At 41.2% G+C, this 121,896-nt stretch overlaps 1 protein-coding gene across 1 annotated transcript; it reads left to right on the plus strand.

The window, feature by feature from the left end:
• Window positions 1–70,178: 70,178 nt before the first annotated feature.
• On the plus strand, window positions 70,179–117,535 carry hrob (homologous recombination factor with OB-fold). The gene is made up of 10 exons (XM_073071568.1): window positions 70,179–70,358; window positions 79,509–79,568; window positions 80,764–82,047; window positions 84,335–84,418; window positions 86,674–86,814; window positions 88,687–88,795; window positions 101,944–102,029; window positions 102,358–102,480; window positions 109,668–109,848; window positions 117,107–117,535. The coding sequence occupies exons 1-10, from the start codon at window positions 70,179–70,181 to the stop codon at window positions 117,160–117,162; spliced, it is 2,304 nt and encodes a 767-aa protein (XP_072927669.1). The 3' UTR covers window positions 117,163–117,535.
• The last annotated feature ends 4,361 nt before the right edge of the window (window positions 117,536–121,896 follow it).

The raw sequence follows: 121,896 nt of genomic DNA on the forward strand, positions 1-121,896 counted from the left end.
AGGCCTTCTGAAAATCCAAGTACACAACATCAACAGATTTTCCTTTGTCTATCCTACTTGTCATTTCGTCAAAGAATTCCAACAGATTTTGTTAGGCAAGATTTTCCCTTAAAGAAACCATGATGACTATGGCCTACTTTATCATGTGCCTCCAAGTATCCTGAGGCCTCATCCTTAATAATCAATTCCAACATCTTCCCAACCACTGTCAGATTAACTGACCTGTAATTTCCTTTCTTCTACTACTCTCCCTTCTTGAAGAATGGAGTGATATTTGCAACTTTACAGTCTTCCAGAACCATTCCAGAATCTAATGTTTCTTGAAAGATTATTGCTAGTGCCTCCACGATCTCTTCAGCCACCTCTTTCAGAACCCTGGGGTGTGCACCATCTGGTCCAGGTGACATATCAAGACTGAAGTTGTGGTGCAAATCAGGTCAGATTTAGTCAGCAGAAATTCCCTGCCTCAGATTTCCCCCCAATTACCTTAGATGCATATGGACAAAACTGCATTTTTAAAGACTGTTTAAATTTCAGGATGCCTGTTGCCTCCTTCCCTGCTGGTCGATTGCAGTTTAATCACATTCTTTACCTTCACCCTTCCATTTTCTGATAGCTAAAATCCCTCTTTCCAGGGCACCAGCAAGGTAAGTGCATCAGGCTCACAGGCCCTCTCATCAATGTACAGGAAGGGGTTGAGGTGATCTCTATTTAAATGACAGCAAAGACCTCTCCCCAGTGGCACCCCCTTCCAAACTGTTCAGTTGATCACTGGCCTGACTGCTGAAATGGCCCAGCTCATTAGTATTCAATCCCCATTCAGGCTGGGGGAGGCTGCCTTCAGATGCCATTGTGCAATTTCTTCTCTTTCTTTGTCTACCATGCCATTGAAATTGTGGAACTTGATGTTTCTGCTGTAACTTGGATCCCTCCCCATCCATTTTCCCCAAAATCTTTTCTATTTAAAAATGTAGCTTCATTTGTATGCCTGTTGCCGCATTCCCTGCTGGCCGATTGCAGTTTAATCACATTCTTTATCTTCACCCCTTCATTTTCTGATAGCTAAAATCTCTCTTTCCAGGGGCACCAGCAAGGTAAGTGTATGATTGAAAGGGCCCAGTTCATTAGTATTCAATCCCCATTGAGCTGGGGGTGACTGCCTTCAGATGTAATGTGCAATTTCTTCTCTTTCTCAGTCTGCCATGCCAAAGTTGTAGAACCTGATATCCCTGCTGCAAGTTGGATCCATTCCCATCTATCTTTTCTATTCTGTGCTATACAACTAATTATCCACCTTCAGCAACCAGCCTCCATTACATGGTTCCATTACCATTGCACCTTAGCATGCTAGTCACGGCTTTCTGTCACGCTCTTTCAGTGTTCTCTGCCTTTGTATTTCCTGTGGGTCTGCTTCCATCATCTGTGGTCAGGTCTGGTGCAGCCGGCTGGTGTTCATCTCTTGGGTTCTCTGTAATTACACTGTTATTGGGTACTCTTGGTCTTCCACTCTGTCTGTGAGGGCAACAAGAAGGTGATTCATGCAATTTAACTGACTGCCTCGCTGAGTCTGCACCCAGACACAAGTGTCATTTGTTAAAAGTACCATCTGTACTCCTGTCCATCTGGGAGCAAACCCTGCCCTTTCAGGGAGCTCCCTCACCATGACTTGGTCACCAGGCTGTGGGAGGACCATCTCCTTTCCCTCTGGCTCTCTCTGATCAGCGATTTGCTGCTGTTATTTTGTTCAGTCCTTCAACACTTTACCCTGGTTACAGTGGTCCTTCATGTCTTCATGTAATCTTACTAAATTGGCAGAAATTATACTTGTAATTTCTGTTGCTTCTTGTTCTTTCACTGCCCTCCTCACACTGATGTCTGCCCACTCATTCCCTTTCTGGTGAGCCTTTACTGTAATCACCTCAGGCCACTGCACTATAAGACCATAAGACATAGGAGCAGAAGTAGGCCATTCAGTCCATCGAGTCTGCCCTGCCATTCAATCATGGGCTGATCCAATTCTTCCATTCATCCCCACTCCCCTGCTTTCACCCCATACCCTTTGATGCCCTGGCTAATCAAGAACCTATCTATCTCTGCCTTAAATACACCCAATGACTTGGCCTCCACAGCCGCTCGTGGCATCAAATTCCACAGATTTACCACCCTCTGAGTAAAATCATTTCTCCACATCTCTAAATGGATGTCCTTCAATCCTGAAGTCATGCCCTCTTGTCCTAGACTTCCTTACCATGGTAAATAACTTTGCCATATCTCATCTGTTCAGGCCTTTTAACATTCGGAATGTTTCTATGAGATCCCCCCTCATTCTCCTGAACTCCAGGGAATACAGCCCAAGAGCTGCCAGACGTTCCTCATACAGTAAGCCTTTCATTCCTGGAATCATTGCCGTGAATCTTCTCTGAACCCTCTCCAATGTCAGTATATCCTTTTTAAAATAAGGAGTCCAAAACTTCACACAGTACTCCAAAAGTGCCTTATAGAGCCTCAACATCATATCCCTGCAATCTTATATTCTCCCTCTAGAAATGAATTGCATTCACCTTCTTCACAACCGACTCAACCTGAAGGTTAACCTTTAGGGTATCCTGCACAAGGACTCCCAAGTCCCTTTGTATCTCTGCATTTTGAATTCTCTCCCCATCTAAATAATAGTCTGCCCGTTTATTTCTTCCACCAAAGTGCATGACCATACACTTTCCAACATTGTATTTCATTTACCACGTCTTTGCCCATTCCCCTAAACTATCTAAGTCTCTCTGCAGGCTCTCTGTCTCCTCAACACTACCCGCTCCTCCACTTACCTTTATATCATCGGCTAATTTAGCCAAAAATCCATTAATACCGTAGTCCAAATCATTGACATACATCGTAAAAAGCAGCGGTCCCAACACCAACCCCTGTGGAACTCCATTGGTAACCGGCAGCCAGTCAGAATAGGTTCTCTTTATTCCCACTCTCTGTTTTCTGCCAACCAACTAATGCTCCAACCATGCTGGTAACTCCCCTGTAATTCCATGGGCTCTTAACTTGCTAAGCCGCCTCATGTGCGGCACCTTGTGAAAATCCTTCTGAAAATCCAAGTACACCACGCCTACTGCATCGCCTTTGTCTACCCTGCTTGTAATTTCCACAAAAAAATTGAAGTAGGTTAGTCAGGCAGGATTTTCCTTTCAGGAAACCATGCTGGCTTTGGTCTATCTTGTCATGTGCCTCCAGGTACACCATAATCTCATCCCTAACAATCGATTCCAACAACTTCCCAAACACTAATGTCAGGCTAACAGGTCTATAGTTTCCTTTCTGCTGCCTCTCACCCTTCTTAAACAGCAGAATAACATTTGCAATTTTCCAGTCATCCAGTACAATGCCAGAATCTATTGATTCTTGGGAGATCATTGTTAATGCCTCTGCAATCTCTCCAGCTTCTTCCTTCAGAACCAGAGGGTACATTCCAACAGGTCCAGGAGATTTATCCACCCTCAGACCATTAAACTTCCTGACATGATTCTCACACCTGTCTCTCCTTTCTGCTTGGGGCTGCTGTCTCTCTATGGGTTATGCTAGTTGCTTTGTGGGTCACCTGAGACCTATGACAACTCTAGTGGAGTTACAGTGACTGAACGGGGAGAGCCTACGCTACAACAACTGTTGTCCGGGTGCTTCACCAGTCACAGCTTTATGGCAGAGTAGTAAAGAGAAAGCCACTGTTGAAAAAAACTCACATGAACTCTTGAGTAGAATTTGCCAGAAGACATGTGGGAGACTCTGGTCAGCTGGAAGAAGGTTCTGAGGTCTGATGAAACCAAAGTTGAGCTTTTTGGCCATCAGATTAAACACTATGTTTGGCATAAGCCAAACACCATTCATTATCATAAGCGCATCATCCCTACCGTGAAGCCTGGTGATGATTCCATCGTGCTGTGGGGATGCTTCACTGCAGCAGGCCCTGGAAGTCTTGTGAAGGTAGAGGGTAAAATGAATGCAGCAAAATACAGAGAAATCCTGGAGGAAAACCTGATGCAGTCTGCACGAGAACCGTGACTTGGGAGAAGATTTGTTTTCCAGCAAGACATAAAGACAAGACAAGACCCCAAGCATAAAGCCAAAGCTACTCGGGAATGGCTTCAAAGCAGCAAAGCTAATGTCCTGGAGTGGCCAAGTCAGAGCCCAGACTCCAATCTGATTGAAAATTTATGGCTGGACTTGAAAAGGGCTATTCACTCATGATCCCCATGCAATCTGACAGAGTTTGAATAGTTTTGTAAAGAAGAATGGGGAAAAATTGCAGTGTCCAGATGTGCAAAGCTGATAGAGACCTGTCCACACAGACTCAATTCTGTAATTGCTGCCAAAGGCGCATCTACTAAATACTGACTTGAAGGGGGTGAATACTTATGCGATCGATTATTGTGTGTTTTATATTTGTAATCAATTTAAATCATTTTGTAGAGATCTGTTTTCAGATCAACACAAAGGAGTCTTTTTTTGTTGATCAGTGTCAAAAAAGCCAAATTAAATCCACTGTGATTCAATGTTGTAAAACAATAAAACATGAAAACTTCTAAGGGGTGAATACTTTTTATAGGCACTGTACATACCAACCTCCATCACATCAAAAACAATGCAATAATCAGCCAAAATATACAACACAACAACATTGTTTCAGCAAGAAAGGGCATATAAAAGCATGAACAACACACACAAAATGCTGGTAGAACACAGCAGGCCAAGCAGCATCTATAGGGAGAAGTGCTGTCGATGTTTTGGGCCGAGACCCTTCATCAGGACTAACCGAAAGGAAAGATAGTAAGAGATTTGAAAGCATGAGATGTTTTGATAAAATGAATTCAGATGAGCTGACTGCAAACAACAGAAAGTGAATCTATTTTATTCTGTGTAAAACGGACCATAGAACCATTTTGATGAAAGCTTCACTGCCTTGGATTTGAACACAGAAAAAGTCCTAGTATTCCTGCCAAAGCAGTGCTTTTGTACTTTAACTTGTTTGACAATGTGAAAAGTTAGCATATCTTTATAAGAGATGATTCACCAGTCGATAATATAGCTGACAAAGAAAAAGATCCTTCTTTTTCTCATTGATAATAACATGCTATGTGCACTTCCTAATTTGAATACGCTTTATCAAATTTATATGTCAACACTAAAAGACATGCTCAAATTGAATGAAGTTTCAGCTGTTTTAAACTAATTAAGAATTACTTGTAATCATCAATGCATGAAGGAAGACTTTCTGGTTTAGCAATTATACATATTAAAAGAAAATTGTCAAAAAGTTTGACTTTGAAAATTTTGTTACCAAATTTGGACACATGAAAAAATGAAAGATGGAATGGTAGCTTATAAAAAGGTTTACTAACACATCAGTTTGCCTGAGGGGGTGGTAGTTTAAAAACATTTTAGAAACATTTAGATGAACACTTGAAGCACGAAGATATGGAAAGCTAAGAGCTAAACTAAGGCAAATGAGGTTAGCATAAATGGATTAATGATGGTCTGTATGGATATGGCTTGCCAAAGGCCTGTTTCAAAAATAATCGCTGTGCACCAAAGTTTACCCCATACTTATGGCATAAGATTTACATTTCCTTTTAGGTTTTCAATTGAGTTTACACTCCAATAGAAAATGTATTATCACGTCATTATTTTAGCAATATCATTGTTTTAGTTTTACAAGTTTCTGCACATTGTAAATTCACAATTCAGTAACTGAGCATTTCACACCCCATCTACAGCTTGAGAAGTTTATTCCTCCATTTGCTGGTTGGACAAAACCAAATGCCTGTTGAAATTAATTTTATCTTCACTCAATCTCCTTTTAGTGCACACTTGTTTGATTTCAAAATCTTTTCAAAACTCCACAAACACTTTCACTGACCTCGTACCATACTCACAATGCTCCACAATCTGTCTGAAAACTGTAAAAGTTTCATTTGGATCTTATTTCTGGCTGTAAGATTTATTCCACTGCAGTTTTAGGGCTGGGAGTTCAACCAAAATGTTTGGTTGGTCCCAGGAAAGTTTTTTTTATCAACTTGCATATTTTAACGCCTGAAGAAGCCAGCAAAATGAACTTCTTTACTCCTGCAACTTCATTTGAAGCAAAGATGTCCTTCATCCTTTCCACATATTCAATCATATGCCATGATGCAAATTAGTTATGAAATCTAATTTGGTTTCAGTGAGCCATGCTGCTCCATAGTTCTGAACAGAAAGAAAATCACACAGAACTCAAGCCACACTTTACTCCTGGAATCACCCTGGTCAATTTCCTTGCAACTTCATCATCAGTTATCATTATGGCACCATCTATTGGCAAACATAAAAACAACACCCAAGGTTCAGCAGCATCTCAATGAAACTATTTTCAAAGTTCAAAATAAATTTATTATCAAAGTACATATATGTAACCATCTACCACCATGCGATTCATTTTCTTGTGGATATACTTAATAAATGTATAGAATAACAACCATAACAGAATCAATGAAAGACCACCCAACTAGGGTATTCAACCAGAGTGCAGAAGGCAAAAACTGTCCAAATACAAAAGGAAGAAACAATAATAGTGAGTTAGTCTCACAAGACCATGGATCTGTGCCTGGAATGGTTTCCAGGGTGCAGGCCTGGGCAAGGTTGTATGGAAGACCGGCAGTTTGAAGCCCATGCAGCAACTCTCCCCTCTCCATGCCACTGATGTTGTCCCAGGGAAGGGCAAGTGCCGATACAGCTTGGCACCAGTGTCGTCGCAGGAGTTGCCAGTGAGAGGTTGAAGGCAAGGTTGGACTGCCTTAGGGACTCCAGCTCCGGATTTGTCCTCAGGGTTTACTCCCGAAGCCTTTCCCATGAGTGGATATGGCCGCAAGGCAGCAGAGGTTTGAAATCAGAGTTTTCCCTCTCTTAGATGGACTGCCTTCCCTAGCTGACGAGCTCCATCTACCCGAAGCACTGGTTTTAAGGTGCCAGGACTCGCCCTCGTCCCTTCTCCTGTCAGTAGGAACAGTTCCGCCGGGCTTAGAGGCCAAGTCACACGAGAAGGCCAGGAGTTGGACTTGATTGTCAGAGGCTATTTGAGGCGCATGCCGTGAGGAGCACTTTTAGGTAATGGGAGCTTGACCCCACTACCACTCCTTGGCTTGACAACCTTGGAACCAAGAAATAATAATAATTATAATAAATAAATAAGCAATAAATATCAAAAACATGAAATGAAGCATTCTTGAATATGAGTCCATTGGATGTGCGAATATTTCAATGATGGGGCAAGTGAAGTTGAGTGAAATAAACCCCTATGGTTCAAGAGCCTGATGGTTGAGGGGCAGTAACTGTTTCTGAACCTGGTGGTGTGAGTTCTGAGGTTTCTTACCTCCTTCCTGATGGCAGCAATAAGAAGAGATCATGTCCTGAGTGGTGGCGATCTCTGATGATAGGTGCTGCTTTCCTGCAACAACGTTTCATGTAGATGTGTTCAATAGTTGGGAGGGCTTTACCTGTGATGGACTGGGGTGTATCCATTTCTTTTTGTAGGATTTTCCATTCAAGGGCATTAGTTTCCATACCAGGTTGTGATGCAGCCAGTCAATATACTCTCCAACACACATCTATAGAAGTTTGTTAAAGTTTTAGATGCCATGATAAATCTCCACAAACTCCTCAGGAAGTAGAGACACTGCCGTGATTTCTTCACAATTGCATTTATGTGCTGGACACAGGACAGATCCTCTGAAATAATAACACCGAGGAATTTAAATTTGCTGACTCTCTCCACCTCTGATATGCCAATGAGGACTGACTCATGGACCTCTGGTTTCCTTCTCTTAAAGTCAATAATCAGCTCCTTTATTATGTGTCATCAACCATAAGAGTGAGTTGCTAACAATAGTGTAATAACATCTCCAAAAATATCCTTTCCCAACAAGGGCTACCACCACAATGGAAAGAAGGGGTCAAAAGTCCTATGTGGAGTGGAGGGGCAGTGTAAGTTCAACCATCAAAACCTCAGCCAGGGGCTTGAGGGTGGGGTCAAGAAGCAGAGCTGGCTAAAAGGGTGCCTTAGCCAGGGATCTAGAGCTAAGTGGGGGGAGGTTCAGCTACAGGATCAGATCCTGCAGATAGTTTTATCCAACTGAGGAACAGATCCTGGGGTATGGTTGGGGACTCAACCAACAAAGTCCTGAGTGAGGAAAGATCAGGGTTTGAAAGACCAAACGGTGACAGTTTTTGAAGGAGAAGGCTGGTTGAGGGGAGATCAAAAAGTCAGGACTAGTAGCATTTTAAGGATCACAGCAGGAGGCAAATGGAAAGTATGGGCCAGAGATGATCAGATTACAGCTAATCAGAGGGTCAGGGCAAGCATAATCTGGACAAACAGAGCATCCACTTCGTGACTGAAGGGTCAGGGCCAAGGACAATTTCAGAGGTCTTTTGCAATGGGGCTGCAGTTGAGAGAAAATTGTTCCCACAGGTTAGCTATGAGTGTCAGGTAAAGAGACTGCAAGGTTGAGGGAGTTCAGAGAAATTCAGACATTGCAGAGTATTTCCCTAATGACTCAAAGTAAGCACTGGAATTTAGTTTAGTGGGGCCCTACCCAGCACAGTGCTTTGAAACAGTCCTTCTGGATATGTCTCCCAATTGCTACTCATCACAATGATGTAGTCTAATTGCCCTCACTTAGGGCATTGCTTGATGCAAGTGCGAGGCCTTAGCATGGGAGCTATTTCAAAACATGAGGTTTCATAAGGGAGTTAATGTTTTGACGCACCATCAATAACTCTCGGAGACGGGAGGCGAACGATAGGCTTTTATTAGCTGAAAGAGACCACGATTAGCTGCAAGAGACGACCACACAACATCCTGGAGACTGAGGGAGGAGCAGTGCCTCCAATCGCCTTTATACAGGGGTCTGTGGGAGGGGCCACAGGAGCAGTCAGCAGAGGGGCGTGTCCAGACAGGTATTTGTAGTTCACCACATGTTTGGAGGCCAAAATTAGTCAGTATTTAAAGGACAGAATCAGTCATGTTAAAGATTAATGATACAAGAAGTTGTGGCTTGCATGGCCTATTCAGAATCAGGTTTATTATCACTGGCATGTGACGTGAAATTTATTAACTTAGCAGCAGCAGTTCAATGAAATACATAATCTAGCAGAGAGAGGAAAATATTAATAATAATAAATAAAATAAAACAATAATAATAAATAAACAAGTACATCAATTACGTATATTGAATAGATTTTTTTTAAACGTGCAAAAACAGAAATACTGTATATTAAAAAGTGAGGTAGTGTTCACAGGAACAATGTCCATTTTGGAATCTGATGGCAGAGGGGAGGAAGCTGTTCCTGAATCGCTGAGTGTGCGCCTTCAGGCTTCTGTACCTCCTTCCTGACGGTAACAGTGAGAAGGGGTATTCCCTGGGTGCTGGAAGTCCTTAATAATGGACGTATACGTTCCAAAATATAACCTTGAAACAGAGTCAGCTGGAATACTTACAGACCTAAGAAACCAAAACAAACACAAACTGCAGTAATTTCTCCAGCTTTCCTTAACCCTCGCTGTTTTAGCCTTAATTTTTCCTTACTTGTTCCAAGTAAAGCTCCTTGTATTTTATATTATCTAATGCAGTACACACAAGTTCTATTATAGTTCATAGCATATTTTAAAACTTTTGGCAAATTGTGAGGAGGTAGTATTATTTAAATTTTGGTTTGGACAAAGTATTCACCATTGAAGATAATACAAAATGCACTGATCAATAGTTCAGAGTAAATAATTTTTTTTAAATCGCATACCCATATGAGTGCCATCTTCATTGCAAGCAGGATTAGTCTTCCCTGAAGTACCTTTCATGTTTGTTGATCACTATCCACCTCCCCCAACCCTCTTAGGAAGAGATGAATCAGTTGCAAGTAAAAGCTTGTGAATCCTTTGCAGTAACCTGGTTTCTGCATAAATTACTGCATTCAACACCATCTGCCCTGCTCTGCTGGGTGAGAAGCTGACAGTGATGCAGGTGGATGCTTCCCTGGTGTCATGGATTATTGATTACCTGACTGGCAGACCACAGTACGTGCGCTTGCAACATTGTGTGTCAGACAGAGTGGTCAGCAGCACTGGGGCTCCACAGGGGACTGTCCTGTCTCCCTTTCTCTTCAACAGCTACACCTCGGACTTCAACTACAACACAGAGTCTTGCCATCTTCAGAAGTTTTCTGATGACTCTGCCATAGTTGGATGCATCAGCAAGGGAGATGAGGCGGAGTACAGGGCTACAGTGGGAAACTTTGTCACATGGTGCGAGCAGAATCATCTACAGCTTAATGGGAAAAAGACTAAGGAGCTGGTGGTGGACCTGAGGAGGGCTAAGGCACTGGTGACCCCTGTTTCCATCCAAGGGGTCAGTGTGGACATGGAGGAGGATTACAAATACCCAGGGATACGAATTGACAACAAACTGGACTGGTCAAAGAACACTGAGGCTGTCTACAAGAAGGGTCAGAGCCATCTCTACTTCCTGAGGAGACTGAGGTCTTTTTACATCTGCCGGACGATGCTGAGGATGTTCTACGAGGCTGTGGTGGCTAGTGTTATCGTATTTGTTGTTGTGTGCTGGGGCAGCAGGCTGAGGGTAGCAGACACCAACAGAATCAACAAACTCATTTGTAAGGCCAGTGATGTTGTTGGGGTGGAACTGGACTCTCTGACGGTGGTGTCTGAAAAGAGGATGCTGTCCAAGTTGCATGCCATCTTGGACAATGTCTCCCATCCACTCCATAATGTACTGGTTGGGCACAGGAGTACATTCAGCCAGAGACTCATTCCACCGAGATGTAACACTGAGCGTCATAGGAAGTCATTCCTGCCAGTGGCCATCAAACTTTACAACTCCTCCCTCAGAGTGTCAGACACCCTGAGCCAATAGGCTGGTCCTGGACTTATTTCCATTTGGCATAATTTACTTATTATTATTTAATTATTTATGGTTTACATTGCTATATTTCTATATTATTCTGGTTGGTGCAACTGTAACGAAACCCAATTTCCCTCGGGATCAATAAAGTATGTCTGTCTGTCTGTCTGTTACTCATACAATGTGGTCTGATTTTCATCTAAGTCACAATAGCAGACAAACACAATCTATCTGAACACACAAACAATTGTACTTTTCCTGTCTTTATTGAACACATTGTTTATTCAATCACAGTCTAGGCTGGAAAAAGTATGTGAATCCTTGTATGTAATAACTGGTAGAACCTCCTTTAGCACCAATAACCACCAGTTTCTATTAGCTGCTGATCAGACTTGCACAAAGGTGAGGAGGTATTTTTGACCATTCCTCCATATAAAACTCTTTCAGTTCATCAATATTTCTGGAATACCTTGCATGAACAGCCCTCCACATACCATGAACAGCCATACCACAGCATCTCAATTGGATTAAGGTCTGGACTTTGACCATCAATCCAAAACACGATTTTCCTTCTTTTTAAACCATACTGTTGCTGATTTACTCTTGTGTTTTGAATTATTGTCTTGTTGCATCATCCAACTTCTATTAAGTTTCAGGTGACAGGATGCTACCCTGACATTCTCTTGTAAAATGTGTTGATATAATTTTGAACTCTTTGTTCCCTCAATGATCGCAAGCTGTCCAGGCCCTGAGGCAGCAAAGCAGCCCCAAACCATGATGTTCCTTACACCATGCTTCACAGTTGCAATGAGGTTTTGGTGTTGGTATGTAGTACCTTTTTACCTCCAAATATAGCAATGTGCATTTCTGCCAAAAAGTTCAACTTTTGTCTCATCTGTCCATAGAATGTTGTCCCAGAACCATTATGGAACATCCAGGTGGTCTCTTGCAAACTTGAGACAATTTTATTTTTGGAGAGTATTGGTTTCCTCTGTGGTGTCCTTCCATGAACATCATTCTTGTTCAGTGTTTTTCTTATAGTGAACACATGAACAGAGACTTTAGCAAGTTCTAGAGATTTCTGCAGGTCTTTTGCTGTTACCACTGGGTTCTTTTTCACCTCCTTCAGCATTGCATGTTGTGCTCTTGGTGTGATCTTCGCAGGATGCCCACTCCTAGGGAGAGTAGCAACAGTACTGTAAATTTATCCATTTATAGACAATTTCTCTTACTGTGGGCTGATGAACACTCAGGTCTTTAGAAATGCTTCTGCAGACTTTTCCAGCTTGAACCATCTCTACAATTCTTCTTCTAAGGTCCTCTGAAATTTTTTTTGATCAAGGCATGGTGCACATAAACAGATCTTTCTTGACAAGAGCAGGCTCTGTCAGTAACCTGGCTTTGTGTGTCTTTTTTTCATAGGGTAGAGCACCACTACAATGCACACCTCCAATCTCTTTCTTTTTCAATCTTTTTATTATTATTATTAATATCAACAAAATTAAATTGATACATAGATAATGGGATTACAAACATACACATTTCAACTGAACATGAAAGAATACATAAGCAATGGTTACAGTATAAATGAGTATTCCCAAATCATGGACGATACAATTTACAAATAAACAAGGCAAACCTAGGTATATCATAATATATTAAAAAACAGGGAAAAAATATGCAAAAAACTAATCTAATAATCTAATAACTAATAAGGAAAAAAAAACCAAAAAAAGAGAAAAAGAAAAAATGGAAAAAAAAGGGCTGTTTATAATCTCACAAAAATACAAAATCATCAGTGTCGTCAACTCCGATCCTCTCAACATATATAAAAACAAAACTGGAAAAACAAATAGGCTTGGAACAGGGTCATATTACATCATATGAAAATATTGAATAAATGGTCTCCATATCCTTTCAAATTTAGTAGAAGTGTCGAATACAACACTTCTAATTTTTTCTAAATTTAGACATAACATAGTTTGAGAAAACCAATGAAATACGGTAGGAGGATTAATTTCTTTCCAATTCAACAAAATAGATCTTCTAGCCATTAATGTAAGAAATGCAATCATTCGACAAGTGGAAGAGGATAAATGAAGTGAGTCCATCATTGGTAAACCAAAAATTGCAGTAATAGGATGAGGTTGTAAATCAATGTTCAATACCGTAGAAATAATATCAAAAATGTCTTTCCAATATTTTTCCAAAAGCGGACACAACCAGAACATATGAGTTAAAGATGCTATCTCAGAATGACATCTGTCACAAATAGGATTTAAATAGAAATAAAAATGAGCCAATTTATCCTTGGACATATGAGCCCTATGCACAACCTTAAACTGTATTAATGAATGTTTAGCACATATAGATGATGTATTAACTAATTGAAGAATTTTATCCCAATTCTCAATAGGGATAGTAAGGTTAAGTTCTCTTTCCCAATCATTTTTAATCTTATAGAAGGGCTCTGAACATATCTTCATAATTATATTGTAAAGTTTTGATATCAGCCCTTTCTGAGAAGGATTTAGTTCAAACAAATTCTCCAAAATACCTGAAGACACAAAATTTGGAAAAGTAGGAAGTACAGTATTTAAGAAATTCCTAATCTGTAAATATCTAAAAAAAGAAATCTAGGCAAATTATATTTATTAGATAATTGTTCAAAAGACATAAAACAATTATCCAAAAATAAATCGGAAAATCGTAGTAATCCTTTAGTCTTCCAAGCTGAATAAGCTTGGTCTATAATAGAAGGATAAAAAAAGCAATTGGATACAATAGGAATATTTAAAACAAACTGAGTCAACCCAAAAAATTTCCGAAATTGAAACCATATACATAAAGTATGTTTAACTATCGGGTTGTCAATTCGTTTCGGCAATTTAGAAAGAGCAAAGGGAAGAGAAGTCCCTAAAATAGAACCCAATGCAAATCCTTGTACAGATTTAATTTCCAGGTTCACCCAATGAGGGCTAAAAGATATATCCCAATCCTTTAACCAACATATCAAATATCGGATATTAACTGCCCAATAATAAAATCTAAAATTAGGCAATGCCAATCCACCTTCCTTCCTTGCCTTCTGTAAATATTTTTTACCTAATCTAGGATTTTTATTCTGCCATATATATGAGGAAATTTTTGAATCAACATTAGCAAAAAAAGATTTCGGAATAAAGATTGGTACCGCTTGAAATATATATAAAAACTTGGGTAAAATAACCATCTTAATAGCATTAATCCAACCTATCAGAGATAAAGATATTGGTGGCCACTTAGTAAACAAACATTTAATCTGATCGATTAAGGGTAAAAAATTAACCTTAAATAAATCCTTATAGTTTTTGTAATTTTAATCCCTAAGTAAATAAAAGAGTCATTAACTAATTTAAAAGGTAAATTTCCATAAATTGGAACCTGTCTATTTAAAGGAAACAATTCACTCTTATTAAGATTTAATTTATACCTGGAAAAAACACTAAATTGAGCCAACAATGATATAACTGCAGGAATGGATTTCTCAGGATCAGAAATAAATAATAATAAATCATCTGCATATGTATGTATGTCTGTAGCTTATGTATATCTGTCCCACGATTAATGCCAAAAATGTTCTGTGATTCTCTGATAGCAATTGCCAAGGGTTCTAAAGCAATATCAAATAATAATGGACTAAGAGGACAGCCTTGTCTAGTACCCCGAAATAAACGAAAAAAGGGAGATCTTTGATTGTTAGTAAAGACCGAGGCTACTGGAGTATGATATATCAGTTTAATCCAGGAAATGAATGTCGGACTAAAATTAAACTTCTCCAGCACATTAAATAAGTATGGCCATTCAACTCTATCAAATGCTTTCTCCGCATCTAATGAAATGACACATTCTGAAGTGCTATGTGAAGGAGTATAAACAATATTCAATAATCTCCTAACATTGAAAAAAGAATAGCAATTTTTAATAAAACCAGTTTGATCTTCCAAAATAATTTGGGGTAATACCTTCTCCAGCCTGGATGCCAGTAACTTGGAAAAGATCTTGGAATCTACATTCAATAAAGATATTGGTCTATAGGATGCACAGTCAGTAGGGTCTTTATCTTTCTTCAATATTAAAGAAATGGAAGCTCTATAAAAAGATTGTGGCAGATTGCCCAATCTAATTGCTTCTTCAAAAACCCTGCATAACCAAGGAGAAAGAGTAGCGGAAAAACATTTTAAAAATTCTACTGTATACCCATCTGGACCTGGTGCTTTCCCAGAATTCATAGAGGAAATAACCCCTTTAATTTCTGCATCCGTAATAGGAGTTTCTAATATTGAAAGATCATCTGATGATAATTTTGGAAAATTCAATTTCCCAAGAAAATCACACATGGTATTATGATCATGAGGGAATTCGGAATGATACAGGGAGGTATAAAAATCTTGAAATGATTTGTTTATCTCATCATGGTTACCTGTCAGATCCCCATTCTGCTGACGGATCTTAGTAATTTGACATTTTACCAAAGCATTCTTCAATTGACTAGCTAACATTTTACCCGATTTATCACTATGTATATAAAAATCAGATCTGGTTTTCATTAATTGATTTTCAATCAAAGATGTAAGTAATAAACTATGTTCCGTTTGAAGTTCAACCCTTTGTTTGTAAAGCTCCTTACTAGGAGTAATCGAATATTTCTTGTCAATCTCTTTAATTTTATCAACCAATAAAAGAGTTTCCTTCTTAATGTGTTTTCTCAGACCAACAGAGTAGGAGATAATCTGTCCACGTATATATGCTTTAAAAGTGTCCCAAAGTGTTCCGCAAGAAATATCATCCGTGGAATTAGTTGAAAAGAAGAAATCGATCTGTTCCTTCATAAATTTAATAAAATCCGGATCTTGCAGTAAGGGAGAATCAAATCACCATTGTCTAGCACTAAAAGCTGTATCCATAAATTTAATAGAAAGTTTTAATGGAGCATGGTCAGAGATGGCTATAATATCATAATTACAACCAATTACCGATGGAATAAAACAAGACTCAACAAAAAAATAACCAATTCTCGAGTAGGAATGATAAACATGTGAGAAAAATGAAAACTCTTTGTCCTTAGAATGCCGAAATCTCCAAATATCAAAAATTCCATTATCAGTCAAAAAAGAGTTAATACAAGTGGCCGACTTATTAGGTAAAGTCTGAGTAGATATAGATTTGTCCAACAAAGGATTTAAACAACAATTAAAGTCACCACCCATTATTAACTTATATTCATTTAGATTAGGTAGAGAAGTAAATAAGGACTTTTAAAAAATCGGGACAATCCACATTTGGAGCATAAACATTAACCATAGCAACCTTTTTGTTAAAAAGTAAGCCAGTAATTAACAAAAATCTACCATTCGGATCCGAAAAGATATCGTGTTGGACAAATGCAATAGAGGAGTCAATAAAAATTGAAACTCCCTTTACTTTAGCATTCGAATTCAAATGGTACTGTTGATCCCTCCAAAACCTAAAAAGCGACAATTATCCTCTTTCCTCACATGAGTTTCTTGTACAAAAATAATATGAGCATTAAGTCTTTGGAATACTTTGAAAATCTTTTTCCATTTAATCGGATGGTTTAAGCCATTAGTATTCCAAGAGACAAAATTAATGGTCTGAGCCATATTTCTGAAATCAACCCTTTGGTATATAAAGGGTTAACCAAATTATGAACTCATGCACCCGGAAGAGGAACAAAAATAAGGGGCGGACCCGGAAGTGACGACATCGCGGACATTTTAGTAGTTTAAAATCAGCCCAAATGAAGAAACTAAAACAAACTGAAGTAAAGAACATAAGATTTAGAAAAAAAAACCACCCCCCACCCAAAAAGAAAAAGAAAAAGGATCATCCCAGCCAGGAAACGGCTGGGAAAAAGGACAGATGAAACTAAATCTACCCCCATATCAGCAGAAGACAACTGGGGATCCTTTATCCCCATATAAAGGATAAAAAAAAAGATCCACCCAAACTCTAAGAAAATAATCATCACTATACTAAAACTAAACTTCTTAATATAATTGATAGTAAAAAAAACAAAAAGAATATGATCACTAGTAACTTATAAATCCGGTTAAAACCCAAACAAACCAAAAAAAAATTTAAACTGTGATAAGAAATGCATTATAGGAAGAAGATGAGAGAAAAAAAATGGTGAAATCAAAAAAAAAGCCAAAAATATTTTATAGAAGAAGCCGCCATCTTAGTAAAAAAAAATTCACCTTCGAAGGATTAATAATAATGACCAAAGATAAAGTACAGTAGTTGAAGTAAGTAAAATAAAAAGATTAGTATGTCGAAAAAAAACTTTAATTAGAGTATAAAATATAGAGTAAACCTACACCAATAGCCAGAAACAAAATCTGGTTATGGAAACAAAAACCATCTTACACGATCAAAATCACTCATTTATTAGAGATAAGAATCCGTAGCAGTAGGGAAGTTCTCATTCAGAAAGCTTCTCGCTTCAGATGTAGAAAGGAAAACACGCCGTGGTGCGTTCGGAGGCGAGATTCTGAGCTTCGCAGGATATAAGAGCGCAGGTTTTAGATTTTTCTCATAACATTCGGACATCAGAGGTTTAAAAAGAAGCCTTGCCTTCATTACTTCTGGACTAAAATCTTCCACTAATCGAAAGTTGTGATCTTGAAATTTGACCATCCCAACACGCCGAGCCACACGATTAAGTTGCTCTTTAACATGCACATAGTGAAATCGGACAATTACAACTGGTGGTTTAGCTGAAGTACTTGGTGAACGACACATAATTCTGTGAGTGTGATCGAGTAACGGAGGACTGTCTGGGAATACAGAAGGGAACGTTTAAAAGTTGAGCGAAGTACTTCGAGGGCTCCCCTTGTTCAATACCTTCCGGGAGACCAAGTATGCGTAAGTTCTGTCTTCTGGACCGATTCTCAAAGTCGACACTCTTGGTTTTAAGTGTTTCCACCTGTTTAATCATCGAAAGTAATTTCTGTTCCAGTTTTTCAATTATCAAATCTCGCTTCCGAGTGTCCTCTTGCAAAGTTGCGATTAGAACTTGCTGCTGGTTAACTACTGAATCCGTCTTATCCATATAATCTTGAAAAGCCTTTATATCTTGTTTAAAAATTTGTCGTTGTTCTTCAAATTTTTCATTTAAAACCTCCAATAATATTTCATAAGTAAATTCAGTGCGCTTAGGATCAGTCTTTTTCTTCTTCCCGTTCCCATTAGGATCCTTCCCAGGTTCTCGCCTTTTAGATCTAAGAGCCATTTCTGTACTCATTTCTTCAAAAATTCACAATAAACTCTTAAAGATAAGTCCAAAAAAGTAGCAAGAATCTTTTGGTGTAGGTAAAAGTAAGTTAAATAAGGGTGATCATTGGTTAAGAAAAGTAAAGGTTATGGAGCGAATCTGAAACAGTGCTCACTCCATGAGTGTCTCCTGCTGACCTCCGCACACCTCCAATCTCATCTCATTGATTGGAACACCGGACTCCAAATAACTTTTGTAGCAGGTATTACTCTGGAGGTATTTGTGTTTGTCTATTGTTGTGACTGAGATGAAGATCAGACCAATGTTAATACAATATTTTGCAGAATATACATTCTGCCTAGCTTTACTATATTTATTTATTTTTTCTGATGCCTAGGAATGATCCTCCGGGCTCCACCAGAATAATGCAGGCTCTGCTGCTTCAATGATACATTAGACAGGGAAAGAGTTTATATCATCTTGTGCAGAGAATTATGATTTAAAATGGTATTTAGAAATGGTGAGAATAAACTCATTGCTAAAAAGCATTTCAAGGTAAGGAAGTGCTTAGGAAGGGAATTGTAGGTGGAGGCTGTTTTAATGCAATCAAGGTAGAAACACTCCAGTCTGCACATCCACATTCAAATAATACCCACATGAAATAAAGGTAGAACGAGGCTGTTTAGCCCTTTATGCCTTCTTTACCATTCAAAAAGACAGTGCCCGATTCCTCATTTCAGTGCTTCTTTCCTGCACTAACTCCCTATCCATTGATTTGATTAATATATGGAATTCTAGTCATCTTTGGCCTGAACAGGTTCCTTAAGGACGTTATAGCTGGGAGTGGCAGTGGGGATAAGCTCCCACTACCTATTAAATGCTCCCAATGGTGTGCTACTCAAATAATCTCTGACAACCAAGTCCAGCTCCTGGCCTTCCTGGCTTAGCTACTAAGCCCTGCGGAACCATTTCCACTGACAGCAGAAGGGACAAAAGTGGGCTACTGGCATCTTAAAACCAATCGCTTCAGGCAGATGGGGCTCATCAGCCGTGGTTGGCAGCTCATCTATGAGAAAGAAAACTCTGATCTCAAACTTCCGCTTCCTTGTGGCTATTCCCACTCATGGGGAAGGATTCGGGAGTAAACCCCAAGGAAATATCTGGAGCTGGAGACCCTAATATGTTGAATTCAATGTTGACTGGCAACTCTTGCTATGCTGCTGGTGCCAGACTGTATCAGTCTCTGCCATTCCTTTGGGTTCATCACATGCATGGAGACGGGGATCTCGCTATATGGGCAAGAGCCCACTCTCCATATCATACTATCTGGGCTTGCATATCTAGACAGCTAGGAGACAACATCCATAGTTGACCCTGACTGACGGAGGCCTCATCATGTCCTGAATATCAGTGACTGAGCCTCCAGTGTAGTTGGGTAGTGAATGTCAAAGGATATAAAAATATGAGAAATAGAAACAGAAGTAAGCCCTTCAGTGATACTGGATGTGTAATCATATGATAAGTGTGCCTTCTTCATTATTGTCTTCCTTTTATTCCTGCATTGCCTGACCAGGAGGCCCTTCTTGAGAATCTAAAATGAAAAAGGAGTAAATAGACCATATATGCCAAACTCAAGGCCCGCGGGCCAAATCCGGCCTGCGGTGGAATTATCTTTGGCCCGCGAGATAATATCTAATTACTATTAAAGCTGGCCCCAGTAATCGAAGGGCCTATGGCGTATGATATGGCTAATGCTGAGTTTATTCAGGTACCAGGTTTTCAGGGTTTTTAGTGTTTATTCGGCAGTCTTGCTCGGCAGTCTTCTTCATAAGAAACGGAATTTGTAAAGTGAAACACTTTGTAGTTATAGCAGAGACTGAGACACATGAGAGCAGGCTGAAAAAACGGAGGCAACGAAAGCTGCGTTCGCACGCGTCCGACTGATCCGACCCGCATGAAGCTGCATTTTGCTCAATCCGGCCCGTGACCTAAAATGAGTTTGACACCCCTGAAATAGACCATTGTGCAGAGACCAGGGGAAAGAAAGAGATGTACATTTATATTACTTGCATTTTTTTATTATAAGTGTGATGTGGTTGAGCAGATGACAAGATGTGGAGGATTAATATAAAAGTGGCATACTCTTAATTGGACTCAGCCCCTCCATAATGTACCAATATTACCTCTTAAATGGGGATTAGGATATGCTGGTTCACCTTTTCTCCTCCAGTTTTTGATTCTAATTAGCTCCAGTCAGCATGCAGTGAAGTGCCACTTTTTTCCCCATGATCAAAAGTGTCTGCAATGTACTTGGATGGGGTGTTTGCCATTTTGATTTCAGTTTCTGTTGAGTGATTATGATCAGTGTGGCTCTCACCAATGCTGTAGCAACACAAACTCCTTCTATTGAATAACCAATGGCTCAGATTTTGCTGAGTGAGCTTAGTTGCCCACTTACACCATTCCATTCCTTTAGAATTGGCTACTTGCGTAGTTTTTACCCAAGCAATCTTTCTTTGAAATGTGTCTGAGTGACTATTCATAAACTTACATAGAAAATCAAAAACCTGTGGATGCTGGAAACCTGAAATAGAATCAGAAAATACTGGAAACTCTTAGCAGATTAGGGACCAATTGTAGAAAGAACAATATATAGATCAACCAAAGAATTTACATCAAAGCCAATAAGTGCAATTGCCCAACTTTTCTGCTGGTATAGTGGAGTCCATAGACCTGATTGCATTGAATTCTCCCTGGCCAACAAATGCCTCGTGTTTTTGAACTCACCAGGCATTCATTATGCAGGGCTCCTCACTCACTACTTTCTCATTTTTTTTCCATACTGTCATACTTGATCATTTCCACATTTCCCTCTTTCCAGTTGACTATTGATGAGAATGAATATTAAACTTACAACTGTCTTATCTTCCAGAAAGCTTTAGCCAAATGTTTGCGGGTGAAATGACTGTGGTATTAACAACTGGAGCGCTAAACATCTCCTCAGCAGCAACAGATCTTCACACCAGTAAGCAGCCTCCTTCAAGCTTTATTCAGAGTAATCTATCACTACACTTCATGCTCTCCCTTTAGTTTCGCAGCAGCAGCTCTGGAACCTTTGGGTATTCTTTTAAAGTGCAGTCACTTTTGTACTGCAAATATGCTTGTAGAAAAATAATAATTCAATCAGCAACTTCATATCAACAACAAAGTGAAAATGGTCAAATGTTCAGTTTTGATGAAGCTCAAAGGGGAAATAAATATTAATCGGGACTTTCCATTATCTTCTTTGATATAATACGATAACGTCTATTAAAATCACATGAGACTAACTCTTCCTGATAACTTCCACTTAACGGTGCTAATCACAACAGTTCTGCTATTTATGAGACTCTAAACAACACAGCACCAAGGAAATAACAGGAGTACTGCCCCAGAGAGTTAGCAATGAAAGGCACAGTTAGGATAGCAACAGTAATTAAAATGATAACAACATCTGTTTGACTCCAAGCCCAAGGAGAGATACCTTTGGCATTCACATACTCTGTAGCCACTTCACCAGTGCCCTTAACCATCATAATCATTACAGGAATCCTGTAAGGCGGTGGGGGCCAGGGAACTTAAAATCATTGAAAAAATTCAAAGCGTGAGAAGTGTCACGAACAGAGGTGGGAAGGGATTGAACAAGAGGGGATAAAACAGTGTCAAGGTATGCAGAAGTTAGTTCGGTGGGGCAGGAGCAAGCTGAGACAATGGGTCTACCTGGACAGGCAGGTTTGTGGATCTTGGGTAGGAGGTAGAAACAGGAAGTGCGGGGTGTGGGAACTATGAGGTTGGTGGCAGTGGATGAAAGATCCCCAGAGCTGATAAGGTTGGTGATGGTATAGGAGACAGTGGCCTGGTGCTCCTTAGTGGGGTCATGATCAAGGGGTAAATAAGAGGAGGTATCAGAGAGTTGTCGCTGTGCCTCGGCCAGGTAGAGGTCAGTACGCCAGACTACAACAGCTCCCCCCTTATCAGCAGGTTTTATAGTGAGATTGGGATTGGTGTAGAGGGAGTGGAGAGCAGAGCGTTCGGAAGGAGTGAGGTTGGAATTGGAACACGGAGTGGTGAAGTCGAGACAGTTGATGTCCCATCGGCAATTAGCAATAAAGAGATCCAGAGTAGGCAGAAGACCAGAGCGGGGTGTCCATGAAGAGGAGGAGGGTTGAAGATGGGAGAAGGGGTCATTGGTGGGGGTAGGAGAGTCCTTGCCAAAGAATCTGCAGATGCTGGAAATTCAAGCAACACATACAAAATGCTGGTTCTGCAGATGCTGGATTTCTAAAAGATTTCCAAGGTTTATTCAATGTTCTCCCTCTTTCAAAGTTCCCAAGTCTCTCTCGGATTCCCCATGTCTCTTTAGAGCTTCCCAGGTCTCTCGTGGCTGAAGTGTGTGGACCACAAGTACTGTAATGAGCTCTTCGGACTTGTGTGGGGAGCCAGAGAGTGTTGGGCTCCAAGGTTGTTAGTGCACCTGAAATGGTTGATTGTTTAATAAGAGTCATTAATCGTTTAGAGTTCCTTGTGTTTTTCTTGAGCAACTTGCTCTTTGTAATATGGTCTCCTGGTGCTTTAGGTTTAAACTTGTTAAGTTTATTTTGATAGGCTTGGGGATTCCACGTTATTTGTAATATTTAACCAAATGCCTGATTAGTGCCCATCACGGGGTCCTAGTCTTGAGAATGATACATCTCGTGGTGTCACTCAAACCAAGCCACAAATGTTCTGTTGGAATTCTTATGAATAAACTCTGGTCACTGTCTCTATATTGGAGTCTGTCTTCCCTCCACACTTGGGTTCTGACATTGCCAGTACACATTGTGACAGCTCTCTTCTGCACACCTGTAGAACAAAGTGAGTATAGATGTGCATAGTTCAGCTTTCTTTAGCCTCCTCAGAAAGCAGTGGTATTAGTGAGCTTTTACAATTGTGTAGAATGTGTTCTGGGACCATGAGAGGTTGTTCACAATGTGTAGTCCCAGGAGTTTGAAACTACTCGCAGTTTCCATTGCTGTGCATTGCATCTTTTAGAACCTCAGCTGCAAGAGTAGTGGAAGTAGTGGCTCTAGAAATCGTGGACGCATTGGTAATCATTTTCCAATGTTCTATAGATTCAGGAACAGTTCCTGCTGATTGGAGGGTGGCTAATATTGTCCCACTTTTCAAGAAAGGAGGGAGAGAGAAAACAGGGAATTATAGACCGGTTAGCCTGACGTCAGTGGTGGGAAAGATGCTAGAGTCAATTATAAAAGAGGAAATTACAACACATTTGGATAGCAATAGAAGGATCAGTCCGAGTCAGCATGGATTTATGAAGGGAAAATCATGCTTGACTAATCTTCTGGAGTTTTTTGAGGATGTAACTATGAAAATGGACAAGGGAGAGCCAGTGGATGTAGTGTACCTGGACTTCCAGAAAGCTTTTGATAAAGTCCCACATAGGAGATTAGTGGGCAAAATTAGGGCACATGGTATTGGGGGCAGAGTACTGACATGGATTGAAAATTGGCTGGCTGACAGGAAACAAAGAGTAGTGATTAACGGGTCCCTATCGGAATGGCAGGCTGTGACCAGTGGGGTACCGCAAGGTTCGGTGCTGGGACCGCAGCTGTTTACAATATACATTAATGATTTAGATGAAGGGATTAAAAGTAACATTAGCAAATTTGCCGATGACACAAACCTGGGTGGCAGTGTGAAATGTCAGGAGGATGTTATGAGAATGCAGGGTGACTTGGACAGGTTGGGTGAGTGGGCAAATGTATGGCAGATGCAGTTTAATGTGGATAAATGTGAGGTTGTCCACTTTGGTGGCAAGAACAGGAAGGCAGATTACTATCTAAATGGAGTCAAGTTAGGAAAAAGGGAAGTACAACGAGATCTAGGTGTTCTTGTACATCAGTCAATGAAAGCAAGCATGCAGGTACAGCAGGCAGTGAAGAAAGCTAATGGCATGCTGGCCTTTATAACAAGAGGAATTGAGTATAGGAGTAAAGAGGTCCTTCTGCAGCTGTACAGGGCCCTGGGGAGACCCCACCTGGAGTATTGTGTGCAGTTTTGGTCTCCAAATTTGAGGAAGGACATTCTTGCTATTGAGGGAGTGCAGCGTAGGTTCACAAGGTTAATTCCCAGAATGGCAGGACAGTCATATGTTGAAAGATTAGAGCGACTGGGCTTGTATACACTGGAATTTAGAAGGATGAGAGGGGATCTGATTGAAACATATAAGATTATTAAGGGATTGGACACACTGGAGGCAGGAAGCATGTTCCCGCTGATGGGTGAGTCCAGAACTAGAGGCCACAGTTTAAGAATAAGGGGTAGGCCATTTAGAACAGAGATGTGGAAAATCTTTTTCACCCAGAGAGTGGTGGATATGTGGAATGCTCTGCCCCAGAAGGTAGTGGAGGCCAAGTCTCTGGATGCATTCAAGAGAGAGTTAGATAGAGCTCTTATAGATAGCAGGGTCAAGGGATATGGGGAGAGGGCAGGAACGGGGTACTGATTGTGTATGATCAGCCATGATCACAGTGAATGGTGGTGCTGGCTAGAAGGGCCAAATGGCCTATTCCTGCACCTACTGTCTATTGTCTATAAGACATGGAAAATTAGTTTGGGACTGACAACTTTTTGACCTCTGACAATTTCTTGGTGCAGTTGACATGCAGCCTAAATCCAGGGTGACCATATATACACAATGGATTCTGGTTAACTTGGACAGATTGGGACCAATGCATTTTGGCCCAATTAAGCTGCTGCCCCAGTTAGCTGAAGTTTCATGGCAATAGATATAGGGTATAAAAAAAGACAAACTACTCTTTAACTGAGTAACAATTTATGCATTTAAATAAAATACAGAATAAATTAGAATACAGCCAATACCTTCAAATTTCATTATAATACCTTACCCGTTGAAGTCAGAAAATCATTTCATAATCACTCCTGGCAATTTCTGGCATCTCCAAGCCTGAATGCTTGAAACCACGGTGAGCAAAACAGTTCTGAATTGACTTACTGCTTATTTCTGGCCACCTATCAGTGACAAAAATCACTGCTTTTTGAACACAAACACACACAACTGATCCCACTTAAAAATAGATCACTCTAAGCATGGTGTAGTGTCTAACGGCCACACAAGTGACGCTAGTTAAAAACAGTGTTCGGCCCCAATTAAGCGGCATAGTATCCCAAATGAATAAAGGGAATTCTGCTTATTTTCTCCATTTGACTTTTCTCACTCATCTTATCCCAGCAAGGGTTGTGTTATCCAACTCCATTTCTGGAAACAACATCTATAATTTCTTGATGTCAACCTACATGTTTTTGAAGCTGGTGGATTTTTGCCAGGCATGTGATTTAGAATGTGATCTACAAAGGCTGATTGATAAGTCCATGGCCTAAGGTAGAAGGAGTCAATTTTAGAAAACCTAGCACATTTATTTTTCAACATAGTTCCCTCCAACATGTACACACTTAGTCCAGCGGTCGTGGAGCATATGGATTCCTTCTTTGTAGAAGTGGTCCACAGCAGGGGTGATTGATAAGTTCATGGCCTAAGGTAGAAGGAGATGAGTTATTAACCTCTTTCTTTTTTCAATATTTTTATTAATTTTTACATAGAAGAATATAGAGTACATGAGGATATATATTATGAATCAAAAAAGATAGAACAGTACTGAATACATTATATTTAAATCACACTTGCAATCGCAGTACCCTATATTCATAATCAAACACGTACATTAATTAAATTGTAATTTGAATTGTAATAATTTTATTATAAAAAAAGAATCTAAACCCACTACCAAGATCAAAGCAGTTTGGTAAAGAAAGAAAGATGGAAAATAATCCTTATCACATAGTGATTTACATTATTAGCCAACATCTGTACTAATAAAATGGTTTGAGTTATTAACTTCAAACTTTCTGCATTATCACTCAAAGAGTTGAACTGCACGTGCATGTAACGAGAGCATCTTGAACCTTCAGAAGTGGTCCACAGCAGAGGTGATTGTTAAGTTTGTGGCCTAAGGTAGAAGGAGATGAGTTGTACAGCTCTCCTTACATGCACATGCAGTTCAACTCTTTGAGTGAAAATGCAGAAAGTTTGAAGTTAATAACTCATCTCTTTCTACCTTAGGCCACAAACTTATCAATCACCCCTGCTGTGGACCACTTCTGGAGGTCCAAGACGCCAATTTCTACAAAGAAGGGATCCGTATGCTCCACGACCGCTGGACTAAGTGTGTAAACGTAGGAAAAATAAATGTGCTAGGTTTTCTAAAATTGACTCCTTCTACCTTAGGTCACGAACTTATCAATCACCCCTCGTAGTATAACCATATAACAATTACAGCACGGAAACAGGCCATCTCGGCCCTTCTAGTCTGTGCCGAAAGCTTACTCTCACCTAGTCTCACTGACCTGCACTCAGACCATAACCCTCCATTCCTTTCCTGTCCATATACCTATCCAATTTTTTTCTTAATGACAATATCGAACCTGCCTCTACCACTTCTACTGGAAGCTCGTTCCACAGCTACCACTCTCTGAGTAAAGAAGTTCCCCTCGTGTTACCCCTAAACTTTTGCCCCTTAACTCTCAACTCATGTCCTCTTGTTTGAATCTCCCCTACTCTCAATGGAAAAAGCCTATCCACATCAACTCTATCCATCCCCCTCATAATTTTAAATACCTCTATCAAGTCCCCTCTCAACTTTCTACACTCCAAAGAATAAAGACCTAACTTGTTCAACCTTTCCGTGTAACTTAGGTGCTGAAATTTAGACAGGGAATCGTTGATTGCCAGATCATTTCACTCAAGGCTCCTCTTACACCTTCAAACTGACTTCATAGCACAAAATTCTGTTTGTAACTCACTATTTTGATCATATCTGTTCATATTCAGACAATTTGCTGATAACTACCTGCTTCCAACAGAATTAGTCATATAAACTGTCTAGCTACTCCTGCCATTTGCACTTCCTTCCTAGAGTTCCTCTATTTGCTTTTGCATTTTTTAGCTTTACTATTTTGATATCTTTTGATAGAGACCAAAGGATCCATATGCTATTCCTCAAATCAATCTATTTTTCAAATTAAGTTTTAACTGTTGAAACTGTTCATAATACTTTTCCATATGCTCTCATAGCTCACATTTTACTGCAAGCTCAAACATGTCCATTGCCTTCATTTTTTCCCCAGGTGGCTATTTACTGCCATTATTCCAGTTTTCCCTCTTGCCGAACCCTCCCTCCCCATGAGAAATATTCTCCTCTCAGGAATCCTATACAACTAGAATGCATTCATCTTTGCTTGCAGGAGCTTTTCAGCAAAAACCATACCTCCCGTCTGAAGAAAATCAATTGTTATAATGGTTACACCAGCAGTATCAAAAACATTCGCTATGATTCCAGATAACTAAGGCATAGCTTCGAATCTAATTATTCTTACTTTTCCAGGGCATCAACTGACTGCATAATATTATGTAAGAAAAAGCAGAAGTACAAGTAAGCCATTCAACCCCTCTTGTCTGTTCCACCATTCAATAAAATCGTTGCTGATTTTTCACCTCAAGTACCACATTCATGCACAAATCCCATATCCTTTGATTTCCTTAATTTCTAAAAACACATTTGTCTCCTTTTGAAGCAACACACACAAAATGCTGGAGGAACTCAGCAGGCCAGGCAACATGTGTGGAAAAAAGTAAACAGTCGACATTTCGGGCCGAAACCCTTCATCAGGACCGATGAGTTTGAAACTATTCGCAGTTTCTTCTGCTGTGCTGCCAATCTAAATAGAGGTGTGAGTGGTGCAAGTTCTCCTGAAGTTAATAACCATCTCCTTTGTCTCCCTATAATCTCCCTATCTGCTACAAAACAGGAATGATTAGATGCTCAAACTGAACTAGAAATAGTTAGGGTTCGCACTTCAATGAAATAAGATCCTAACCAGTTTTTAAAAAAAGGGAAAATCTGTCTTCCAGGACAATATGAGAAATATAAAAAAGGATTAAAGAACTAAAACAATACAAAGATAATTATAACATTGCAAGGCAAATTCAAGAATAAATTTTGTTCTAAAGTGACACATAGCAAAAAAACAGACATTTGGTATTACTTGCACTACAAATATTGCATTGAGTAATATACTGTAAGGATAATTAAAGAATAAAAGAAAATAATGAGAAGACCTATCAAGAGGCAGCTCAAGCTGAATTATTTAGACAAGTGAATGAAGGTGCAAAAATATTCTATAATAATCAGAGGAAGTTCAAAAGTTCAAAATCATAAACCAGCAGATCTAAAACAAAATAGAAATAGTCTGCAATTACAAACTTACCTTAAGATATTAACATAAATTATAACAATTTCATGGTGTGAAAAATAGATGTTCAGGAATAATGGAAGAATTAAAGAAGCTGAGTCAAAATATCGTGTGCCAGAAACTGTAGGTCAAAGTTAGACTACAGGCTGAGGGCAGCAAAGCCATAAAAGTGAAAGGGAAAGTGTAACTTCAAAGCATTATCTTAATTCAAAGAAAGCCTGAAAATATATATACAAGATTACTCAACATTACTTAAATATTGAATACACAACAGAAGGAAGGTATGCGTTTTAGATTTGCATTAAGGGACAGAGTGGACATTGGCAACAGAGACCAAATACATGATGATCTGCGTTTAAGCTGCGTCTAGCAATTAATGATTGCTATTTAACATACCACCTGCATGGGATCTCAATCTCAATGGGAGGTTATAATATGTAATAAAACAGTGCATTAGATGATTATTTAAAAATCCATTAATCTTGGGTGATAACATGAAAATAGGTTTGGAGTTCTATATAATTTGACATATTATGATAATCAAAAACCAAAGAGAATTATAGAAAAGGACATAAAAATTGAAAAAAGTGAAAATTAATTGTAGTTATTGTAAAACAATGTTTAATAATCCAATGGCCAAAAAGAAACTAAATTATGAACTTGAGAGGTTCAATAATGATATTTAAATGAAATAACAGGGCAATGTAAAAACTTCCTGAAAAAGGATGCAAATAATAGTTTTTCCACATCTGTGACAAAAAGGAATCATGGTTGTATTTTTTCAGGATTATCCACTGGTTTCTTCCTAGCTGATCATATCACACATTTAGGTTTAAATTTAATAATTTTAGTTCAATAATTCTATTAATTCCTGCTAGCAATTGCTGCCCATGCCCAGATGCCCTTGAGAAGGTGGTGATGAACTGATTGTCCGAATAGTTGTACTTCTTCTTGTAAGGTTACTCCAGTGTTGTTGGGTAATGTAGACAGTTTTAGGATTTTGACTTTATCCAAATCAGAATGACATTGGCATGGAGAAGAACCTGCAAGAGGAAATGATGTCATGCATCTATTTCCCTTGTTCCTCTTGATTATACCTGAGTGCTTGAAGTTGTGGATGGAGTGTCAATTAAGTGAGCTGCTTTATTCAGTCAGCTTTCTGAATGTTGTTGGAGAATATTCTGCCATGTTCATGACATGCCTCAAAGATGGTAAACAGCCTTCAGCTTGTCTGAGTCAGTCACAATAAGATACCCATCCTATGAGCTGCTCTTGTGCTCACTTATGGCTGGTTGAGTTGACAAAATTATGTGGTTAAGAGCACTGCATGCTGCAAATACAGAACCCTGAAGAGTCTGCCTGTTGTATTGCAGACATGTATGTTAAAAGATGTCCAAGACAAGCCAAATTATTGAATTAAGAGAAATGATACTGGCAATCTATGACAATGTGGGAGATTGCTTGATGTCCTATCCAAAAAAAACTAGTAAGTCTGGGGATTTGGAGAGTAAAAATAAGTAGCATCATTTTCTCCCAAATACAATCTTCAGATCTGAAATTTCACAAAGGCAAAAATATTTGTTCTTTTCTCCCTTGTATCATACCATTATATTTCCAGAGACTGATATTAGTTTTGAAATTCTATACTGCTTTTCCCATTTTCCTGCCCCACTGCCTGCCTTCTTCAAATGTTCAACCCAGCTTGTTCACCCATACTATCAAACATTTACTGTCTTCCAATGCCAGATTGAAAAAAGTGACCTGACAACATTATAATTCTGAAAAAAAAATCAATGAATACCTACTGTTATAACAGACAAAAGCTCCTGATATCAAGTCAAGTCAAGTCAAGTCAACTTTTATTGTCATTTCGACCATAACTGCTGGTACAGTGCATAGTAAAAATGAGACAACGTTTTTCAGGACCATGGTTTACATGACACAGTACAAAAAACTAGACCGAACTACGTAATAAAAAACAAACAGAGAAAGCTACACTAGACTACAGACCTACACTGGACTGCATAAAGTGCACAAAAACAGTACCAGCATTACAATAAATAATAAACAGGACAGTAGGGCAAGGTGTCAGTCCAGGCTTCGGGTATTGAGGAGTCTGATAGCTTGGGGGATGAAACTGTTATATAGTCTGGTTGTAAGAGCCCGAATGCTTTGGAGCCTTTTCCCAGACGGCAGGAGGGAGAAGAGATTGTATGAGGGGTGCGTGGGGTCCTTCATAATGCTGTTTCCTTTGCGGATGCAGCGTGTAGTGTAAATGTCTGTGATGGCAGGAAGAGAGAAGATGATCTTCTCAGCTGACCTCACTATCCGCTGCAGGGTCTTGCAATCCGAGATGGTGCAATTTCCGAACCAGGCAGTGATGCAGTTGCTCAGGATACTCTCAATACAACCCCTGTAGAATGTGATGAGGATGGGGGGTGGGAGATGGACTTTCCTCAGCCTTCGCAAAAAGTAGAGACGCTGTTGGGCTTTCTTTGCTATGGAGCTGGTGTTGAGGGACCAGGTGAGATTCTCCGTCAGGTGAACACCAAGAAATTTGGTGCTCTTTACTATCTCTACCGAGGAGCCGTCGATGTTCAGCAGGGAGTGGTCGCTCTGTGCCCTCCTGAAGTCAACAACCATCTCTTTTCTTTTGTTCACATTAAGAGACCGGTTGTTGACTCTGCGCCAGTCCGTTAGCCGCTGCACCTCCTCTCTGTAAGCTGACTCGTTGTTCTTGCTGATGAGACCCACCACAGTCGTGTCATCGGCAAACTTGATGATATGGTTCGAGCTGTGTGTTACAGCACAGTTGTGGGTCAGCAGAGTGAGCAGCAGTGGACTGAGCACACAGCCCTGGGGAGCCCCCGTGCTCAGTGTGATGGTGTTGGAGATGCTGCTCCCGATCCGGACTGACTGAGGTCTCCCAGTCAGGAAGTCTAGGATCCATTTGCAGAGGGAGGTGTTCAGGCCCAGTAGGCTCAGCTTTCCAATCAGTTTCTGAGGGGTGATTGTGTTGAATGCTGAACTGAAATCTATGAACAGCATCCGAACGTATGTGTCTTTTTTGTCCAGGTGGGTTAGGGCCAAGTGGAGGTTGGTGGCAATGGCGTCATCTGTTGAGCGGTTGGGATGGTACGCAAACTGCAGGGGATCCAGTGAGGGGGGCAGCAGGGTCTTGATATGCCTCATGACGAGCCCCTCGAAACACTTCATGATTATGGATGTAAGTGCAACGGGACAGTAGTCGTTGAGGCAGGACACTGAAGTCTTCTTCGGCACGGGGACAATGGTGGCGGCCTTGAAGCACGTTGGAATGGTGGCGCTGCTCAGGGAGATGTTGAAGATGTCAGTGAGAACATCTGCTAGCTGGTCTGCACATCCTCTGAGCACTCTACCAGGGAGCTTTAATAAATGCCCTGTGAATGTAGGATATGAATTTATATAAACATTCATGAAAGATGTGATACTGCAATACCCAGGAACTGATGTAAATACTATTATTCAGTATGTTTTAAACATTAAAGAATTAAAAATCATTTTCCCCAAAGGATATTAGCTTTCTTAAAAGGCAGATGTTACACCTAATTTGTTCATCAGTCACTTGACTGAAATAATTAACCAGAAACCAGAAAGTGTTTCTAAAAATTTACTGTTACCCAAGTATAGTTGGAGGTGAAGTGACCATAAGGAATAAATTGCTAATTATTTTATTTTTATTGATTCATTATGTAGGTATCACTAGCAAAAGCAGTGATTTTAGCCCATCCCAAAATGCCTTTCATATGATGGCAATACAGGGAATTCACCAAAGAAGCATGCAATGAAAACTTCATTCCAACAGTCAGACCACCAGCTACAAAAAGCATACAATCTTTTCACTAAAATGTGCCTCATGATTTGGACTGTTCATATTCATAGAAATAATGTGCTGTAAATTTCTATGTTCTATGTTCTTGCATATGTTCAATAAGATTACACTTGAAAATTATCCCATCTCAAACTCAGATTTGCATTCTTCTCTCTGGTAATATCTTGCAGCAAAAATTTCTCTGTGAAAGCCATGAAATTGCACAAAAGAACTTCCTACACAAAAATTCACATTCTCACTGCAGTTCCACGTAACAAACTATATTAGCACACCATACTGAGAATCCCTTGTATTGAAGTATTCTCTTAATTTAAACTCAAATCAACTGTGCATGCATACTGTTGGGAGAGCCTGGGCATTGTTTATAAGATGAGACTAAGTAGCAAATTAACATAGAACTAAGTCAAAATTCAAATTTCAAAGTAAATTTGTTATCAAAGTTCATATATGTCACCATATACAATCCTAAGCTTCATTTTCTTGCATACTCAAAAAATCCATAATAGAATCAATGAAAGACTGCTTTCAACCAGTGTGCAAAAGACAACAAACTGGGCAAATACAAAAAGAATGAAATAATAATAATAAATAAATAAGCAATAAATATCAAGAATAGGAGATGAAGAGTCCTTGAAAGTGAGTCCATAGGTTCAAGAGCCTAATGGTTGAGGGGTAATAACTGCATCTGGCGGTGTGAGTCCTGAGGCTCCTGTACCTTCTTCTTGAAGGTAGCAGTGAGAAGTGAGCATGGCCTGGGTGGTGGGGGTCCCTGATGATGGATGCTACTTCCCTGCAATAATATTTTGTGTAGATACTTCACCTGTGATGAACTGGGCCACGTTTTGTCGGATTTTCCATTCATGGGCATTGGTGTTTCCATACCAGGCCGTGATGCAGCCAGACAATATAGATGTTATGCCAAATCTTCGCAAACTCCTAAGGAAGTAAAGGCACTACCATGCCACTCAGACAGATTTTCAATCTCCCTCCTATATGTTGATTCATCACCACCTTTGATTCAGTCTATGACAGTGGTGTCATCAGCAAAAATGAATATGGCATTGGAGCGGTGCTTGACCACACAGTCATAAGTGTAAAGCAAGTAGAGCAGGAGGTTAAGCACACAGCCCTTGTGGTCTACCTGTGCTGATAGAAATCATGGAGGAAATGTTGTTGCCAATCTGAAATCAGTGGGGTCTGCAAGTGAGGAAATCCAGGATCCAACTGCACAAGGAGGTATTGAGGACAAGGTCTTGTAGCTTATTGATTAGTATTGAATTTTGATAAAGAGTATCCTGATGTGTGCATCTTTGCTGTCCAGATGTTCCAGGGTTGACTGAAAAGCCAATGAGATGGCTTCTGCTGTGGATCTGTTACTCCAGTAAGCAAATGAAGCAGATCCAAGGTGCTTCTCAGGCAAGAGTTGATATGGTTCATTACCAACCTCTCAAAATACTTCATCACTGTGGATGAAAGTGCTACTGGATGATAGTCATTGAGGCAGATTATCATGTTCTTCTTTGGCACAATTGAAGCCTGTTTGAAGCAGGTGGGCACCTCAGATTACCAAAGCAAGAGGTTAAAGATATTGGTGAACACTCCAGACAGTTGATCAGCACAGGCCTTTAGTACTTGGCCAGGTACCCCATCTGGGCCGGATACTTTTTGTGGGTTCACCCTCCTGAAGGCTGCTCTCACATTGGCCTCAGTGAATGAAATCACAGGATCATCAGGGGCTGTGGGAGTTCATCATGGTTCATCCATATTTTGATGGTCAAAGCGAGCATAGAAAGCATTGAGTTCATCTGGAAGTGAAACCCTGTTGGCACCATGCCACTTGATTTCACTTTATAAGAGGTGATAGTATTCAAGCCCAGCCACAACTGTCAAGCATCCTTCGTTGATTCAAGTTTAGTCTGGAATTGCCACTTTGCCTATGAGATGGCTTTCCGGAGATCATACCTGGACCTCTTGTAACTTTCTTGGTCACCAGACTTGATACCTCTGATTTGGCTCCCAGCAGATTGCAGATCTCATGGTTCATCCAGGGCTTCTGATTGGGGAAGATGCTGAATGACTTTGTGGGGACACACTCGTCTACAACTGTTCAATAAAGTCTGTGACAACCACGTTGTATTTATTCAGATCCACAGATGAGTGATTGAACATGGCCCAGTCAACCGACTTGAAGCAATCCTGCAGCCACTCCTCTGTCTCCAGCATTGACCTCTTTGTTGTCCTAATCTCTGGAGCTTTTCTCTTCAGTCTCTGCCTGTATGCAGGCAGGAGAAGGGCAGACAAATGATCAGATTTACTGAAATGTGGTCTGGGCATGGAATGGTAGGCTATCCTTATCTTAGTATAACAGAGGTCTCGTGTGCGGGTAATTCTGGTGCTACAAGTTATATGCAGATGGTAATTGGGCAGGGTTTTCTTCAAACAAGATTGGTTAAAGTCCCCGACTATAATTTGAAATGCATCGGAATGGACTGTTTCTTGTTTGGAGACAGTATCATATAGTATCTGAAACACTCGATTACAGTTGGCTACTGGTGATATGTAAATTGCGGTCTGTATTATGGAGGAGAACTCCGTAGGTAAATAGAATGAACAGTGTTTGACCATTAGGTGTTCACAATCAGGGGAACATAAGTTCGACAAAATCACCATATTGGAGCACCACTGAGAGATTATCAAGAAACACATACCTCCACCTTTTGCTTTTTTCGAATCAGCAGTTTGGTCCATCCTGTGAATCGAGAAGCCTTCGGGTCCGATCTGGTATATTGGGAGTAAGCCACACCTCATCTCTCATTTACCTTCAATATAGCAATCCTGCCCTCCGGTCCTCAATTTTGTTCAACAGCAACTGCACAATTACTAACATTGATACCATTCATAACACTGAGTAAGAATGTTAGTTGGGGGGGGGGGGGGCGGGGAGGAACAGAGAAGAATCAGAATGAATGGAAGAGGAAAATACAACTTCAACCAGGCATGAATTTAAAAAAAAATGTCTGTATCATACAATATCATGGGTGGTGGTGTGGTGTTAGGGTTTGTGGAAGGAACTGAAAATCAAAATGAAGTGTGAGAAGAAAGGAAGAACTAGTAGAAATATACAATTGACCTTGCATCATGAGAACAGTGTCAACTTTAAGGATAAAGAGTGGTTATACAAACTCATTTGAGGATGGGGGTGAAATTAATATAAGTAGTCTTAAAGCAATAGCATATTTTAATCTTCAAGAAATTAAATGCCCTTAATGTTTGTCACATCTTCCACAATTTTCAAATACTACTGATATGTACATATCAGTACGAAAAGAAAAGATGACTTATAATGACCACTAACCAAAATAAGTGAATAGAAATTTTCATAACTTGACCTGGACCAATGAGCAAGACCAGCTGAAGACGCTGGAGGAGAACTAATCATGGGTGTGATGATGAATTCAAACTTTTCCTCAAATTTTGAAGCATTGCATATCCACAGCTTAAATAAATAAGTAAATAAGGGATGGGGTAAGAAGGGGAGGAGGGGCATTAACAGAAGTTAGAGAAGTCAATGTTCATGCCATCAGGTTGGAGGCTACCCAGACGGAATATAAGGTGTTGTTCCTCCAACCTGAGTTTGGATTCATTTTGACAGTGGAGGAGGCCATGGATAGACATATCAGAATGGGAATGGGACATGGAATTAAAATGTGTGGCCACTGGGAGATCCTGCTTTCTCTGGTGGACCGAGCGTGGGTGTTCAGCGAAACGGTCTCCCAGTCTGCGTCGGGTCTCACCAATATATAAAAGGCCACATTGGGAGCACTGGACGCAGTATAACACACCAGCCGACTCACAGGTGAAGTGTGACCTCACCTGGAAGGACTGTCTGGGGCCCTGAATGGTGGTGAGGGAGGAAGTGTAAGGGCAGGTGTAGCACTTGTTCTGTTTACAAGGATAAGTGCCAGGAGGGAGATCGGTGGGAAGGGATGGGGGGGACGAGTGGACAAGGGAGTCACGTAGGGAGTGATCCCTGCGAAAAGCAGAAAGAGTGGGGAAGGGAAAAATGTGTTTGGTAGTGGGATCCCGTTGGAGGTGGCGGAAGTTACGGAGAATTATATGTTGGACCTGGAGGCTGGTGGGGTGGTAGGTAAGGACAAGGGGAACCCTATCCCGAGTGGAGTGGTGGGTGGATGGGGTGAGGGCAGATGTGCGGGAAATGGAAGAGATGCGTTTGAGAAAGAATTACAGGAAAGATACTGGCATGTATAGAGTATTGGCTGATTGGCAGGAGGCAAAGAGTGGGAATAAAGAGGGCCTTTTCTGGTTAGCTGCTAATGGCTAGTAGTGTTCCAAAGGGGTTGGTGTTGGGACAACTTCTTTTTATGTTGTATGTCAATGATTTGATGATGGAATTGATGGCTGTGTGGTCAAGTTTGCAAATGATACAAAGATAGGTGGAGGGACAGGTAGTGTTGAGGAAGCAGGGAGCCTGTAAAAGGACTTAGGTTAAGAGAATAGGCAAGTAAGTGGCAGATGGAATAATGTCAGGAAATGTATGGTTATGCACTTTGGTAGAAGGAATGAAAGCATAGACTATTTTCAAAATAGGGAGAAAATTCAAAAATCCAAGTTGCAAAGGGACTTAGGAATTCTCATGGAGGATTCCCTAAAGATTAACTTGCAAGCTGAGTTGGCGGTAAGGAAGACAAATGAAATGTTGACATTCATTTCAAGAGGACTAGAATATAAAAGCAAAGATGTAATGGTGAGGCCTCACTTTGAGTATTGTGAGCAGTTTTGGTCCCCTTATCTAAGAAAGGATGTGCTGATGTTAAAGAAGATTCAAAGGAGGTTCACAAACATAAAAACATGAAAGGTTTATCATCTGAGGAGCGTTTGATGGTTCTGGGCCTGTACTCACTGGAATTTAGAACCTTATCGAATGTTGAAAGGCCAAGATAAATTTAATGTGGAGAGGATGTTTCCTTTACTGTGGGACTCTATGACCAGAGGCACAGCCTCAGAATATAGGAACATCTATTTAGAACAGAGATAAGGCAGAATTTCTTTAGCCAGAGGGTGGTGAATCTGTGGAATTCATTGTCACAGGCGGATGTGGAAGCCAGGTCATTGAGTGTATTTAAGGCAGAGGTTGACAGATTCTTGATAAGCCAGGGTGTGAAAGACAGGGAGAAGGCAGGAGAATACAGTTTAGAGGGAAATAGAACAGCCATGATCAAATGACAGAGCAGATTCAATGGGCCGAATAGCCTAATTCTGCTCCTGTCTTATGGAAATCTCCATTGTCTCCATTGGTTTCCAAAATCATGAACAACTCCAAAAGCATATCAAGAATCAATGTAGATATTAGCCAATCTTCCTTCTGTCAACTTACAGACTTCAATCAAAGCTTCCAGTCCTGCTAGTTGTGCAGAGTATCAGAAGCCATGCTTCCTGGAGCCAGCACTTCAGTTCCAGAAACAACCATTCAAATTCCCCTCTCAATCATGGAGGAGCCATCAATGTAAATAATCAGATCTTGGCAGAATAATAACCAACAGGATGCTGTCGGTCTCCATGTTCTTGAGTTAAGACAGTTGTCATGTAGCCATGTTGACATACAAGGTAAATGGTCTACCTGTACTGGGGATTCCTCATGCAGCTGCAGTACACAATGCTCCCTTTAAAGTTTGAAATGCTTTCAGTCGTCCTCCATTAAAAGGAACACTCACTGCCCCTTCAACAGATTGTAGAGTAGTTCAGCAATTTCAGCATATTAATTGACCCATACTCTGTTGTAGTTGCAAAAACCCAGAAATGGCCAGATTTGCTGAAATGTTGTAGGGGGCTTTGCTACCTTAACAGCTTTTGCATGATCCTCAGCAATTTCCCATTTACCTTGGGAAATTTTTTGTCCTGAGTACTATAAATTACTTCTGCTTGTTGAAAGTGTGCCTTGTCTAGATTTGCTTTGTGACCTTTGTAGGATAGATAATTGAGCAAATAAAGCACATCATGTTTGCTGGTCTGCAGCTTCAGATTCAATCATGACATCATCCACATATTGTACAATAGTCGAATCAATGGCTGCTGAGTCTCTCAGGGCTTGTCTCAAAGTCATGTGATAAACAATGGAACTGTTGTGGAGCCTTTGTGATAGTGTCATCCACTGTTACTGTTGACCATCTACTGTAAAAACCAACCTTAATGGAGACTTCGGGGTTGAGCATGGAGTGAGTAGGTGCATGTGAGTGTGGCTCCCAATTTTTATTGAAAATCTACCTGTTTATTTTTGCCGTATGCTCGAGATAACTGAATATTTAACATTGTGAACAACCCGGGACATTGCTAGACACTGAAATGTCAAATAAAATGCACCTTCCAAGTAAAACTGGGGGAAAAGATAGCGAAGCCTCGAGCAAGAAAACTGATGTTACAGTAATGACGCCGTTGCACGGTGCTGGACCTGCGCCACCCAAAGACCCAGAGAGGCTTCGTTTAGTACTTCTGACTGACATGACGCAAGCGGTGCATTCTGCCCTGAAAAGAGAACTTGAAGATGCCTTGTCACCAGTGAATGCTGCCATGGAACAAATTATGTCTCATTACGAGTCGCACGACGAACCCATTCGTGAGGTTGAAGATGGCCTGAATGATTACAGTGACCGACTGGCGAGTGCTGAAGCCGCCATTGCAGCACTGCAGAGCGACAACGCATTTCTGAAGAGGAAGCTAGATGACCTCAAAAATTGGTCATGGAGATCCAATTTGAGAGTAGTCAGCATTCCTGAAAATTTGGAAGGTTTGGACCCTGTTAAATTTATGACCGAGTTTTTTGACGAAGTGCTGGGGACAAATTTCTTCCCAACGCCTCTTGTGCTTTCTTTTCATTGTGCATTATTGTGTATTATTCTTTCATTGTGCAGCTTGTGCCCTCGCACTGTTTTGGATTGTGGGTCCTGTGTGTCTTTTGATGTGGTTAACCTGAGTGCTGCTGATGGAGGCCACCCTGTAAAGTTTATTTCTTGGAATGTAAAGGGGCTCAATGGTCCTGTTAAAAGAGCTAAAGCTTTCTCTCATCTGAAACAATTAAAAGCAGATATACTATTTCTACAAGAGACACATTTAAGAGTGGAAGACCATAATAGACTCCGTAAAGCATGGATTAGTCAGGTTTTTCATTCCAGATTTAATGGTAGGTCCAGAGGGGTGGCAATATTAATCACCAAAAGAATGCAGTTTACACCATCTGATGTAATCAGTGACCCTAATGGTCGCTTTATTATAGTCTCTGGATCTCTTTTTCAGATACCTGTCATTTTGATAAATACTTATGCCCCTAATTGGGACGATGTCCACTTTGCAAATAAGGTGTTGTCATTAATACATAACCTGAATACACACCAGCTAATCTTTTCAGGAGATTTGAACTGTGCTATTGACCCACTGCTTGATAGGTCTAGCTCTAGGGGAACATCTTCTGGTATGGCAAAAGCCTTCTCGATGTTTATGCAACAAGATGGTTATATGGGCCTTGGAGATTTTTGAATCCATCAGTTAGGTAATTCTCTTTCTTTTCTCATGTTCACCACTCCTATTCCAGGCTAGACTATTTCTTTATAGATAGCTCCTTGATACCAATGATTAGACAAATTGAGTACACTGCTATAGTTATATCTGATCACTCACCCATGAAACTAGACCTATGTTTTCCTTTAAACATTAGAGAACGGCCTCTGTGGAGACTTAACCTCCTTTTGCTTTCCAGTGTGAAATTTTGTAGTTATATATCGGCTAACACTGACACATTCTTCGAGACTAACAAAACTGAGTCGGTATCATACTCTTTACTTTGGGAAACTTTAAAAGCTTACTTGAGGGGCCAAATAATATCTTACACTTCACATGCCAATAAAGAGCGTAGGAAGGAAATGCAAGTGTTATTGCGATCTATTTTGGACCTGGATAGGCAATATTCTGAGGTACCGGGCTGATTTGCAAGCGAAGTTTGATCTTCTATCTACAAACCTATCAGAACAATTAATCCTTAAGACACGTGACCTCTATTATGAATATGGTAACAAGGCAAGTCAGCTTAGGGCTCATCAGTTGAAGCATCACGACTTATTCCCCAGATAAGAGACACGCACTAAAACTTGACAAGCAATCCAAAAGAGAGTAATAACATCGTTGCAACTTTTTATTCCTCTCTGTACACCTCAGAGTTTCCCTCAGATATAACAAACATGGAATGTTTTTTAGATAATTTGCAAATACCGACTCTTGAACCAGAGGAGGTGGGGAATTTAGATCGGGCTCTTGGGCAGGAAGAGATTAATAATGCCATTATGGCTATGCAGAGTGGTAAGTCCCCAGGCCCTGATGGTTATCCGATAGAATTTTATCAGAAATTTAAGGATAAGCTCATACCAGTCCTTCTAGAAGTGTTTCAGGATTCTTTGGAGAATGGTTCCTTACTCCCTACTCTTTCACAGGCATCTATTTCACTTTTTCTTAAAAAGGACAAGAACCCGACTCAGTGTGGATCATATCGCCCCATCTCACTTTTGAATGTGGATGTAAAAATTTGGGCTAAAGTGTTTGTGTGCCATTTAGAACGCCCCCTTCCCAAGATAATCTCAGATGATCAAACAGGTTTTATTAAAAATCACCACTCTTTTTTTAATATCTGTCGACTGGATGATGTGGTTTATTCACCCAGTGATTTTCCAAGTCCAGAGGTTGTTATCTCCTTGGATGCGGAGAAGGCGCTTGATAGAGTGGAGTGGGTATACTTGTTTAGTGTTTTGGAGAAATTAGGATTTGGCAGAATGTTTGTAGCCTGGGTTAAGCTATTATATCACTCACCTTTAACGTGTATACAGATGAATTATTTTCAATCTGACTATTTCCCATTAATGCGTGGCACTCGCCAAGGCTGCCCATTGTCCCCACTTCTTTTTGCAATTGCAATTGAGCCTCTTTCTATTGCACTTAAGTCACTACATTATTTCAAGGCATTAGGAAAGGGGACATGGAACACTGTGTATCCCTGCAGATGCTATGGATCAAAGAATACATACACAACGCTGGAAGAACTCAGCAGGTCATGCTGCCTGACCTGCTGAGTTCTTCCAGCATTGTATACCGTGTATCCCTATATTGCTGATGACCTCTTACTTTATGTTAGCGACCCTATAGATAGCAGTCCTGCTATTGTGTCATTATTAGGTCAATTTGGAGCCTTCTCTGGCTATAAACTGAACCTTCAAAAAAACAAATGCTTTCCCATTAATAACTTGGCCCTACAGATCCGACAGGAATCTTTGCCTTTTCCTTTATCTCAAGATGGTTTTGTATACCTAGGAATACACATTACTCGCTCTTTTACATCTCTGTTTGAAGCTAACTACAGGCCTCGGGTTAGCCAAGTGAAGGCTGATTTTGAGAGATGGCGCAGTTTACCCCTTACTGTAGCTGGGAGAATTCAATCAGTGAAAATGACTGTACTTCCCAGATTTCTTTACTTGTTCCAGTGCTTGCCAGTTTTCTTACCCAAGTTATTTTTCAAGTCAGTCGACCAACCTATAACCTCCTTTTTTTGGGAAAATAAGGTCCCAAGGGTTAATAAGCGCATTCTCCAAAGAGGTCATGACGTAGGTGGAATGGGCCTTCCTAGCTTTATTCATTATTACTGGGCATCGAACATTCAGAAGGTATTATTTTGGCTTCACCGGCCAGATATAAACTGGTGCCTACTTGAGACACGATCTTGCCACTCCTCGTCTCTCCCAGCTTTAGTGTATTCTTCCTTGCCATTGAAATCCTCTCAATTCACACCTAACCCGGTCGTGCTCTCCACCTTCAAAATTTTTAATCAATTTCGCTGCCACTGTAAGTTCACATCAGCTTCAGTTTTGGGGTCCCATTCATAGAAAGCATCTATTTCTTCCCTCCACACTCAATTCAGTTTTTAGATAATGGGGTTTGAATGGTCTTATGTGCATTAAGAATTTGTACATTGATAATATATTAGATAGTTTTGATAACCTGTGCAGTAAATATAGCCTTCCACATAATAATTTTTTTAAATACCTGCAGATTCACCACTTAGTCAAGGAAAAATTTCCCTTTTTTCTGATCTACCACCTGCTATGTTGTGGGGAAAAACTCACTCTTAGCTTTAATGATAAAGGGCTGATCTTTGTACTGTACTCTCGGCTGATGTCTTTGGGAGTTCAAGATCTAAACAAAACTAAGACTAGGTGGGAGGATGACCTTGGTATGGATCTGGCTGAGGAATATTGGGCAAAAGCATTGAATAGGGTTCATTCCTCATCATCATGTGCTAGACTGGGGCTCATACAATTTAAAGTTTTACACAGGGTACATTTAAGTAAAGCCAGGCTTGCCGACATATATCTTGGGACAGACGCTGGCTGTGACAGGTGTTCCTTCTCTCCGGCTAGTTTAGTGCATGCATTTTGGTCTTGCCCTCGGCTTGATGACTATTGGGCACTGGTTTGTAAAATTATCAGTGAGGTTTTGGGGGTGACACTGAGACCTTGCCCGCTTATAGCTGTATTTGGCATGGCAGATGATGCTTTGGGTTTAAATGCAAACCAGTCGGATATCGTTGCATTTACATCGCTTTTGGCCCGTAGGAGAATCTCACTGGTCTGGAAATCTGCCACTCCCCCATCTGCTGCTGCTTGGTTAGAAGACATAATGTTTTTTCTGAAATTAGAAAAGATTAAATTCACTCTGAGGGGGTCTGTGAAAAAGTTCTATTCAAAATGGGGACCTTTCTTCTCATATTTTGGGAGTCTCAAGGAATTACCTAGTAGTTGAGGGCATTTGATTGTACTTGGGAAGTTGCTTCCCTTTTAACACGCATATGGTTTACCTCACAGGGTGGTTGATGAATTATAATATGAGTGTATTCTGGATCATCTGACATGTTGTGGATGTGTGTGGGCCTTCGTCTTGAAGGAGTGTGGGGGTATGGCTGTGAAATTTGTGAAGTGTTGTACTGTAAATAAATTAGCTGACTGGTATGTTCGGTGAGGGGAGTTTTGTTTAGGGGTAAGATATAAAAGCAAAATGGAGGAAAATGTAATGCATTATGTATTCTAAAGATAGATAGATAGATAGATAAATAAATAAATGACCAACCAACCGACCACAATGGACATTCAGGCGTTACTGGTACAGACCAGAATCCATTGGACACAACTGTAGACCACTTATGTGATAACTTCAGGGCATTGAAAATAGTTGATGCACCTACCACAAGCTTGTCGATACATTGACTGACAATGGTTTCATCTTAAGTCCTGTGTGTCTTCATTCCCTTGGTCTTTATTGGACAAAGCTGTGACAGAGGTGCAAAACCTCATTGTTCCATCACGGTCATCTTCACTTGAGTTGCTAGGGGTTGCTGTAGAGCAGGGTTCGCCAACCTTTTACATTCCATGCGTCAATTTTTTTACGCATGACTTCAGATGTGCCATACAACTCTTGTACTCCCATTCAATTCTTGTAAAAATATGTTAATATAGATATAATTAGCATTTTTACATGATATATTGATTTAATATAAAAACAAGATAAACATTACTTACCTTAATGAGACTTCTTTTAACAAATATATTTTGTCTTCTTTTGATTTCTTCCATTTTCTGAATCATGTATTCTTTCCGTAACTCAGACCCAAGCACTAGTAATCAGTTTTAATCAGTTTTCCTTCTATTTCAGTCTGATGTTGTGTTTTATAGTGTTTATTAAGATCATGTCTTCTATTACATGAGAAAGTGTTTTCACAAACAATGAACAACAGTTTTCCTGACGGATCCGCTATAAATAAGAACTCACTGTTCATTGAATTTACGCTTACTAGCACTTTCTGCTTTTCTTTTGCTCATTTTCTTTTGCCCTGTGATGGGTAATTGAATGTAAAAACAAGGCTTAATTTTTGAAAAAGTACAAAACTGCAAATGTTCACAAAGGACGAACAAAGCACAACTCAGTAGCACACGAGTGTCAGTTGTAAACTGACTGGCAAAAACCTGCGACGCACCGCTGGTGCAGACGCCTGGAGCCTCAGGATCAAACAAGTATCAAACGTGAATTGAACAGTCTCAGTAAAACCCATTTTTAGCTCTAAGCTACTTGAATTCTTGTTACAGATTTTTTTTCTACAAATCGGTTTTTTGGTTAATACTTTTTGCATGAGTAGGCTTACTTTTTTATTATTATCACTGGGGTGCAATGCACAACTTCTGGCGCATGTGCCATAGGTTGGCCATCTCTGCTGTAGAGTCTGTCACATCCATCCTGTAATTCCTCGGAGTTCAAATGATGTCACTGTTTTGGGAGACAACCTGTGTAGGCTGTAGTTCCTTGGAATTCAGATGGTGTCACTGTCTCATAGGGACTATTTGATGTGAGCTGAAATTCCTCATGCAGAGCTTCAGAAGAAGGAGATTCCCAGGGTGGAGCACCAATGTCACTAGCAGGACCACCCACCAAAGTTACAGCTGCACTTTTCCATTTTGTCTGAGCGATGCACAATGCACTTCAATTGAATCGCCGATTTGATCTTTTTCGCTCATTCGGTTAATGTAAAGATTTGCTCTTTAGACTTTTTACTGTCTCTATCATGCTGTTTTTGAAGTTTATCACAAGTTTCATGTTCCTTTCAATTAGTAAAAGACTTCACTTGTTCCATTAACTCTTTCAATCGCTCACATATTCAATCAAATGAACCACGTGCTCTTATTTCTAAATCAGTAGGTTTCTTATTCCATACTTTCAGAATATCATCTAGGTGACATGTTTCATTAGATTCAACATTGATGGTATATACAGTCCATATTCTAAAGGTTCAAAGGTACATTTATTATCAAAGTACGTATCCATATATAACTTTTGAAAAGTCTCCCATCCACTGCCACCAACCTCATAGTTCCCACACCCCACACTTCCCGTTTCTACCTCCTACCCAAGATCCACAAACCTGCCTGTCCAAGTAGACCTATTGTCTCAGCTTGCTCCTGCCCCACAGAACTCATTTCTGCATACCTTGACACTGTCTTATCCCCCCCCCCCCCTGTTCAATCTCTTCCCACCTATGTTCGTGACACTTCTCATGCTTTAAATTTTTTCAATGATTTTAAGTTCCCTGGCCCCCACTGCCTTATTTTCACCATGGACATCCAGTCCCTATATACCTCTATCCCCCACCCGGACAGTCTCGAAGCTCTCTGCTTCTTTTTGGATTCCAGACCTAACCAGTTCCCCTCTACCACCACTCTCCTCCGTCTAGCAGAATTAGTTCTTACTGTCAATAATTTCTCCTTTGGCTCCTCCCACTTCCTCCAAACCAAGGGTGTAGCCATGGGCACCCGTATGGGTCCCAGTTATGCCTGACTTTTTGTTGGCTTTGTGGAACAGTCCATGTTCCAAGTCTACACGGGTATCCGTCCCCCTTTTCCTTTGCTACATCGACGACTGCATTGGCGCTGCCTCCTGCACGTATGCTGAGCTCGTCGATTTCATTAACTTTGCCTCCAACTTTCACCCTGCCCTCAAATTTACCTGGTCCATTTCCAACACCTCCCTCCCCTTTCTTGATCTTTCTGTCTCCATCTCTGGAGACGACCTATCTACTGATATCTACTATAAGCCTACAGACTCTCACAGCTACCTGGACTATTCCTCTTCCCACCCTGTCTCTTGCAAAAATGCTATCCCCTTCTCACAATTCCTCAGTCTCCGCCGCATCTGCTCTCAGGATGAGGCTTTTCATTCCAGGACGAAGGAGATGTCTTCCTTTTTTAAACAAAGGGGCTTCCACCATCAACTCTGCTCTCAAACGCATCTTTCCCATTTCCCGCACATTTGCCCTCACCCCATCTGCCCGCCACCCCACTCGGGATAGGGTTCCCCTTGTCCTCACCTACCACCCCACCAGCCTCCAGGTCCAACATATAATTCTCCGTAACTTCTGCCACCTCCAACGGGATCCCACTACCAAGCACATCTTTCCCTCCCCCCTCTTTCTGCTTTCTGCAGGGATCGCTCCCTACGCGACTCCCTTGTCCACTCGTCCCCCCCATCCCTTCCCACCGATCTCCCTCCTGGCACTGATGCACCATCAATAACTCACGCTGAGACTTAGGAAACGAGATATCGGCTTTTATTGACTGGAAGAATAAACAGTACTACATCCTGGGGAAAATGAGGGAGAGCAGCAGCCCACAGTCGCCTTTATACAGGGATCTGTGGGAGGAGCCACAGGAGCAGTCAGCAGGGTCTGTGGGAGGAGCCACAGGAGCAGTCAGACAGGTATATCTAGTTCACCACAGGCACTTATCCTTGTAAGCGGAACAAGTGCTACACCTGCCCTTACACTTCCTCCCTCACCTCTATTCAGGGCCCCAGACAGTCCTTCCAGGTGAGGTCACACTTCACCTGTGAGTCGGCTGGTGTGTTATACTGCGTCCGGTGCTCCCAATGTGGCCTTTTATATATTGGTGAGACCCGACGCAGACTGGGAGACCGTTTCGCTGAACACCTACGCTCGGTCCACCAGAGAAAGCAGGATCTCCCAGTGGCCACACATTTTAATTCCACGTCCCATTCCCATTCTGATATGTCTATCCATGGCCTCCTCTACTGTCAAAATGAATCCAAACTCAGGTTGGAGGAGCAACACCTTATATACCAGCTGGGTAGCCTCCAACCTGATGGCACGAACATTGACTTCTCTAACTTCCGTTAATGCCCCTCCTCCCCTTCTTACCCCATCCCTGACATATTTAGTTATTTGCCTGTTCTCCATCTCCCTCTGATGCTTCCTCCCCTTTCTTTCTCCCGAGGCCTCCCGTCCCATGATCCTTTCCCTTCTCCAGCTCAGTATCACTTTCGCCAATCACCTTTCCAGCTCTAAGCTTCATCCCACCCCCTCCGGTCTTCTCCTATCATTTCGCATTTCCCCCTCCCCCCCACTACTTTCAAATCTCTTACTATCTTTCCTTTCGGTTAGTCCTGATGAAGGGTCTCGGCCCAAAACGTCGACATCGCTTCTCCCTATCGATGCTGCCTGGCCTGCTGTGTTCTACCAGCATTTTGTGTGTGTTGTTACAACTTTTGAAATTTGTCTTTCCAGAGAGCCACAAAACAAAGAAAGAACATGAAAGTCATTTTGAGAGAAACATCAAACCCACCCACCCCTGCACAAAAATGGCATCCCGATCATCAACCCCCCCCCCTCAAACCACTTTCCCCCCACACAAAGCGGAACATTGACTCCAAACCCCACTCTCCGCACACAAAACAGAACATCAACCCCAAAGCACCATCCCTCGCTCAACAAAACAGAAAGAAATGGTTGAAGAACACAATATAAAAACCTTAAGTCTGAGAAAGTCCACAGTCTATAAACGCAATAGTCCAATCCATAACGCCGAACCACGGTAACATCTTCCTTTCTCAATGAATGAGAGACATCACATGAGCGCAGAGGCCTACCCACCTGCCAAAGCAAGCCACACTGCAATAGTCCGCTCACAGACTCCTTCTCGGCAGCAATCAAGAGGAAGGCAGTCAGCACTAAATTCTCACTAGCTGATGGCATTCCACTCGATGTCTCAATCTTCCATGACACTTTAATCGGCGATTAATGGAAGTTTTAATCGGCAAAATGGAGTTGAACGTCAGCCTGCATCCCATCTCAAAACTTCTTCACCTCAAGGCTGTCCCGGAATTTTCTTGAAGATAATGAAATGATGAATCACTGAAACGATCTCCAGGTTATAAATCACAGGCTCTAACAGTTCCAGAGACACATTTAAAATGAAAAACAGATATAAAAGAAGTAAAATAGTATTCTCTCATTAACCTTATCAAACTGAATGTTTTATTTAAGTAGGAGCTCAAACCCTCAGTTATCTGTTCCCAACTAACTGGAGATTCTGTAGTTGGTTTCACAACTTTGGCCATTGTTTTGATTCAATCTTAATTCATCCGGAGTTTATATTACTTTGATTGTGAACTCAAAGTACTAATAGTTCACAGCCAAAATTTTAATAAGCTGTCATGCAACCTGAATTTAATTCTTCCCACAATCCTCTCCCGCCCCCCCCCCCCCCCCCACCGTGTTCTGCTAATTTTCAGGTATTTAAGTTTCCTCACACTGTACTGGCTTGCACAGATTTGTTATATTTTTTATCCGTGCTCTACTGGCTTGCATATTTAATCCGCACTCTACCGGTTTGTACATGGCTCTATAGCTTGTGTTTCTTTTTTATAGATCTATTTGTAAAACAAAGCCAGAACTAGTTTTATTTCAGACATATTGGAACATAAGAGGAAGTTCTTACCCCTTCTTATTGTGTGCTAAAAATAACACTTTCATCTGTGTGACTCTTCCAAATCCTAAATCTTTGTAATCATCCTGTAGACTATGCCAATTGTAGGATTCTGGTGTTTTAATCCAAGGTTCTTTCAAAAGTCAGGAAGTTAGTTAGTTACTGCCCATTACACCACTGCAATAGGGCAGCAATGAAGGTCCTCCATCTCTGTCTGTCCTTGGCCACTCAGACATAGAAGGATTCTTCATAGCTGTTTCTGTAACAATTTTGTTTTACCAGTCAGGGTTGTTAGCCCTGAGCTGAACCCCCAAACCTAGAGGACTGGAGGGCCACTCTTAGCCCAGCCTCTACACTTTGATCTGTTTGGCATGGGTGACCCTACCAAGAGACAAAGCATAAAGTCCTGACTCCAGGTAACATAGCTCTCCACACAATCCTCCAAACCATAACAAGGTTGTGGTCCTTTTGGAGGAGAAATCAGGAAAGAGGCATAAAACTTGTTTCAGTCATTTTATTAAGCATTGATAGAACAAAGGAAACAGGAGCAAAAGCTAGTAGCAGAAGGCTTAAAGACAAAGAGACTAAGGCTACGTCCACACTAGATTGGATAAATCTGTAACCGAAGCTTTTTCACTTCGTTTTGACCCTCCGTCCACACTGAAACGGTGTTTTCCTCCCCCAAAAATGAAGCTTTTCTAAAATACCCTCCAGAGTGTGTAAATTTGAAAACGCCGCTTGGGCAAGAGTAGTGTGAACGGGGTAACCGGAGATTTCTGGAAACGCTGTTATGACTTGCCGGAACAGATTGCAGCATTTCATTGCTTTCCTGAACACAAACCCCCACACAACCTAACAATTTCAGAACAGACGGCAACGAGACTGAAGCCAGAAGAGTTAGAAATGTACTCACCAAATACTGTACTTTGACCATTAACTTATTGAATAAATAAGTATACTCACTTTGCCCTGTTTTCTGTCCCTGCTTGTATGAAGGTGGTTTACCTATTTATGCAAGTACTTCTCTGACAATAGATGTGTAACAGCCTAATGTAACATTGTATGGAAATACAAGGTAACACTGATGCAGTCATGTTTGATACATTTAACAAGATGCTTTATTAATGCAACAGAGTTAGTCAGTTTTTCAATGTTAGTCATCAGCCAGGTCATACTGTCCGTAAACTCCCTGTTTGTTGCCTCCATACGCTCCAGTATTAGTTTTCTTTCAGTTTTAAGTCCTCCTGCGTGAGAGCCAACAGCTGTCTGTCGTTTGGCAATTTCCTTTTAAGTTTTTCTAGTCTGTAACTGCACAAACGCGGACTTTCACAGCGAGATTCGACACCAAACATGTCACTTGTTTTCTGTAGATGTGTCCTGCACTTGCCCAGTAGGAGGAGATTCACCCAAATGCCCGTTTTAATGTGGACGGAGGTATTTTCAAAAACGCTTGGTGTGGCTGCCTATCGTTCTTACGCGAAACCGGCATTTTCAAGATTATCCAGTCAAGTGTGGACATAGCCTAAGGTGCTAAGGAGATATCGCTGCTTTGTGGTTAGCTATTTTATACCCATAGATAAGGGAAAATTTCATTCAAATTTATAAATAAGAGTTAACCAATTAGAAGGTCCTTATTCATATAATGCAGTACAAAGAAGCTTCCAGGACTTTCCAGGATTATACTTTGAATAACCATTAGCAGTATATTAAACTGTTATGTACATAACAATACAGAGTTTAACATACAAGCAGATAATTGATTGTTAAACTGCAAAGAAAATAACAATTACAGTCGGCCCTCCTTATCCACGAGTTCCACATGCGCGAATTCAACCAACCGCGAATCGAGAAACCCGGAAGTGCTCTTCCAGCACTCGTTGCTCGAGCATTGTTCACCTCGCGTCTTGTTCGTTCACTACATTTTTCCTGTGAAAAAATGGCTCCTAAAAAGCAATTACGTGGTCAAAGCAATTCCTCAAAGGCTAAGAGACGTGAAAAAGCTCTTAGTCTCTATGAGCACTACTGTGACGGGGTTGATGAGAGCAGGAGAAAAGAGTTTAAGTCTAGTAAGGGATGGCTGGCTGGCTGGCTACGTAAGGTGCTACAGCCTCAAGAACGTAAAGATCACAGGAGAATCGGCGTCTTGTTCGTTCGCTGCTTGTGTTGTGAGCAAGAGGAACACATAGTTTTTTTTCTTGTCAATATTCACTAAACAAGACAGTGTAACAACTATTTACAAAGCATTTCCATTGTATTAGGTGTTATAAATTCTGTAATCTAGTGATGATTAAAAGTTTTACTCATTGTTTGATCATTGTTCGCCTCACGTCTCATTCATTCGCTGCTTGTGTTGTGAGTGAGAGGAAAATGTACAGTTTTTTTGCCTTGTCAATATTCCCTAAACATTACAGTATAACAACTATTTACTTAGCATTTACATTGTATTAGGTATTATAAGTAATCTGGAGATGATTTAAAGTATATGGGAGGATGTGTGTAGGTTATATGCAAATACTACGCCATTTTATATAAGGGACTTGAGCATCCGCATTTTTTGGTATCCACGGGAGGTCCCGGAAACAATCCCTCACGGATAAGGAGGGCCGACTGTAAACTGTCTAATCTAAGAATTATACAGCTGGATCCAACAACATCCATTGCTTTATTTAGTCATCATCTTTACATTCAGGAGACAAATGTGAAGGATTGAGCTACTTCTCTACGTTTGTCCCCAACCACAGATTTTTGCTCTGGCCTGTTTTTTTCCATGCTCCTCAGTCAAGCCACTACTTTGTATTAGTCTGTATTTATGATTTTGGCATACATATACCAACTATGTATCTTTAATTACTGGACTATCTTCCTTCCTAAAAATTGTAATACATAGGCAAAGTTCAATGTTCAAAGTAAATTTATTATCAAAGTACCTATATATCACCATATACAACCCTGAGATTCATTTTCTTGTGGACATTCACAGCAGATACAAAGAAACACAATAGAATCAATGAAAAACCACACACAACAGAGATAGACACAACCAGTATGCAAAAGACCACAAACAGTGCAAATAAAAAAAAGAAAAACAATTTAAAAATAAATAAATAATAAATATCAAGAACACATGTTGTAGAGTCCTTAAAAGTGAGTCCATAGGTTGTGGAATCAGTTCAGTGTTAGGGTGATTGAAGTTATCCCCTCTGGTTCAGAAGCCTGATGGTTGAAGGGTAAGAACTCTTCTGGAACCTGGTGCTGTGGGCTTGAAGTTCCTGTATGTCCTTCCTGATGGTACCAGTGAGAGGAGAGCACAGCCTGGACAATGGGGATCCTTGAAGATGGATACTGCTTTTCTGTGACAGCATTCCTTGTAAATATGCTCAATGGTGGGGAGGGTCTTACCTGTGATGGGCTGGGTGGTAGCCATTACTTTTTGTAGTCCTTTACTGCTCAAGTGCATTGGTGTTTCTATACCAGTCCATGATGCAACTAGTCAGTGTACTCTCCACTGTGCATCTATACAAGTTTTGTCAAAGTTTTAGATGACATGCTAAATCTGTGCCTTCTTTGCCATGCCTTCTTCAAAATACTAGTTACATGCTGGACCCAGGACAGATCATCTGAAGTGATAACACTTGAGTCATAACAATGGGTAACATTGCAGTTAGTACAACACTATTGCAGTTCTGGGCATTCCGGAGTTTGGAGTTCAATTCCGGTTCCATTTTGTAAGGAGTCTCTGTATTTCTTCCCCATGGACTGTGTGGGTTTTACCCGGGTGCTTCAGTTTTTCTCCCACAGTCCAAAGATGTACCAGTAGGTTAATTGCTCATTGCAAATTGTCCCATGATTAGGTTAGGATTAATTGGGACTGTGGGGTTGCTGGAGCAGTGTGACTCAAATGGCCAGAAGGGCCTACTCCACATTGTATCACCTAATAAACAAGGAAAGAAAGAAAGAAAGCTGATGAATTTAAAGTTGCTGACTCCCTCCACCTCTGAACCATTGATGGGAGCTGACTTATGGACCGCTGGTTTCCTCATCCTGTAGTCAATAATCAACTTCTTGGTCTTGCTGACATTCAGTAAAAGGTTGTTGATGCAGCACCATTCAGCCAGATTCTCAATCTGTCTCCAATATGCTGATTTGTCACCAACTTTGATTTGGCCAGCAACAGTAGTGGGAACGTAGAAACATAGATAATCCTACAGCACAATACAAGCCCTTCAGCCCACAAAGCTGTGCCGAACGTGTCCTTTCCATAGAAATTACCTAGGGTTACCCACAGTCCTCTATTTTCTCAGCTCCACATACCTATCCAGGAGTCTCTTAAAAGACCCTATTGTATCTACCTCCACCACCATCGCTGGCAGCCCATTCCACGCACTCACCACTCTCTGTGTGACATCTTACTCCTGACATCTCCTCTTTACCTACTTCTAAGCACCTTAAAACTGTGCCCTCTTGTGCTAGCCATTTCAGCCCTGGGAAAAAGCCTCTGACTATCCAAACGATCAATGCCTCTCATCAACTTGTACACCTCTATCAGGTCACCTCTCATTCTCTGTCGCTCCAGGGAGAAAAGGCCAAGTTCACTCAACCTATTCTCATAAGGCATGCTCCCCAATCCAGGCAACATCCTTGTAAATCTCTTCTGCACCCTTTCTATGGTTTCCACGTCCTTCCTGTTGTGAGGCGACCAGAACTGAGCACAGTACTCCAAGTGGGGTCCGACCAGAATCCTATATAGCTGCAACATTACCTCTCAGCTCCTAAACTCAATCCCACGATTAATGAAAGCCAATGCACCGTATGCCTTCTTAACCACAGAGTCAACCTGCGCAGCAGCTTTGAGTGTCCTATGCACTTGGACCCCAAGACCCTTCTGATCCTCCACACTGCCAAGAGTCTTACCATTAATACTATATTCTGCCATCACATTTGTCCTAACAAAATGTACCACTTCACACCTATCTGGGTTGAACTCCATCTGCCACTTCTCAGCCCAGTTTTGCATTCTATCAATGTCCCGCTGAAAACTCTGACAGCCCTCCACACTATCCACAACACCCCCAACCTTTGTGTCATCAGCAAATTTACAAACCCAACCCTCCACTTCCTCATCCAGGTCATTTATAAAAATCACAAAGAGTAGGGGTCCCAGAACAGATCCCTGAGGCACACCACTGGTCACTGACCTCCATGCAGAATATAACCTGTCTACAACCACTCTTTGCCTTCTGTGGGCAAGCCAGTTCTGGATCCACAAAGCAATGTCCCCTTGGATCTCATGCCTCTTTACTTTCTCAATAAGCCTTGCATGGGGTACCTTATCAAATGCCTTGCTGAAATCCATATACACTATATCTTCTGCTCTACCTTCATCAATGTGTTTAGTCATATTCTCAAAAATTCAATCAGGCTCATAAGGCACGACCTGCTTTTCACAAAACCATGCTGTCTATTCCTAATCATATTATGCCTCTCCAAATGTTCATAAATCCTGCCTCTCAGTATCTTCTCCATCAACTTACCAACCACTGAAGTAAGATTCACTGATCTATAATTTCCAGGCCTACCTCTACTCCCTTTCTTGAAAAAGGGTACAACATCCACAATCCTCCAATCCTCCAGAACCTCCCCCGTCCCCAGTGATGATGCAAAGATTGTTGCCAGAGGCTCAGCGATCTCCTCCCTCACCTCCCACATTTGCCTGGGGTACATCTCATCCAGTCCCAGAGACTTATCCAACTTGATGCTTTCCAAAAGCTCCAGCACATCCTCTTCTTTAATATTTACATGCTCAAGCTTTTCAGTCCACTGCAAGTCATCCCTACAATCGCCAAGATCCTTTTCCGTAGTGAATACTGAAGCAAAGTATTCATTTGGTACCTCTGCTATCTCTTCTGGTTCCATACACAATTTTCCACTGTCACACTTGATTGGTCCTATTCTCTCACATCTTATGTTCTTGCTCTTCACAAACTTGTAGAATACCTTGGGGTTTTCCTTAACCCTGTCCGCCAAGGCCTTCTCATGGCCCCTTCTGGCTCTCCTAACTTCATTTTTAAGCTCCTTCCTGCTAGTCTATTAATTTTATAAATCTCTGTCTTTACCTAGTTTTTTGAGACTTTTGTAAGCTCTTCTTTTCTTCTTGACTAGATTTACAACAGCCTTTGCACGCCATGGTTCCTGTACCATACCATCCTCTCCCTGTCTCATTGGAATGTACCTATGCAGATCTCATCACAAATATCCCCTGAACATTTGCCACACTTCTGCTGTACATTTCCCTGATAACATCTGTTTCCAATTTATGCTTCCAAGTTCCTGCCTGATAGCCTCATATTTCCCCTTACTCCAATTAAACACTTTCCTAACTTGTCTGTTCCCATCCCTCTCCAATGCTGTGGTAAAGGAGATAGAATTGTGATCACTATCTCCAAAATGCTCTCCCACTGAGAGATCTGACACCTTACCAGGTTCATTTCCCAATACCAGATCAAGTACAGCCTCTCCTCTTATCTACATAATGTGTCAAGAAACTTCCCTGAACACACCTAACAAACACCACCCCATCTAAACCCCTCGCTCTAAGGGGATGCCAATCGATATTTGGGAAATTAAAATCTCCCACCACAACAACCCTGTTTTTATTACACCTTTCCAGAATCTTGTCTCCCTACCTGCTCCTTGATGTCCTTGTTACTACTGGGTGGTCTATAAAAAACATCCAGTAGAGTTATTGACTCCTTCCCGTTCCTACCTTCCACCCACAGAGACTCCATACACACTCCCTCCATGTCTTCCTCCTTTTCTGCAGCCAGGACATTATCTCTCATAAACAGTGCCAAATCCCCACCTCTTTTGCCTCCCTCCCTGTCCCTTCTGAAACATCTAAAGCCTGGCACTCAAAGTAGCCATTCCTGCCCATGAGCCATCCAAGTCTCTGTAATGGCCACAACATCGTAGCTCCAAGTACTGATCCATGCTGTAAACTCATCTGCTTTGTTCATAATACTCCTTGCATTAAAATAAACACCTCTCAAACCATCGGTCTGAGCAAGTCCCTTTTCTATCACTTGCCTATCCTCCCTCTCATACGGCCTCCAAGCTTTCTCTATTTGTGAGCCAACTGCCTCTCCCTCCATCTCTTCATTTCGGTTCCCACCCCCCAGCAATTCTAGTTTAAACTCTCCCCAATAGCCTTTACAAACCTCCCCACTAGGATATCGCCTGGGATTTAAGTGCAACCCGTCCTTTTTGTAGAGGTCACGCCTGCCCCAAAAGAGGTCCCAATGATCCAGAAATCTGAATCCCTGCTCTCTGCTCCAATCTCTCAGCCACGCATTCATCCTCCACCTCATTCTATTCCTATACTCACTCCTGTGGCATAGCCAGTAATCCCAAGATTATACCTTTGTGGTCCTGCTTCTTAACTTCCTTCCTAACTCCCTGTAGTCTGTTTTCAGGACCTCCTCCCTTTTCCTACCTATGTCATTAGTACCAATATGTACCACGACCTCTGGCTGTTCTCCTTCCCACTTCAGGACTCGTGGACACGATCGAAAACATCCCGGACCCTAGCACCTGGGAGGCAAGCTACCACCCGTGTTTCTTTCCTGCATCCACAGAATCACCTGTCTGACCCCCTAACTATCAATGCTACCATCCTCTTCCTTTCCCTACTCTTCTGAGCCACAGGGCCAGACTCTGTGCCAGCGGCGTGGCCACTGCTACTTTCCCCCACCCCCAACAGTACTCAAACAGGAGTACTTATTCTTAAGGGGGACAGCCACAGGAGTGCTCTCTCACATCTGACTCTTGCCCTTCCCTCTCCTGACTGTTTTCCACTTATCTGTCTCCTGAGGCCCTGGTGTGACTACCTGCCTATAACTCCTCTCTATCACCTCCTCACTCTCCCCGACCAGACGAAGGTCATTAAGCTGCATCTCCAATTCCCTAACGCGGTCCCTAGGGAGCTGCAGCTCAACACACCTAGCGCAGATGTAGCCGTCCAAGAGGCTTGGAGTCTCTAGGACTTCCCACATCTGACACCGAGCACAGAGCACTGGCCTCACAGACATACTTCCTGTCTGTATTCTACACAGAAAACCTACCTGGCCTCCACCCATTAACACCAATGCCCCATTGAGCCAAAGCCTTCCTATTCTGTCTTCATCTGTTCCGTCGCCTGCTCCTTTGACACCCGCTCTATAAACCTGTCTCCTTTTACTCCTTTTAACCTCTTCACGCTGTTCTAACTGGCTGATGTCCACGCGCTTGCACAGTCATGTCCCGATCAAATGGCTGAAGAAATAACCATCTCCCTTTAAACTCTTCTCGCTGTTTTAACTGGCTGATGTCCACGCACTTGCGCAGTTGTGCCTCAATCAAACCGCTGAAGAAGTAGTTTTGTAGGTAAAATTAAATATGACATTGGAGCTGTACTTATCTTAACAGTGATAAGTATAAAGCAAGTAGAGCAGGGGTCTGAGCACACAGCCTTGTGGTGCACCTCTGCTGCTGGTGTTTGTGGAGGAGATGTTCTTGCCAATCCAAAATGATTAGGGTCTACAAGTGAGGAAATCAAGGATCTATTTGCATAAGGAGATATTGTGTCCAAGGTTTTGGAACTTACTGATAAGTTTTGAGGGGATGATAGAATTGAATGCAGAGTTGTAATCAATGAAGAGAATCCTGTTGTGTACATCTTCACTGCAGACATTTGGATGCTTATTCTGTCCTGGATCCAGCATATAAAATAAGGGATGGCAATGCCTCTAATTTAGTAGAAATTAGAGCCAGGTGCATCAAAATGGAAATATGGAAGCAATGTTTCTATCTGTTTCATAATTACCAAATCTGATTTTAATTATTTTTTCCTGTTTCCATGATTTTACCAAATGTTCCATGGAAACATTTTGATAAGGTACCCCATGCAAGGCTTATTGAGAAAGTAAGGAGGCATGGGATCCAAGGGGACATTGCTTTGTGGATCCAGAACTGGCTATCCCACAGAAGGCAAAGAGTGGTTGTAGACGGGTCATATTCTGTATGGAGGGGGATGACCAGTGGATCTGTTCTGGGACCCCTTCGCTTCATGATTTTTATAAATGACCTGGATGAGGAAGTGGAGGGATGGGTTTGTAAATTTGCTAATGACACAAAGGTTGGAGGTGTTGTGGATAGTGTGGAGGGCTGTCAGAGGTTACAGTGGGACATTGATAGGATGCAAAACTGGGCTGAGAAGTGGCAGATGGAGCTCAGTCCAGAGAAGTATGAGGTGTTTCATTTTGGTAGGTCAAATATGATGGTAGAATATAGTATTAATGGTAAGACTCTTGGCAGTGTGGAGGATCAGAGGGATCTTGGGGTCCGAGTCCATAGGACAATCAAAGCTGCTGAGCAGGTTGACTCCGTGGTTAAGAAAGCATACAGTACATTGGCCTTCATCAATCATGGGATTGATTTTAAGAGCCGAGAGGTAATGTTACAGCTATATAGGACCCTGGTCAGACCCCTCTTGGAGTACTGTGCTCAGTTCTGGTCACCTCACTACAGGAAGGATGTGGAAACTATAGAAAGGGTGCAGAAGAGCTTTACAAGGGTGTTGCCTGGATTGGGGAGCATGCCTTATGAGAATAGGTTGAGTGAACTCGGCCTTTTCTTCTTGGAGTGGCAGTGAATGAGAGGTGACCTGACAGAGGTGTATAAGATGATGAGAGGCATTGCTCAGAGGCTTTTACTCAGGGCTGAAATGGCTGCCACAAGAGGACACAGGTTTAAGGTGCTTGGAAGTAGGTACAGAGGAGATGTCAGGGGTGAGTTTTTTGCACAGAGAGTGGTGAGTGCGTGGAATGGGCTGCCAGCAATGGTGGTGGAGGCGGATACAATAGCGTCTTTTAAGAGACTCCTGGATAGGTACATGGAGCTTAGAGGACTATGGGTAAGCCTAGTAATGTCTAAGGTAAGGGCGTGTTCAGCACAGCTTTGTGGGCCAAAGGGCCTGTATTGTGCTGTAGGTTTTCTGTGTTTCTTGGAACACTCAACATTGCTAGTAATTTTAGGTCTTAAAATGGAAATCATATCAGTACATAGGTGGTAATTAATTGGAATAACTCAGTTTTTGCCTTAATAGCTTTCATTCATAGTCTAGCTAATCTTTAGCAGGTTTTAATTACTGGAGTATATCCAATACTGGTTCAAAACAGGTAAACACTTTGAAACAATAGAAAGCAATTATTAATAACTGTGTGGTTCTAAGTGGTTGTGAGAACCTAAGAGTCGTTTGAAGTGAGCAGAAGCAATTTACGATCACAACTCAAATGACCCTACAGTGTTTAATGCAGCTAAAGGCATGACGGGGAGAGGGGGAGTGCTATTCGATTAGGTAGTATACCAAGCTTTCAATAATGAATGAACTACATTATTTTATGAATCTACGAGGTTAATTATGCACAATAGAATCAGGGGGTGGGGGTGCAGAATTTATGTCACAGTGATAACCACATCCTAAATGTTATTGAAAGGAAAGCTAGTACTTTTTGACAAGAGTAAGATGAAGAGATGAATGAGCAGAATAAGCAGTAGGACTGCAGCCCAAGTTTTAAGAATTGATTAGTTCATTATGAAAAATAAAAGGAAACCTTAGTGAGATTAATAATTAATATCTCTCTATCAGAAGGTTAAGTTTGATGTTCTTGACCAGAGGAAAGAAAAAAACAGAAAGTTGAGCCATGGGTAAGGGAGGTTCAAATAAGAAATGTATGTCTACACAATGTATTTTGCAAATTATAAGAGATTGTGAGATTAGGGGAAATGGGGTGTAAAAATAATAGATTAAATATAATCACATCATTATCTTTGGTAATCTCTGCACTATAGCACACATGGAAGCTCTTCTCTTGATTGGTAAACAAAGTTAATCAGACACAGACATGATTCCCAATAGGCCAAAAGCAACTCTGCAACAGAGTTGAAAGAGGGAATATTTCTATTCGAATTCACTCCTGGAAAAGTGGTTATCACTGGTAGGACAACAGCATGATCAAAAGAGCTGAAATGAAGAATGCTGTTAAAAATATGAAGACTTCTTATTCAGAACCAGACACATCAAAATGGAAATCAAAAGACTGAAGTGTTGGAAATCTGAAATAAGAACAGAAACTGCTAAAAGCACTTGGCAATCAGGCAGCATCTGTGGAAAGAAAAGTAGAGTTGATGATTTACATAAAATGCTTAACATCAAAATAGGTTTTATAAAGTGTCAACTGATATGCAAATCCAGTGTCTTGAAGAAGTATTCACCCCCACAACTATTTTCATATTTTACTCTCACTTTCTAAATTTGAAGTATATGGTGATAGAATTTTGAGTTAATCTACAAAACATTGTGTACCATGTCAAACAAAAAAAATTCCAAAACTTGCCAACGATTTACCAAAAATTGAAAACCAAAATTGTGAGGCTGAATAAGTATTCATCCCTTAGCAATTACTACACTAACTTTCCTCGGGTTCAATACTGTACATTACCTTACCAACTCACCCAATTTGTTAATGTAGAAAATTGGAGGATCACCTGTTTTTAATGAATTCATAAGAATAAATACCCCCCTACACCCCCGCACTCAGTAAGGTCCAACGGTATGGTAGATTTTCAACAGACCAAACCAAAATAAATACAAAAGAACATTCAAGGCAAGTCAGGGAAATGATAATAGAGAAGCACAGATCTGGGGAAAGGTACAAGACCATCTCCAGGGTACCTAACATACCTCAGAGCTTAGTGTCACACTGTCTCGGTCAGGCCACCCTTCTAAACTTAGTCACCAGAGAAAAATGGCACTTGTAAGAGAGGCTACTGAGATGCCAACAGTCACTCTGACTGAGCTGCAGAAGACAGTGGCTCCACAATCTCTAAGGCCTTGCACAAAAAGGGTATTTATACAAAAGTGGCAAAGAAGAAGCCCTGGCTACAAAAAAGCATATCCTTGCCTGTAAAGACTTTGCAAAGCATCATTTAAAGGATACTGTAAAGATTTAGAAGAAGGTCTTGTGGTTGGATGAAACCTGAAGTGGAACATTTTGGCCTCAACACTAAGTGGTTTGTGTGACATAGATCTAATACCGCACATCACCCAGATAACATCATTCCTACTGTACAGTATAGTGGAGGTAGCAGCATGATATGGGAATGCTTTTCAGCAGCAGGGACTGGAAATCTGGTCAGGATTGATAGAAAGATGAATGCCGCTAAATACAGAGAGATCCTGGATGAAAACCCGCTGGCCTCTGCCAGAAAGCTTAAACTGGGTAGGAAGTTTGTCTTTCAGCAGGACAACAACCCAAAGTACACTGCCAGGGCAACCATGGAGTGGCATCAAATGAAGAAGCTTGATGTGCTTGAGTGGCCCAGTCAGAGTCTTGACCATAATCCAATTGAACGTCTCTGGCAAGACCTCAAGATGGCTGTCCACTGCCACTCCCCAACTAACCTGGCACAGTTTGAGCAATTACAAGAAGGAATGGGCAAATCTTGTTCCATCAATGGGCAAAGCTAATAGAGACTTATCCAAAAAGACTACTGGCTGTAATAAATGCAAGAGGTGTTTCAACTAAATACTGAGCAAAGGGAGATGAATACTTTTGAACAGCTGACACTTCCATATTTGAATTTTTAGCTTTTCATGCTTCACAATTTTCCTTGATCTGCACTATTATTTATACTACACAAACTAATAAGCAACTTATCTCATCAGTTCCCTGTATCCACATATCCTTATGCTTCCTCTGAAGTGCTTCAATGTCAATCTGCTTCTGGTGTTTTGTTGAAATGATCAATTCTGTTGTGTTTTCTCAAAGCCTTTAAAATTAAAGATTTCTCTTTCAGACATTACATAAGAAATTGAGCATGATAAGGCTGCTTGCAGTTTCCAACTCAAAACCATTTTTACCGAAGTCCTTCATTTCCAGAAAATCATCAATAACTATCTCGAATGAATGGGGATCAGAGTTGCAGCATCTGTTTTGCAGCAGCAGTGCAGTGTGAAAAGGGTAGTATGATAGTCATGGGAGATTTCAACATGCAGCTCGACTGGGAAAATCAGGTTGGAAAGGGATCTCAAGAGAGTGTGTTTGTTGAATGCCTACGAGATAGCTTTTTAGAGCAGTTTGTCGTTGAGCCTACTAGGGGATTAGCTGTACTGAATTGGGTGTTATGTAATGAATCGGAGGTGATTAGGGAGCTTAAGGTAAAAGAACCCTTAGGAGGCAGTGATCACAATATGATTGAGTTCAACTTGAAATTTGATAGGGAGAAAGTGAAGTCTGACATAGCAGTATTTCAGTGGAGTAAAGGAAATTACAGTGGTATGAGAGAGGAGTTGGCCAAAGTAAATTGGAAAGGGGTGCTGGCAGGGATGACAGCAGAACAGCAATGGTGTGAGTTTCTGGGAGAAATGAGGAAGGTGCAGGATAGATGTATTCCAAAAACAAAGAAATACTCAAATGGCAAAATAGTACAATCATGGCTGACAAGGGAAGTCAAAGCTAATGCAAAAGCAAAAGAGAGGGCATACAACAAAGCAAATTTAGTGGGAAGATAGAGGATTGGGAAGCTTTTAAAAGCTGATAGAGGGCAACTAAAAGAGTCATTAGGAGGGAAAAGATGAAATATGAAAGCAAGCTAACAAACAATACCAAAGATTATAGTAAAAGCTTTTTCCAAGTATGTAAAAAAAAGAGAGATCGTAGTAGATATAGGACCGGTAGAAAATGAGGCTGGAGAAATAATAATGAGGGATAAGGAGATGGCAGATGAACTAAATGAGTATTTTGCATCAATCTTCAATGTGGAACACAATAGCAGTGTGCCAGATGTTGAAGGGTGTGAGGCAAGAGAAGTGACTGTAGTTACTATTACAAGGGAGAAGGTGCTCAAAAAGCAGACAGACCTAAGTCACCAGACCAAATGAGCTGCACCTGAGGTATGTCATCAAAGACTGTAGCAAATTTCTACAGATGTTCACACATTCTGTTTGGTTCCATACCAGGCAGTGATGCAACCAAACAGAATGTGTGAACATCTGTAGAAATTTGCTACAGTCTTTGATGACATACCAATTCTCCTCAAACTGCTAATGAAGTAGAGCCACTGGCATGATTGCATCAATATGTTGGGCCCAGAATAGATCCTCTGAGATGTTGATGCCCAGGAACTTGAAACTACTCATCCCTTCCATTGCTGATTTTCCCTTCTTGAACTTGCACACCCTTTTCACAATTACATTTCTCCCAGGATTACCACATACTAAAAAGAAAGTGAAGAGAGTATAAGCAACCTGGTAAGAGAGGGAAGATGATAGATAGAAAACACTAATCAGCAAATTCTATCCACCAAGGCTTTTACAGAAACATTTCTCTTTGCTCACCTCAACAAGAATCAAGAAATAAAGTGATTCTACTTCAGTAAAGATAATATCTTCACTGAAACATTCCAACAGTCTCAACCACAAAGAAACAAGAAACAAATTGTGCCAGTGGCTATGAAATCATAAGCTTCTGTAGATTTTTTTCAAAACCTCCCAGTCTGCAGGACTGTATTCTATTGCAGATGATAAGACTTAATCTAAATTTATTTTGGTGGAGATCAGGAAATAGCAAGAGAAGTACTAGCTTCCCGATAGCATAGGCTGCCTTTAAATACAATGACAATACATCCCCTTCCTGAAGCTGCTCAACATTTTCACCATTGACTTCCCCTTCCTGAAGTCAACAATCAATCAAGTGGTCTTACTGATGTTCAGTGCAAAGTTGTTGTTGCTACATGACTCAACCAGCTGATCTACACTCAGTGGCCACTGAGTATATATTCATGATCTTCTGCTACTGTAGCCCATGCAGTTCAACATGTTGTGCATTCAGAGATGCTCTTCCTCACACACTGTTGTAATGTGTGGTTATTTGAGTTACTGTCATCTTCCTGTTAGCTTGAAACAGTCTGGCCATTCTCCTCTGACCCCTCTCATTACCAAGGCATTTTTGCCCACAGAACTGTTACTCACTGGGTGTGTTTTGTTTTTCTCACCATTCTCTGTAAACTCTAGACTGTTGTGCATTAAATCCCAGATCAGCAATTTTTGAGATACTCAAACTGCCCCGTCTGACACCAACAACCATTTCATGGTCAAAGTCACTTAGATCACATTTCTTCCTCATTCTGATGTTTGTTCTGAACAACATCTGAACCTCTTGACCATATTTACATGCTTTTATGCATTGAGTTGCTGTCACATGATTGGCTGATTAGATATTTGTATGTAACACTTACCCAACAGGCTGGTATATGTCTAGGGGAAAAAGAGATCCAGCCACACACCAACCCCGCCTCCCGTACACGCAGGTGCTGTGAGAATCGAGTTTATGCCGGCAGTATCAAACTCACAACAAATACCGTTATGAAATACACTTTAAAGAGTTTACTAAAATTAAAAGAGTATTAGGCAGTACAATATATATATATACAAGAAAAAAACAAAAGGCGCCAACTTATCAAAGTTCAGTCAGTTTAGTGCACATCGGTGGAGCTCATCCAGCGAACCATTCGACTCCTCGGTGGTCGTCCTCCCGAAACTCCCACTTCGGACTCCCCGGTGGTCTCCCGAGCGCACGTCCTCCTTCCTCGGCGTCTCCCTCCAGACTCCCCAAGCCCGCGCAACCCCTCCCCCAAGTTCCCAGCCTCACAAAACACAATAACATTCCCCATTGATTAACAAATGAATACAATTACCATATCAGCCATTCTAAAGCGAAACAACGGCAAGAGAAACTTTTAACAGACAAAGAAGCATTCCTACTCGTAACAAACCAAAGAAGCCCTTTTTAGTAACATACACAGGACATTGTACATGTATTAAAGGGCAATTGTACAGTGGTCACTGAGTGTATCTCACTCCTGTATGCCTCCCTGACACCATCTGAGATACTGTCAACAATAGTTGTTTCATCAGCAAGTTTGTAGGTGACATCTGAGCTCTGCCTATCCATACAGTTATAAACATGGAGAGAGTAGAGCAGTGAGCTAAGCATGCATTCTTGAGGTGTGCCAGTGTTGATTGTCAGTGCATCAGTGAGGACGAGATGTTACTTCCGATCCACACTGACTGTGGCTTTCTGATAAGGAAGTCAAGGATCCAGTTGCAGAGGGAGATACAGAGGCCCAGGTTTTGAAGCTTATTTATTATTACAGTACTGCAGGAATGATGGTGTTGAACATTGAGCTGTAATCAATAAACAGCAGCCTGGTATTGCTGTTATCCAGATGGTCCAAGGCTGAGCAGAGAGCCAGTGAGATTGCATCTGCTGTAGACCTGTATAATGAACTCAATGACTGAACCTCCACTGTCTTCCAGTGTAGAGAATTCTAAAGATTCATCACCCTTTCCATGAAGGAAATTCCTCATAAATAGCTTACTCCCTATTTTAAGACTGTGACTCCCTGTTCTAGACTCAGCCAGGGAGAGTATCATCTTTGCATCCAGGCTATTAATTCCATTGATATCTCTCATCATTCTAAATTTGACAGAATATCAGCCTGGTCCGCTCTAATTATTCCTGGTGGCAATTAAACATTCTTGGAACCAGTCAAGTGAATCTTTGCAGTGTTCCTTCGCTGGCAAGTGCATTTTTTCTTTATGCAAGTTAACCAAAACTATACACAGTCCTTCAGATGTAATCTCACCAAGGCCCTACGTAATTGCAAAAATAGATCTTTATGCTTGTATTTAAATTTTTCCAAAAAGCCATTTCCCTTTCTAATTGCTGCAACTGCAAGTTGGTTTTCCATGACTTGTGTACAAGGATGCTCAAGTCCCTTTGGCATCAACAGTATATATTTTTTCCACCAGTGAAAAAATAATTTTCTACTCTGCAAATGAAGAGTGCAGCAAAATAAATAAATCCACATTATATTGCATCTGCTCCTGCTCATTCACTAAGCCAATCAATTCGCTAATTGATTGCAACATTGAAAAAAAAGTTCTGAATTTTTTTCTCTCCACACTTCCATTCAAAGCTTAAAGTTCAAAGTAAATTTCTTATCAAATTATGAAAATGTCATATTGTGCAATGCCCCCAACTCTTCATTAATTCATTCATTAATTTACATTATTAGGAAAAATATTAGGAAAAAAGACAGCAAAGAATCAGTGAACCAGATTAAATAATGGGTTCACCCTCTAAATGGCATGGAAAGACAATGTGTTCCTAAAGTGAAGCATGTCCAATATCCAACTATGGATGCCCCGTGTCACGATAGTTGGACATCGGACATCAGGCCAGTGGATGAGGGCTCCCTGGGTTAGCGAGTTGGCAGCAAGTTCCAGAGTTGGAGTTCCATGCAGGCAGGTGGAACAAGTTCCTACGACCACTGGGTTCACAAATCAGTGAGACTGGAGTTTAAGGCCTGGTGTTTGGGGTCCTGTCATCAGCAAGCACTGAGTTCGAACCCAAGTGTTTGGTCATTAGCTGGCCTGGGATCGATGCCTAGGACTGAGACTCGAGAGTTGAATCGGAAGTCTGGAAGTCGAGGACCGTTGGCCGGAGTCTGGGAAGCTCTGCAACTCTTCTGCGGAAATTGAAACCCGATGTCTGCAAGCCTGAGCTGGAGGGTGGTGGCTGGAGGCTGAAGAAGATGGCCTGTCCTTGGGATAAAGGACTGTGCATGTGCATGGGTGAGAGGGAGGAAAGAGACCTGCTTTGCTGTTGTTGGTTCATTTCTTGTTGTGTTATGTGTTATTCTGCTGAGCACTGTGAGCATATGTTGGCAGCAGAATGTGTGGCAATACTTGCAAGCTGCCCTCTGCACACCCTTGGGTGTGGAAATTATTAACACAAATGATGTATTTCGCTGTATGTTTTGATGTACACATGATAAATAAATTTGAATCTTGAAGTGATTCTGCCGTATGACCCAAGGATAGGGTGAGATGTTTTGAAATTGATGGACATGTGATAATACCTCCTAGAGTTGGCAATTTTGCTTTAATTATGAATTAGTTCAACATTCTCATTATTCTCTACATAAAGACTCTGGAACCATAAGCCATATGATCTACCATCCTTCAGCAGAATGGATATACAGGTTCCACACCCCCCCCCTCCCCCAATCCGAAGGTAGAGCGTTCCTATGAAACCGTTTGTAAACCAAAATGTCGTAAAGCAAAGAAGCAATTACCATTAATTTATATGGGGAAAATTTTTGTGCATTCCCAGACCCAAAAAAATAACCTACCAAATCAAACCAAATAGCACATAAAACCTAAAATAACACTAACATATAGTAAAAGCAGGAATGATATGATAAATATGCACCCTATATAAAGTAGAAATATTGTATGTATGGTATAGTTTCACTTATCAAAATCGGGAAGACAGCGAACCAAATTCGATTTGGAGAAGAAAAATCGGCATGTACACGCTTATGCATGTACACACATACGTACGCACATACACACATGCGCAAACAACTGCCCGCATAAGGTTTCACTGTCATTGCAGTCTTTCTCGGGGTAAACACGTGTATAAAGCGGGCGTCTTTTTTTCGTAAAAGTGAAAATCCTCTTTGGTTAGTGAAAACAGGTACTAATGTAGGTCTTTCGTAACAGCGAGTTGTCGTAAAGCGAACGTTCAAAAAACGGGAGACACCTGTACAGCGGATTCCAGTTAATTGGGCCACATCAGAACCAGTTCAGAGACTCACTGTTCCATGAGATTTACTTGTCTCTGCGCTGAACTGAAGCTATAACCTGCAACTAACATGCACTGGATCGGCTACAGTGATGACTGGCTTTGTGGCTGTGGACTTAGTTCTGAATGTTATTTGCTGACTTTTATTGTTTGTACAATTTGATTTTTTCTGCACATTGGGTGTTTGATGTTTTTTTTAATAGGTTCTTTGGGATTCTTTGTTGTGTAAGGAGATGAATCTCAAGGTTTTATACAGTATACCTGTACATACTTTTACACATTTAACTGTGTTGGAGGCACAAAAATAAATGCAACTATTGTTAAGATGTTTTATCATAAAAAATCTTGAAAAGTCTTGATAAGGTCTGATGTGGATCAACAACTGTATTTTCATTAACTTTTCTAACTATAGTTATGTTTTAAAGGCGCTACAAAAATAATAATGAAGAATAATCCTGCAAAGGAAAATTTAAAAATATAAAGCTCAAGAAAATTTGGGACCACCCCTTGTGGATGACCCTCCAATATAAGAGAACAAATTCACTGAATAGAATTAGAAAATGCACCAGTTTGGCAAAGCTCACTCTAAGCCAGACTAAATGCAATAATAACTACCAAATCTATCTGCATAACACAGATTAGTTCAGTGTGCAATTTGATGTGCGCTTGCCATTACACCAGCTGGCACATTGTGAAGCACTACAATGTCCTCACATGGTACTCATAAGGAGAGTATTGAGATTATTGTGCAAACCTTATTTGATACCTGATGCACCATCAATAACTCTAGGAGACTGGAAGTGAACGATAGGCTTTTATCAACATCGAAAAGGGAGCACGACATGCCGAAAACTGAGGGAGGAGCAGTGCCCCAATCGCCTTTATACAGGGGTCTGTGGGAGGAGCCACAGGAGCAGTCAGCAGAGGGGCGTGTCCAGACAGGTATATGTAGTTCACCACAATACCAGTGCTATAAAAGTAGAACTCAACAGCTGTGTTTTACTGAACTCAGATGATCCAGCATTTAGATAATATCACTTGTTCTATTGGTAGAACAATTATCTGCATGTTAGTTGCTTATTGAATTTGTACCAAACGCTGGTATTTTCAGACCTTGTTGCTATTTGTGAAGTCAATAACATGCAACATAAAATAATTTTATCTTCATTCTAAAGCATAGACTAACAGCACAAATACTGTTAACACTTCTCTCAGAAGAACTACATACAAAAAAGAAAGTGAAGAGAGCATGAACAACCTGCAAATTCTATCCACCCAGGGCTTTACTACTATGGCATTTCTACTATGCTCACCTGAATAAGTATCAAGAATTGAAGTGATTCTACTTCCGTAAAGATAATGTCTTCACTGAAACATTCTAAAAGCCTCAACCACAAAGCAACAATTGCATACATTTTGCCAGTGGCTATTAAATTTTAAACTTCTGTAGATTTTTTCAACACCTCCTAGTTTGTGGGACTTTTTTTAACTACAGATTCTCTTCTGCACTAGAAAACAGAGCCCTGCAAACTGAGAGGTGTTGAAATAATCTAAATCTCTTTTGGCAGAGATCAGGAGGCACCAAGAGAAATACTGGCATCCCTATAGCTTTGGGTGCCTTTGAATAAAATGACAGTACATCTTGTGCAGCACATAAATTCCAAAATGCTCTATAATCAAAAGGGATACCACACTGAGAACACAACTGGTCTGGCAATACATAGTATTGTATTGTGGTCACATGACCAGAGGACACAGCCTCAGAATAGAGGGGCGACCTTTTAGAACAGAGATGAGGAGGAATTTCTTTAGCCAGAGAGCAGTGAATCTGTGGAATTTGTTGCCAAAGGCAGCTGAGGAGGTCAAGTCTTTATGTATATTTAAGGCAGGGGTTGATAGATTCTTGATTGATCAGGGTATGAAGGGATACGGGGAGCAGGATGGCAGGAGATTGGGTCTAAGAGGAAAAATGGATCAGCCATGATGAAATGGCAGAGCAGACTCAACGGGCCAATTAGCCTAATTCTGATCCTATAGCTTATGGTTTTATGATGGCCATTGCTTAGTACACTTATAGTGTCAGATCGTTACATTCTGCACCAGTCTCTTGTGCTAACCATGCTTAAGTCTTTAAAACATACCACAGGGTAACTATACATCAACAAGATCTATATTGCTTCTTTATTATGCAGCTCAAGTACATGAGATGTGGTCACAAATGCTAGGTTATCACTTGTACAGATATCACTAGCACAAACTTTGTAGAGCTACATGAGTTAATTGTGAAACATGATCCCAATATATATTTTCCAGTAGCCTCCAATTTAGTTCCTATAACTTCTGAGAGTTTAACTTAAATAACCAACAGATAATATGCAGTGAAAGGTGAAAAGAGCAAATAAAATATCTCAAAGGGCTTAAGATGCACTTCTATCTACGAAGCTGCCGTTTTGAATGAATGAGGAGTAAAGTCTGTCATTATCCCCGTTTACCATGAACTTGACTCTTTTCCCCGTTTGCTACAACTTGCAGGAAAGAAGGCGACCTTCACCCATCCTGCTGCTACGTAGTTAATGGTCGGTGAGCCTGGTTGCTATGAGGAGCTCCAATCGCGATGGGATTGTGGGTTTGGATGACGTCACCGCGGCGGCAACTTTCAACGGCAAGGTTGCCGGAAGGGGTTGTTTGGCGCATGGCCTGGGCCTGAGCCCGAGGATTTGTGTTACTCTTGTTGTAGTTGCTTCTGTGCGTCGTGAAGAACCAGAGACAAACATGGTAAGAAATAGTTTGCCTCGCGTAGGATGGGGCGGTGGTGGGAATGTAGGCGTGGGGTTCTTGGAACTCGGTCCCGCAAATCCCAAGTCGGGTGTTCCGGCGAGGGAAGTAAAAGGAATTGGAATTTGTTTATTATTGTCACATGTACTGAGAAACAGTGATTTCTCAGCAGTTCGTGCCCCTGGGCTGTGTTAATAGTAAATTAACCTCTAGTAAAGGAAAACAGTATTTCAGGAACTAAGGGAAGAGTTTTGAAACAAAATGTTCAACTTTGTTTCTGTGTAGAGGGGCTGGGTAGTGGCAAGGAAATAACTAGTCTCAAAGTTCTCTAGAATAAGAAGGACATCAGGAGACATAAAAAAAACTGCAGATGGTGAAATCCGGAACAACAATATCTGCTGGATCATGTAGCATCTGTAGGAGAGTAAAGATTTGTTGACATTTTATGAGAAACTGTGCATCAGTTCATTGGGTGTTGGTTGTTGAGCACAAACTTGCCAGTCATCGAATTATAGATGTGTAATTGAAAAGGTTGCAAGTGGCCAATGGAACCATATAACTAAGATTTGATCCTTGGGTTCATTGGTAGCTCCAAATCTGCTTTATTACTCACTGCACGTGTAGTTAACTGACTTAATGGAGTCACAGGTCTTTGTGAAACTCTATAAAATGATTGTAATTAATAATCTTACGTGCAATATGGCAAATTACATTGATCTAAGATGAACCAGCCTATCCAATTCCTTTCTACACTATATGGCATTTTGTCAAAAGAAACGTGGAAAGTTAAGATTTACAACTGAGCTACCTTTATACTGCAGTTCAAGAACTTAGTTCAGTGAGGTTATTGAAGTATGTTTTTATTTCTGGAAGTTGAGAGTATTTTAAAAGACATTAGTCGTTCTGATCAGTATGTTCTTATAACCCTTTCCTACAACTTGAAGTAAAAGCAATCAATAATTTAAAGTTTGCCACTATTTTGTGTAATTTCCTGAAATGTGCCATAGGGATTCTTTCAACCCTGTTAAATGGAGCTGAAAAAATGTTACAACTGTGTATTTTATTTCTTTATTCAGCCTAATTACTGTGTGCATTGTTGGACCAGGCATGGTTAATCAGAAGTACCGGAGATATCCAGGGTGTAGTTTTTCATATACTGTGTGATTGAGTATGCCAGATCAAAGGAGCAACAAATTTGCAATGTCAAATATGTCTACTTTTACAGAAATGTACCCAGAGACTCTTTTTCAAATAAAATGTCAGGAAGCTTGAGTAACAGATATCACAATGTTTGGTATATTGAATAGACTAACTGAATTATTATGGTGAGTTTCTCCATCCATCTGTGAAACAACTCTATTTATAATGCTTTGAATATCCCAAATTACTTCGCAGGACTGTATAATCAGACAAAATTAATATCAATTTCATTAAGGATATATTAGAACAAAGTAGAGGTGCCAAGAAATTGTGAATAGAAAATTTTTGAAAATTCCGAAGCTAAGTTCTAGATTGATAAATGTATGGTCACCATTGAGCTCAGGATAGTGAGAAGCAAAGCCAGTGTTGGGGTGTAAATATTTAAAAATTGAGGAGCCCCAAGGATGAGCAGCAGAATCAAGGGTTTTGTAAGGTTCCGAAATAAGGCCGTAGAACCCAAGATCTTTTTTTTCTCTCAGTAATAAGCACAAGGGGCTGAAAGTGAAAAGTTGTGTAAGAATTACATGAATTTGAAATGTTGCCTTCAGAATTGTACATTTGCACTTCACTGCTGAATACATATCTGTTTAAATGGACAGTGTGGCATAGCTTGGGCAGCAAATTGTAACACCAATGTAGCCAATGGGGATTAAATATACAGCATCAGTGACCCGAGTTCAATGTGCTAGGAGTTCAATCTGAGGCCACAAACCAGGCACGCCCAGGATCCTCTTCAGTTTGCGTATAAGGAGAAGGTGGGAGTGGAGGATGCTATCACGTATTTGCTGCACAAATCACTCTCTCACCTAGAGGGGGTCAGTTGTGCTGTGAGGATTACATTCCTTGACTTCTCTAGTGCCTTTAACACCATCCAGCCCAAGATCTTAAGGCACAAACTAACGGAGATGGGAGTAGACTCTCACATGGTGGATTGGATAGTGGACTACTTGACAGATAGACCTCAGTATGTGCGGTTGGGAGACTGTAGGTCTGACACGGTGGTCAGCAGCACAGGGAACGTGTGGGAACCGTACTCTCTCCGGTCCTGTTCACCCTGTACACATCAGACTTCCAATATAACTCGGAGTCCTGCCATGTGCAGAAGTTCGCTGATGACACGGCCATAGTGGGGTGTGTCAGGAATGGACAGGAGGAGGAGTATAGGAAACTGATACAGGACTTTGTGATATGGTGCAACTCAAACTACCTGCGTCTCAATATCACCAAGACCAAGGAGATGGTGGTGGACTTTAGGAGATCTAGGCCTCATATGGAGCCAGTGATCATTAATGGAGAATGTGTGGAGCAGGTTAAGACCTACAAGTATCTGGGAGTACAGTTAGACGAGAAGCTAGACTGGACTGCCAACACAGATGCCTTGTGCAGGAAGGCACAGAGTCGACTGTACTTCCTAAGAAGGTTGGCGTCATTCAATGTCTGTAGTGAGATGCTGAAGATGTTCTATAGGTCAGTTGTGGAGAGCGCCCTCTTCTTTGTGGTGGCGTGTTGGGGAGGAAGCATTAAGAAGAGGGACGCCTCACGTCTTAATAAGGTGGTAAGGAAGGCGGGCTCTGTCGTGGGCAAAGTACTGGAGAGTTTAACATCGGTAGCTGAGCGAAGGGCGCTGTGTAGGCTACGGTCAATTATGGATAACTCTGAACATCCTCTACATAGCACCATCCAGAGACAGAGAAGCAGTTTCAGCGACAGGTTACTATCGATGCAATGCTCCTCAGACAGGATGAAGAGGTCAATACTCCCCAATGCCATTAGGCTTTACAATTCTACCGCCAGGACTTAAGAACTTTTTAAAAGCTATTATTAATGCTTTTTGAGATAGTGATTTAGATGCATATCATATTTTTTTTACTGAGTTAAGTATTGTATGTAATTAGTTTTGCTACAACAAGTGTATGGGACATTGGAAAAAAAGTTGAATTTCCCCATGGGGATGAATAAAGTATCTATCTATCTATCTATATCTTTAGGATATCTAAATACATTTTTCACCTTTTTCTCAAAGGTTACTGAGCCAAAAAAAAACTCAGGGATTTACGCACTGTCACAACATGCTGTGCATCCCTTTGATACATTCCGTGGATGTAAACTCCCAAGTTCCAGCAGTAAATAAATTGTATTTCACATCATGCAATCTGTTATATTTATACACATCATATTACCTTTAAGTTTTCTTTTCAATCATAGTTTTATCCCATTCTTTTTATCAAGCTTTTGATGTGTAACTCTGGTAGGCATAGGAGAATTAGAATTTGGTTTTCCAGTTTGCAAAAATTATAATTCTTCCCTTCCAGCAATTTACAAACCCAGGTTTATGATAGCTTGGCATTTTACGTAAACATTTATTCCAAGCTGAAATTAAAACAAAAATTGCAAAAGTTATTAAATGTGCATTTACAAAATGTGTGCCTGGTTAACAATTTTCTGAAATCTCTGGTTTTGGTCCATCAAAGATTGTTCTGTTATGATCAGAAGGCAGGATGACGCAGCAACCGTGTCTGACAAGAGAGGTCAAAGCAAACATAAAAATCAAAGAGGGGGCAATGTAATAGATCATGAATCAGTGTGAAGTTAGAGGATTGGGAAGCTTTTTTAAAAAAAAAACAACAGAAGGCAACTAAAAATATCATAAAGAAGGAAAAGATGGAATATGAAGGTAAGCTAGCCAATAATCTTAAATACTAAAAGTTTCTTCAGATATATGAAGTGTAAAAGAGAGGCGAGAGTAGATATCGGTCTGCTGGAAAGTGATGCTGGAGAGGTAGTAACGGGGGACAAGGAAATGACGGGCAAATTGATTAAATATTTTGCATCAGTCTTCACTGTGGAAGATACAAACAGTATGCCAGAAGTTCAAGAGTGTCAGGCAGCAGAAATGAGTTAAGTTGCCATTACTTGGGAGAATTCAATCACAAAGGAGAAAATCTGCAGATGCTGGAAATCCAAGCAACACGCACAAAATGCTGGAAGAATTCAGCAGGCCAGGCAGCATCTATGGAAAAGAGTACAGTCAATATTCCAGGCCGAAACCCTTCGGCAGGACTGGAGGGAAAAAAAGCCAAGGAGTAGATTTAAAAGGTGGGGGGAAGGGAGAGAGAAACACAAAGTGGTAGGTGAAACCTGAAAGGGGAGGGGATGAAGTAAAGAGCTGGGACGTAATTTGGTGAAAGAGACAAAAGGCCATGGAAGACAGAAAAGGGGGGGAGGAGCGCCAGAGGGAGGCTATGTGTGGGGATGGGAAATGGTGGAGAGGGGGTGGGGGCATTACTGGAAGTGCAAGAAATCAATGTTCATGCCATCGGGTTGGAGGCAAGCCAGACGGAATATAAGGTGTTGTACCTCCAACTTAACTGTGGCCTTATCCCGACAGCGTAGGAGGCCGTGAATAGACATATTAGAATAGGAATGGGAAGTGGAATTAAAATGGGTGGCCGCTGGGAGATCCCACTTTTTCTGGCGGATGGAGCATAGATGCTGTTTAGGGCCCTGAATGGTAGTGAGGGAGGGGTGTAGGTACGGATGTAGCACTTGTTCTGCTTGCAAGGATAAGGGCCAGGAGAGAGATCAGTGGGGAGGGACAAATGGACAAGGGAGCTGCATAGCCTGCAGAAAGCCGAGAGTGGCGGGGGGGGGGGGGGGGGGGAAGATGTGTATGGTGGTGGGATTCTGTTGAAGACGGCGGAAGTTTCAGAGAATTATGTGCTGGACATGGAGGCTGGTGGGGTGGTATGTGAAGACAAGGGGAACCCTATCCCTGATAGAGTGGTGGGAGGATGGGGTAAGAGTGGGCATGCATGAAATTGAAGAGATGTGGTTGAGGGCAGTGTTGATGGTGGAGGAAGAGAAGCCCCTTTCTTTGAAAAAGAGTAGGAAAAATGGGACGGTCACCAGTGTAGGCTTGGAACATAGACTGTTCCATGTAGCCAACAAACAGGCAGACATAGCTGGGACCCATGCGAGTGTCCATGGCTACCCCTTTTGTTTGAAGGAAGTGAGAGGACCCAAAGGAGAAATTATTTAGAGTGAGGGCAAGTTCCACTAGGTGGAGAGTGGTGGTAGAGGGGAACTGGTTAGGTCTGGTGTCCAGAAATAAACGGAGAACTTTGAGACCTTCCTGGTGGTGGGGGGGGGGTGGGGGTGTATGGGGACTGGACATCCATAGTGAAAATAAGATGATGGGAGTCAGAGACATGAAATCATTGAAAAGATCCAGAGTGTGTTGAGTCACATGAATGTAGGGAGGAAGGGACTGAACTAAGGGGGATAAAACAGAGTTGAGGTATGCAGATATGAGTTCAAGCTGAAACAGTGAGTCTACCTGGACAAGTGAGTTTGTGGATCTTGGGTAGGAGGTAGAAACGGGAGGTGAGGGAACTATGAGGTTAGCGGTGGTGGATGGGAGATCCCCAGTGTCAATAAGGTTGGTAAAACCTTATTACTTGGGAAACTGAAAGGTCTGATTATATGTAAGTCACCTGGACCAGATGGACTACACCCCAGGGTTCTGAAAGAGGTAACTGAAGAGATTGTGGAGGCATTAGTAATGATCTTTCAAGAATCAATGGATTTTGACATGGTTCCGGAGGACTGGAAAATTGCAAATGTCATTCTACTCTTCAAGAAGGGAGAGAGGCAGAAGAAAGGAAATTATAGGCCAGTTAGTCTGACCTCAGAGGTTGGGATGATGTTGGAGTCAATTATTAAGGATGTGGTTTTGGGTACTTGGAGGCACATGTCAAAATAGGCCAAACTCAGCATGGTTTCCTTAAGGGAAAATCTTGCCTGACAAATCTGCTGGGATTCTTTGAAGAAATAACAAGCAGGATAGACAAAGGATGTTGTACACTTGGATTTTCAGAAGGCCTTTGACAAGGTGCTGCACATGAGGCTGCTTAACAAGATAAGGTGGCATTACAGGAAAGATACTAGCATAAAGCATTGACTGATTGGGAGCCTTTTCTGGTTGGCTGCTGGTGACTAGTGTTCCATAGGGGTCTGTGTTGGGGCCGCTTCTTTATACGTTATATCAATGATTTGGATGATGGAATTGATGCTTTGTGGCCAAGTTTGATAGAAAGATAGGTGGAGGGGCAGGTAGTGTTGAGGAAGCAGAGAGGTTGCAGAATAGCTTAGACAGAAAACCATAAGAATAGCTTAGACAAGACCATAAGATTTAGGAGTAGAATTAGGCAATTCGGCCCATCGAGTCTTCTCCGCCATCTGATCATGGCTGATCCAATTTTCCCCTCAGCCCTAATCTCCTGCCTTCTCCCCATATCCATTCAGACCCTGACCAATTATGAATCTATCAACATCCGTCTTAAATATACATAAGACTTGGCCTCTACAGCTGCCTGTGGCAAAAAAATGCCACAGATTCACCACTCTCGCAAAAGAAATTCCTTCCTATCTCAGTTCTAAAAGGATGGCCCTCTATTCTGGGGCTGTCCTCTGGTCTTAGAGTCTTCCATCATTGGAAACATCCTCTCCGCATCCACTCTATCAAGGCCTTTCATCATTCGATGGGTTTCAATTAGGTCTCCCCTCATTCTTCTAAATTCCAGTGAATACAGGCCCAGAACCATCAAACGCTCAGCCATGGTGAAGTGGTGGAACCTAATTTTGCTGCTTTATCTTATGATCTTAAATGTGAACAGCAACAACACTCGTGCATGACTTTGGTCTGTGTACTTGTTACAAAGCTCCACTCACCTAACTTCATTACACAACAAATTGGAGGAAATTAAGTGGCAATGCTTGGAGTACATGTTCACAGATGCTTAAAAGCAACCAGAGAGCTCATTAAGATAGTTAAAGAGGGTGCTTTCATTTTTTTTTTAGCTGTGGCTTATATTAAAAACACTACTTAAGGCCACTGCTTGAGAAAAATGTATAGTTCTGTACCACATCACAGGAAAGATGCAAATGTGCTGCTCAAGATTTTACTGTGAATGGCTATTGGAGTGACAGAGCATTAAAACTGACAAATCTGAGGCAATTCAAGTTAAGATGTATGGAAATAAGGTGCATTAATAAAGTAAGAAAGAAATGTTTCTCAGAGAGGCCAATAAATGAATGGTATAGATTTGAAGTAATTGACAAAAGGAATAGAGTAGATGCAAAGGCAGAGTTTTGCTCCAGTTAGTAAAAGTGGTCTGGAACTTGTTGCTGAAAATGGCTTTATTTAAAAAAAAAGAATCTCTTATCACATTGAAAAAATCCATGGATGTATACATGAAGAGCAGTGACGTGCAGAATACAGGCCAAGTACTAGAAGATGAGTTTAGGTTGGGTTGCTCCTTTTCAATCATTACAGCCACATGGGCCAGATAACCTATATCTGTGCTGTAATTTTTCCATGATTCCATAATATTCTGGAGCAAAGTATCTCCATTATCTTATTAGGTAGGGAGTTTCAGACTTAAACCTGGCACTGATGAAAAATTGGTCATAAGTTATTGGTAAACTTGCCCTAATCAAAACCCAAATTGCGTATGAGTAGGTGAAAATTAAAAACAATGTAGATGCTTGAAATCTGAAGTAAAACTTGGAAATGCTCAGCTGGTCAGATGATACTGCGGGAAAGAAACAACTAACACAGTTTTAAGTCAGCAGCCCATCAACTGCTAAATGTTTCCTACGTTTTCTATATTTGTATCTCTCAGCAGGTTGTTATTCAGGGATGTTGCCTGGTGTCACTGTTGATACCTTCCTGTACCGTGCTGCAATGCTTAAGGGTACACTTGGTGCTCAGTGGACATAGTGTGTCCTTTGAACAAGGCAAACCTGGGTAGTTTTCCACCTTGTCAGATTGATGCCTGACACAGTAACTCTACTAGAGCTTAACTAGAAACACAGCTAATTCTGGAACTGTAGTCTTAAGTATATTGTCAAGGCTCATAGCCTTTGCTTGCAGACATTTCTTTGTATCACATGCAATGAATTGAATTGGTTGAAGGTCTGTGATGAAGACTCAGGAGACAGAGATAAATCATCTTTTTGATACTATTGTATGAGGTTGCAAGTTCTTCAACTTTGTTTTCAGCACTTATTGGCTTGACACAGCTATTGCTGCCTGTTTTCATGGTGCAGGATATTTTCAGTCCTGTTTATATTTTAATTTGAACTTTTTTTGATGCTCTTCTGGTGTTGATGCCATTACAACCTAGTTTAGAAAATAATGACTAGAAAGAGCTCTCCACCATTGTGATAAACATCAAGCATCTAGGCCTCAGCCATAGAGGAATGCTGAAAATATTCAACAGGTCAGACATAATTTGAAGAGAGAATTTGAGGTGGTGATTAAGGTTGATGATCATCCTATTCATTAATTCTGATGAAAGATTTATCATTTATAATTGATGGTCTGTTTGTCTCTCCATGGGTCTTACCTGGCATGAGAATTTCTAGCATCCTGTTCTTATTACAGATTCTCAACATCTGTAGTTTTGTTTTATTTCCCCGCACCCCCCCAGCAGACTTCATCTAGGGGAATATATACATTAATCATTGTCAGAAGTTGTCGGTTGTCATCCTGCTAATAGTTTTTATTAATTTTATTACCAAAATTATCTTGGAAAATATAGTGAAAAGCATTCTGTAGAAACCTCTAATTTCACAAGCATAGTTACCATAAAAAATACACCTTTGCCTTTATTGTAACATTCTTTACATTATTTTGTGCATGTTACTAACGTTTTTCTGTCAATAAACACCTCTGCAAACAGTCTTTTCATAGTAAGTCTTGCATTATTTAAATGAAAAATATCATTTTATATATGAAGTAAGCATATTAAAATTATTGTGAATGTGCAAAATTATTATTTTTGCACTAGTAGTAATAAAGGATTGTACAGAATCAAGACTGCATTATAATCATGGCGTTTCATGTTCATGGACTTGCCTGAATTTCCTTCCTTTCTCTTCTTGAAGGCTTGTAGTTTCCAGAAGCTGTTTACTGTTGGAGAAGAGTTTGATGATGACGATGATAATGTAAGTCATGATTGGAAATTTTTATTTAACCTGCCATCTTCTATTGTGCCATCTTACTGCTTGCTGTTTCAGGTTAAATTTAGTGCAAGCACAGCAGACCCACTGAATAAATGGGAAACATTGACTGCTGGGAGAAAGTTAAATAGAGCTTGTTATTTATTTGCATTATTGCCATTGGTTTTTACGTTAGTATATTAAATGTAAAATAAAATATGAGTGCAGCAAGCTGTCTGCTGTAGCTATTCCTTGTGTTCAATTCCAAAGATTGCACCAGGGCTGTATTGGAACTAACTGGGTTCTCAGAACAACGCAAGATCTGCTTCACTAATAATTGTGCACCTCATAGGAAATGAGATTGAACTTCATGGAAAGTAAAGGATCTGGGGCTGCAACTACATCAGTCATTCAAAGTATTGACATATTAATACAATCAATTAAAAAAAGTTGGACAAAGAGTTGCATTTTGGAAGGAAAGAACTGAAAGGCTGAGATGTGTTAAATTTGTACGAAGCCGTACTTGGGCTGGACACGTTGAAGCTCTTAAAGCCTTTGAGGATATGAAAGAGCTTCAAACAGGGCCCATAGACAAAATATTTCCATTTTGGGGGTGAATTTAGATGCTGACATGAAATATAAAATGTTTAGTAATATCAATATGTAATATCGTGTTATACTTAAAGATATAATATTACACATGGTAATAATACCTTGACGGTGAAAAGTCTGTATTCTTATTGTTCAGTAAGTTAATTTTTGAAAAAAGATAAAATGTGATTGACAGCTTCTTTGCATTATTTCCCTCTTTTTGGTTGAAAAGTTCATCCAACTATTCTAATTCAAAAAAGAAATGAGTAAGGGCATCCCTGAACCTGATAGGTTTCTCATTTTTCGTTTCAACTTGGTATACTTTGCCAGTTTGGATTGATTCTCTGTGTATCCCAAATTGTTAGGATTGGTTTTTGAATCTTAAACTTTTGTTTTAAATAAATACTTTAACATTAAATATTTTTTATATGAACGCTCATTAATAACTAATTCTGAATTAATTGTATGTCTATACAGATGGTTACATTTTGGCATTTTATGTTTAAAATAGATATAATTTTAACAAGTATAAAATGTTTCTTGTACTTTGAAAACGCAACTATTCATTTTCCAGTGCTATGCAACTAATTTTCTAATCTGCTGTGGGCAGGATTTATTATCGGCAGCATTGGTTGCTGAAAGCACAGCCATCAGCTCATCTGGAATGACCCCCAGTGTTGGACTAAGGCCTATTTCTTCAACCCTTAGGACACCAGCTAGTTCATATTATGAACCTGTAAAATTGGCATGCAGCTCTGCAGGTCAGAAATATTTTCAATCAAAACCTGATTCTGTGTTAAATAATACAACAAATGATGAAACTCCTGCAAAGAAAACATTAACAGGATCTTCTGATGTTTCTCTGAAAGCACCGCAGTGGCCAAACAAACAGCACTTAACCTCTAATTACAAGTTTGTTAGCAATGCTGGGCAGAACATCACTATAAGATCAATCACGGATGTCGACAAAGAAGATGATCTGTTCTGGTCTGGTTCTGAAAAGCTGAATAAGACTGAAAATATATTCAATTCCACAATGGGGAAGGGCAGGACTTCAGCTTCTTATGAAGAGAGTCTTTCAACCTCTGGAATTGTTTCTTCTCAAATGTATTCAGCAGGTGATCTCCCACCAGGCAAATTTCCATGTTTGCCAAGAGCCACTAATGTTCAGAGTGGAATTTATAAAGATGGTCAAGCAAAGTCTGTAATGAATAATTTTGAGGGTGCAAGTAAAGCTTACAAACATCTTAATCAATCATCACATAAACTCAACCAGTGTCCAATTAATTTAAGCAATGTTCGGATTGGTGCTGTTGCAGTGGGAGGAACCAAGAATTCGTCTGGTCACGTTACTGATAACCGTTGCACAGATGAAATGTCTAAGACTGTGCCTGAGACTAAGTTATGTACTCCTATTCCATCAAGCACAGTCACTGCATCAAAAGAATTATTAACGCCAGTACCACAAAATTCTTTAGGAAAGCATATAATGGATAATACAATTAGGCCATGTAAAACTGTCTCCCCAAGTTTGAAATTTGCACAACACCATAAAATGGGCTCTACTGATTTAAAAAACTGTCCAAATTCAATGCCAATTAGACCACGAACTTCTCTTAATCGCTTAACCCCCATAATTACAGTTGGAGACTTCAGAAGACCCATTATGTCCACAAGTCAATCTCGAGCACTGATGTGTACTATAGAAAGCCCTACAGTTTCTGTAGGAGCTCAGTGTTCACCAGCGACAAATCCAAGTTTTGTAGGAACTCCTGTAACCAATCGCCTAATTCAACTGGTATCGGCTGCTAATCAGACACCAGAAATTCTAAAGGTTGACAGACCTCGGGCAAAACGACGCTTCCCTGGACCTGCAGGAATTCTTCCACAACAGGTATGATGACTGACACCATTTTAAGTCAGTTCAAAATTAGTTCTCTCATTTTCAATAGCTAGTCAGTGCGAATTGAAACTCTTCTGTTGTAACTATTTTGTGATTAAGTTCCATGAATAAGAAGAAAACAAGAAAATCTCTAAGGAAAGCCTGTTTTCCTTTATTCCTCCAGCAAATATTTCTCAATCTTGTGTTGCTTAAACAGGTTCAGGCTGATTCAGCACTAAATTCAGTCTCCAAGTCTAGTTGTGGAAGTAGTATAATATTTTAAATTCTTTTTGAATGATCAGTGTATTAAAGAAAAGGTTCAAATTAGAATGTTATAAATACAGAAGATGAATATTTCCAGAGACAGTAATAGTTTTAAAGTGGGAAAAGTCCCAGTTTCCTGAAGGCATGCTCTCAAGAATTTGATGGAGGTCGGAGAAGGCATATCAGAGCTCTTGACCACAATTAAGCGCTTATAAACTGGAGGAATGCCAAAGTAGATTGCCACTTAAACATGCAGTATATAAATGCTCAAACAAGGCAAATGTGGACTGGATGTCCTGATATAAAAGATGGGTAAATTTCTTAAAAGCTATAACATGTCTTCTATTATCTTTTTAACAGAATATGAGTGATATTGCCCTTTAGTTGTGGGGTTTGCCGGGCCATTTCATTGCACTGCGTGTCACATACAGATTAGATCAGGTTAGGGCAGTAAATTTCCTAAAGGAAGTTGGTGAACTTGTTTCTTTTTTACAATTCTGTAAATGTATATTCACTGTTGCTGATGAAGGGTCTCTGCCCGAAACATCGACTGTTTACACTTTTCCGTAGATGCTGCCTGACCTGATTTCCTCCAGCACTTTGTATGTATTGTGGTGAACTGACATTAATGTTCAATTCATCTTTCAATGAGTTTAAATTGTCTAGCTGTTGTAAGGACTTGAATTTGGATATTTAATCATCCTCTAATTTGTTAATCCATAAATTTAACCATTGTGCTACTGTTTGATATTAATAGTTTTATTTGCAAAAGCGATTTATTATCCATGAATTTTTAGTTCTACTGGTCAGCAGATTATTTACAGAGCGTGTCAACAGCATCAATGGTAGGAGTAATTGAAAGGTAGAATTTTGTTGGTTTGGTGTTTGGGTTTGTTTAGAATTTCATTTTCGTAGTAACAAGTAAATATGCACATAGTAACTAAGTTTGGGGGAAATAATGGATTGTATTAATATATAAAATGAAGTTCAAGAAACCGTATATGGTATTAATTGGGGAAAGTGGCAGCATCTTCACTAGAGCGGTATAACAATAGAAAGCCGAAGACTGCTTAAATGGTGAATTTTTTTTTCAGATTGCTGTGTAAACATTTGATACTCCCAGGATTCAAGATTGATAGAAATGTACAGTATGCCTAAAAGTTCCTATGCACTTGTAATTAGCATGTGCAATGAACATAACAATAGACTGCAACAGGATTGGAGGATCAGGACTTCCTAAACTAAAGGGTTTAAATTATCGGAACCACCAATGTGAGAGAGAATCTGGTGCAGAAAGTGAAAATGTAGAGACTTTGTGACACAAATACTCGAAGGGCGCATATTTGTTATCTCAAAAAGAATGATGGGAGAGACTGAAATGTTTTTATGAATAGCATGAAATACAGCATACTGCCTGAAAACAAAGCAAGAGATTTAAAATAAGATGGATGTATATTTGAACAAAAAGGAAAGGCAGGAGAATGTTGACAGTAATTTTGCAATATCTTGGACATCATAATGCGATGCAAAAAGAATAAAAAGTACAAAGCCTCCCATCAGGATTATTACTATGTAGAAAATCCTGATGGTGCATGCCGAGATTTCACTTAATGCTTTGCTGAATTGCTTTAGAGAGGTAGAATGATTGTAATTTCACGATTTGTAAAGGCTTTATTTTGACAGCACTTGAAAAGCAGCAATTTGGAAATGTCATTGATATTTGCTTTATTTTCTAAAGCAATTAATGAACAAAATTGAATATTCATAAAGCTTTATCCCAAGGACTGCTAAAGTGCACCTATTATAAAATGAGAACATCTAATGTGAGGAAATGTCTTAAATTTCCTCTGATAAATGTGTGAACATAATTTGTTTGGAATAAGACATGAATTCTGAGAGTAAACTTTAATATGCTAAACCAGCATTTGCAGAGCTCAGCAGCTTGTATAGTATTTGTGTTTTGTAAATTGATACCTAAATTGCATATTGATGTTCTAACTCCAAGTGTTTACTGCCGATCCTGCTTGTCTTCCAGCATTATGGTAAAAACCTGGATGAAGTCTTGATTTCAGTCCCACAGATACCAACACATGGTGCAGTGCCTAAACTATGCCCTCAGGTAAACTAGCAGATTTTCTATAAAGAAAAGTTGGATCTTAACATGTACAAATTAGTCCTGAATTTTGAGCTGTTTGGGAATGTGGAAAACTAGATTAGGATTATCCAAATCTTTCACTTGGGACAAGTTAAAGTTGTATGATGCAGGGGTTCCCAACCTTTTTTATACCATGGACTAATACCATTAAGCACAGGGCTCAATGGACTCCAGGTTGGGAACTCTTGAATGACTTCTACTTGATGAAAGGCAAGTTCACCTTCTAATTGCACGATCAAGTTAATATACTATCACCTTTAGATGGAAAAAATCACAAATTGACTAACTGACAGTCCATGATCCTGATGAATGGCAGTGAATGCTCAAAGGACTATGCAATTTGCCCTGCTTTTTATGTTCTTAAAAGTCAGTACTAAAATGCTCACTATTTTCATTTCAATTAATGACATAAATTACAACAAAATCCCTAGATTCGCAAAACATCCCAAAGTAGAACAAGGAATGTAGTAAGCAAGTAGATTTGTTATTTACATTTCTTGAAGAATTGAACCTAGTTTGTTGTGGAGAGTTGAAAAATAGTTGGTTAACAAAGGGGGAGTGTAAACTAAAGGGAACTGAAAGAAAAGGTATAGCAGTGCTACAGGTATTTTTAGAGATTATCCATAACATTACTAGAGTTAATGTACAAAACAAAGTAAGTTTATATCAAGGTGTTACTCTGATATTATTTGGAGTACTAATTATAGTCATGGTGACTGAGTTTCAAAAAATATGCTTCAGTAGAACATATAATGGGGTGCAAAAGTGAAGATCAAAAGATTCTTGCTATTGAAATTCTTAAATTGTATAAAAGGTTAAGAGTGTTATAATTATTTTGCTATTTTAGCTACTATGAAGAGCTCAATAGTAGGCGAACACAAATTAGAAATTCATAAATATGAAGTTAGTCCTCAGCTAAAATCTCTAAATAAAATTAAAAGTTGTGTAAGAACTCTTAAGTAACATAATAAATGAAGTCATGAAAAAATTGAAAGATGTGATGAGAAGGTGGCTGTTGAGTCAAGATTTATCTGTCAATGAGAAGGAAAAAAACTTAAAGGCATCCCACAATGTCTTAGACACAACGAATTATTTATAAAACATAGTCACTTTGCGCACATACTAAAGGGAATATGTGGACACCCAACTTCTCTTCTTCCCCCCCCCCCCCCCCCCCCCCCCCCCCACCTTCCATCAGGGGAAGATTTTAAAGCCTGAAAGCACATTACTACCAGGATCAAGAACAGCTTCCATCCCCACGGACCTCATACAATAAGGTGGACTCTTGACCTTGCAATCTGTCTGATTGTGGTCTTGCACTTTATTGTCTTTCTGCACTGCACTTTCTTTGTTAACTGTAACAATCAGTTTTGTGATCTTGTAATCTTTTATTGCTTTTCCCTTCCCTTGAACAGATACATTGCAGGTAAATTGATATTCAGGAGATTTCAAAATGAACTTGGGCTATCAAAAAAGCTGGTTGCCATGTGCAAACTGTGATATAAATCAAGTTCCATCAATTTCTTATCACCTCAGCACACCTTGGTAGATTTTGTACATCGATTTTCCTTTTGGGCAATATTAGATTGTCACTTTTGAAGTATTCTGCTTACAAAACTTGCATTGGTATAAGCAAGCTATAATAGCAAATAGTTTAAAACATCAAATGGTGAATCGAACTAGAAATGGCTGCAGCTAAATGTTCTGCAATAAGCAGTTTCAGTACTTGACCAGTTCAAGTAAACACCTGCAAATTGCTTGGGCGAATCTCATGTCAGTGGCATTAAAAGTTGTTGACCACAGCATGGCTCACACAGATTCAATGAACTGAGAGCACTCAAAGATGCAGTGTGTGGAAGTTTGCCTTTCTCTTTCTTGCTGAAAATCATTCGCAGGAAGGAGTTGACTGCTCTACTGGCAATAATTTGATAGTATTTTTTTAAGGAAGTGTCAGTTTCACTGAGTTACTGCATTCATTATTGATTTATTTTCCTTTATCTCTTTTTCTTAACTACGTCCTTCCCTTAAGGTATATATCCTACAGGTTCAAGAAGTATGAATTTTTCCTGTAATATGAAAAATTGATGATTAAGCAGGGAGTACAAAGAGCACAAGTAGGGATTGAGATAATGTGATTCTTCTGGAATATAAATTATTAACACTGAAGACAGAAAATGCTATTTACTGTTGTATGATTTTTTTTACAATTGGCATTTAAGGAAGATCTGAGTTCTCAACATTCAATTGAAGATGACTTTGGGAGAGGCCCGTGGGCTGCCATGAAAGAAGAATTAAGATTGGATGAAGGAGACACTAACTGTTTCCTTCGAAACTATAGCATTGTCATGGTTCTGCGGAAGGTAAGTTTTACAGTAATAGTAACAATGATGTACTTTACCTGATCTTAATACACAAGTACAGTTTAATTGCAATCTAAGGATAAAGAATGCTGACCACAACATCTTAGAGTAGGAAGGAAGGGAGTCAATGGGAAGGAGGGAAAACACTATTGTTGTTGCAGGAAAACTAAAGTTAGGGGTTGAAGTGATTGCATAGAAGTATGCTTTATCTATATTTGGAGAGAAGTGTGGTGCTGATGACAAATTGAAAGGTGCCAAAAGAAAAGCTGATAACATTAGAATAACCTTGCTTTAATTAGTAATTATTATGGTTCATTCCTTTTTAAGATGCAATTTTAAAAAATGGCTTATAAGCAAATAGACATAACATAATGGCTGCGCTGACCTATGAGAGATGAGTCAGTGCTCTTAATGTAATCTTTGTAGCCGAAGGCTATCAGAGAGATGAGGTCACAGGGAAGGTGGAATGGGAAGATCACAGACAAAGCACCCCTTAACCCTAACAGCCATGCATCTTTGAGCAGGGCGTTGCACCCAAAAAATGTTGGGTAGATACAGTCTGAGCTGTTGCTGCTGCCCCTCAATGACCACCAGCTGGAGTGTTAGGTTTATATATCAACCAGCTAGCCACAACTATCAAACAAATGAATGGCTGGGCCTTTGCCAGATTGGTTAAAATGAGCTTCAGCATCAGAAATAAAAGTTCATATAAGCTGTCATGTTATTCATTTAGTATAGGTAACCAAATTTCTATCATGGGAATTCCCTCTCAGCTTGCACATTATTTCAAGTTCAAAGTACATTTATTATCTAAGTATGTGTGTGTTATACAACCCTAAGATTCATTTTCCCACAGAAAGCCATGAAACAAAGAAAACCATGGTACCTGTTCAATGAAAAACGTGAAACACCCCCGCGCAAAAAAATTGCGCAAACGGCAAAAAAAGCAAATAAAATTACAGAATATAAAATACAAAATCAAAAGAGTCCAGTCATACATTTCAGCTCAAGCTAGCGCTGTGTCGTTCATTATCTGCAGGCTGTCTCAATCAAAAATAGCCAAAATAGCAACAAAATAAAGAGACCAGAAGTCAGAAACACATTATAATGTGAACTACAGGATCCAATTCAGAAGCTCGTCAATTAAACTTCGCCCAAGACCTAGGACCCCAGCACAATCCTTCAGCAGCGTCAAGCGAAAGAGAGAGAGAGACCATTTTAAAACTGGGACCTTCCTCCAGGACCAGTGAGAGAGAGGGAGAGTGAGACCCATCACATGCAGACTCCTTCCTCTGGTAGCAGTGAGTGAGAGGCTGGCGGACGGCACTGAACACCCACTTACCTTTCACTCTCGCCTCAATGATTTCAGTTTTCCTAGATGCTTCGATCGGTGAAAAATGGAGTCGATCTTGAGTTTACACCCACTCTCCAGGCTTCTTAAACTCTAGGGTCGACATTTCGCTCAAAACCTCACCGAACACCCTCGGAGACAGCAAGCGCCAGATCGCTCAATTGGCCCAAAAGCACACCATCAAAATGTAAATCACAGGTTCCGATAGTAGCAGAACCACATTTGAAAACAAAACAAAATGTAAAAGAAGTAGTTTCGTGAACCATCTGGAGGATGTTGAGTTGTTCACTGGTGCCATCTTCTTCCGGATAAGATTTTATTATGCAAGTTTAGCCTTAAACCTGAATAATAAAAACAGATCATCTGTTACTTGTTTTTTTTTTGCATATTGTCTACTGTACAGCTTTGACACTGAAAAGTAATTCATTTGGTGTAAAGTAGTTTAGAGTGTGTTTTAATCAAACGACTTGATCTAATGCATTTCTAAAACAGTTTTAAGTGAATCGTAACTGTTTCTATAGGCGGCCTTAAAACAGCTCCCTAAAGGCAAGGTTCCTAACATGGCCGTGCTTGTAAAGTCATTGACACGAACAAACACGGATGCCAGTGCCGTTTTTAAAGATCCATCAGGTAGGGTTATCCTTCTGATGTTTCACTTTGGATTTAATTATTGAAACTGCAAAAACAACTTGACTCGGTACAGAGGTATCACTTTAGGATCTGTCCAGATCCTTAAAGAAAATCTTAAGTCTTCCAAAAGCAAATGTTTATCCCGAAAGTTATGGCATTAGTGTAGCCTGTATAGATTTTGCTCCCCATTATTCCACTTCCTTTTGATTACTTAGTATAGATGATCCTACACAGGCTAAATACTTACTCCTATACTTGTCATCTTCTGCATTTTGGCACCGTGTGTTAAGATAATTGATAATTATGACTTTGTTGATAAAGCTTCCTTTGGTTTTATTCAGACTCTCCAAATCAGATTTATTATCACAAAATTTGTTACTTATTTTAACTGCTTTAGTCTGGCTAGTCTTTTAAATTTAATGTTGCCTAAAAAGAACAAGGAATTATTAGATGACCTTGGAAGTCTGGTATTATTGTTACTGATCCATCTTTTAAAATGGTGACAGTTTAATTCCTTTTTGAATTGGTCATTGTAAACAGGATTTGAGTAATGTCTTTCCCTGTTGAAAAAGAAACTTGACAGTTTGTACCAAAATGTTGCTCATCCTCTTTGATTCCCTTTTCCATTTCCTGTCTCGTCTGAATGTGTTGGGTTTTGTCTAATTTTATTTTGCATACTCTCTAATTCTTTGTCTTTGCTGAATGTGATGAAAATATTGACAAATAATATCTCATAGGCATATACCTTTTCCTCATCTTCACTATGCCTTGCCAAAGTAGTAGTAAATAATTTGTGAAGGATATGCACATTATGGAGCTGTAGTGAGCATCATATTCATACTACAAACATACTTTCCAGTGGGAAGCATTAAGTAAAAATTGCTGGTTGCATTTCCTTACACCAGTTGTAACATACTTGCCATTCCCACAGGAAATGGGTACTGTTCTGTGGGTAATGTAGGCAGTCAAAACTTGCACTTTCTGAAACTAAATGGGTAGCTATTAATGAACTCAGAGCCATCAGGGAACTTGCAAATAATCCTTTCTAAATCACAAAACAGGTCAATCTAATTCTGACAGTTGCTCCTTCCTAAAACTTAGGGATTATTCTTATCTACCTGTGTTGCCATCTTCAGGAATCTTGGACTTGTACACCAAGCTCCCTCTGTTTCTTAATACTAAAGGACCCTCCTCTCATTGTATAGGCCTACCCTTCTAGCTCTCGAACTGGATTGTTTTGTACGTCTCAAGATTAAATTCCATTTACCATTGCTTTACTGATCTTACCAATTGATAATTTTTTCTAGCCTACATATTTCCTCATTGTCACTAACATGATCAGATTTCATTTCAACTGCTAATCATACTTCCTATATGAATGTTCAGATCAGTAATGTACATAACAAACAGCAAGGATCCCAGGGCTGATCCCTGTGGTATACCACTGGTCACGGACTTTCACCATCACCCTCTGCTTCCTATTAAAACCCCATTTTCGGTCCAATTTGCCCACTTGCCAATGATTCTATGGACTCTAACCTTTGGAGCTTGTTTGCAACGTAGGACCTCATCAAAGACCTTACTGGTCCATGTGGACTACATCGACTGTACAATCCTCATTAATATACAGTGGATTCTGGTTAATTGGGCTGACAGTTAATCGGGGTAGCCGTTTATTTGGGTCAACTCTTAAAGAACAAAAAATAATCAAGAAAATAGCTGGGATTCCCTTCGTTGGGACACAATGCTGCTTAATTGGGACAAGAGAACGTTGCCAAACAAGTTGTATCTAGTGTTAGTTGTGCACGCCTGAGTGGCTGTTAGACACTGCATTTTACTTAGAGTGAACAGTTTTTAAATGGTGTCAGTTGTGTGTGTTTGGGTTCAAAAAGCAGTGATTTTTGTCACAGTTCGCCAGAAATAAGCAGTAAGACAACTAAGAACTGTTCTGCTCATTGTGGTTGCAAGCATTCAGGGTTGGAGATGCCAGAAATGGCTGGGAGTGAAAATGAAACTATTCCATTTCTTCAAGTTAAGAACTCCGAAGAATTTAAAGGTATTGACAATCATCCTGAATGTTACAATGAAAATGAAGATTTGGAAGATGTAATAGTTGAAAACATTGTTTGAAGGCAGTCCACCCTCTGCACTAGGTGTTTGCACTGATTTTGTTTATTTACAGTCAATCAAAAGAACAATGAATACACTGGATGAATTCCTCTGTCAATAACAATTAGGAACTAATACAGTTTCATAGTAGTGTTGGTAGTGTTCTCATTTGTTCTGTGTTTAATTTAAATACATTATTTGTTACTCAGTTAAATGGTAGTTTTCCTTTTAATATCTTTTTAAATATTTCTGTGAAATTTCAGCTAATGGGGCAGCCGCTTAATTGGGCCAAATTGTACTGGTTCCAAGGTGTCCCAATTAACTGGAATCCACTATTTTGAACCTAGAATATAGAACAGTACAGGCCCTTCAGCCTGTGATGTTGTGCTGACCTTTTAATCTACTCCAAGATTAATCTAACCCTTCTGTCCCACGGAGCCCTCTATTTTCCTTTCAATCATGTGCCTGTTTAAGAGTCTCATAAATGTCTCTAAAATATCTATCTCTGCCACCACCTCTGGCTGTGTGTTCTATGCACCCACCACTCTCTGTATATTTTTTAAAAATTACCTCCAACATCTCCATACTTCTTCTAGTCATCCTCTCGTGTTTGCCATTGCCATCCTGAGAAAATAATGATCTTGTACACCTTATTCAAGTCAACTCTCATTCTCTTTCACACTAAAGAGAAAAGCCTTAGCTTGCTCAACCTTCATAACGCATGTTCTCAAGTCCAGAGACGTTCCACAAAACTGCTAAGATTCCTGTCATTAATCCTGTATTCTGCCTTCAAGTTTGACCTTCCAAAATATATCATTTCAGTTTTTGAGATTCAACTCCATCTGCCACTTCACAGCCCAACTTTGCATCCTGTCAATGTACCATTGTAACCTCCGACAACCTTCTACAGTTCCCACAACACCACTAACCTTTCTGTCATCTGCAAACTTACTACTACCCCTGCATTTCCTTATCTAAGTTATTATCTAATCACAGAGCAGTGGTCCCAGAACATTTCCCTGTGGAACACTTGTTAGTTATGTACATCCAGGCAGAATAAGCTCCATCTACAGTCACCCTATGTCTTCTGTGGGCAAGCTAATTCTGAATCCACAGAGCCAAGTTTTCCTGGATCTCATGCCTCCTGACTTTCTGAATGAACCTACCATGGGGAACCTTGTTGAATGCCTTACTAAAATCCATACACACTACATCCACTGCTCTACCTTTGTCAATTTACCTCAAAAGTCAATCAGGCTCTTGGAGCGTGACATGCTCCTCACAAAGCTGTGCTATCACTAATTAGATTTTGCTTCTCGAATTGTGCATAAATTCTTTCTCTAAGGATCCTCTCCAATAGTTTGCCCACCACTGATGTAAGACTCATTAGTCTATAATACCCAGGATTATCCCCATTACCTTTGAACAAAGGAATAACATTTGCCATTCTCCAAGCTGCTTGTACTACTCCTTGTGAGGACACAGAGATCATCGCCAACAGCACAGCAGTCTCTTCCCTCACTTAGTATAGTAATATGGAGTATATCCCGAATGGCCCCGGGGACTTAGCTATCCTAATGTTTTTCAGAAGTACCAACACTACCTCTTTCATAATCTTGACAGGACCCTGTTCTTTGTTGACCTTGCATTCATCAAGGTCCCTCTCAGTGGTGAATAATGAAGTAAACTATTCATTAAGGGCATCCCCTACCTCTTCCAACTCCAGGCATGTTTCCTTTTTTATTCCCAATTGGTCCTATACTCACTCTAGTTATCTTCCTATTTTTCATGTGTGTGTAGTACACCTTAGGTTTTCCCTAATACTACTTGCCAAGGCCTTCTCAAGTCCCCTTCTAGCTCTCCTAAGTTCCTTCTTAAGCTCCTTCATGGCTACCTTATAACTCTCGAACCCTGTCTGATGTATGCTTCCTTCTACCTCTTGGCTACATGCTCCACCTGTTGTCAACTGTGGTTCTGTCACTCTACCTCAATGGGACAAACCTATCCAGGACCCCATACAACACACACAAAATGCTGGTGGAATGCAACAAGCCAGGCAGCATCTATAGGAAGAAGTACTGTCGACGTTTCGGGCAGAGACCCTTTGTCAGGACTAACTGAAAGAAGAGATAGTAAGAGATTTGAGAGGGGGAGGGGGAGATCTGAAATGATAGGAGAAGACAGGAGGGGGAGGGATGAAGCTAAGAGTTGGAAAGTTGATAGGCAAAAGGGATACAGAGCTGGAGAAGGGGAAGGATCATGAGATGGGAGGCCTAGGGAGAAAGAAAGGGGGAGGGGAGCACCAGAGGGAGATGGAGAGCAGGCAAGGAGTGATTGTGAGAGGGACAGAGAGAGAAAAAAAAAGAAAGAGAAAAGAAGAGGGGGGAATAATAAATAAGGGATGGTGTAAGAAGGGGAGGGGGGCATTAACGGAAGTTAGAGAAACCAATGTTCATGCCATCAGGTTGGAGGCTACCCAGATGGAATATCAGGTGTTGTTCCTCCAACCCGAGTGTGGCTTCATCTTGACAGTAGAGGAGGCCATGGATAGACATATCAGAATGGGAATGGGACGTGGAATTAAAATGTGTGGCCATGGGAGATCCTGCTTTGTCTGGTGGACAGAGCGTGGGTGTTCAGTGAAACGGTCTCTCAGTCAGAACCCCATGCAACTACTCCCTAAACAAGCTCCACGTTTCCATTGTACACTTCCCTTGGAACATCTGTTCCCAAGTTAAACTCCCACTTCTGACCAAATAACAGCACAGTTTAAGTTCTGACCTAATAGCAGCATAATTGGCCCTCCCTCAATTAAATACTTTTCCATTTTGTCTGCTCCTGTCCGATGTTATAGAAACATAGAAAACCTACAACACAATACAGGCCCTTTAGCCCACAAAGCTGTGCCAAACATGTACTTACCTCAGAAATTACCTAGGGTTACCCATAGCCCTCTATTTTTCTGAGCTCCAGGTACCTATCCAGAAGTCTCTTAAAAGACCCTATCATATCCGCCTCCACCACCATCGCCGGCAGCCCATTCCATGGACTCACCACTCTGCATTTTTTTTTAAAAACTTACCCCTGACATCTCCTCTGTACCTACTCCCCAGCACCTTAAACCTGTGTCCTCTCATACTAGTTCAGCCCTGGGAAAAAGCCTTTGACTCTCCACACAATCAATGCCTCTCATTATCTTGTACACCTGTGCTAAAGATTGGAGAGTTGTGGTCACTGCCTCCGAAATGCTCACCCACAGAGATAGCTATCATTTGACTAGGTTCATTTCCTTATACTATACCCAGTATGGCCTTACCTCTGTCAGTTTATCCAGATATTGTGCCAGGAATTCTTCCTGGGTACATCTAACAAATTCTGTTGTATTTAAACTTGCAGTAATAAGGTACCGATCGATATTAGGGGAAGTTGAAGTTACCTATGACAACAACCCAATTATTTTGACACCTTTCCAAAATCTGCCTACTAATCTGTTCCTCGGTGTTCCTGTTGGGATTTTGGCAGGGCAGGGAGTGCGGGGAGGATCCCTCCACAGCATCCTCCCTTTCTGCATCTGTGATACTATCCCTGATTAGCAATGTCACTTCCTCCACCTCTTTTACCGCCTGCTCTCCCTGTCTCTTTTGAAATGTCTTAATGCTGGAACTTCCAGCAGCCATTCTTGCCTTTGTGACAGCTAAGCCTCTGTAATGAGCACAACGTCATAGTCCCATGTACATACTTCTTCAAGGAACGATGCCTCAGAAAGGTGGCGTCCATCATTAAGGATCCCCACCACCCAGGACATGCCCTCTTCTCACTGTTACCATCAGGAAGGAGGTACAGAAGCCTGAAGGTACACTCAGCAATTCCCCTCGTTACCTGATTCCTAAATGGACACTGAATCCATGAACACTACCTCTGTACTTTTGGGGTTATTTTTTGCACTGTAGTGAAGTGCAGAGCTAGAAATAACGACACGCAGTCTGTAAGTTGCACTAGAGACTCGTTTATTCAAACTTCGCGGTACTGGCTTTTACACAGTTCTGTTCCCGCCCTCTCTGGGCGGAAATGACATCAGAGGTGCATTACAAAAGTCTCTATCTGCGCGCGGGCTTTCTCCCCTTGCTGGTGAAGAAGGAGGCCCAGCGCCATTTTGGGGCTGGCCTCTCTGCTGACGTGCGTGCCATTTTGTGAACCGGTTCGCCTGCGTAGAAAGTGGGTCACCACATAACCCCTCCCTTCTCCCCCCCCCCAGAACCGGCGATACACCCCCCAATGTCCATAGTCTGGATCAGTCTCTGTTTGGGCAGTCTGCCTCTTTGCCACGGTGCCTGGACCTTGACCAGCTGCGCCAAGTCCACATGGGCCGGGTTGAGTCGGTCCACTGTGAAAACCTCCTCCTTCCCCCCCCCCCCCCCCCCCCCCCAGTGTCCAGAACGTACATGGACCCATTGTTCCTGATCACCTTGAACAGCCCCTCGTACGGCCGCTGTAGCGGTGCCCGGTGTGCGCCCCTTCATACAAATATAAACTTACAGTTCTGCAGGTCTTTGGGTACGCAGTTCGGGATCTGTCCGTGCTGTGAAGTCGGTACGGGGGCCAGGTTGCCGAACCTTTCGCATAGTCTGTCCAGGACCGCTGTGGGTTCTTCCTCTTGCCCCCTTGGGGCTGGTATGAACTCTCCTGGGACGACCAGGGGTGCGCCATACACCAGCTCGGCCAACGAGATCCTCTTTGGGCGCTGTACGAATTCCAAGCAGGACCCAGGGAAGCTTGTCCACCCAGTTAGGTCCTCTCAGGTGGGCCATGAGAGCCGACTTCAAGTGACGGTGGAAGTGCTCCACTAGTCCGTTCGACTGTGGGTGGTAGGCAGTTGTGTGGTGTAGCTGCGTTCCCAACAGGCTGGCCACAGCCGACCACAGGCTGGAGGTGAACTGGGCACCTCTGTTGGAGGTAATGTGGGCCAGTACCCCGAAGCGTGCTACCCAGGTTGCGATCAGTGCTCGGGCGCAGGAATCGGCGGTGGTGTGGTTGAGCGGGACCGCCTCTGGCCACCTTGTGAACCGGTCTACCATAGTTAGGAGGTACCGCGCTCCTCGCGACACTGGCAGGGGCCCCACGATATCCACATGAATATGGTCGAACCTCCGGCGGGTGGGTTCGAACTGCTGCGGCGGGGCTTTGGTGTGCCGCTGCACCTTGGCTGTTTGGCATTGCGCGCAAGTTCTGGCCCATTCGCTGACCTGTTTGCGAAGTCTGTGCCAATGAACTTGCTGGAGACCATCCGGATGGTTGCCCTGATAGATGGGTGCGCCAAGCCGTGTATGGAGTTGAAAACTCACCAAGGTTGGCCGGTAGCCATGTCACACAGGAGGGTCCTCTCACCTGGGCTTACGAGGAAGTCTTGCAGCTGCAAACCCGAGACTGCGGTCCTGTAGCTGGGCATCTCGTCGTCTGCCTGCTGCGCCTTCACCAGTGCTGCATAGTCCACCCCCAGCACAGGGCCTGGATAGCTGGTCTGGAGAGTGCATCCGGCACGACGTTGTCCTTTCCCGAGAAATGTTGGATGTCCGTCGTGTACTCGGAGATGTAGGACAGATGTCACTGCTGGCGGGCCGACCAGGGATCGGACACCTTCGTGAGCACAAAGGTCAATGGTTTGTGATCCATGAACGCGGTGAACGCCTTCTAAGAAGTATCTGAAATGCCGGATTGCCAGATATAGTGCTATCAGCTCCCGGTCGAAAGCACTGTACTTGAGTTCGGGTGGTCGTAGGTGCTTGCTGAAGAATGCCAGGGGTTGCCAGCGCCCCTCGATGAATTGCTCCAGCACCCCACCGACTGCTGTGTCGGATGCGTCCACCGTGAGTGCGGTCGGAACGTCCGTTCTGGGGTGCACCAGCATCGCGGCGTCTGCCAATGCTTCCTTGGCTTTAACAAAAGCAGCCGCGGCCTCTTCGTCCCAAGTAATGTCCTTGCCTTTACCCAACATCAGGGTGTACAAAGGGCGCATGATACGGGCTGCTGAGGGGAGGAAACGGTGGTAGAAGTTCACCATACCAATGAACTCCTGCAGGCCTTTGACCGTGTTGGGACGCGCAAAGTGGCGGATCGCGTCTACCTTGGCGGGCAGAGGTGTTGCCCCGTCTTTGGTAATCCTGTGGCCCAGGAAGTCGATGGTATCGAGACCGAACTGGCATTTGTCCGGGTTGATCGTGAGGTCGAAATCACTCGGGCAGGAGTTGAGCTGGTGGAGGTGGGACAGATGCTCCTGACGACTACTGCTGGCTATGAGGATGTCGTCCAAATAGATGAACGCAAAGTCCAGGTTGCGTCCCACCACATCCATTAGCCGCTGGAACGTCTGTGCGGCATTCTTCAGGCCGAATGGCATTCAGAGGTATTTGAATAGGGTGATGAGTGCTGTTTTGGGGATGTCTTCAGGGTGTACCGGGATTTGATGGTATCCCCGGACGAGGTCTACTTTGGAAAAGATTCTTGCCCCATGCAGGTTTGCTGCAAAGTCCTGTATGTGTGGCACGGGGTAGCGGTCTGGAGTGGTAGCCTTGTTCAGTTTGCGATAGTCGCCGCATGGTCTCCAGCCTCCGGCTGCTTTGGGCACCATGTGCAGGGGGGAGGCCCATGGGCTGTCGGACCTCCGTACAATCCCCAATTCCTCCATCCTCTTGAACTCCTCCTTCGCCAGGCGGAGCTTTTCCGGGGGGGAAGCCTTCGTGCGCGGGCGTGGAGGGGTGGTCCCTGGGTCGGAATGTGGTGCTGTACTCTGTGTCTGGGCATGGCTGCCGTGAACTGTGATGCCAGAATCGATGGAAAGTCCGCCAGGATTCTGGTGAATTCGTTGTCGGACAGCGTGATGGAATCCAGGTGTGGGGCCGGCAACTTGGCTTCACCCAGGCAGAACGTCTGGAAAGTCTCGGCATGGACCAGTCTTTTCCCTTGCAAGTCGACCAGCAGGCTGTGAGCTCACAAGAAGTCCGCCCCCAGAAGTGGTTGGGCCACGGCGGCCAGTGTGAAGTCCCACGTGAACTGGCTGGCGCCGAACTGCAGCTGCACTGTACGGGTGCCGTAGGTCCGTATCGTGCTGCCGTTTGCGGCCCTCAGGGTGGGTCCTGGCTTCCTGTTGCGGGTGTCATACCCCGTCGGGGGTAAGACGCTGATTTCCGCTCTGGTGTCGACCAAGAAGCGGCATCCCGACTGTTTGTCCCAGACGTACAAGAGGCTGTCCTGGTGGCCAGCCACTGTAGTCATTAGCGGCAGCTGGCCCTGGCGTTTTCTGGGAACTTGCAAGATGGGTGACAACAGCGGGCTTCTGTTCCCCACCGCTGGTGGTAGAAACACCATTGTTAATTGGCCTCCTCACTCCTGCCTCTGGGTTGTGTGCACTCCGTTGCCGTGCCTGGTCTGGCCTGCTGTTGGGCACGTGGCTTGGTAATTTGTCCGACGGATGCCCCGCTCCCCCTCTTGGCTTTCCACAGCACATCTGCCCGGGCTGCCACCTTCTGGGGGTCACTGAAATCTGCGTCGGCCAGCAGCAGATGTATGTCCTCTGGCAGTTACTCTAGGAACGCCTGCTCAAACATGAGGCAGGGCTTGTGTCCGTCAGCCAAGGCCAGCATCTCGTTCATCAATGCTGACGGCAGTCTGTCTCCCAAACCGTCCAGGTGCAGCGAGCGGGCACCTCGCTCACTCTGAGAGGCCAAAGGTCCCAATGAGCAGCGCTTTGAATGCTGCATATTTGCCTTCTTCCGGGGGTGACTGTATGAAATCCTCAACCTGGGCAGCTGTCTCCTGGTCAAGGGAGCTCACCACATTATAGTAACGCGTGGAATCAGAAGATACCTGCCGAATCTGGAACAGGGCTTCTGCTTGGTCAAACCACACACGTGGTCGCAGCGTCCAGAAAGTTGGCAGTTTTAGCGAAACTGCGTGAACAGATGAAGGGTCGATCATCTTTGGTCCAAATCCCATTTGGACTGTCAGGGTCACCAATGTAGCGCTGGGCTACACACAGAGCTAGAAATAACGACATGCAGTCTGTAAGTTGCACTCGAGACTAGTTTATTCAAACTTCGCGGCACTGGCTTTTACGCAGTTCCGTCGTCGTCGTCGCCCCCCCCCCCCCCCCACCGGCGGAAATGACATCAGAGGTGCATTACAGAAGTCTCTTCCCACGCATGGGCTTTCTCCCCTTGCTGGTCAAGAAGACCCAGCGCCATTTTGGGGCTGGCCTCTCTGCCGACATGCGCCCGATTTTGTGATTCAGTTTGCCTGTGTAGAAAGTGGGTCGCCATAGCACTATTTATTTTAACTTAACTATTTAATAGACATATTCTGATACAAGCTCTAAGTTCATCACCCTTGTTCCCAATACTACTAGCATTAAAAGTAAATACATTTCAGCACATTCAGCTGACTGCATTTATGCCCTATCCACTGCTTACCCTTCTTCACAGTCTCACTACACATTGCATCTACCTTTACACCAACTGCTCCATCATCTGACCTTTCACTCTGGTTCCTATCCTCCTGCCAACCTAGGTTAAATCCTCCCAACAGTTCTAGCAAACCTGTCCACAAGGACATTGGTCCCTCTTGTATTCAAATATAACATGTCCCTTTTGTACAGGTTACACCTTCCCCAAAAGAGATCCCAATGACCCACAAATCCGAAATCCTGCCCCCTACACCAGTTCGTCAGCCACACTTTCATCTGACATATCAAACTATTCTTACCCTCAGTGGTGAGTGGCACAGGCAGCAATCACGAGATTACTACTCTTGAGGTCCTGCTTTTTAGCTTCAATTCTAACTCCCTATATTCGCTCTTCTTAACCTTATCCCTTTTCCTAGCTCTGATGTTCGTACCAATATGTACACAGCTTCTGTGCTCTCCTATCTCTTTTAGAATCCTGTGGGCTTAATCTGAGATGCCCTGACCCTGACACCTAGGAGGCAACATGCCATTCAGGAGTCTCTTTCACATCTACTATGTGTTCTCCTAACTATTGAATCCTGTAATGCCACCACTCTCCTTCCCTTCTGAGCCACAGAGCCAGGCTCGGTGACAGAGACCTGATCACAACAGCTTTCCCCTAGTAAGTTGTGTTACAACTCCCAGCAGTTTCCAAAACGGTACAGGTGTCCCCTGCTTTACGAATGTTCGCTTTACGCCATTTCACTTTTACAAAAGACCTATATTAGTAACCTGTTTTTGCATTACAAAGAAGATTTTCGCTTTTACAAAAAATTTTCCCATATAAATTGATGGTTCTTTGCTTTATGCCATTTCGGCTTAGGAAAGTTTCATAGGAACGCTCTACCTTTGTAAAGGGGAGGGCACTCCTGTATACTTGTTACCTCTGGAAAAAATCAGTGTAATTGCTCAGATGGGATCTTCCCTTGAAATCATGCTGACTACTTTTGATTAGTCCCTGTTTTGCTTCAGCTTCTCCTCTTCCCCGACCCCAATTGCTTCCCTATCCAGCCTAACTTACCCTTGCTATCATTGGATAAAAATACCCTATTTGCTGTTTTCACCTGTGACCGAGGATTAAAAATCACTTTGATTGACCGAGCAATCTCCTATCTCATCTCCTAAAGCAGCCTGGACTATAGCTTACTTATCAAACTTTCACCCACCAAGGCATGCAATACTCATTTTTAATAATGTGGTCTAGAATCTCCTTGAATTCGCAAGTTGCAATGTTTTTGGTGAATATACATGAAAAATATTTCTTTATGGCCTCATTCGAATCCTCTGGCTCCAAATGAAATGTCAAAAAAAAGCTTCAGATGTTGGAAATCTAAACTAGAAAACAGAAAATGTTGGAAAATCCCAGTAGATCAGGTAGCATCTATGGAGAGAGGAACAGTTACAACACACAACTGACTGTTTCTCTTTACTCAGATACTGCCCAACCTGCTGAGTTTTTCCAGCAATTCCTACTTTTCATTCATGGCAGTAATCTGTGCATTCTCATGAGAATGGTATCTCTGCCATGGTATCAAAATTATCACCTGTGATCAGAGCATGATATTCGTGTCTTGTGTATGTTCTTCAGTCTTTCCAAAATGATGTGAGACCGTATGTGAATTGTTAATCTGTTGTCTGACAGATAAAATCAAACAGGTAAGATTGGTTGCAATCACTTCAATTAACATGGTTCTATCTATCAGTTAGTTATCTTAATTTACTTAAACTGTTTCTTTGGTAACCTCAAGCATTTCTAATCTCTCATCTAAAAGCACTTGTAGCTTGCTTAATTGCAACATTTGACAACTAGGATAGATCCTATACTTATTATTTTTCTGTTTGCATAGTAAGTTAGGATCTTAGTATCTGACATTTGTCGCTGTCTGAAGGCCTACAAACTCATAATTTTAAAAAAAAGTTACTTCTCTCCCTTTGAAACCAATTAAATTTTATTGAAAAGGGGTGTTTCATCTGAGAGGCTCACATTATGTAATTTGCCAATTTTTTCTTGATTAAAAGCATTGTCAGGTTTTCTAATGTTTAATAAATACAGCCTGTATTTTTATAAAGCTCTGTGCAGTTACTATTTTGATCCTAATGCAGTGTACACCCGTGTGTTACAGAGGAGTTGTGTTGCTAGAAAGCCATCGGTATCATAATTTGTCTTTTTCAAAATAGAATATACAATTTGCCAGTATTCAAAATTCAGCATTAGGATAACCATTCAAGACTAGAAACTAATTTGATCTCTGCTCAATTTCTTAGAAGCTAGAATGTTACATTGTGTTAAATTAATTATCTTTGAAATTCCTTGAGTGGTGCTTGGGATGCTATCTTTTTCTTCTGTCCCCCTCATTCATAAATCTATTTTCCCCACAGACATCCCTGTCTTTAATGGGGCTATTTAAAAGAATGCTTGCTTTCTACAATAAGCAATATTTAGAAAGCATTTGTGCAAATGAAGCATTGTGAATAGTATACTTGCAATATGTTAGTGCTGGAATTTGATTTGCTTGAAGCTTAATTCTTTATTACTGTTGTACAGGTGAGATGCAAGGTACCATTCACAGACAACTTCTGATTGATCAACCAAATGATTTAAAAGTTGGAACAGTGCTCCTCTTGAAGCAGGTTGTTAGCTTGATACTTGAACATTGGAGTTTTTTTGGTTATTAACTTTGCTTATGTAACATCAATTGAATGTGGTTGGCTTCTGTGTAGAGGGTAATAGCATACACACCCAAGTAAAATGATCACTTTTGTATGCTTTCGACAATCGATGGTAATATTTAATGTTACATCTGTGGCACGTGCAATTCTTTTTGTTTTATGTTTTATGATTTTTTTTTAAAACATTTTGCTAATTTGATTATAAATCTTGCTAGGTTATTTTCAATCTGTAAATTAAAAATAATTGTGAAGTTGTTCTTTTCCAACAGTATTTTATTTCTATCTGTAGGTTGGTGTATTTTCTCCATCACTTCGAAATCATTATTTGAATATAACACCGAGTAATGTGATTAAGGTATATCCTCAAGGTTCTACTGTATGCATTCATAGCCAAATTGCCCAGAGTTCCCAGGTAAGAATGGCATACGTAAGCGGTGTCATACTGCTCCTAAAACTGGTTCTGCATTGATAGGGGTACTAAGTAGGCAAATTCTTTCTTTATCTCTCAGGCTTCTCTTGGGGAAACTCCCTCCCCTTTATCTTTCCTTCATCTAAAAGCTCTCCTTTTCTGTCCAGCTTTAGTCTTTACTTTGACCCAGCAATTAAGAATCTCAATAAATCAGAAATGTACACTATTGTCTTGACTGCTCCCAGTTGTGTTAAGTTCTCTGTAGAGGTAAACTGTTGTTCACTCTACAAGTTAATGATTGTACAGACAGCAAAGTCTTCCAAGATGACAATTTATAACAAATTTACATAAAATTATCTGTGTACATATTGAAATGAACAAATTATAAAATGACAGAACCAATTATCTTTTTAGAATTAAAGTAAATTTGATGGAAATAGATAGCATTTAAAATGCTTTTTTAAATCAATTAAAACATCTGAAACTATCCTGCTTTAGCTTTTCATAATTGCTCTCTTGAATCACATCTGTGTATTTTAGAAACCAATGAATAAGGTGCATGCACAATGGGATTGTTTGTCTTGGCTGACATCTGAATTTATTTTATACTTCCATTGAGTGTATTTCAATGAACAGAACTATAAAAGTTGCATCACAATATGAGTCTATTCAGTCTGATTCAGTGCTGCTATTACCTCTTCAAAGCCATTTTATCAAACTTCCTTGACTTTACTCTAATGATGTTTTGACCCTTTCTTTTCAATTGTATCTAATTAAAATGTCTGGCAAAGCAAATCCATTTCCTCATGAGCTTTTGCAGTGAAGCAGTTCCTCCAGCTTTTCTTTTATTTTTCTACTTTTAATCATCAATCTGTGACATTTACTAATTCAACAACCAAGAGAAATAACCTTCTATTAATTATTCTCTCACCCAGTTTTGAATACTTCTTCTCGGCCTTCATTTCAAGTTTTCAGCAGCCTTTTCCAAAAACTCCCTTCTAGAAAGTGCCGTAGGGCTATTAAATCAAAGTAACCAACATAATCAAAGAGCCCTCCCACTCCTGACATTATCCATTCTTCCCCCTCTAGTTTGGCGGAAGATACTGAAGCCTGAAAGCACATTCCACCAGGCTCAAGGATGGCTTCTACCCCACTGTTATAAAATTATTGAATGGTTCTCTAGAGCGATAAGATGGACTCTTGACCTTGCACCTTATTGCAACCTGCACCACACTTTCTCCGTAGCAGTTGCACTTTATTCTGCATTCTATTATTGTATTGTCTTGTATTACCTTAGTGCACTATTATGATTTGATCTGTATGAACAGTATGCAAGACAATTTTTACACTGTACCTCAGTACATGTGACAAGAATAAACTAATTTGCCAAGGAAGTCACAAGCTTATTGAGCTCTGGCCGTGATTTTCTAGCTGCACTTTGCTACCAAACTCCCCCATGGAATCATGGGCTGCAGCAGAAACTTGTCAACATTTTCTAACATTCTGGAAAATCTACTCTTAGTTGCCTTGTTAGATGAGGTACAGGATCAATAATCCCGTTCCTTTTAAAGTGTGATTGAAGATCTACAAGTAAGAAAAGGGAGAATCAGACAGTTGAAATTATCTTAGATTATTTGTGTTTTTAATGTTTCAATTAGCTTAAAAATGTTAAGTTTTATGTAACTTTTTACTGGTTATTAGGAGGTATGAAACTTTGAAAATCTTTGATTGCAATGCTCGAGGGCAAAGCTGAGGGTGAGGCATTGCCATCTGTAAAATGTTTCCAAAAATAGATTTATTGCATGAATCACAAAAAGCTAGTAGGTGGGTCCATCAATTATTTGAGAAGCAAACAGCATTTTGGCCTTCATTGCAAAGGGATGGAATCTAAAATTGGGAGGTTTTGTTGCAATTGTATAGAATGTTGGTGAGGCTCGCCTGTGAAATGCTGAACGCAGTTTTAAGGCATAAGAAGTACAAAGAAGGATAAACTCTTGGGCTTCCAGCCGGGTACAGATATAAATTCAGCCAACGTTTTGTTGACAAACAGTGACATCAGGGATGATGCTTGGGTATGTCTAGACTGGTGGTATTTATGCCCTGTCGCCCATCCCTCCTGGTTGGTTAGTCCTCATCTGGTCAGGTTTTCGTTCTCCCACCTTGTTTACAATTGAATTCCAGTTCTTAGAGCGAGACTTTTGTCTTTGTTAAAATTATTTTCCTCCAGTTTTATTTAATTGGCTTCTATCACCAGGTGGTCCCAAAAGCCATTGGAGCAGTATAGTTCTGTGCTGTCTAAGTCAATCCTGTAACCATTGTGAATGCAATGTTCTGCTACCACCAATTTCTCCAATAACCCAAATGGATACACCTCCTGTGCTCCTTGATGCGGGTTTCTACCGTGCATCCCATCTGCCTGATATACGCTGCTCCGCATTCACAGGAAATCCTGTAAGCGCCAGCCGTCCTGGCTCCCAGGTCATCTTTGATCCTTATTGGCTATGACTTGAGCTTCCTTGCAGGTTTGTGGATGGTATTAATCTGGTATTTCTTCAGGATCTTGGCTATCCTTCCAGAAACCATGCAAATATAGGGAAGACAGGTGGTAGCGACGAGTTCCTCCTTTTTGGTTCCTTCATCTTGTAGCCATTCTGTGGAAACATCGTGCATAATCATTTTAATTCCTTGTGGAGACAGTCCGGGTCCAAAATAGTTTTTGCATAGTTAATCAAGGTAGAAAGAGCTGCTCTATGTTGGGAGGCATGATAGTGGCTGTTATTGATGAGGTTTTTAGTCCGTGTGAGTGGGTTTCCAATAGATTTCATGTCTGAGGCTGCTGTCTGGTTTCCATTGTATTAAAATGTCCAGGAAAAGGAGGCAACCACTCTTCTCCATCTCTATCGTAAATTGAATGTTTGGATGTATGCTGTTCAGATGGCTGTGGAGATGTTGGAGTGTCTGGAGTCCATGAGGCCACATAACAAAGGTGTCATCAATGTATCTGTAAAAGCGTTTAGGGCATAAGGCGATGAGCTTAGCGCTCTCCCGTCAAATCCCTCCATGTAGAAATTAACAATAGCCGATGACAAGGACGATCCCATGGCCATTCTGTCCATTTGTCCATCGTAGTTCTCCTTAAAGAGGAAGTACATTGACGTAAGGGTGTGTTCAAAAAGATCAATGGTACCCTTATCAAACCTTTTTCACAGGAGGACCAAGCTATCTTTAATGGGAACATGTAAGCAGGGATATCACATTGAAGCACAAGGAGGTCTATCGTCAGTGGGATAAATTCTCCGACTTACTACCCCACTGAGCATCTAACGGCCTTTCATGGGGGCTGTTAGCATCGCATAACGAAGTCGACCAACTTTGTAAAAATGATCAACATCCAGCTAACCCTGGAGGACATAATAGTCAGTTTTGACATGGTGTCCCTGTTCATGAGAGTTCCCATGAAGGACAGCTTGGTCTTCCATTGGTCAAGGTTTGATAACTAATATGAACAAATGGACAAAGTGGCCATGGGGATGCCCTTGTCACCAGCTATTGTTAGTGTGAGGTCCTTGGGTTCATCGACCTTGAGCCCTAAGTGTTGCTTCAGATATGTCGATGAACCTTCATAGTGTGGCCTCATGAGCTCCAGGCACTCCAATAGTTCCACAATCATCTGCATAGCATATATCCAAACATTCAATTTATGATGGAGATGGAAAAGAATGGTTGCTTCCCATTCTTGGACATTCTAATAGGATGGAAACCAACTCTCACAGACTCGCATCTCAGCAATACCAGCCGCCATCATGCCTTTCAACGTAGAGCAGTTCTTTCTACTTTGATTAACTGTGTGAAAACTATTTCAGATCCAGAGAGTCTCCATGAGAAAATAAGACGATTATGCACGACGTTCCGACAGAATGGCTACAAAGTGAAGGAAATCAATCAAGCCCTTAAAAAGACCGACAGAAAAACCAGGAAACTTAAACAACAAGGAGGAACCCCTCACTGCAGCCTGTTTTCCCTATATTTCCACAGTTTACAGAAGGATCACCAAGACACTGAAGAAAAACCAGATTAATGCCATCCACTGACCTGTAAGGAAGCTCAAATCACAGTTTATGCGGGTCAAAGATGACCTGGACTCAGGTGGCTGGCATTTACAGGATTCCCTGTGATTGCGGAGCAGTGCTTATTGGCCAGTTGGGACGCACAGTGATAACCAGCATCAAGGAGCATAGGAGGTGTATCCGTTTGGGTTACCTGGAGAAGTTGACAGTAGCAAAACATTGCATTTGCAGTGGCCATGGGATTGACTTCGGTACAAAGCTACAGTGCAACGCCAATGGCTTTTGCAACAGCCTGATGAAGGAAGCATTTGGAATAAAACGAGACGAAAAGAACTTTAACAGACAAAGGTATCCCTCTAAGTAAGAACTGGAATTTGATTGTAAACAAGGTGTGAGAGCGGATGAGGATTAACCAATCAGGAGGGACAGTCTATGGGGTATAAATACCACCAGAATAGACATGCCCAAGCATCATTCCTGATGTAGATGGCAGAGTTTGACATTGAAATATCGGTTAAAATCAATATCTGTACCCAGCTGGAACCATGAGAAGAGTTTATTCGTCATATAAGCCAGGAAAGCACTAATCCCTTTTCAAGTAGAAAGAAGATTCACAAGCTAGTTAAAAACACAAAATGCTGGCAGAACTCAGCAGGCCAGACAGCATCTATGGGAGGAGGTAGTGACGACGTTTCGGGCCGAAACCCTTCACCAGGAGTGAAGTAACATGGGATGGTCGAGGGGGGATAAGAAGTGGGGGGAGGGATGAAGTAGAGAGCTGGGAAGTGATAGGCTGGAGGGAAATGGGCTAGGGGGAAGGTGGAGAATTATGGGAAATAAAAGAGAAAGAAAGGTAGGGCTGGGGGGAGATTATAGTGGGGGGGGGGGAAGAGAGAGAAAGAGAACCAGACTAAAATAATAGATAGGGATGGGGGTAAGGGGGGGGCAGGGGTATCAACGGAGGTCTGTGAGTTGGATGTTCATGCCGGCAGGTAGGAGGCTACCTAGGCGGGAGATAAGGTATTGCTCCATCGACCTGCGTGTGGCCTCATCTTGACGGTAGAGGAGGCCATGGACAGACATGTCGGAGTGGGAGTGGTCTGTGGAATTGAAGTGTGTGGCCACAGGGAGATCCCGCCACTGCTGGAGGACCGAGCGCTGGTGTTCGGCGAAATGGTCTCCCAGTCTGCGGCGGGTCTCCCCAATGTATAAATGGCCACATCGGGAGCACCGGATACAGTATATCACCCCAGTTGACTCACAGGTGAAGTGTTGCCTCACCTGAAAGGACTCTCTGGGGCCTGGGATGGTGGTGAGGGAAGAAGTGTGGGGGCAGGTGTAGCACTTCTTCCGTTTGCAGGGATGAGTGCCCAGAGGGAGGTCCGTGGGGAGGGATGGGGGGGATGAATGGACAAGGGAGTCACGTAGGGAGCAATCCCTGCGGAAAGCTGAGAGTGGGGGGGGAGGGGAAGATGTGGCTGGTGGTGGGATCACGTAGGAGGTGGCGGAAGTTACGGAGAATTATACATTGGATCTGTAGGCTGGTAGGGTAGTAGGTGAGAACCAGGGGGACTCTATCCCTGGTGGGCTGGCGGGGGGATGGGGTGAGGGCAGAGTTTGCGTGAAATACAGGAGATGCGATGGAGGGCAGAGTTGATAGTGGACGAAGGGAAGGAGAGCAGATGCGGCGGAGGAATTGAGAGAAAGGGATAGCATTTTTGCAGGAGACAGGGTGGGAGGAGGAATAGTCTAGGTAGCTGTGGGAGTTAGTAGGTTTGTAGTAGACGTCGGTGGATAGGCTGTCTTCAGAGATAGAAACAGAAAGATCTAGAAAGGGGAGGGAGGTGTCGGAAATAGACCGGGTGAATTTGAGGGCGGGGTGAAAGTTGGAGGCGAAGTTAATGAAGTTGACGAGCTCAGCATGTGTGCAGGAAGCAGTGCCGACGCAGTCGTCGATATAACGCAAGAAACGAGGAGGACGGATACCGGAACTTATCTGGAACATATAAGCAGGCTTGGAACATAGATTGCTCCACATGGCCGACAAAAAGGCAGGCATAGCTAGGACCCATGCAGGTGCCCATGGCTACACCTTTAGTTTGGTGGAAGTGGGAAGAGCCAAAGGAGAAATTGTTAAGGGTGAGGACTAATTCCGCGAGGCGGAGAAGAGTGGTGGTAGAAGGTGACTGGCTGGGTCTGGAATCCAGGAAGAAACGGAGAGCTTGGAGACCTTCCTGGTGGGGGATAGAGGTATATAGGGACTGGACATCCATGGTGAAAATGAGGCGGTGGGGGCCAGGGAACTTGAAATCTTTGAAGAGATGTAAAGTATGGGAAGTATCACGGACATAGGTGGGAAGGGATTGAACAAGGGGAGATAAAACAGAGTCGAGACAAGCAGAAATGAGTTCAGTGGGGCAGGAGCAAGCAGAGACAATGGGTCTGCCTAGACAGGCAGGTTTGTGAATCTACACTCCGCAACAATCCCTTCTGAACGCTCTGCTCTCCATTCCCTCCGCAACAATCCCAACCGAAACGTCGTCACTACCTCCTCCCATAGATGCTGTCTGGCCTGCTGAGTTCTGCCAGCATTTTGGGTTTTTATTTTTCTCCAGCATCTGCAGATTCACTCGTGTTCACAAGCTAGTTCTTTCTTTAAGAGAGTTAGCCTACCATGAGGTGCTAACAACTTTGGGTCTGTGTTCCTTGGAGTTTAGAAGAATGAGGGTGATACTGTTCAAGCTTAGAAAATTCCAAGGGGGCTTGGTTAAGTAGATGGTGGGATGTATTCACTAGTGGGAGAGTCAAACAAGGGGACATAACGACAAAGGGCCAATCATTTTAAACTAAGATACCTAGCAATTAATTCTCACATAGTATGGCAAATCTCTAGAAGTCTCTGCCCCAATGAATAATAGAAACTGGATCATTAGAAGTATTTAACATGGAGTTGGATAAATATTTGATAGCTCAAGGAATAGAGGCTTATGGAGGAAATGCATAGAAAAGGAGCTGAGGCCAGCTTAGAGTTGCCATGATATTAAATGGCCGAACAGGCTTGAAAGGTCTAATGACCTACTTCTGCTATCTTCTTGTGTTCATCCAAAATTTTTTTTTTTCCAGAACAACTTTGGGCTTCAATCCACTGTTGACTTATTGGAATCAAAATGTAGTGATTCTGTCACCACAGACAAAATCTCCTACTCAGCCACTACATCTTCCAGTACAGGAAATGAAGGCTCACAGATACCTGAATGTAAAAGCATGCCATTACAGGGACAATGTGATGAAGAATGGGAAGCAGGTAGATCAGATATTCAAAAAAAAATTGTTCAAGTTAATTCAGTATTTAAGTAATTTGCATTTAGGGAACAAAAATTTAATGTAAGTTCGGGATGAATTTTTAAGCTATGTATTGTCCTACATGGATCTTAACTAAGTGTAAACTCCATGCTGAGCATCCTAAAATCCTTCCAATTAATATCTTTATAACTTGCGTTTATGAAATATTTTACATTTGGTTAGTCATTTGCGATAAATTGAATAAGGAAAGTTACTAATGTAAACATCTAGAACATGGTAGAAAGCATCTGAAGTTCTTTACTGCTGAACTACATTTGATGTCTATTCCTGAACTTATTTTTCTTAAGAAGAAACCTGTTAATTTGCACAAAGAGGAACAGATTTGGGAGGTGGAAGCACAAATACAGTGATTTTCTGATTAATCAATTTAAAAATGCCGTGTAATTAATTTTTATTTTTTCAGCTTCTGAATTCCTTCAGGGAGATTTGAAAAAATTCTTTAATTGTTTAGGCTGGCAAACCCCGTAGACATTACATGCTAAGCATTACATCCCTACTCTTTCTTTTATGGATTTTAATTAATGGGGAAACTTATTTCTTGCTGTCCGTAACAAGTAGATATGGTATGGTTCTCTGTTTGGAATGACATCCAGTATAGCAAACTAAAAAAATAACTAAAGAAGTTGGATAGTGGTTGGGTGGATGAAGTTCAAAGTAGAGAAATGTGAAGTAGAGTAATTGAGAAAAATATAGAGAATATTTTTAAGTTTTGTGATATTTATAGATGCAAATATCAGTTGTTGAAGTGCAAATATAAATAAATCTTTTGGGTATTTGGGGTTTAGTAGCCATTGTATAAAAGGGGAAAATTTGTGTATGTGGGGTATTGGTTAGGCAACGCTACAAGAACTGGGTGAGTTCTAGGGGGAAGAAGCTGAAAGAAATGATCGTTTCAGTAGAATATATTAGAATGATGCTAAAGTAAAAGGTTTTCATTTTGAAAAGAGGTAAAATTGGATCTAAATTTACAGAAACAAAGTTGAAGTACAAAGTTAAGACCTACTTCAGTTTTAAAATTAGAAAATTTTGATAGGGTTCGCAATTGAATGTGTTTATTGGGCAACTTATCACTATATACCATTGGAATATACGTGGAACTTTATCCATGCAAGAGATTAGTTTCAAGAAAAAAATCTAAGGGATAAAATGGCACACTTATGTAGAACCATAGAACATTACAGCACAGAAACAGGCCCTTCAGCCCTTCTTGACTGTGCTGAACCATTTTTCTGCCTAGTCCCACTGACCTGCACCTGGCCCATATCCCTCCATACCCTTCTCATCCATGTACCTGTATAAGTTTTTCTTAAATGTTAAAAGTGAGCCCGCATTTACAACTTCATCTGGCAGCTCATTCCACACTCCCACCACTCTGTGTGAAGAAGCCTCCCCCCAATGTTCCCTTTAAACTTTTTCCCCTTCACCTTTAACCCATGTCGTCTGGTTTTATTCTCCCCTAGCCTTAGTGGAAAAGGCCTGCCTGCACTCACTCTATCTATACCCACCATAATTTTATATACCTCTATCAAGTCTCCCCTCATTCTTCTACGCTCCAGGGAATAAAGTCCTAACCTATTCAACCTTTCTCTGTAACTCAGTTTCTCAAGTCCCGGCAACATCCTTATAAACCTTCTCTGCACTCTCTCAACCTTATTAATATCCTTCCTGTAATTCGGTGACCAAAGCTGCACACAATACTCCAAATTCAGCCTCACCAATGCCTTATACAACCTCACCGTAACATTCCAACTCTTATACTCAATACTCTGATTTATAAAGGCCAATGTACCAAAAGCTCTCTTTACTACCCTATCTACCTGTGGCGCAACTTTTAGGGAATGTTGTATCTGTATTCCTAGATCCCTCTGTTCTACTGCACTCCTCAGTGACCTACCATTTACCTTGTATGTTCTACCTTGGTTTGTCCTTCTGATCTCGATTTAGCAACCTAAAATTTTTATTGGAGCTTTGAAATTTGCAAGTCCATCAACTTCTGTGTGGATCAGTCTATAAAAGAAACATAGAAAATAGGTGCAGGAGTAGGCCATTCGGCCCTTCGAGCCTGCACCGCCATTCAGTATGATCATGGCTGATCATCCAACTCAGAACCCTGTACCTGCTTTCTCTCCATACCCCCTGATCCCTTTAGCCACAAGGGCCATATCTAACTTCCTCTTAAGTATAGCCAATGAACCGGCCTCAACTGTTTCCTGTGGCAGAGAATTCCACAGATTCACCACTCTCTGTGTGAAGAAGTTTTTCCTCATCTCGGTCCTAAAAGGCTTCCCCTTTATCTTTAAACTGTGACCCCCTCGTTCTGTACTTCCCCAACATCGGAAACAATCTTCCTGCATCTAGCCTGTCCAATCCCTTTAGAATTTTATACGTTTCAATAAGATCCCCCCTCAATCTTCTAAATTCCAGTGAGTATAAGCCTAGTCAATCCAGTCTTTCTTCATATGAAAGTCCTGCCATCCCAGGAATCAATCTGGTGAACCTTCTCTGTACTCCCTCTATGGCAAGAATGTCTTTCCTCAGATTAGGGGACCAAAACTGCACACAATACTCCAGGTGTGGTCTCACCAAGGCCTTGTACAACTGCAGTAGAACCTCCATGCTCCTGTACTCAAATCCTTTTGCTATGAATGCCAACATACCATTTGCCTTTTTCACCGCCTGCTGTACCTGCATGCCCACCTTCAATGACTGATGTACAATGACAATCAGGTCTCGTTGCATCTCCCCGTTTCCTAATCGGCCACCGTTCAGATAATAACCTGTTTTCCTGTTCTTGCAACCAAAGTGGATAACCTCACATTTATCCACATTAAATTGCATCTGCCATGAATTTGCCCACTCACCTAACCTATCCAAGTCACCCTGCATCCTCTTAGCATCCTCCTCACAGCTAACACTGCCGCCTAGCTTCGTGTCATCCGCAAACTTGGAGATGCTGCATTTAATTCCCTCGTCTAAATCATTAATATATATTGTAAACAACTGGGATCCCAGCACTGAGCCTTGCAGTACCCCACTAGTCACTGCCTGCCATTCTGAAAAGGTCCCGTTTACTCCCACTCTTTGCTTCCCGTCTGCCAACCAATTCTCTATCCACATCAATACCGTGTGCCTTAAGTTTGCACACTAATCTCCTGTGTGGGACCTTGTCACAAGCCTTTTGAAAATCTAAATATACCACATCCACTGGCTCTCCCCTATCTACTCTACTAGTTACATCTTCAAAAAATTCTATAGGATTCGTCAGACATGATTTTCCTTTCACAAATCCATGCTGACTTTGTCCGATGATTTCACCTCTTTCCAAATGTGCTGTTATCACATCTTTGATAACCGACTCCAGCATTTTCCACACCACCGATGTCAGACTCACCGGTCTATAATTCCCCGGTTTTCTCTCTCTCCTTTTTTAAAAAGTGGGGTTACATTAGCCACCCTCCAATCCTCAGGAACTAATCCAGAATCTAAGGAGTTTTGAAAAATTGTCACTAATGCATCCACTATTTCTTGGGCTACTTCCTTAAGCACTCTGGGATGCAGACCATCTGGCCCTGGGGATTTATCTGCCTTTAATCCCTTCAATTTACCTAACACCACTTCCCTACTAACATGTATTTCCCTCAGTTCCTCCATCTCACTAGACCCTCGGTCCCCTACTATTTCCGGAAGATTATTTATGTCCTCCTCAGTGAAAACAGAACCAAACTAGTTATTCAACTGGTCTGCCATGTCCTTGTTCCCTATGATCAATTCACCTGTTTCTGACTGTAAGGGACCTACATTTGTTTTGACCAATCTTTTTCTTTTCACATATCTATAAAAGCTTTTACAGTCAGTTTTTATGTTCCCTGCCAGCTTTCTCTCATAATCTTTTCCCCCTTTCCTAATTAAGCCCTTTGTCCTCCTCTGCTGGTCTCTGGATTTCTCCCAGTCCTCAGGTGTGCCACTTTTCTTGCTAATTTATATGTTTCTTCTTTGGACTTGATACTATCCCTAATTTCCCTTGTCAGCCACGGGTGCACTACCTTCCCTGGTTTATTCTTTTGCCAAACTGGGATGAACAATTGCTGTAGTTCATCCATGCGATCTTTAAATGCTTGCCATTGCATATCCACCGTCAACCCTTTAAGTATCATTTGCCAGTCTATCTTAGCTAATTCACGTCTCATACCTTCAAAGTTACCCTTCTTTAAGTTCAGAATCTTTGTTTCTGAATTAACTATGTCACTGTCCATCTTAATGAAGAATTCCACCATATTATGGTCACTCTTACCCAAGGGGCCTTGCACTTCAAGATTGCTAACTAACCCTTCCTCATTGCTCAATACCCAATCTAAAATGGCCTGCTCTCTAGTTGGTTCCTGGACATGTTGGTTCAGAAAACCATCCCGCATACATTCCAAGAAATCCTCTTCCTCAGCACCCTTACCAATTTGGTTCACTCAATCTATATGTAGATTGAAGTCACCCATTATAACTACTGTTCCTTTATTGCATGCATTTCTAATTTCCTGTTTAATGCCATCCCCAACCTCACTACTACTGTTAGGTGGCTTGTACACAACTCCCACCAGTGTTTTCTGCCCCTTAGTGTTATGCAGCTCTACCCATATCAGTTCCACATCCTCCAGGCTAATGTCCTTCCTTTCTATTGCGTTAATCTCCTCTCTAACCAGCAATGCTACCCCACCTCCTTTTCTTTCCTGTCTATCCCTCCTGAATATTGAATATCCCTGGATGTTGAGCTCCCATCCTTGGTCACCCTGGAGCCATGTCTCTGTGATCGCAACTATATCATATTCATTAATAACTATCTGCATATTCAATTCATCCACCTTGTTACGAATGCTCCTCGCATTGACACACAAAGCCTTCAGGCTTGTTTTTACAACACTCTTAGCCCTTATACAATTATGTTGAAAGTGGCTCTTTTTGCTTTTTGCCCTGGATTTGCCTGCCTGCCACTTTTACTTTTCACCTTACTACTTTTTGCTTGTAAAATCTCCGCTTTGGCGCTGTACCAAAGGAATTTAATTATAATTGAGTGCGGCTTTCTCTCCCGGGTAGGTTTTGGAACGAACCCGCAGTGATCTTCCCTTCAGATCAAGCAGTTTACCTTCTTGGTGATGTATTATTTTTTAAGGACTGGACAGCTAAAGGAATAACCGTTCTTTGCAACATAATGAAAGAAGGAACACTGTTCAGTTTTGAAATGCTTAAAGAGAAACACCTACTGAAAAACAAGATTTTTATCGGTATTTACAGATGCAACAATATGTTAATAAGACACTTAAAAATGTAACCAAGGCAAATACATGCTTGATAGAGCTATTTAGAAAAGCATATAATTCAGATAATGGTAGTAGAATAATTTCAAGCATGTATAAGGGGTTGTCAAATCTTAAAACACATTTGACTTCATACATTAAAACGAAATGGGAGAAGGAAGGAGAGATAATTATATCTGAGGAAGAATGGACAACAATATGGAAATATCAATGGAAGTGTACTAATGGAGGGAGTTTGGATGGAAAAACTTGATAAGATATTTTATTACACCCTCTCAGAAATCCCATTATGATGGTAACCTCCCTGTTTGCTGGAGAAATTGTGGAAATCAAAATGCAAATCATTATATTTTTTGGGACTGCCCTGTTATCAAAAACTATTGGAGGGGGATACACAATCTTTAAATGTGAAATACCCTTGGAGAGTAAGACCATATATTTTGGATATATACCTCAAGAATGGTTGAAAAGAGATAAATATTTAATGAATATACTGTTGGTGGCTGGTAAAAAGACTCTTACTAGGAAATGGTTATCACAGGAGAGCCCAACTTTAAATACATGGATGGAAATTACAATGGACATTTACAAAATGGAGAAGATAACAGCATCTGTTAATCATAAGCTGGAACAATTTGATTCATGCTGTGAAAAATGGTTTAACTACATGATGCCTCATAGGCCTGATTTTATTCTCACAAATCAATGAATCTGTTGTAAAAATAAAAATCACTCCCTACTTGTACATAGCTCTTTCCTTTTGCTTGTTTTTTCTTTCCACTCTTTTCTATAAGTGTATACCCCAGATAAATAATTTGTGGAGATTCTGTGATATATATGATTATATGGTATATATGTACAATGTCTGAATTACATCTTATGGAAATGTTTGTTTGATGAACGTCAATAAAAAAAATTACAAAAAAAAACAAGCTGGGAAGTGATGGGTAGAAAAACTGAAGAAGGAGGCATTTGATAGGAGAGGAAAGTGGGCCATCTGAGAAAGGGACGGAGGGTGGACACCAGGGGAAGGTGACAGGTGAAGAGAAGAGGTAAGAGAGGAGCCAGAGAAGTTACAGAAATCAATGTTCATGCAATCAGGTTGGAGGCTACACAGACAGAGCATGAGGTGTTGCTCTTTCAACTTGAGAGTGGCCTCATTGTGGCAGTAGAGTAGAACATGGACCAATATCTCAGAATGGTAGTGGGCCTTGGAATTAAAATAGTTGGCACCAGGAAATCCTGCTTGTTGTAGATGGAGCGAAGTTGCTCGACAAAGCATTACCCCAATCTATGTCAACCCTCACTCATGTAGAGAAGGCTGCATCAGGAGCGCCATATACAGTAGACAACCCCTACAGATTTGCAGGTGAAGTGTTTCTTCACCTGGAAGGGCTATTTGAAGATGAGGGCGAAGGTGGATGGGCCAGTATGGCACTTCTGCTTGCAGGAATAAGTGCCAGGAGGGAGATTAGTTGGGGAGGGTTAACTGGGCAAGGGAATCATGGAGAGTGATTCCTGTGGCGGGGGGGGGGGGGGGGGGGCGGTGGTGGTAAAGATGAGTTTAGTAGCAGGATCCTGTTAACAGCATTCAACTATTTTTTCCTCATGTTGAATAAGAATTAATATTACTCAGACAAAATTAAATTTAGAGGTTACTAATTGAGAAATTTACAAAAGCCATGCAACATTAAGTACTTCTTGCATTAATGTGTTAAATAGTTTAGTGTGCTTTGTCAAAAATGTCATTGATTAATCTAATGTTCTTTGCAAATCAACTGCAGAAATTAAAGGATAGTAAATTTCAATATTTCCTGTGAGTGGAAGATTTAAACTCTTAATTACCATACTTGCCCAGTTACCTACAACTTAATTTTTACTTTTTCTTTGCAGATGATCTTGATTTCCTGATGGCTGAACTACCAGAGGAATACTTCACTGCCCTTTGAACTTCCTGTTAAGTGTTGGATTTAATCCTGGAAAAATGCTTATTTATCTCTTATTAAACTGTTAATTGTGAGTTAAAATATCTACTGAGTTTCTGATGATCATAAAATCATCAGGATTTGCTTCTAACAGGACTTGAAAGTATGATTATTAAGAAGACATTCCCCCTCCTAAATGCGAACCTGCCTCTATAGAGCCATTTTCAGATGTACCAAAGCAGTCTTCATACATTACTGTAAAATATACTCTTGGTCCATTTTAAATGAACTGAAATGTTAATTTACTGGTAATTGTTAATATTTTGATGTTTTTCATTAAATCTTGCTGTGTATTGCTGATTTTTGGAAATTATTAAAATATGAACTTTGTGTTATTGTTAACTTGTCAAAGAATGGAGACTCTTAAGCTTGTATCAAAAGGAAGTTCTGAATCACAGAAGAAAATTGATCTTGCAGAACAGTTAAGTACCTCTCCCTGCAGTCTCCCATTTCTAGAATTTTCAGTAACCATGAGGAATATTCCAATATACTCATTTCATTTTGCTTTCATTCACCTTGAGAACCTTTTGCTTTGGCGGACAGAAGCTTTTCTAATTGAAGTGTTCTTTGCAAATTTGCATTGAAGGCATTTTCATTCCTCTGTGCATATTAGATCATCTAGTGATAACCAGACCAGTACTCTGAATTTCAATTTACGTTAGTTTCTCCAATCTACTAGTGATATTCAAATTGTTTCCAGATCATGAAAACACATTGGGTAATTTGTGTTAAGGAGCTTTGCACAAGTGCAAAAGTATTTATAATGCTTTACAAACCAATTTTAAAGGCAACAGCACTGGCTAGTGGTCCAAGTGTGCATTATTCCAGCTTCCAGCATTTTTGCCTTTCAACATCAATGCTGAACCCAGGGTCATTGTTTTTTAAACACAAGAGGTTCTTACGATGCTGGAAATTCAGAACAGCAGACAAAATGCTGGAGGAACTAAGCATTTTCTGTGTATCACTCTTTGTTTTTGTTGTGTCAAACATACCCAGGCACTAAATTGAAATAGGAAACAGTTCTAAAACTTCAGCTCATAAATGTAACATTTGAGAATGTGCAGTTTGTGGACGCCAAATAAAGGAAAGAGTGGTATCCACAAAGTGTACATAAAGGCTAGCATCTCTACCATTTAAGTAGTTTTCAACCTTTAACACCACCTAAACGTACATTTTTTCTATACAGTACCTTATGGACTGGGCTCTTGCCTCTCCCAGATAAACTGGTGCAGGATGCTTGCCACATTATTTTCAGAACAGCTTTCATATTTCTGCTGAAATTTATTTCATCCTCCTTTAATCCCAATTCACTATAGTATAACGATACTGCTTGTTCCTGGGCGGCAGAAGCATTTTGTCTTTCTCAACCACGTAATTGGGAGAAGGAAAACTAAAGCTACATTTCTTTGGATGTTTAAGGAAATGATTAGCAAGGCCATTGTTAAAAGTTTGGGCATTACCCATTACAAAAACATTATATAATATTTTTCTGAAATTCTGATTGCCAATTCCTCATTTGTATTGTGGAATGTCTCTTTCAACAATGATTTACTGTATTTATTGCCTTCTCTACTAATTGCCAAATACCTATGAAACAATTCCAGATTTGAATCAACTTTAAAGAGTGTGATTTTGCTTTACTAAATGAGTATATTAATTGAGCATCAATGCAGACATGTTGTTTTGGGAGTGATCTGTCTCTTCTATTTCCGGATTCTTTTACTTGGTTTTTTAAATGTCAGCTGCAGTAACTCATCCCAGTAATTGGAAAATGACAGAGGTCAATTATCTAAGGGCAACAACATATCACCACACTCTAAGGAGCTAAACCATGACGATGGAAGTTTTCACCATTGTCACCTTCAGATTAATTAGGGAGCTGAGTGTCATTGACCTTTTCTTGGAATTGTGCAGAGTACTTGGGATTGCAAAATTTACCTGTGCATAGACCCAATTGAACGTTAAATAAAATGGAAGCAAGAGTAGGTCATTTGGTTGCTCATACCTGCTCTAGAGTTCAATAAAATTGAAGATGACACTAGCTAGGATGAAGGCAGAGCAGCAATTTGGAAAGTGCGGATGGTACATCCCAAAGATGAAGTATTCTAGAGGATGACACAACCATGTCTGACAAAGGCAGTCAAAGACACATAATAGATTCAAGATTCAAAAACTTTATTCTCATTCTAACCGTACATCAGCTCTGCAGGGCAGAATGAGACAGCGTTTCCCAGGAGCAGTGCAATCATAACATAACAAATGCAACACTAAATAATAAATATAACAATAAATAGTAAAACACAACAGCCACACATCAGTTAAAAACAAGTTATAAGTGTCCAGTGCAAGTTAAGTGTCCAAAGCAGAGTCAGGTAGAGCAGCTATTTAGCAGTCTGACTGCCTGTGGGAGGAAGTTGTTTGGTAGCCTTGTGGTTTTAGTTTTGATGCTCCTGTGACGTTTACCTGATGGCAGAAGAACAAACAGTTCATGGAGAGGGTGTGAGGGGTCTTTAATGATGTACCGTGTCTTCTGGAGGCATCGACTCTGAAAGAGGTCTTGAACAGAAGGTAGGGAGACCCCAATAACCTTCTCTGCTCCCCTAACCACCCTCTGCAAGGCTTTTTTGTCGGCAGCACTGCAGCTGGAGTACCAGGTTGTGATGCAAAAGGTCAGCACACTCTCAACCACTCTTCTGTAGAATGTAGTTAAGATGTTAGTGGGGAGTGATGCTTGTTTAAGCTTCCTCAGAAAGGGAAAAGGGCATACAATGTAGCAAAAATTAGTCTGAACTTAGAGGCTTGGGAAGCATTTTAAAACCAACAATAGGCAACTAAAAAGCTATAAGGAGAGAGAAGAAAAAAAATATGAAAGTAAGCTAATAATGTAAGAGGTTACCAAAAGCTTTTCAGATATATAAACAGTAAAAGAGAGGTAAGAGTGGAAATGGCACTGGAGAGGTAGTAATGGGGGACAACAACCTGGCGGATTAACTGAATAAGTATTTTGTGTCAGTCTTCACTGTGAAAGACACAAGCAGTATGTCAGAAATTCAGTAGTGTCAAGGGGCAGCAGCGAGTGTAGTTGCTATTCCTAAGGAAAAGGTCTGAAGGTAGATAAGTTTCCTGGACCAGATGGGCTAAACTCAAGGGTTCTGAGGTAGCTGAAGAAATTGTTCCTGAGGATTAGAAAATTGCAAATGTCACTCCATTCTTTAAGAAGGGAGTGAAACAGAAGAAGTTATATGCCAGTTAGCCTGAGTTCAGTAGTTGGCAAGATGTTGGAGTCGATTATTCAAAATAAGGTTTCAGGGTACTTGGAGGCACATGATAAAATAGGCCAAAGTTAGCATAGTTTCCTTAAAGAGAAATCTTGCCTGCCAAATCTGCTGGAGTTCTTTGAGGAAATAACAGGCAAGATAGACAAAGGAGAGTCAGATGTTGTTTACTTGGCATTTCAGAAGACCCTTAACAAGGTGTTGCACATGAGGCTGCTTCAAGATCCCATTGTGTTACAGGTTCAATACTAGCATGGATAGAAGGTTGGCTGACTGGCAAAAGCAAAGAGTGGGAATCATGGGATCCTGTTCTGCTTGACTGCCGGTGACTGGTAGTATTTGCTGGGATAGATATTGGCACCGCTTCTTTTCTCGTATATTAATGATTTGAATTATAGAATTAATGGCTTCCTGGCCAAGTTTGCAGAAGATGCGAAGATAGGTGGAGGGGCAAATACTGTTGAGGAAGCAGGGAGTCTGCAGCAGGACTTAAATAGATAGGCAAAAGAAGTGGCAGGTGGAATATAGTGTATATATTCTTGCAGTGTGTATAGTATCTTGCAGGTGAGTCAGTGGTAAGGAAGGTAAATGCAATGTTGGCATTCATTTTGAGAGCACTAGAATATAAAAGCAAGAGTGTAATGCTAAGGCTTTATAAGGCACTGATCAAAAGGCACCTGGGGAAATTGTCAGCAGTTTTGTGTCCGTTATCTAAGAAAAGATGTGTTGGCACTGAAGTGTCCAAAGGAGATTCATGAGAATGATTCTTGGAATCAAAGGATTAACATATAAGGAGTGTTTGGCTCTGTGCCTGTACTTGCTGGAGCTTAGAAGAATGAGAGGGGATCACATTGAAACCTATTGAATATTGAAAGGCCTAGGTAGAGTAGATGGTAACAGATGCAGTAGGAGAGTGCCCAGGCATGTCCGGAGCGGAGTTTGAAAAACCCAGTCCCCATAAAAGAGGGGTACCGTCATGCGGAGTGGTCTGAGTCACAGTGGTAAGGCTTCAGCGAGAATGATTGGAGGCAAGGTAACTAGGGAAGTTTATTTTCTTAATTAACTCCTGAAAGAATAGGGGGTATGTCTGCAGGATCAATGTTCTGTTCTGGGTGTGAGATGTGGGAATTCCAGGACACTTCTAGCCTCTCCGATGGACCCGGTGCAGACGAGGCCATCGAGATGCAGCTCCTTAGAGACCATGTTAGGGAACTGGAGCTGTAGCTGGATGACCTTTGGCTTGTTAGGGAAAGTGAGGAAGTGATAGACGGCAGCTGCAGGGACGTAGTCACTGCAAGGCGACAGATAAATGGAATATTGGTCAGGAGAGGGAAGGGGGAATGTCAGATAGTGAAGAGCGCCCCTGTGGCCATCCCCCTCAACAATAAGTACTCCATTTTGAGTACTGCTGGGGGTGGGGGTA

Source organism: Hemitrygon akajei, chromosome 18 (genome assembly GCF_048418815.1).
Source record: "Hemitrygon akajei chromosome 18, sHemAka1.3, whole genome shotgun sequence".
Classification (NCBI taxonomy): domain Eukaryota; kingdom Metazoa; phylum Chordata; class Chondrichthyes; order Myliobatiformes; family Dasyatidae; genus Hemitrygon; species Hemitrygon akajei.

Excerpts from the sequence above, each read along its gene's own strand:
- hrob (XM_073071568.1), top strand. The coding sequence starts at position 70,179 with ATGAGGAGCTCCAATCGCGATGGGATTGTGGGTTTGGATGACGTCACC. Across the intron at positions 70,359-79,508 it reads AAGAACCAGAGACAAACATG|GCTTGTAGTTTCCAGAAGCT; the intron begins GTAAGAAATAGT and ends CTCTTCTTGAAG. Across the intron at positions 79,569-80,763 it reads TTGATGATGACGATGATAAT|GATTTATTATCGGCAGCATT; the intron begins GTAAGTCATGAT and ends TGCTGTGGGCAG.